This window comes from Salmo salar, chromosome ssa02 (assembly GCF_905237065.1).
Source record: "Salmo salar chromosome ssa02, Ssal_v3.1, whole genome shotgun sequence".
Classification (NCBI taxonomy): domain Eukaryota; kingdom Metazoa; phylum Chordata; class Actinopteri; order Salmoniformes; family Salmonidae; genus Salmo; species Salmo salar.
In genome coordinates this window covers 26,469,645-26,591,609 of record NC_059443.1, presented here as the reverse complement: position 1 = coordinate 26,591,609, position 121,965 = coordinate 26,469,645, and the positions used below count along the sequence as shown (strand labels likewise).

Here is a 121,965-nt window from a genome sequence, read left to right as displayed (position 1 = left end):
TTCTACCTGCATCAAATCCATTTCCCACAGTCATATGCACCGAGTGTACAAAACATTTAGGAACACCTGCTCTTTCCATGACATAGACTGACCAGGTGAATCCAGGTGAAAGCTATGATCCATTATTGATTTCACTTGTTAAATCCACTTCAATCAGTGTAGATGAAGGGAAAAAGACAGATTAACAAAATATTTTTAAGCCCTGAGACATGGATTGTGTATGTGTGCCATTCAGAGAGTGAATGGGCAAGACAAAACATTTAAGTGACTTTGAACGGCGTATGATAGTAGGTGCAAGGTGCACCGGTTTGAGTGTGTCAAGAACTGCAACGCTGCTGGGTTTTTCACACTCAACAGTTTCCCATGTGTATCAAGAATGATCCACCGCCAAAAGGACATTCAGCCAACTTGACACAACTGTGGGAAGCATTGGAGTCAACATGGGCCTGCTTCCCTGTGGAACGCTTGACACCTTGATTGAGGCTGTTCTGAGGGCAAAATGGGGTGCAACTCAATATTAGGACGGTGTTCCTAATGTTTTGTACACTCAGTATAGTATCCATTTGGTACAGTGTGGAGCAAGATTACCATAGCAGCACTATGTAGGATACTCAGGGTCTCAGGATTCATTTAATGTGAGAAACATACACCACTCATTAACTATAATGCCTGCTATTGATGTCCTAGCTACTCCTATATTCCAACCACACGGCTGGAGTTATTATATGGCTGTTAAAAGCACTACTCTACAGTCCATGGAGTCTTACATGAAGACCATTACAGCCATGCTCAACAGGCGGACTGCGGACACTTTTGTCTTTTTTTTGGAACTCAGTTGAGCTTCGACCCCTGGTATATGAACACACATAAGGAATGGCAAAATGTGTAGAATTGCAGGAAATTTGCTTCTAAACGGCAACAATTTCTCTCTGCCAACAAGTGGGTGTGAACAGTTTGAGGTTGCATGGGTTGTGAGGTGGGGGCTTGTTACTATGCTGATAAATGACTATCCATTCGGATCTTTGCCACTTAGGACATTTGTGTGACCAGACCTTCTCAAATAGTACTTGAGTACCCCTGCCACACACACACACACACACACACACACACACACACACACACACACATAGACCCTCTTACAGGCAGAATCCTGATTCAAAGGACATACAGGAGAGATAGTGAGTTAGTAATGTATAGTATCACGGTCTTCACCTCCACACCAGGGTTAAACTCCATGAGTCCTGATGGGGGCTGTTGGCTAGGGTGAGTGGCAGGCCGTCTAATTGAAACTGTCCATATCTTTTCCCCATTCCCTCTGAATACCCAGGGAAACATCCCGAATGTCTTTCCCTTCAATTAGTCTCCCTTTCCATCAGTCACTTACGGCCTCTAAAAGATAGATAAGATGAGTGGAGGAGAAGTTGAGTGGAGGAGAAGATGAGTGGAGGAGAAGATGAGTGGAGGAGGAGGGGAAAAGGAGTAATGATTCGGGACCAGTAGTAACGCGTGGTGGGAGGGGCGCTGGATGAGCGGATGAAGGGTGATGATAATACATTCATTAACGGGACTTAAAACCACGCGTTAAAGATGAGGGACATTCATTATTATTTCAGATCTACCAGAGTGAGTGTAGGCAGCTTGGGTAAAAGGCAGAAAGATTGTCACACATGAATGGCACCTCTCTCTCTCTGACAGATAATGAAATTAGCTGATTAATTAGACTCCTGTGGATCATGTTTATGAAGAGGTTGGCTGCAAACTCGACAGCGGTGTTTTTTTATGTTCCTCGCAGACGGCCGTGTAATTGCATGCAGCGGTAATAAGTGTGTTAGTATGATCCCTAACGTGAAAAGAAACAGGGAGAGTGATATATAACCCCACTAAACACACAACCCAACAGCACTCGACAGGGGTTTGAGGGTGATGTTGATGAGCCTAGCGCCTAGATACATTTACAACCGTCACAACCCACTGAGCACAGACATCAATTCAACATCTGTGCAATGCATTGCTTGCTGTTTGGGGTTTTAGGCTGGGTTTCTGTACAGCACTTTATGACATCAGCTGATGTAAGAAGGGCTTTATAAATACATTTGTTTGAAATCGAAACAACCAGTGTGTGCCGAGTGGGAATGCTCCATCTATACTTACCTGTCTTGAATGCATGTTAAACATTTTTTTTATTATTTTTTTTATTTTACCTTTATTTAACTAGGCAAGTCAGTTGAGAACAAATTCTTATTTTCAATGACGGCCTAGGAACAGTGGGTTAACTGCCTTGTTCAGGGGCAGAACGACAGATTTGTACCTTGTCAGCCCGGGGATTCGATCTTGCAAACTTTCGGTTCCAAGTCCAACGCTCTAACCACTAGGCTACCTGCCGACCCAACATGGATAAGATGGTAAGGGAATGTGGAAAAGGTAACCTCTTAGCTGCATTTCAAAGGAGTGGGACATTGTCTTTGGTCTTAATTGCTGAGAAACTTCATCTCATGTGCTGCACTGCAGACCATATCCACTCTAGTACTGCTAGGGCCCTTTTCTTCTTCCAGCAATCAGGCTCGGCTGCAGTTAGCTCCCCTGTATTTTACATAATCTAGCCCTAATGAGGCTCAGAGGGAGAGTTCTCGCGCTCTCCTCTCCTGTCCATGGTGTGGCCTGACAGACTCTGTGTACTGCAGCAGAGCAGAGATCATTGTATAGTATTGGTCCGACTGAAACAGAAAGGGTGGGTTATGAGGGGAAGCCCAGATAAACTGGCTGTCCAGGGCACTGACAAACTAGTCCAACTGAATCCTCCTAGGAGACCTGCAGAGAGAGTTGGCTCAGCTGAAAACAAGGCTCCACACAAATGGCCATTTACAGTTTACAGCACTGATGTGTCTCTTAGTTCTGATTGATTGGGAAATACAATACAACCTCGAGGTAACAGAAAAGCAGCGGCCAAAATGGAAATCAAACCATCACTCAGAAAGCTAAACCATCTGGATTATCAGCTTAACAAAAATGTTATTGTACACACCACCATATTATATAATGCAATATATCTCCCCTTTCCAGTGTGGCAGCTGCAAATATTTTTGCACCCATAATTACTGGAGTACTCAGATCATCTTAAATACACAACGCCTGACCGTTTTATGACATTTGACTTTCCTAGGAACACAGTGCAATACACCAGCTATCAATCACCTACGCAGACTTCATAATGATATCAACTCGAGCGCAATAACCTGGAGGTCGACAACCTTGGCCAACTGCTATCAATATTTGTATTGTAAATAAAAGGGAAGGAAAACTCATTTTGGATAAGGGCAGTAAATTTCAAATGTTCACCTTCACGCAGGGAGTCAGAATTAACAGCGTGATGACAATCTTCATTTGTTTTCCACTCCCACAGAAAGTCAATGATTCTCTCATAATGCGGAATGTGTTACAACAGGCTTTAGTAAAGAAATAGTAAATATACAGTATAAATCTCTCTTATTGAGACACAGTAAGGGAATATAGTCAGGCAAAGTGAAAGGATACATATTTGATTGACAGTCACAGAGGAGAGACAGTAGACCATTACATTTGCTCATTTAGCCGACGCCTCAGAAGATAGAGGGTTAGCGCTAAATTAATGTAAACAGGTGCTTCACTTCAATTTATTGAAAACGGCTGTAAAAAAACAAAAAAACAACAACAGTTAACCCCTCGAGGCGAAAGAAAACGCCTAACCACCAGATTGTGATAATGGAAAACAAAACTCTTCAAAGTGAGGCAAAACAACCAATTGACATAAAACTTGTGCAGAGTATCTGAAGCAGAAATCAACTAATAAAGTATAACCTTTCAAGTATCCTCATTTCAGTATAACCATTCAGATGAGGGAAGACAAACATTGAAGAGGCTGTTGATTTATGTAGACGGGGTCTGCTCCAATCACTTCACCTCTCAACGTTTCACAAGCGTAATTAAAGTTGCATTCAACGGCTGATTTTATATTCCAGAGGAGAGTCTGGAGTTGGCGGCCATGAGGCTCGCCGATATTGCCGTTTCTCTTTGCCAGACACGTTTAAGGAAAACTCCACCCAAAAACGATCTTTTGGTATTTGTTTCATTAGTCCCTTGTTGACATATACTCTTAGAAAGAAGGGTTCCAAAAGGGTTCTTCAGCTGTCCCCATATGAGAACCCTTTTTGGTTCCAGGTAGATCCCTTATAGATTCTCGGTAGAACTCTTCTGGGTTCCATGTAGAACCCTCTGAGAACCCTCTACCTGGAACCAAAAAAAGAGTTGTTCAAATGGTTCTCCTTTGGGGACAGCCGAAGAACCCTTTTAGGTTCTAGATAGCACTTTTTCTTCTAAGAGTGAAGTCCCAAAATGTTGCTTGTCATCAATCAAGTGTTCAAGATATGTAACTTTCAAAATACAGAAATTGTCCCCGTATTTTGATAGTTACATATCTTGAAAACTTGATTGATGACAAACAAAACATTTTGGGACTATGTCAACAATGAACTAATGAAACAAATACCAAAAGATAGTTTTGGGTGGAATTTTCCTTTAAGAGGGTGGTGGGGAGAGAATTAACCCTGTTTCTCAGTCTTCTCCCCTCTTGGCTTCCTGCTACTCCAACGTGTGAATTACAGAGCACTCAAAGGAGAGGACGAGGAAGAAGAGGGGTCAGAGGGAGAAAGAGTACAAACATATGACAAACACACTGGCTACAAAAATCAAGCCACCAACTTTAAACTTTCTAAACAAATTTAAAATGAAATCTTACTTTCTTGATAGCCTACATAATTTTAAATGCTGACACACTGCCCTAAGACTTATGGACAGGGAACAGAAAGCGAGGAAATTACCTTCAGCCTATTCTTGGAGAGCAATACAGTAGATAGATCGGAAAATCTCATTGTCTTCCTGACTTCCTCCTCAATAGATTTTTGAATCAAATACAAGCACAATCACTTCTCTCCTCCTCTTTGAGATGAGGGCCATCTGCTGTGGAAGAAGCCAGTGTCCAGAACCATTTAAAAGTTTTCAACAGCAGCAGCATCTGCCACTGCTGTCCATACAGTAGATGCCAGAAGCAGTAGGCTAGTTAAGCAGGTTTTGTCTGGAATCCAAGAGAGGACGGTCGGTCTGCCAAATGGTCCTGATGGAATTTGAAGACTGTCAAACATCAAACAACAATTCTAGGGCCCCTTTCATGCCATTCCACGTTCTACCCCGCCGCCATGTCACATTCCAACAGTGAATTGGCTGTGGCAATATGCTTGTCTCTTTTCATTCAGAAGCCAGCACCCCGGGGATGTTAAACAAGCAGGAATTATGGAACTGAAAAATTGTGTCACTGACCTGTAATACACTATATACAGTTGAAGTCGGAAGTTTACATACACTTAGGTTGGAGTCATTAAAACTCGTTTTTCAACCACTCCACAAATTTCTTGTTAACAAACTAAAGTTTTGGCAAGTCGGTTAGGACATCTACTTTGTGCATGACACAAGTAAGTTTTCCAACAGTTGTTTACAAACAGATTATTTCACTTATAATTCACTGTATCACAATTCCAGTGGGTCAGAAGTTTAAATACACGAAGTTGACTGTGCCTTTAAACAGCTTGGAAAATTCCAGAAAATGATGTCATGGCTTTAGAAGCTTCTGATAGGCTAATTAACATCATTTGAGTCAATTGGAGGTGTACCTCTGAATATATTTCAGGGCCTACCTTCAAACTCACTGACCACGCAGCCATCATACCGCTCAGGAAGGAGACGCGTTCTGTCTCCTAGAGATGAAGGTACTTTGGTGCGAAAAGTGCAAATCAATCCCAGAACAACAGCAAAGGACCTTGTGAAGATGCTGGAGGAAAAATGTACAAAAGTATCTATATCCACAGTAAAACGAGTCCTATATCGACATAACCTGAAAGGCCGCTCAGCAAGGAAGAAGCCACTGTTCCAAAACCGCCATAAAAAATCCAGACTACGGTCTGCAACTGCACATGGGGACAAAGACTGTACTTTTTGGAGAAATGTCTTCTGGTCTAATGAAACGAAATTAGAACTGTTTGGCCATAATGACCATCGTTATGTTTGGAGGAAAAAGGGGAAGGCTTGCAAGCCAAAGAACACCATCCCAACCGTGAAGCACGGGGGTTTCAGCATCATGTTGTGGGTGTGCTTTTCTGCCGGAGGGACTGGTGCACTTCACAAAATAGATTGCATCATGAGGGAGGAAAATTATGTGAATATATTGAAGCAACATCTCAAGACATCAGTCAGGAAGTTAAAGCTTGGTCGCAAATGGGTCATGACCCAAAGCATACAAAGTTGTGGTAAAATGGCTTAAGGACAACAAAGTCAAGGTACTGGAGTGGACATCACAAAGCCCTGACCTCAACCATATAGAACATTTGTGGGCAGAACTGAAAAAGTATGTGCGAGCAAGGAGGCCTACAAACCTGACTCAGTTACACCAACTCTGTCAGGAGGAATGGGCAAAAAGTCACAACTTATTGTGGGAAGCTTGTGGAAGGCTACCAGAAACATTTGACCCAAGTTAAACAATTTAAAGGCAATGCTACCAAATACTAATTGAGTGTATGTAAACTTCTGACCCACTGGGAATGTGATGAAATAAATAAAAGCTGAAATAAATCATTCTCTCTACTATTATGCTGACATTTCACATTCTTAAAATAAAGTGGTGATCCTAACTGACCTAAAACAGGGAATTTGTACTAGGATTAAATGTCAGGAATTGTGAAAAACTAAGTTTAAATGTATTTGGCTAAGGTGTATGTAAACTTCCGACTTCAACTGTGTGTATATATATATATATATATATATATATATACACACACACAAGTATGTGGACACCCCTTCAAATTAGTACATTCGGTTATGACCGGTGTATAAAATCGAGCACACAGCCATGCAATCTCCATAGACAAACACCGGCAGAAGAATGACCTTACTGAAGAGCTCAGTGACTTTCAACGTGGCACCGTCATACATCAGGATGCCACCTTTCCAACAAGTCAGTTCATCAAATTTCCACCCTACTAGAGCTGCCCCGGTCAACTGTAAATGCTGTTCTTGTGAAGTGGAAACGTCTAGGTGCAAAGTCGTCTCAGCTGCAAAGTGGTAGGCCACACAAGCTCAAAGAACGGGACCCCCGAGTGCTGAAGCTCGTAAAAATTGTCTGTCCTTGGTTGCAACACTCACTATCGAGTTTCAAACTGCCTCTGGAAGCTACCTGCCCCAATGCAGTGCCAACTGTAAAGTTTGGTGGAGGAGGAATAATGGTCTAGGGCTGTTTTTCATGGTTCGGGCTAGGCCCCTTAGTTCCAGTGAAGAGAAATCTTAACGCTACAGCATACAATGACATTCTAGACAATTCTGTGCTTCCAATTTTGTGGCATGACAATGCCCTCATGCCCAGAGCGAGGTCCAAATGGAAATGGTTTGTCGTGATCGGTGAGGAAGAACTTGACTAGCCTGCACAGAGCCCTGACCTCAACCCCATCGAACACCTTTGGGATGAATTGGAACGCCAACTGCGAGCCAAGCCTAATCGCCCAACAGCAGTACCCAACCTCACTAATGCTCTTTTGGATGAATGAAATCAAGTCCCCACAGCAATGTTTCAACATCTAGTGGAAAGCCTTCCCAGAAGAGTTGAGGCTGTTATAGCAGCAAAGGCCTTCCATCATCCAATTATCAATAATCGTCAAAAACAATAATTCAAATGTCATTATCAAAATGCATTATTACTGCTACAGGAAGAACACTCATTTCATTGTTGTTCAACAAAGTAGAATTGGAAGAATAATGACGAGTTCAATAAATACTGATTCATTGGGGCATCAGCATAGACATACCAAGTGTTCGCTGGCCGAGAGTACTTAGCACCTCAGAACGTAATTTGAGCACCGATTTTTATACATAGAATCTCGTGAAAAATGTCAGCATTCAGACGTCTACAGCACGCTGAACGATCGGATTGATCCACATTCAGTGCGATGTGATTGGCCTTGGCGAGAAGGATCAAAAGGTGAGAACTCAATAAAAAAAAAAACGAGGTCAAATCATGACGTCAGTGATTTTCACGTCGGAATGTCGGAGTTCTAGAAAGATGCCAGAGTTTCTGAAATGATTTTCCAAGTCGGAGCCCGTTTTGTTTTTGGAGGGGATCGGGGGGGGGGGGGGTTCACAATTGTCTTGAACGCACTGAAGTCGGAAGTCAGAGATTTTCAACTTCCCAATTGTTTATAATGCGGCATGCGTGCCGTCTGAAACCATTAAGTGCGCCTTGTCTGACTTTTAACGATAGTTCTTCAGCCTCTGCCGCTCTTTTGGCGGGGTGCTGGTGAAGCACGCCTCTTTTTCATGCAGTGCGCCAGAGCAGTTCTTCCACTGTAGGGAGAAATGGTATTGCATATTAATATATGTTAATTACATGCAAATAAACATTGCTTCGCTACCACACCCACAACGGGGGAAAAATAATGGTCTTGGATTCGCAGGTGGAGGACTTCTGTGAGGGGCCGCTGTTATGACTGAATTCGACCCAAAACCAACGAGGAAGTCTGCTCCAGTGTTGAGCGCGGTTGTATAAAACCAATTGGTATGTCAAGCAAAGCTCTAAACCGTGCCAGGCCGCTTTTAATTTCTATTCAGTTCGACTCGCCATAAGTTTAGCGTCTAAACTGTCCGTAAGAGAGCTTTAAGGAGAGGCAGCAGAGAGAAAAGCTCTCTCTCGCCTGCTTGCTCTCTCGTTTATGTGACTGACTTAAGGCCTCAAGTTGCTTTCTTATTTCATTCTGTGAAGTAGATCACAGAGGGAAGTGACTTGTGGCCTAAATCTGTCATCAGCTCACTGTTGTAAAGCTGTTTCTCTGCAGGATCTTTCCTCTGACCCTGGTTCTGGGCAGTAAAATATATTGATATTCACTGTCAGTTGAAAAGGACCTGAAGCAAGCCAAAAAATATCCCTTTTTTTTTTTTAACAGACACTTTGTCCTTCACTAAGACAGCCCATGACAGACAACAAGATGATAAAGCATCATATTTATTGCTCTGCAACATTCTTCAAATAATACAGTTTAATTTAATAAACTTGTATAAAAATACATTATCAAGCCATCCACTTGCCACTGTACGTACACGCTATAAATTAAAGTTTCCATTACTGTAATTAGATTCCAAATACATAATAGATCACCATATCGAGATCATCACATCAGTCTGTGCGGTTCTGTTACCACGGTGATGAAACATCAGCGCACATACTTTACCATAATATTAATAATAGATTTTTGTCTGCTATATTCACAGAGAGGATAGGGTAAAAAAATAGATGGCTGAGTAGGGAGAGTAGGGATATACACACCACTGATTATCACATCTTTAACATGTCTCCCACATCAAATATGCCTGTACATTCATGAAGGGGTGGTAATTTCTGTTAGCAAAAAGGCACCATAACTAAAAGATGAAATCTCATCCTGAATTTAAAATGTTACTCTACATTCTGAAAATTAAATCCTTGAAGTAAGCTTACGGGGACAGATCACCCAAAAACAGTTCAGATTGTGGTTCCCTTTTACATAGTGACTACATATAACTTCATCCAGCCCTTTAGTTCAAAAACAATATTTTATTAGAACGAGAACTGTTCTGTGGGTTACCTGTGATTTCCAGGCTAGTGGTGATGTCTCAGACAGAGTTTGTTTCTGATAGAATCATCTCTAGAGGTTTAAGCTGTACTTTGTCCAAATGAGATAGAAATGGAAAACTTCATAAATATGTTGCTTATAAATCAAGGATATTGCGTGACCTTTATTTAACTAGGCAAGTCAGTTAAGAACAAATTCTTATTTACAATGACGGCCAAACCCGGACGACGCTGGGCCAATTGTGCGCCGCCCTATGGGACTCCCAATCATGGCCGGTTGTGATACAGTTGTGTAAAAGCAAAAGTAAATGTAGAACGCAATGCGATGAGGAAAAAAAACAAGATCTCTTCACAATATAAGCTTATATCCATGGTTGGAACCTGAACGTCTGGTTAGACTTTTCCCACAAGGCCCTCTGCTGCCGTCCGTCCACTGAAGATGACATCATTGACCGAGACGCCGTCATAAGAGGACCCAGCCAGACTAAGGGGTAGATTGTGGTCTCTGATGTATTGTCTCATATTTTCTGTTAATAGAAAAACCAAGCCCAAATCAACAGATATGGTAGATAGGTATATTAAAAAACGACCCCCTCTTTTTCAATACAGGGCACAGAGACCAGAGATACCCAGCACAAAAGCAAAAGTCAAATCTATTAAATGAAGACTGTCCTCATCTTACCAAGTCGTTTCCAGTGTCCAAGGTAATATTGAGGAATGCAGTCCTAGAGGAGATAAATTACATATTAAGACAACAATTATATTAGCTATCCTGATCCCAGACCTGTATGAGCTAAAGCCGTCTCTTAACTATCATCGTAATGCCAAGGAGTTGGCTAAGCACATACAGACCTGGAACCAGCCTACAAATGGTTGAGGACATTAAAACTAAGAGTGACTGGACAGGAAAGCTGGCACTCAGATCACATTTATGGAAGATAGCACTGAATGATGAATCCATCCTGTCAACAAATTAAAAAAATAGGACATTTGTTCCCCTACAGTGTCAATTCGGAAGTGATTATCGCGTCTGCTAGCTATACAGACCATTCATTCCAATTTAACTCTTTGTCTTGCTCAAAACTTCCTGCTATCTCTGCTGCCTGGTTGTTGGTTGACATGGGAGCGCAGAGAGATAACACAAATGGAAAAGGATTTGTTGGTGCTGATGAAATAAATGACAAGAACATCTGAGCATACAACAGGGGGAATGACTTGGTGCAAGGGAAACATCAGGATTTGAGCTAGAATCAGATGCAGCACTATGAATACTGATGTAGCTGACTTGGGGTAGTGTGTGTCTGTGAAGATGTGTGTGTAGGAGTAGGGGAAGAGGATCTAACATCCCAGTGCCTCTCTCCATCCTGCCTATTTAGTTCCATAGAGGGAATGAGGGAGAAAGACCAATACAGAAACAGAGAGGAGCCATCTATCTGGTGAGATAGTGATCATCAACAGACGTGTTGATCTGTTTGCTCCAGGATTGCTCCCCTGGCACAGGGCTAAGTTATGACATAGTGGAGCTCAACTGAATACATTGTTGTTGGTTCAAATACTAACTGAATACAGGGCCCAATGAGGACCTCTGGTGACACATAGTGGTTAATGAATGAAATTGAACAAGAACGGCCTTTGATTAAAGTCTCTTGAAACACACACACACACACACACACACACACACACACACACACACACACACACACACACACACACACACACGTCTTACCTTGAGTAGTGCAACGATGCTCCAGATAGGTGGTGTGGTAACGCCCAGGTGTGATGTCACGGCCTGGGTGGCCCTATCCAGGAGGAGCTGCTCAGTCACTTCATCTGGATTTCCAAACACTTCCTGGAACCAGGCCCCGCCCATCATCACCTAGGGAACACAGACAGTACACACACAGCGGATTCAAATCATCAAAGCTTGATGATTAGTTGGTTATTTTAATCAGCTAGGGCAAAAACCAAAGCGTACACCCAGGGGAGGCTCTGGGACTGGGTTTGGGAAACCCTGATTTAGAGAACTGCGTCTGCCTGCCTGCCAGACAGCTTAATATTAAATGAATCATCAAACATCCTTTGTCCTAAAGGACCTATAAGACCATCACTGAAGAAATGGAACTACATTCCACAACATCCTTGTTCAGGGCTACTGAGTTGTAGTCCCACGGATGGCTGCACCATATTTGCCTTGGCCAGCAGCTTGTCTGTTTGCATAAACTAACGTGTCTAGAGAAACAGGCATCTGCCCAGTAAACAAATAATGTCTTAAGAATGCGAGGAGGAACATCAATAATGGAGTGACATTTGTTGTAGAAGTCAAGTCACATGGCACCAGAGGCTATATGCAGTTAGTTACAGTGAGGGAAAAAAGTATTTGATCCCCTGCTGATTTTGTACGTTTGCCCACAGACAAAGAAATGAACAGCCTATAATTTTAATGGTAGGTTTATTTGAACAGTGAGAGACAGAATAACAACAAAAAAATCCAGAAAAACGCATGTCAAAAATGTTATAAATTGATTTGCATTTTAATGAGGGAAATAAGTATTCAGCAGGGGATCAGCAGGGGATCAAATACTTTTTCCCCTCACTGTATACAGTATGTCTTCCACACCAGGGTATTCCAAACCTCCCTCCACAACCTCCCTGTGACATGACCCCATAAGCCTGGCTTGGGCTGGACTGTGTAATGGACTTTGGGATCTGTCATCCTCACGTCTAAAGCATGAATCATTTACGCTGAGCGTAATCCTGTATATCTTGATGGGTTCCACTGTGGTTTATACATGGTGGGTTGGTCCCTGCCATGCTGTGCATTATTAAAATAGGAAAGTATTCTTGCACGGCCTATAACACACACATTATGTAATTGTTTGTGTATGAGAGAGAGAATATAGTACATATACACATAATATATCTCTTACTGTTAGTCTGGTGGTGGGTCCTACAGTGCGGTTGTGCTGGGGGAAGGGCACAGAGTCATAGACCACCCCTAGGAGACCTCTGTCTTCTGAGGATGGCACCAGGTGGCCAAAGCCCTGAGGCCTCACAGACAACACTCACATTAGATACACACACATTCTGAAACACACCCATACAAAATAACAGAGAATCTTCCAAAACAAATTCCTTCATTCTCATTGAGTGTTCTCACCGTGACAGGCAGGACGGAACCCTCGTACTCCAGGTTTACCACGGCAACGGTCACTGTGGCGATCTCCAGTAGCTGCTGTGACAGGGGCTGTGCAGCAGAGGGCAGTGCTGAGGCCAGAGCTAAAACAACACACGCACAACTGAAGACCAACACCACACAGGCTTCCAGGTCCACAGGCAGAACGACAGGGACTGAATTTAGAATCACTGTTTGAACTTAAAAGATGTAGGTTCAGAGGTCAAGTTTAGTAAAAGTTAATTTACCTTTTGCGGGTAGAGCAGAAATGATATGATCAGCTTTGATGGTGCCGTCCTCCAGTTGAATCTATGTTCAAAAATCAATTCCACAGACATCAGTTGATTCATTTACTCAATTTAATAAACAACTTAAAAATGCATATACCACCACAACTCCAGTGCAATGGCAGTACACATACATGTGTCTCAACCCCCAGGTCTCCAGCAGTCTCACCTCCCAGCCGGTGCCATTAGTACTTAGCCCCGTCACAGGGGTGTCTCTGTGCACCTCTACACATCCCCCATTCCTCATCCTCTCCTCCAGGGCTTCTGGAAGGTTCTGTAAGCCCCTCTTCAGTGACCACTGGGCCCAGTTCTCCTGAGCGGCCCTCTTGGCCAGGGTAGAGGGGGGTACGTCTGGTCCAGGGCCTGGGGGGACAGTCACACTTGTTATTATTAATTGTTATTATTATTGCCTATTTATTGCATTTACCTCCCTTACCTCACCTTATTTGCTCACATTGTATATAGACTTATTTTTCTACTGTATTATTGACTGTATGTTTGTTTTACTCCATGTGTAACTCTGTGTTGTTATATGTGTCGAACTGCTTTGCTTTATCTTGGCCAGGTCGCAGTTGTAAATGAGAAGTTGTTCTCAACTTGCCTACCTGGTTAAATAAAGGTGAAATAAATTAATAAAAATAAATATCATCTACTCATTTAGACAGGTCAGCAATATGACCGTTATGGGGACATTCAAGACTCTCAGAATTCCTATGTAGCTTTGGTGTGGTGGCGGACTCTCTCTCACCTGAGCCCAGCAACAACCCCAGTACGATGGAACCTCTGGCCTTCTCTGCGTTGTAGAGTGGCGGGAGACAAGAGCGCACACTCAGCTTCCTGCAGTCCCCTGCAAACACTCCCCTGCACAGGCTGTCGATGGCAATGTCTGCAAGCTGCAGAGAGAAGAGGAGCATACTGTCACTCTGAACTGATGTGGAAGTTGTGTGGACATCATTTAGGGTCTGTTTTTAATGCCATCTCACCTCAGTGCCCAGCCTTCTCGACACGAAGGAATGAACAGACTCATCCTCCTCCTTTCCTCTGCTGATCAGTATCTCCTTCAGTACGCTCTGGATCAGAGGACGAGAGAACGGAGGGACTGTACGCACTACTCCACTGGATAGAGGGAGAGAGAGACAGAGGGTGACTTGGATAGACAGACTACCTACAGTTGATTGATTTCACCATGTTGTGAACGCATGAACATAGCTGTTTGGGTCTAACGTGGTACTATTTTATCACTCATCCTTCCCCCCCCTTACCCTAAGCCAGAAGGCATCTTGTGTAGCTGGCCTCCCACGTAGAGGTAACGGTTCTTAGAGGCCACGTGATCATAGGTGACTGGGAGGACCTCGCTCTCCAGCCCCAACTCTTCCACCTGTAGAAAACAGACTTCGATTTTTACCTACTCTCTCTCTCTCACACACTCACACACACACACTTTATAGTGCCTACCATGTTGAGTGTGTTTCGTCCCACGGCTCCTGCAGGTCGTATCCCTCTGGGTCCATGTTCAAACACAGCTCCATCCTCCCTACGAGTTGAGCTTAGCCAGCCTCCGAACCGTCCATCCCCCTCCAGCAGCACTATCTACACAGACAGACAGGGAGAGATATTAATCTACAGTTGTACCTGTGCAGGGCCTTGTGGGCATCTCATAATAGTGTAATAACAGCTTAATTACAGTATGTTTGGCCTTTCAGTAGAGCTGTAGCCTACCTGCAGCATATGTGGAGATAGTTGTGGTAATGATATTTACCTTGGAGACCTGGGGGCTCTTGCTGAGGTGGAAGCAGGCTGACAAGCCCCCGATCCCCCCTCCCAGGACAGCCACCGTCTTCTGCATTCAACCCTAGGATGCCCAGCTGTGTGCAATGGGACAGAACAGGGCTGTAGTGTCTATTCTGTACCACACAAATCCCTCAAGCATCAATGTGTAAATGGCATTAAGAGCAACTGAGCAAGCCAAGTAATGTTAGTAGAAACTTCAGTGAAGTGACCAAGCTTGGCTTTGGTTAACGTGGGGGGAAACAAGGACAGCTGCACACTGTCAGACCGGTAACTATCAAGAGGCCTGGCCAAGCCTATTTGACCCCATGATGAAGTGTTTTTGAAGATGAGCTTCCCCATAGGGTGATGCAGTGACAAGGGTTTGTGGAATTCAGCTATGACTACATCGATTCGCTCAAGGTCAATACTTCAAAAATTGTAATAGTTAAACACTTACCTTGTACCTATGTTTGTGCTCTGTAGTTCTGTGCCTGTTTGCTGAAAGCCATACTTTTTAATAAAACGTTCATCAAATACAACCACCAACCGTTTCCTAATTTCTGTTGCTCTAAAATGGTATGTCATGTGCCAATTGAATCTCAGATTAGGCAGGGTAATGTACGTTTTAGAGCAATCTTTGAACAATAGAAAATGTGGAAATGGTCAGTGGTTGTATTTGACAAACGTTTTGTTAAAAAGTATGGACAAAGGCACGCAACTACAGAGGACAAACATAGGTACAAGGTAAGTGTTTCATAATATACATTTTTGGGCGAATCGACGTAGTCAGAGACTGACTTCCACAAAGCCTGGTCCCTGCTCAACTCCGTTGGTGGAGTTAATCCGAAACTTCCTTCACCACGAGTTGAGTTTAGTTAGCTACAAGGGCCCGTTACTAAAACAATATGACGGTGTCTCTCACTCATCAAACAGATGACTGACAGAGAGTTGGAGCCTATGTCTCCCACTAATCTGAGTGGAGAAGGAGGGTTGGGTCTGGGTGGTGGCCCCTGATAAGATGACATAATGACAGCCACTTTTAATCTGCTGTCTGGAGACTCAGAGACACAAGAGAAATGTACTATTGAAATAAATACTTTCTTGTACAGTCAGTGACAGTTTTCACTCGGAAACAGTTGAGCATATGTCTAGCAGTAGCTGGATACAGCAATAGCCTAAACACAGCTAGCTTGAAGATTAGCTTTTTATTGTGAACACATCATTTTTTACTTTAGTTTATTTGGTAAATATTTTTTTTAACGCTTCTTGAACTGCACTTGGTTAAGGGCTTGTAAGTATGCATTTCACGGTAAGGTCTAGACTTGTATTCGGCGTATGTGACAAAGTTTGATTTGATTTGCTAGCTAGCTATCTAGTTTGATAAGTAAGGCCAGTGAACGTGCAAAGGCATGATGCCAAATTACGCTAGGGGCCAAAGGCAGTCATTCGGTTGTGTGCAGTTTTACTGTAAATGACAATACACCGGTATCATATCCAATTGAACAAAGTAACGTTAGTTGTTTTGAAGGAGTCTTCGCTCACAACACCTGTTGTCAGGTGTTATCCAATGCATTCAAAAGAACCGCAAACGCTGTTAGCCGGTTAGCAAGCAACACAACTGGGGAAAAGTGTAGCATACGTTGCAAAGGAAGGCACAACTTCACGAGAGGTAAACTGACATGTCGATGTGCTTATTGGAATAAATGTAGAAATGTCTAGAATTTACCTTTTACGGTCTAAAGTTGGAGTCACGACTCATACGAACCTCCGTGACATAACGTTGATGACAGAGGACTTCGTCGCTGCTTTGAACAACCAATTACAATCACCGATTTCCTCTTTTTTGCTGGAAATCCTTTGCTTGTTCTTTCTGTTTTCTGTATGGTTGCCATCTAGTGTACGGGAAAGCATTTACAACATGGCTGCTTTCTTTTATTGCTATGTGGAGTTCATAACCATTCAAAAATACAATGACTCATTTGCATACCGGTAATTGTATTTCATGTGTTTATTTTTATTTGCTTAAAATCACAATGACCCATAACTTCATAAACTGGATACAACTTTACCATACAATGATTATTTGTACATTTGTATTGTATTTGTGAGACATTCTACTGCACTGTTGGAGATAGCAAAACACTTATGTTACTGCACCTGCCATAACACCTGCAAATCTTGTAAGTAAACATTTCACTGTAAGGTCTTCACCTGTTGTATTCGGCACATGTGATAAATACAATTTGATTCGATTTGAAATCTGTGTACGCTACCAATAAACTTAGATTTTATGTAGATTTTAATATAGAACATGGACCCAGTCATTCAGATTATCCAGAGCCTCTGACGTCTCACATCATGGCTTTGATACAACAGGAGACAGACACAAATAATGTATCTAGCTATCTAGCTAGTTAATTAAAGGTTAAACAAAACAAAACAAATACAGTTTGTTGAAATGACATGTCACTGAAGCTTGCAAGGGTCTGCCTGGTCCTTTCCCCCCCACACCTCTGATTCCAAAAGTTCTACAACATAATGAACAAGGGCAGCCTTTCTGTGGGAAGCCAATGCACTACACAACAGCTCCTGCAGCCTGGGGAAGTCCAGCTCCCCTGGGTGGAGAGCTGACACCAGGAAAGTGGTATGTTTGAGGCCTAGTCGACCTAGGGCCTCCTCACTCCACCTTCTAACCTCTTCAACAGCCCCTTCCCCCATTAGGTCAGCCTTGGAGAGGACCAGGAAGCACATCCTCCCCTGAGCTGACAGACTCTGCAGCAGCTGGACACAGACCTGGCTAAGCCTGAGAGGTGAGACCAGGATATAGACATCACATAGTGGGTGCAGAGGAGTCAGCGACATCGGAGGGAATGGAGATGGAGGTTGCGGAGAAGATGAAAGAGCCTTCTGATCTGTCTTGGTCGACGAGGGAGCCAGATCCCCCACCCTGCCCATGCCTGGTAGATCCCATAGCCAGACATTAGGCAGCTCAGGGTGTGGGAACCCCAGAGCCTCCATGGTGGTTTCAGTGACTCCAGTGGGAGACGCCCTCTCGTCCTGGTTCTTCAAGCCCAGGAGGGAGTTGACTAGGCTGGAGCTGCCGCAACCCGTCTGCCCCAGGACCCCCAGGTCCAATCGGAGGTGCTCCAAGGCCGTGAGGGCGGAGAGAAGTCTGGATGGGGGGTTTGTCAGATCTCTGGACTGGAACAGGTGTCCATTCCGATCAATGTCCCCCGGACGCAGCTTATCCATTCTCAGACCAGCTGACAGCAGAGACCTGCAGGGAAGGATACGAGCAAAAGGATGCAATGATACAACGAAGTGTGATTTGGGTTAAAAAAAATCCATATCACATGATATTACAAATTAATGGTTTGTTTTACATTATCTCCTCAAGGCACAAACTTCATTATTTACTCTGAATCTGGAAAATTGCCTTGTAGTTTCATTAATATGAGTTATCTGTACACACACTGTTTGCACAATTAACCATAACATGAGACTAAACACACACTCACTGTTCGTCATTCCTCAGCAGTTTTGGAACTCTGTTTTCTCTGAAAACATCCACCATGAACTGACAGAAGGCTTTCTTTCTCAGCTCAGGCAGAGCTGTAGTCATGGTCGCTCCAATCTCCCTTAACTCTAGTAATGTTTGCTTCACATCCTCTGGGACCTCAGCTTCTCCAGCTGTGGCTGCCAGCCTCTTTCTCTCAATCTCCATCTGACGGGCTCTCATTCTCTCCCAGGCACAGGTCTTACAGGGTCCTGTGAGCTTCTCCTGGATCAGGTCCCACTCCTGTTCAGCTCTGACTAAGAACAGCGGTTGGTCCCTGTCACGGAGCTCCATGATAGGCCCTGGGAGGTTGTCCTGGTGCTGCACTGAGGTGAGGACCACCAACACATCGAAGTGTTCAATAGGGTGGTTTTGGCCATCGAGGCTTGGAATTGTCCAAATCCGAATGTTGGGGATTTTAGGGTGCAGGACCATTAGTGAGTTGGGGACGATCGGTTGGTTGTCAGTGGGAGGGTCATCTCTCTTATTGTCGTCCTGCTCACTTTCCTTAACCTGTCCTTTTTCTTCTCTCTCAAACACTTTAGTTAGAGTCCCCGAAATCTCAATTTCATCATCATCACTAGCTTCCTCATCCTCACTTTTCTCCTCCTCCTCCTCCTGCTCCTCCTCATTTCCTAACCCACACAGTGCTCTGGCCAGCTGACTGTTGGCCTCCTGGGTTCCCCCAGTAACAGCCACATCTAAAGGGAAGTGGTCATACAGTTCCAACGCTGCCACCAGCGTGCCTTCCAGTCCCGTCGCCCGTGGAGACGATCGCCATGGTGCCAGCAGCAGCTCCACCATTTCTTCCCTCAGTTTCCCAGTCATCATGAGCTCAGTTCATCTCCCTGAGAAAAAACAAATGAGTATAAAGGTATTTGTCACAATTATGTGCTCCTAAGACTTGATATTGTACAAGATGCTCTTGTTACAAAACCAATAACTAGCCTACGAATATTTTTGCACTCTCTTTGTCTAGGGGTCCTATGCTCTTGACCTCTTGGTCGGCCAGTCCAAGCTTATTATATATTTTTTCAGTTGGTGACTAAACATAAATATGTACAAAAAGGAAAAATACCAAAGGCATGCCCAAACTAAAGGTAAAAAATAAATGAAAGGCCTCATGGCCACCAAACAAAACCCGCAGCCTTTAAGGCTTGCTAGCTGGGAAACTGACTGACGATCACCTTCTTCATATTATTCTTCTTCTTCTTCAATGAGGTTTAACGGCGGTTTGCATCCATAATGTGTTGCATTACCACCACCATAAACTATCAAAATGAAGAAAGTCGCACACTCCATATATAAACTCCCAGCATCTTAATGGGTATTTACCAACGTTTCGGCATCACTGTGCCTTCCTTAGTCAACAGCTCCACACAAACTTTTTTTCTGGGTGTGCGCCAGCTCATGTTTTTTAATCTAGCATTACCACCACCAACAAACTTTTTTGGCGGTTGGCATCCAACTTTATGTTCCATTCCTGACACCTACTGAACTGACGATCACCTTTACTGACAGCACCTGCTTATCATCCAGGCTCAGCACCTGCTGCCTCCTGGGGGAATGGAGTTTGGAAGTGTATCCATCCTGTCAATGTGTTGCATAACTGTGTGCTTACACTACACTACCTACTACATAACACTATGGAGAAAGAAATAATCAGATTTGAGGGTAGCACTTTACATTACAGCACTTTATCCCGTCTACTGTAATGTAAAGAGATACTGATTTAGTTGGACGGAGGATGGAGAATACTTAAGCATAAATAATGACAGACTACTTACCTGGCAGAGATAAAAGAAAAATTATATGCAGACTTGATTTTAAGGCTAATATCACTAGAGTGGTTTTTCCTCTTGTATCGAGTAATCCTTCTCTTCTGGAGGTTTGCCGAGGTAGTAAGTTCTTTAGGAATAACATCTGAACCCCATTCACTTCACTGTTGACCAAGTCAGTCACATGCTGCATCGTAAATACACCACAGAACCTGCTTCCAGGATGTAGATTTTTTTCAGGTGGAACAAGGTGTGTGTGTAGTCTGGCTGGCCACGACCCACGGGACAACACAGCGAGCGAGAGGCTGGTGTTAGCAAGACTATGGTGTGTGAATACAGAGAGACAAACTGGTGACTTATTGGAAAACACAAGAACTGTCTAATTTTACGACATGAATATTACTTCATATGAAACATGGAAAAAAAATATGACAAGAATATTACTTGGTATGAAACAAGATTAAATTTGTTGTTTGATATTCAGATCATAATTATTACATTACAATTACAAATGCCACTTATTTTACTGTACATTTAAGACAATAACCTACGAGTTTCTTCATAGGCCAAATGTAATGTAGAGCCAAACAAAAGCATTATTATGACTGTGTGCAATGAAATTACTTTGTAGAGGTTTTTAATCATCCATTCACGAGAAACACCATTCTCAACAATGTAGCCTACTAACCTAATAAAATGGTCCTGTATCCTGTTTGAGTGTGAACAGCTAAGAAGAACAATGGCACTTCTCCCCAGCAGATGTCATCATTGCTTCTCATCTCAACCTACTAATAGTAACGCCACTCAGTCAACTGGAATAGTGTATTATTGGGCTATGTCAAATAGGCCTGTTGACAATAAATTCAATGTTGGAAACCCCCCAATTAGTCAATATACAGTACACACATACAAAACAATGAAGATGCATGTAAACATACTGTACAAAGATTTGTATAAATTCTATTTTTTAGGAACTTGGGATCAAGACATGTGCAGAAATGCCCCATGACGTCATGGAAGTAGACTACATTTAACAGCAAGCTGTGACAGGTGCTGAGCACAGCAGGTGCAACAGAAGGACAGGCGTTTGGTCAACAGAAGAAGATGCTCAGGGCCTGACATCACTGCAGGGGAGGTAATGTTTGTTGTGTGTAAAAATAGATGATGTGATGATTGCTCTAACTCTAACAGTCTTTAAACCTGCTAATTTAAGAGACTGCTGTAACATAAAAAGATCAAGAATGGTTAAATACCGGTTGCTATAGGTGTAACATTCTACAGCCTAGGGGTAGACTGAGGATTGATGGCTTCATGCAGAACTGCTCACTTTCTGTCTGGGCCAGATGTAGTCTAGGTTTATCATGAATCCATTTCTGTTGTCATATGTTGTAGTCAATATCTCAGTGTTTCCATTCAAAAGGACCACAATGCAATCTCTTGCTGAGCCAGACTGGTTGGACCACTTCTGTTGCTGCTAGTATGAATAAGATCAAGCCCCTTCCTGGACACGTTCCCATATCATCAATACATTACATCCAGCCAGACCCTACATTCTCTTGGATCTGTTAGGAACACTTGTACTTGGGTCTGTTATTTCTTCACTGTCTTCTTCTTCTCTGCTCAGGAGCAGTGGGTTTAGAAGAAGCTGACAGAAGGACTGCTACCATGGCTAATGGAAAGGGATTTCTCATCCTGGGGAATATATTTGGAGCTGTAAGAGTTGCACTTGATTTTATTCCTATAGTAGCTGTATTTTGAAAGCATTTGTTTAATCATATGTAATTATATGGTAGACAAATGGTGTGTAGATCTATGGTGTTGTCCTTAACATTAAAATCCAGAAGTGTACTACAGAACATTAGATTTCTGGTCCTTTTCAGCACTATACTGTACGGGTTATTGACACTTTCAATTGTAATGTAGGATCCTGTTATGTTTACAATTTGTTATAACAACTTTTAATATACATGTTATTACCTTATTATAGGCAGCAGGTCTTGCCCTTTGCGCTCTGGCCATCTGGGTTGCAGTAGAGCAATACAAACTCTACCCTATAGCTGGTGTGTCGGGGAAAGATGACATCTTTGCCGGGGCCTGGATCGCCATTTTCACAGGCTTTGCTTTCTTCTGCATATGTGTCTTTGGTATCTTGGCTGCTACGAAGAAGAGCCGTGCCTTAATGCTAACAGTAAGACTTTGATACTAAATTCATCCCAATCTATTTGGTCACCGAAGTTCTTCATTTGTTCATCTGAACACTGATTCAAAATATATAATTCAAGTGGAATATATGGTATGTCTATATCTCTTTCCCTGTTGTTCTTTTCAAGTAAAGGAAAATATTTATTTTGGGATTTTGACAGTATCTGATCCTGATGTTGATCATCTACATATTTGAGTGTGCCTCGTGTATCACTGCAGTCACCCACAGAGACTATGTGAGTACATGGGAAATGGGCAACTTGGGGTACCTTCAGATCTTCACATTGTTTGAACAGCACAATTCTAGAAACATCACTTTGAAACGTATTCTCCTGTTTTGTCTCATCCTCTCCTATGTGCTGTTTGTAGCTGGTTGGGAACAGTAATCTGGTGAAGAAGCAGATGCTGAAGTATTATGCAGCCGAAGGTGACTCTGGCAGTCGGATCACACTGACATGGAACAAAGTGATGAATGAGGTGACTGGTCACCAAATCAAAGGAATCTGTCATAGGATAATCTGACTAATCAGAGCCACACCACACATTCCAAACAGATGACTAGCACAAAGACCGACTCAACCTAGGTTATTGTGTGGAGTATCTGTTAGGGAAAGGTATCACATTCCACTAACACACACACACGCAGTCACACACTCACATGCACACACCCTTGGGAGTAGCAGATGAATTGTCAGCTCTGACATGACACAGCATGTCCCTCTCTCTCCATCATCAATGCCAGAGTCCCGATGTGTCTCTGCTGGTTGGACAGCCCCATAGTGTGGCAAAGACAAGGGATGGGATCAGTTTGCTTTACAGGGACAGAAACGACCTCTGCAGGCTATGTTGATGTAGCTAGGATAAAGAATGTAGAGCTGCACGTTCTACAAATACTTATACAGTAGCTCACTCCGTTTGAGTGAAGTGAGTTCAGTCAGTCAGTGGACAAACTGATGTTGTGACTAACTAAACTATTCCTGTTTGATTGAAGAATATTCCTCACCCATGTATTGTTTCTACAACATCCTCTCCTCCCCTATTTCAGGTGGAGTGTTGTGGAACGGATGGCCCAGTGGACTGGATACAGTACAACTCCACCTTCAGGGAGAAGTTTGGTACAGACTACCCCTGGCCCATCCACTGCTGCAAGAGGAAGAACAACTACCAGGTGGTGAATGTGAAGGCCTGCAAGAACGGCCAGAACACCACCATGTTCACTAAGGTGAGAAAATACATTCCCATTGCCTAACCCCAAAGACATTCTCTGGTTCTCTGATTCTCACTTGAAGGCTCAAGATTTAAGTAGCTCATAACCACAGATCTAGGATCTGATTATACAGTACCTGCCATGAATTATAACTGTACTGTAATAACAGTATGGAAAATATCTGACCCTGTACAGTATCAGTGGTTAGGGGTCATTTTTACCTCCCACTTGAAGTAAGCACATTGTTGCTTGTCCTTGAACCACCTTGGCACAGGCTATCCTGTTTATACCCTCTATCTTTCTATCCAGGGCTGCTTCAACCACATTGAGTCTGTGTTCAGTCTATATACATGGGCTATCAGCTGGTATGGTTTCGCTGTGCTAATGTTTATGGTGAGTTTTCAGTTGGTTTACTTAGGTTGGTAAATAGTTAAGTATTCAGTTGCAACAGTTTCATTACCCAAAAACGATTTATCGGACACTTTTGTATACTACACAACATACAGTAGAGACTTTATAAGATAAAGTCTAACAACACTTGCACTTTCTTGCTGTAAGTCTAACATTCCCTTGTCTTTATTTGATTCAGTTCTGTCTGTTGATCCTGGCCATGGGGCACTACCTGATGCTATGAGAAGTCTGGAGGTGATGTCTCGAACCATGTTTTATACTTTCTGCTGAAGCCACACCAACCCTCACTTCAGCAACTACCTCATTTCTTAAATAACAAATGACTGTGGGAATGATAACAAAAGTTTTCTGATATATAGAGAATGAACACTGTGTAGGGATGTTCCATCTTTTTAGGTAAATGGTCTCAAATTTGTATATTTTATGTTTATTTTTTTAATGGTTTATTGCACTGTAAATGCTAGATGAACAAATGGTGATTGGCCTGAGAATTGCAATGTCCTAACTGCTTTGGTAATGGGATAGATAGATAGATATAGTTCTTGTCATTAATTGTACAGTACCAGTCAAAAGTTGGGACACACCTACTCATTCCAGGGTGTTTATTTGTACTATTTTCTACATTGTAAAATAACAATGAAGACATCAAAACAATGAAATAACACATATGGAATCATGTATAAAAAAAACAACACTTTTTTGGTTACTACATGACTCCATATGTGTTATTTCATAGTTTTGATGTCTTCACTGTTATTCTACAATGTAGAAAATAGTACAAAATAAACAAAAACCCTTGAATGAGTACGTGTGTCCAAACTTTTGACTGGTACTGTAAGAGAAAATATATTAAAAACTTTCAAGAACATGATTTACATGGCTATTGTACATTTCAGATTTGTATACCCTGTTCTATTTCTTGATGAGTTGTGTTATATTATTAACAGAGATCAAAGCGATTCTTGAAAGTCAGGGCAATCCTTGTCTGGGAAGGGAAACGTAATTTCTATTGTTGTTTTTATTTGTTCATTATTTAACCTTTAAAGATTTAATTTAGGTGTAAATATGTTTTTTTTTTAATTTTCTAAATATTTTCAATATTATTCATTTCCATGTTGGAAATGGCCCTGTCCAGAGCAAACTCCCCCAAAAAGTGTCAAAGAAAAAACAAACAGGCAAAAATTTATTAATTAGGTTTTAGAGTCATAAAACAACTGAGGAAAAACTAAATTGCTGTTAAGTATACCACTTGAAGGTTGAAGAAAAATGTGCAAATTGTCAACTCCGTAAAACATCAACTCCATCAGATTTGACTAATGTCAACTATTCCAGAGTGCTGAAAGATCTGATAGAACAGTTATGTTTTTATTGGGGAATTTCTAATGAATTATTTTCCATTATTTAGAGAATGTTTGTATTGAACTTAAAAATATGTCTTTTTTAAGTATCTGTACTCCATTAGAGGCATTTCAACTCTGTCACTGATGGGTAACCCCCTTAAAAAATCAGTTTTTGTCAATATTTGGGAATAAATATTAATATGCTTAAACTGTTGAAGTATTTGCTGTGATATACCTAAGTGATAATTTTAATAACTGTTGTTTTATGTTCTGAATCTATATAGTGCAATAAATATAAAAAAGTTGGGAGATTTGTATTACATATTTGAATAATCTCATGTTAGAATGAAACAAGCAAGGCCTTTAAACAGTTGTTGGACAATACACGTAAAAATAACATGCCTTTTATGGTGTCTGACTGAGTTGACATGAATCCAGTTTATTGCATTTTCAAAAAAATTTACAAAAATGGTTGATCCTCTACAATATTTAAACAAATATATTATTTGTGAAAAAGAAGTTGAGATTGTTCCGTCTTTCAAGAATTTCTGAGCTACAGTGCCTTGCAGAAGTATTCAGACTCCTTGGATTTCTTCACTTTTTATTGTGCTATAAAATGTGATTAAAATGTATTTAATTGTCATTTTTTGTCAACAATCTACACAACATATTCTGTAATGTCAAAGTGGAAGAAAAAGTATACATATTTTTTAAGATGAACAAAATGTAAATAACAGCTCCCTGATTAAATACATGTTAGAAACACCTTTGGCATCAATTACAGCTGTAAGTCTTATTGGGTAAGTCTCTAAGAGCTTTGTACAAAACCTTGATTGTACAATACTTACACATTACTCTTTTAAAAATTATTCTAGCTCTGTCAAGTTGGTTGTTTATCATTGCTAAACAGCCCTTTTCAAGTCTTGCCCTAGACTTTCAAGCTGATTAAGTCAAAACTGTAACTAGGCCACTCAGAAACATTCAATGTCATCTTGGTAAGCAACTCCAGTGTATATATGGCTTTGTATTTTAGGTTATTGTCCTGCTGAAAGGTGAATTTGTCTCCCAGTGTCTGTTGGAAAGCAGACTGAATAAGGTTTTCCTCTATGATTTTGCCTGTGCTTAGCTATATTCTGTTTCTAAAAATAAAACAAATCCCTTGCCAATGACAAGCATACCCATAACATGATGAACCCACCACCATACTTGAACATATGAAGAAGAGTGGTACTTAGGATTTTCCCAAAACATAACTCTTTGTATTCAGGAGATCCTTATCGCAAACAGGATGCATTTTTTTGAATATTTGTATTCTGTATAGGCTTCCTTCTTTTCACTCTTTAATTTAGATTAGTATTGTGGAGTAACTACAATGTTGTTGATCCCTCCTCAGTTTTCTCCAGTCACAGCCATTAAAAACTCTAACTGTTTTAAAGTCACCATTGGCCTCATGGTGAAATCCCTGAGCAGTTTCCTTCCTCTTCGGCAACTGAGTTAGGAAGGACACCTCTATCTTTGTAGTGACTGAGTGTATTGATACATCATCCAAAGTGTAATTAAGAACTTTGTCTTTTTACCCATCTACCAAATCAGTGCCCTCCTTTGCGAGGCATTGGAAAACCTCCCTGGTCTTCGTGGTTGACTCTGTTTTAAATTCACTGCTTGACTGAGGGACCTTACAGATAATTGTATGTGTGGGGTACATGTTAAACACTATTATAGCACACAGAGTCCAAGCAATTTCTTTGACTTGTTTAGCAAATTTTTACACCTGAACTTATTTAGGCTTGCCATAACAAAGGGGGTGAATACTTATTGACTCAAGACATTTCAGCTTTTCATTTTTTATTCATTTGTAAACATTTCTAAAAACATAATTCATCTTTGACATTATGGGGTATTGTGTTTAGGCCAGTGACACAAAATCTCAATTTAATCCATTTTGATTTCACATCAAAATGTGGAAAAAGTCAAGGGGTGTGAATATTTTCTGAAGTCAGAGGAAGGGTAAATCATTCAAAAATCATGTCAAACCCTATTATTTCACACAGAATGAGTCCATATAACTTATGTGATTTGTTAAACCAAATTGTACTCCTGAAATCATTTAGGATTTCCTAAACAAAGATTCTGAATACTTACGCAACAACTACATTTTAGTTATGAATTTTGTATTCATCTTTAAAAGAATATAGAATTTTTCTTCCACTTTAACAGAGCATTTTGTGTAGATTTTTACAATAAAGACAACTAAATCCATTTTAAATCACACTTTATAACACAGAAATCCAAGGGGTCTGAATACTTTGCTAGGCACTGCATAACTGATGTACTCAAACGATCCTAAATGGTCTAACCCTTCCTTTTGAAATTGTACTTATATTTTTACAGTATATGACATAAAAGGATGACAAAATATAAACATTTTGCAATATCAGGTCTTCTTTTCTGGTTTTACCAGTATTTGCATGGACATGGCTTTACCTGCACACCTATAGAATACATCACACCCAAACCTAATTTGATAAACCCTTTATCAAAAGTAGGAGTGCCTTTTGGTCAGGATGTACAACGAACTTTAGGCGACATCACAGGTATATGCAAGAGACAAACAACTACACAAACACACCCTGTATATTGAAGATAGCCCCACTGTTCACATTTCATATGAAGAAATATCAGGACAAGGGACCAAAGACAACAAAATGCGTCTCCTGGTATAAAGAATAACTGTTTGAAGGACATCTATGCAGCTGAAGGATAATGTTACCTTGGTTTTCCGCTATTCTACTCTCTGGGTTACAGCTAGAATGCAGAACCAGTTTAGCTTCAGTCAAACGAAGGTAGAAGGTGAAATCTCAAGGCTGCATAATGGTAAAGTAAATATATGGATGAAGAATACATTTAATTTAAAATCGCTGATGAAACTGCAACTTTAAATGTTTTAATCTTCAGAAATGTCCATTGTATGTTTATACAATTCTTATTTTAGTATTCTATTCAATGACAAAATCTGCAGTTCAGGAAAAAAAACAAAGGACAAATTGTTCCATCTTTGAGTAACCATCAGGTTTTTAATTCACACCTTGGAAAATATTACAAAATAAGATGAACTGCCTTTTGCCAAGTGCTATAAGGCTGAAAGGGATAGTATTGGACTGAAAATTCAGGTTCCACCCAAACACACACATAGGTAGTATAGCCATTTTAAGTCTTTCCAACTTATATGGACTTTAATGTACTTGGTCACTGCATAGATATAAAGAGAAGAGGGAGGGAGGGATGCATGCTTGCTCACACAACAGGACCATACTCACACACGCCCACACACACAAACAATTATCCTTCAAAAAGCCCAAGTCCAGAGTCATTAGGGAGTTCAATGAAAAATGTGCAATTTTCTTTCATCTAATGTAAGGAGTTTAGGGACACTAAGAGTACCAGGTCCTGTATGCTGCCTTGTACCGTCATAGTAAAGAGCTATAGTGCACGTGGCAAGATACCATTCACAATGTTACCAGCCCGGACCTAGAGAGAAAGTTACCACCTTAACATGCTTTATGGAACCAAATGATTGTTCATCAAAAAGGCACGTTGAACAAAAACCAAAGTACATCTCAGAAGTGGCACCATATTTCACATTCTCACCTCCGTTACAAAACAACTCTTCCTTCCCTCTCACTTCACTACAGTGGTATCACAGCATTACAACACAGTTGAGGAAACACCCCTGAAAGACGTATAGTTCCCAATGTTCAATGGACAGCACTGCTAAGCTAGCCTAATACAACCTTGTCCTTTGTTTAGCTCTCCTACAATACAACTACACTGGGACATTTGTCTATCTGTGATGGAAAAGTATCCACAAAAGACATTAGCAGGACATATCAACGACTGGGAAAGGATTTAACCAGTTTTGTAACCGACACAGTCATAGGGACAGAAGTGAAGTGATATACATGTGCACGCGCACACACACCCACCCAGTTCAATATAGTGGAAGTCTGTGCAAAAACCATTACAGTACAGGTAATGATCTACCAAGATGAAGTGTCTCCCCCTGCTGTCCAATACCAGTATTGCAGTCCCAATGCCAGAATGGGGGAGAGACATGAAATAAGACATGGTGGTTTGTTAATGGAATGATATTAACACATACAGTATGTGGTTTCTGCCTCTACTGAATCATCACATCTTTAGTAATGTGTTGTATGTGTCAGGGATATGTTGCATAGGGGCAGGCAGTGAGTACAACTCCCAAAATGGAGGTAAGGATATCTGGGGTGCTTCTGTTGTATTCAACCAACACGGATACAGAAAAACAACCGAGGACCAGTGTGTGGTGTTGTATTATCAGCGCAGTACATTGCTTTGGATAAAAGCATCAGTTAGACTTTTTAACATGTACAAAAACATCCTTCAAGGATAATAAGTACATTAGATGAGACGCACAGTACAAACTTTCTGCAGTCAGACAGGCAGACAGAAAGCCACACAGCATTCAGAATGAAAGCGCAAACTAGTGTAGTACCACAAATCCTAAAACGACAAAGTACTGTCTGTAAAAACAGATTCCCTAAAACAGAAGGCAATGTTTTGTTTCAGTTTTTCATTTGCTGAATGATGTGCTTTTTAGCTCACCATGAGAGACAGTCGTCATTGGTTACATGGACACATTTAGACATGGCTACATACATTCACACACACTCACATTCTGTCCAGGGATAAAAATTAAAACAATCAAATTCTACTTGGGTCGTTCCACGAAATAAGCGCCTTTTGCGTCCTTTTGATATTTTAAGTACAAAATTGTGCACCAATACGGAATTTTAAAAGCGTTATATTTAATGAAGTGCCCTTTAATATAGATCACATGGAGAATTCGATAAATATATTTTTTTAATATGAATAAAGACTTGCTAAAGTGCCAAAATTCTGCATTTGATATGTCTCTGTGACTTCAAGAAGATTAACATTTCTCCATCATTGTAAAGCCCTAGTAATTTTGTTGTTTTGACAGTCATTTCTGATTATTATTCATTTAAAATGTGATTAGTCATTCATATAAGCGCAACCCGGTTATGTGAACTGAACTCGTTTTAATATGGTGAAACTTTTGAAATAATATTCCTTTTTAAATAATAATAAAAAACATTGGACATCTACTAGCCAAATAATTGAGTAAGAGCAGTTGAGCTGGTTCTTCTGAAAACATTTCTGGTGTTTTGTGGTGGAAAACTGAGCAGGCCGAGCATAACCCTGTTAACCACAGAAACTCAGGCTAGATAATTGGATTATTTTGTGAAGCGTGCATTCAATTGCCCCTCCCTGTTGCACACAACAAGCGTACATTTCCTCTGCCACTAGGGGATTTATGGCTGATTTAAGATGAACTTGTCAACCTTGTTACTTTATTTGGCACTTAGTCTTTTTTTTTTTTTTAACCTTGAGATGGGAAAGTTGAACATGTGCTCTTTATGACTGTCTAAAGTAGGTGAAATCAACAAACATACCCATCTCAAAAGGCACCGAATTGGTGGAACGACACTTATTATTTCAAACAAATTATATATTACATGCATTCCTCGAAACTAAAACTAAAATAAATACAACATGTCAAATCAAGCTTCTGAAAACCACTAAACCAACTCAGCAGCTTTTGAGGTTATTTCCCTGTGCAGTCCTATTTCAGTACTACAACACTGTAAAAAACAAAGGCAAACCTAACCCACAGCCAGTCTAACAGCCACTGTGCAGAAGACCTAATACTCTGTTAAAAAGTACAGCAGCCAGGGTTTTTTTCTGCATAGAAAAGTCTTGGGCGGGCTGCCTAAGTGCTTTTCCAGGCCACTTATGTAAAAACGAAAAAGGACTATATATTATGATATATACAGTACCAGTCAAAAGTTTGGACACACCTACTCATTCAAGGTTTTTATTTTTATTATTTTCTACATTGTAGAATAATAGTGAAGACATCAAAACTATGAAATAACACATATGGAATCAAGTAGTAACCAAAAATGTGTTAATCAAATCAAAATAATTTTAGATTCTTCAAAGTAGTCACCCTTTGCCTTGATGACAGCTTTGCACACTCTTGGCATTCTATCAACCAGCTTCATGAGGTAGTCACCTGGAATGTATTTCAATGAACAGGTGTGCCTTGTTAAAAAGTTAATTTGTGGAATTTCTTTCCTTCTTAATGCATTTGAGCCAATCAGTTGTGTTGTGACTAGGTAGGGGTGGTATACAGAAGATAGCCCTATTTGGTAAAAGACCAAGTCCATGTTATGGCAAGAACAGCTCAAATAAGCAAAGAGAAATGACAGTCCATCATTAGTTTAAGACATGAAGGTCAGTCAATCCGGAAAATGTCAAGAACTTTCAAAGTTTCTTCAAGTGCAGTCGCAAAAACCATCAAGCGCTATGATGAAACTGGCTCTCATGAGGACCACCACAGGAAAGGAAGACCCCGAGTTACCTCTGCTGTAGAGGATAAGTTCATTAGAGTTAACTGCACCTCAGACTGCAGCCCAAATAAATGCTTCAGAGTTCAAGTAACAGACAACATCAACTGTTCAGAGGAGACTGCGTGAATCCGGCCTTCATGGTCGAATTGCTGCAAATAAACCACTACTAAAGGACACCAATAAGAAGAAGAGACTTGTTTGGGCCAAGAAACAAGCAATGGACACACTGTATATAGTTTTTTCTATTGTGTTATTGACTGTACGTTTGTTTATTCCATGTGTAACTCTGTGTTGTCGTTTGCTTTGCTTTATCTTGGCCAGGTCGCCGTTGTAAATGAGAACTTGTTCTCAACTGGCCTACCTGGATAAATAAAGGTAGGAAAAAAATAAAAAATAAAATAGACATTAGACCAGTGGAAATCTGTCCTTCGGTCTGATGAGTCCAAATTTGAGATTGTCTTTGTGAGACACAGAACAGGTGAACGGATGATTTCCGCATGTGTGGCTCGCACAGTGATGGTGTGTTGCTGGTGACACTAAGTGCTTTATTTAGAATTCAAGGCACACTTAACCAGCATGGCTACCACAGCATTCTGCAGCGATACGCCATCTCATCAGGTTTGCGCTTAGTGGGACTATTCTTTGTTTTTCAACAGGACAATGACCCAACACACCTCCAGGCTGTTTAAGGGCAATTTGACCAAGAAGGAGAGTGATGCATCAGATGACCTGGCCTCCACAATCACCCGACCTCAACCCAACTGAGATTGTTTAGGATGAGTTGGACCGCAGAGTGAAGGAAAAGCAGCCAACAAGTGCTCAGCATATGTTGGAACTCCTTCAAGACTGTTGGAAAAGCATTCCATGTGAAGCAGGTTGAGAGAATACCAAAGCTGTCACCAAGGCAAGGGGTGGCTACTTTGAAATAACACATGGAATAATGTAGGAACCAATTTTTTTTTACAGATTTTAGGTTCTTCAAAGTTTCGATGTCTTCACTATTATTACACAATGTAGAACATAAGAAAAACCCTTGAATGAGTAGCTGTCAAAACTTTTGACTGGTACTGTATGTATATGTATATATTCTATATAATAAATAATTTTCGGGATGGAAAACATTTTCAATGTGTAAACTTAAATTACTAAAAAGAGATGTAAAGTATGTAGAAAAGATAATGAACCTATATATTTTTTAAATAAGATCATCTTTGAGAACTAACCATCACCTAAATAAAAGCTAAATAATCAGGGAGAATCTAAAATTCCAAAAATGATGCATTCAGGAGTTTTTGTCATAGCATGGGGCCACCAGATTTTTTGGAATTGCAGAAAATGTGCTTTAAAACTGTCAAATTGTATCTCCGTCACATGGCAAAATGTGTAGAATTGCAAAAATGTGCTTGAAAACCGCTACATTTTGTCACTGCGGCCAACAGAAGGGCCTCTAAAATTGTCGCTCGGCCACCGCACCATTGGCCACGCCCACCATGTAAGCCCCATTTTGATCCAGAAAAGACCCTGGCAGCTATTCGCCATTCTTTCTCAACGCTCACAACAACAGTCTGCTCTGGAATGTTTTCAAATCTAAGCCACTTTTCGGTTCATCTCTTTGATCTCTTCATCGCCTTCCATCATTGTTCCCTTCTTTCTCATTGGTCCAGTGGTTGCAGGTGTGAAGTGGTGATAGGCCCCAGGGAATGTTCAAACAGGAAACTGGACAGTATGTCTAGCTACCCCAGAATGCCTTGCCCTTGGTCCCATTTCTAGACATGACCTGTTGTCTCACGTTTCCAGGAAGGCTTTCTATCGTCCTGTTCCCTTTCTCTGTGGACCATGAGAGTTTTACATGGTCTCTTCCTAGCTCCTCTCTCTTTCACTTTCACTCTGATAGGGTACAGTGTGTAAAAGTCTACTTTTTGCTCCTCCTCAGCAGTAGCTGCGCGTCTGACCCTCAGTATGGATGGTCCAGTTGGGTGATGGTGCAGGTAAGCTGCCCTGCCGTGCCAGCCCTCTCTGGTTCCTCAGACCCTGCGGCCGCAGCACCGGCTCGTGGACCACATCTCTGCGGGGGGGGAGTGTTGGGGTATTGGCCCAGCATCGGGCCAGGCTGGAAGGGGTACTGGCTGTACTGGAGGCCTCCTGGCTGGCCGGGGTAGGGCCTGGGGGCTCCCAGCGTCAGGTTGGAGAAGGTTGCAGACGGGGTGTCTGAGGGCTCCAAGAGGGGCTGGCTGGGGTAGCCGGAGGAGCAGGGGTCCTGGGGGCTCTGGATGGGGTAGGGGGGCTCCTGGTAGTGCTGCCGAGGGGGGGTAGGGGTTAGCGCCAGAGCTCTGGTGCTCTCCCTGGGTAAAGTTTTGGGTCCGGTAGTATTTGAGCACCTGATCGCCTGAGGGCATGACGTCAAAGGCCTGCCTGTACTGGCCCCCGGGCGAGGACCTCCGGAGCGGGTCTTGGCGTTGGAAGCCCCCTGCCCCGGCCCTCTGAGGAGCCCTGATCCGTGAGGGGCCCGGGGTGTAGACATTATAGGCAGGCGGGGACTGGTTGTGCTGCTGGCTGGGGTAGGGGTTGGCAGGGTGCTCCATGGCAGGGGAGGAGCTGGTGGAGGCAGAGGAGGAGGTGACTGTGGAGGGACCCTCAGCCCTTTCCTCCTCAGCCAGCTTCTCTATCAGCAGGGAGGCGATCTCCTTCCCCGACAGGCCCTGGATGGGCTCCGTACTGCACCTGGAGCTCTGGGGGTCTGAGCGGCTGCGGTAGTGGATCCCTGTCGATGTAGACGCTGGGAGGAAGTCGCTCTCCTGGATGCTCCCTGGGCTCGTTGCGGCCGAGTCGTTGTGGGCGGATGGGCTGTCTGGAGTGGAGGGGGTGAGGCTGACGCTGGTGGAGCCTGCCTGGTCAGGGACCAGGCGGGGGGAGGACTGTCTCTGGTCCTCTGGGGGAGGGGGGTCGTTTGGAGTGGCAAGAGGTTCAGAATCCTGTGGAGAGTCTCCATCCAGGTCTGTGCTGGTCCAGCTCTTCGTGTTTTGGGCCCCAGTAGAGGGGCTGGGGAAAGGGAAGTTGACGTAGATGGGCTCAGACAGGTCCTTGGAGGTCGGTCTGTGGGCCTGGGGAGGGGAAGGCTGGGATGGCTGGAGAGACTTGCCCTGGGGAGGCTGGCTCAGACTCAGAGGAGCATCCTCTGGCTTACGATAGCACACCTTCCCGTTTTCAAAATAGGGGTGTAGCTGGGAGGCGGTGAGGTCTGTGGAGGCTGACCTATTGGAGCGGTGGAGGTTGCGTTGGTGCTGGTGGAGCGCCAGGGGAACCATGGAGGAGGAGGGGAGGGGGTGCATCTCACTACGGGCCAGCCGGACTGAGGAGGAGGTCTGGCGCTGGGGCCGGGGGTGGTGGTGAGAGGGGTGATGGTGGTGGGTGGAGCCGTCCTGGGAGTGGTGGTGAGAGTGGGAGTGTCCGTGGGAGAATGAATGGGACTGGGAGTGGGCGGCTGCCCAAGCCCGCGTGACCTCTTTGGACCAGAGCTGGGGCCCACTCTCCCTGGGTCCACCCTGGTTGTGGTGGAGAGGCTGGGGTTGGTGTTGGTGATGTCCCCGAGAGATGGGCCTTTTGTTGGCCTCTAGGTGGGGGGCCGGGCGGAAGTTACCCTCCAGGTCCAGCCTCATGTTCTGGTAGCTGTGGCGGGCGTAGCTGGGGGGGCCCTGCGAGTTCTCAGGCCCGGCGATCTCATAGTAGAAGTTTTCCATCCTTCCCTGGTCCTCTGAGGTGGAGGAGAGGGGCACGGGCCGGATCTGGGCCTGCTGAGGAGGCTGCTGACCCGGGGATGGTTGGCTGGCTGCGTGGTAGCGGGCGAGGTGGTCTGGAGCTCCACTCAGACGCTCTGAGAAGGCCCTGGCCAGAGGAGGGTTCCCCTGCTGACCAAAGATCCGCCTGATGCGCCCTGAGTCCAGGGAGCGACGCATCTCAGTCTGGGCCAGTGGTGCTCTGTGGGGACGCTCCAGATCCAGGGGCTTAGGAGGTACTTTGGGGCGGGTGGGCTGGAAGGCACGGACCTGAGTCAGAGGGGACTCTGACTTGGAGTGCAGGAGCTGGGCCGAGGACGGCTTGGACTGGGTGGAGGTGGATTTCTGTTGGAGGTGAGGGGCAGAGAACTGGCGTGAGTAGGCTGGGGGCTTCCTCTGAGGCTGGGACTCAGTGGGGCTAGGTCTCTCCCCAGACTGGCCTGGGTTGGGAGGCTGTGACTGGGGCAGCTGCTTCTGGTTCTTGTAGATGGGGCTGGGGGTCTGGTCGTCTCCAGAGGCGCTCCCACCAGACAGCTCCGAGTTGGACGCCACAGAGTCAGACGTCTCAGAGGACAGGGTCCCCATATCCTGCAATAAAAAAAAGTTGAACTTTTGTACCGCCATACAGTAAGTTACAGTACTGGTTAGTCATGCGGACATACTTTACTGTTCTCTAAGCCTGATTAACCAGCTGGGAAAACAGAACATGGGCGTTGTCATAGTCTCCTCATAATGAGAGTTAAAAAAAGGAATCTAATTTTGCCCAGGCAACTGTAAACATGGTGCTTGTTGTGGTTAGGAAATGAAGGCTCTGCTGAAAATGACCTGACAGCACTGTTGTTGCTCTTCATATGGAGCCTAAAACTAGAACATCTCCAGCACAGTCAAAACAACATATCCACCACTTAGAATTTACCACAGTACAAACGGACACAGTTTACACAAAGTTACACCCATACAGTGCCACTTACAGACACGTGCACACTCCCACATACACACCTGTCCTGGAGTCCTCTCTCCCTGGCCGTGTCCTGTATCTGCTGCAGTCTCTGTCGTGTTTCCCTCTCCCTCGGTCATCCACACAGACAGGGGGCGCACTGTGGAGTAGAGCTGATTGGGGTCAGAGGACAGCAGCTCTCCTGCATCGGCAGACAGAGACCTCTGGTAGCGGGTGTCGGCTGCGTCCTGGGACCGGGACTGAGGGGGGCGGTAGGGGGGCGAGGCGCCCTGTCTCAGGGCCTTGTTGGCACTCTCAGCCAGGGCCAGGGCCATGAGGCGTGCTGGGTTTTTAGGAGGGGGAGGGGGAGGCTGGGAGAGCAGGGGGGACCGGTGGGTTCTGTTATACCTGTAGAGGGGAGAGGAGGGTTAAATTACATGACTAGGGTCTGCAGTAAAACCACAAATCATCATTAAAAACAAACTCATTTCTGATGATGATTATAAATCAATCAACTAATACATTCAATCAAACTTCTTGGCCGAGTCCACTCCTGTCTACTCACCCTGTCCTCTGATCTTGGCCTCGGGGCCCAGTTTGCTGCGGATCTCCTGCTGGCAGCTCTCCGTCAGCTGGAAGTCACATGACCTCAGCAGCATGGAGATCATCTGAGGAGGCTGCGACTGGGAGGGGCCGCTGCTCGGGATGCCAGGCTGTAATTCGCCAGCTCGCCCGCCAATCATGTCCAACACCTACGAGGGAGAAAGTCAAGTTTGGTGAAGCAAATTTATCATACAGACTATATAGGCAAGTAAACTCCAATCCTGAGATACAGAAATACAGGGACAGCAGTGACAGAGGGAGGAATTACCTTGGCAGGGACGCTGATGGAGACAGGGTCAGAGATGTCCAGTGTAGGGGACTTGGGGGATTTTTGTGAGAAGGCATTCACCATCTTCCGGGTGAAAGATCTTCTCTCTGGTGGGGGCTGAGCAGAGGGGGCAGAGGTCACAGGTGTAGTGGGCTGGCCCTGGCACTGTGTGAGGTACTCAGGTTGGCACCCTCCCCTGATTGGCCGGCAGATGGGCTGGTATTGGCCGGTCTGTGTTGACAGAACACCTGAAGGGGCGGGGCTGTGGCGGCGATGATCAGACTTCTCCTGACGGCCGCATCCGATTGGTTGAGCACCGAGTCGGGGTCCTCTGTGATTGAGCGCTGGCTGCTGGAGTGAGAGTGTCCTTGGTGGCTGAGGCAGCGGTAGGGAGGGGGCGTGGCAGTGGGCGGGGACTCTCTGCCGCCCGCGGTGACTACGCTGCTGCCCAAGCCGATTGGTCCGTCCTCCAGGAAGGTCGGACTGAAGTCAATGACGTCCTCGGCCATCCAGGAAGCAGCCGGGTCCTGGTTGGAGAAGTCAGGCAGCATGTAGATGCCTTCCTCGTCTTCATCCTCCTCATTGTCTCCATCGTCCCTGGGCCGGCGGTCCTCAGGCAGCAGGCTGTCATACGAGCGGCTGGAAGGCAGGCGGGACGGGGGGCGCTGGGGCAGGTGCTGGGGGTCCATGGAGGCAGCCAAAGACAGACCATCACTGCTGGAGCGGGGCCGCCGCAGACGGTTCAACTGTCCTGAGAGAGCGAGAAGGAGAGGTAGGGAAAAAAAGAAGGAATAGTCAGGGTTTAAAATAAGCGTCTCTGTAGTGCTCAGTGACTAACACACAGCTCCACCAGCTCCCAAAGGACCCATTCTACTCCGAATGTCCCAAAATCACTCAAACTATCATCACTGCTTCCAGACATATTCCTTCTCTTGCACAGCCTCCCCTGAAAGAGTCATCTCATACTCTATACTTAAAGGATGAGAAGAGAGAGGCTCTGCTATCGATCAGTCTGCAAGGACTTAACCTGCTGAGATGAGTAGCAGTACTAGCGTCAGTGAGTTATGGCCTACCTGCTCCACTGTGCTGGGACGATAAGGATTCCTCACTCTTAGCTGAACGCATGGTCACACTGTCCACATGGCAGCCTGCAGGGGGAAAAGAAAGAAAGAAAGAGAGAGAAAGAGAGAGAGAGAGAGAGAGAGAGAGAGAGAGATCTGTCATACAAAGAGAGGATCAAAAGGGGCGATAAACTGTGGAGTTGGTATTTATTTTCCTTTCCACCTCCATCCATCCAGGTAAATTGACTGAACATACCCCTGGTGTATGCGTGGTCCAAATCAGACATGATATCTACCTGCGTGTGAGGTGGCGGGCTGGAACAGGGAGCTGATCCTCATTGGTTTACGTTGCCCCGCCCCCAGGGGCTTCCCGATCGCAAAGAACGTCTTCCAGCTCCCTCCAGCTGCCTTCCGTACCTTCAGCCCTCTCTTCCTCCTGTAGGAGGAGGAGAGAGAGCAAGACAGAGAAGGAGAGAGATTTAGGTGGGTGAGACTGCTAAATCAACTGCATGCGATAGTGAAACTACAGAAACTTGCATTAAATAAGCCTGGCCTCCCACTCACCTGTCGACAGGGTGGTCCAGCACGGTGTGGAACTGGCCCTGAAACTGGACTGGCGCCCCCTGGAGGAGCAGAGGAGCCTGTGTCCTGGCCTGGGCCTCTTCTAGGGAGAGGAGCCTGGTGGACACAAAGGACTTGGGCCTGGTCAGAGAGTGCCGCCCTGCAGGCAGAGAGAGGACCTACAGTTAGTAATAGATAGAAGGCGGGAGAGTGAGGAGGCGTCGGTGACGGTGGCCAAAAGCTTTGTTCCAAATGAGATCCTATTCCCTGTATAGTAGTGCATTACCTTTGGCCAAAGCCCCTAAGTGGCATAAAAATAAAAAGTGCACTATACGGGAAATAGTGTGTCATTTCAGATTTACCCAACGAGAGCGAATAAGACACAGACATGCTTGCAAATCAGAAATCACATGGAGTAAACAACACAAAGGGAGGGAAGGCTGAGGTATGCAGAGGAAGTTGGACCTTTTCATTTGAAACTCCCAGTTAAAGAGCAACCAAAGTAAAAACAGGACACCCGCCAGGGGAGAGCACAGCATGGGTCATCAGACAGGACTGACATCTAAACAAATATGTATTATAATGCAATTAACAGAGTACTGTAACAGTGTCTTATAGGGCAATTCCATGCCAGCAAAGCCCAAAAATATTTTTCTCACATTAAATTTACTGCAATACAATTTTTCACATTAAAATTATTCAACATTAAAGTATTAATATTAATATTTCAAAACTACCCTTTTTGATTTAGCATATTTTTTTGACATATTGTTTAGAACAACAAGTCAAACACTCCGTGCTCTGCTACTTTTGAAGACGTGACCATTTTATACATAAAAATTGACAGGTCATTAAGCAATCACATTCAGCAAATCACCAGCAGAGGGAGTTCAATTTGAATTCATTTTCCCATTCACTGGTGGGGCTCACATAATTTATCCTAACTTCAAAAGTAGCAGAACGTTGGAAAGTGTATGTACTTGTATAGTATATAGTTTAAAACAATGTCAAAAAAAATTTATGTACAAAATCTAAATGGTATGAGATATTCTCTAATATATTTTATGTTGAATAAATAATATGTTAATATAATATGTTGAATTAAAAAAAATCATAAACTAGACATAATCCATTTTGTAAGTCGCTCTGGATAAGAGCGTCTGCTAAATGACTTAAATGTAAATGTAAATGTTTTAGAGCACACCATCATGTACAGTTCACAGATCATAGGGTCTTTTTCTTTCTCACAAATGGTTTGTGATACAAATGTAAAAATCATATCAAACAGTCATCCTCCCAATTAAGTTTCTGTGAGAATAGCTAGAACAATCAGACACCCAAAATATTTGTTTGACTTTCCTGGCCTGGATCTGAGTCTGAGACACAAAGCAAGCATCTGACTGAGCCCTGGCTGGGACGCTGACAGAAACGCTTCAGCTGGAGAAGCACACAGATACTGCTGATCTGTAGACAATACTGAGGTTAAACGTTTTAGCTATAGGGCCTATTGATTATTTAGCTAGCTGACAAGACAAAACAGATCATGGAAGCTGGGAATAATCAATTCAACATTGTTGTTTTACCTGGTGGTTCTGGCTCAATGTAATCCTCTTAAAAGAAACATCCACAGCATTTGTGACACATTGATCCAAACAACGTCTATTCTTTAATATTTTGAGCATTACAGCGCAAAACAACCTAAAAGTTACTTTAATAACTATTTAAAATGACAAAAACAAATATTGGAGTAGACACAAAATGTAACGGACCACATTTACTTCAGGATGGAAGTTTATTGCCTATTCAACTGTTAATACAACCAAAACATCATGTGAGAGTTTACAGTTGACCAGGGACTCAAACCATGGAGACACTGGGCTTATACAAACATATGTCAGCATGTGCGCACAAAACTTGGCTATATTAAATGCTTGTTTTTTTTTTTTTTTTTTACCCCTTTTTCTCCCCAATTTCGTGGTATCCAATTGGTAGTTACAGTCTTGTCTCATCACTGCAACTCCCGTACGGACTCGGGAGAGGCGAAGGTTGAGAGCCGTGCGTCCTCCGAAACACAACCCAACCAAGTCATACTGCTTCTTGACACAATTCCCATTTAACCCGGAAGCCAGCCGCACCAATGTGTCAGAGGAAACACCGTACACTTGGCGACCGTGTCAGCATGCATTGCGCCCGGCCCACCACAGGAGTCGCTAGAGAACGATGGGACAAGGACATCCCTGCCGGCCAAACCCTTCCCTAACCCGGACGACACTTGTGTGCCGCCCCATGGGTCTCCCGGTCGCGGCCGGCTGCGACAGAACCTGGACTCGAACCCAGAATCTCTAGCGGCACAGCTAGCACTGTGATGCAGTGCCTTAGACCACTGCACCACTCGGGAGGCTATACTTACTATCTACTGGAAAACAACAGACAAAAGCCCAATAGGATGAGACACATTCATCATGAACTCGTTCTTGTGCACATTGTACAGAGATCTCAGGACAAATGGGTCACACAGAAGCCAAAAGTAGACCAAGCCTAAACTAAACCAATCAACGCTATAGAGCGCTTGTAAGCATCCTGCATTGAGAGAGAAGGCCCGGACGGTCAGAACATGGAGTAGTGTCGCCTCTCTATGGTGACTTCCAAAAGAGGGTGCCTGGGGGCCTTAGGGACCTCCTCACCCCTGACCTCCTGCAGACTCACCAGCCTGGTTCTCTGGTGCTGCCGAGAGACCTTACACTCCAGCTTGCCTGTTGCTACGGAGACACAGCTTTCGCTCACTATCTGCTGCTGCTTCCATCCCACTGGGGACACACTGGTTGAATCAACGTTGTTTCCACATCATTTCAATGAAATTACATTGAACCAATGTGGAATAGACGTTGAATTGAAGTCTGTGCCCAGTGGGATGGCTACAGCATCAGTGTGGCTGAGGGCTCACTTTAAGGCAAGTTTTCAGTTTTATTCCATATTTAATACGGATGTTTATCAAGAGTAAAGAACAAAATGTTGCCAAATATTGTACTACTTTTTGGAGCAAATGGATGCAGTGGAAAAATCTTTCCATGCTTAAATCACTTATATTACTGCCATTTTAGACTATTCATACACGTGTTCTACTGTGCTGCGAGGCAAGACAAAGAGTGCAATGAAATAATAGTGTCAGAGTCATTCAAGTAGAGTTGCTTTCATAGACTTACAGCATTTGCGGGGTAAAAAGCGGAGGACAGCAGGCGGTGGTGACAGTTGTAATGGCGGTAGAAGTGTCATTCGTTATAAACAGGGCTTTAACCAAAGCTCTCTGTTTAACCAGACAACTAAAAGCATTAAGTAGAGGATAGAGGAAGCCTGGCTGGCTGAGTCGTAAAGCTAGTTACTGCAGGTACTAAAGAGAGGCTTTGAGGCTCTGAGGTAAATGCTCTGTGTGTGGCATTGATAACACAAAACCACAGAGCTGATACAGAGGGAGAGAGGACAGAGGGAGCACTCTGAAGGAGAGAGGACATTTTCAGTCGAATCCTAACTTGAAATCAACACGTCACTGCCGATTGCCGATTGATTCAAATCATGCATCGATTTCAAATGGGAAATGTGTGTTTTTCCACACAGATGGAACTCAAGTTAGGAGGATTGTGTCCAGTGAGCGTTAGAGAAGCCAGCGTTGGGGTTATGGTGATGTGAGCGTTAGAGAAGCCAGCGTTGGGGTTATGGTGATGTGAGCGTTAGAGAAGCCAGCGTTGGGGTTATGGTGATGTGAGCGTTAGAGAAGCCAGCGTTGGGGTTATGGTGATGTGAGCGTTAGAGAAGCCAGCGTTGGGGTTATGGTGATGTGAGCGTTAGAGAAGCCAGCGTTGGGGTTATGGTGATGTGAGCGTTAGAGAAGCCAGCGTTGGGGTTATGGTAATGTGCGTACCTGTGCCTCTGAAGCGTCCTACAGAGGTGAAGGAGTCACTGAAGAGCACGTCCACGTGACCGAGGAGAAACTCCACCACCACAGACTGGATCCGCACCTCCTTAAACGGGTCAGCACCACTCAGACCCACTGCCTCGATCGCCATAGATCTGCCACAGAGACAACACACAGCCACACCAGGGTCAACTCCAGGAAGGTGTTGCAGACAGAAATGTCATGAATAGAGCTGACATGTTTCCTCACTGTACATGTCAGAGGCACACCTGTTCTAAACAACATATTTCTATGTGAACAATCCACACATGCAGGTACAGCAGGTAGACACAGACCTGAGCAGGTTGGGGGCCCAGACGATGGCCAGGTTCTTGATGTGCATGTTGGTCTCTCCGCTGCAGGTGGCCAGACCAGCCAGGTGTCTAATGAGGTACTCCAGGGTCCTGACAGTGAGAGAAAGACAACATCAGTCGACAATCTGGGATCTGTCTCCATGGCTATGTATACCTGTAGTCTTTCTCTCCATGGCTGTGTTGTGTGTATACCTGTAGTCTTTCTCTCCATGGCTGTGTTGTGTGTATACCTGTAGTCTCTGTCTCCATGGCTGTGTTGTGTGTATACCTGTAGTCTCTGTCTCCATGGCTGTGTTGTGTGTATACCTGTAGTCTCTGTCTCCATGGCTGTGTTGTGTGTAAACCTGTAGTCTCTGTCTCCATGGCTGTGTTGTGTATACCTGTAGTGCGGTGGTGGAAGCTGCTGGATGACATCATGTACTTTCACCATGCGCTCATCGTCCGTCATCTCTCCCATACAGTCCTACGGAGGAAGACCAGGGAAAAAACACATGGCAAGTTTAGCCTTTGACAATGGACAGCACTTTCAGTTGGAGGGAGTTGTGTTGGGTTATGGCCATGTACTCACAGCAAACTTGTCGTAGAGCTGGTAGGTGAGCAGGGGGTTGGGCAGCTCTCTGAAGTAGAGCTTACACAGGGACCCCACACAGTGGATGTCCTGCATGTACATATCCTTGGTCAGGTCTGGAACGTTCTCACTGTCAAACTCATGTCTGGTGGAGAGAGTGCCAAATAGGGTTGAATGCCAAGGAAGTATAGCATATTTGCCTATGTGCATTTCATGCATGCAGTCAATGATCTACGTAGTCCTTTTAGGTCTGTACAGGTTCAGGGCCTGACATGCAGGGTTAGCATGAGGAGTGGTACCGGAGTTTCTGAATGTTGGAGGAGACTCCAGAGTGCCTGTAGATGCCGTCCACCACACCATGCTTCTCTATGAACTCTGAGCAGCTCTTCAGAACCTGTGGAACTGGAGAAGCACACAAAAGATCCAGGTCACACGTTACAGTAGTACACCAAACCATACCAGGCTCTCAAGGACGCACAGAGATGACTCTGAGACTCTAGAATTAGAACTGTAGAACTCTAACTAGGGCAATGGGCCCCTTTCATCAACTCCGTAGCACTAATGTGATCCTAAAATGGCATGATTGATTTTAATATTGTTCCGAGTTCACTTGACACACCAAAACCGCTCACTCTCTGCAGCCAGCAACTCACTCTTACGTTACTATGAAAAAAATCACAAGCCCAAAGATACTGACAACTACTTTACATCCCCGAAAGGTTACGTGAGGATAAGTGTGTGTTTTATGTACCGTCCAGTCCTGAGTTGAGGAGGTGCTCTCCCAGGTCGCAGCCGAACACCCTCTCCTTAAGAATGCCTCTCTGTTTGAGCTTCTGCTTGGTGGGCCTGGACTTCATAAAGGTGCGCAGGAATCCCATCAGCTTGCCGTGCTTCTTAGAAACTGTCAGAGGGGGGCGACAGAGAGCTGCTGAGTATTGACACTACAGTGGGAAAGAGAGACTATTGTGGTGGGTGAGGGGCATGTCTTTGTGTGTGTATGTACATGTGCCTGCAAACATGTGTGAGTGTGTGTATCCACATGTGAATGTTTAACATAAATGTCATCATCATCAAATATAAAACAGGTGAAAAGACAGAAAATAGGAGAGTTTAGTGGGAGCTAGAGCATGGAAACTAGTAGGAGGCTGCGTCGTGTTCTGGACCAATGAGTCACAACCACCAACATCATTAGAACAATAAGCAGCAGATTACTTGGACGCATCGTGAAGATGAGGAGGATTAGGAGGATAACAAACCGGTATCGTCTTCCTCTAAAACAACAACTTGCTTCTCATTTATACAACAAGCTCCATTGTGTTCCTATGATTTATGGGTCTCTAAAATACATGTACACTAATTCTACTCTAAAAACATCCTGACCACTCCTGCATGTGAACAGCCCAGGGCTTGGCTTGTTGTAGAAATGGCTAGTGTACGTTTCCTGGCTGGCTTAAGGGGAAATGTGTTATACAGGCCCTGCATTAAGGGGAGAGATGAGGCGTTAGGAAAGATAAGGACGGTGGAGGGGGGACTCTGATTAGATGACAAATAGATTAATGAGAGTAATTCCATTTCAGTTGTTGTTACCAGCAAGTCTTAGGTACCAAGGCTGAGGAACTGAGAGAGAGAGAAAGAGAGAAAGGCAATAGATACAACAGGAAAGCGGTTGGAACACCAGCTAAATACATTTTTGGGGGAGTGCGAAGAACAGAACAGAGATATACTGTGGTCAGAGATACAAATATGAACATTGCAAAGATGTTGTGGTGACCACATTTAGCAAGCAAAACAACCTACTGGCTGAGTAATTGTTAAACTATGTAATGTCACGTGATCCGCTGTGTGTATCTGGTTAACACCACAAGGTCATGTATCCTTAAATAAAAAATTGTCTAGAGAAAGATATCATTTTAGAATGTTTACAAGACGAAGATACAAGGGAGAGGGAGGAAAAGTGGCTGTTATATACGGTTCACTTAAATATAATAAGCGATAAATGCTGCATGCCAGAAAGAAAACAAGTAACCGTGACAGTTAGTACTGCATGTTGTCCTCATTTCAAGCCAGCCCCTGCAAAACCTTCGACACGCTCTGTGGAGACTGAATACTCATACAGTAGTGATTGATTGATTGCGTCTGTTTACCGGATGTAGGAGAGGGAGGTCCTGGTGCGCTGGTGTTAGAGCTGGCTGGATCGCCATCTGGAAACACAAACGTCACTCAATACATCTGACATTGATCTGGTGACACAGTGCAGGTGTACAGGACATTCGGAAAGTATTCATACCCCTTGACTTTTTCCACATTGTTACGTTACGTTTAAAAAAAAAATATATATATATATATATATATATATCCCTCAAACTACACACAGTACCCCATAATAACAAAGCAAAAACAGCTTTTCATAAATGTTTACAAATGTATATATATATATAAAAAAAAAATGAAATATGACATTCACATAACTATTCAGACCCTTTACTCTGTACATTGTTGAAGCACCTTTGTCAGTGATTACAGCCGAGTCTTCTTGGGTATGACGCTACAAGCGTGGCACACCTGTATTTGGGGAGTTTCTCCCATTCTTCTCTGCAGATCTTCTCAAGCTCTGTCAGGTTGGATGGGGAGCGTCGCTGCACAGCTATTTTCAGGTCTCTCCAGAGATGTTTGATCGGGTTCAAGGTCGGGCTTTGGCTGGGCCACTCAAGGACATTCAGAGACTAGTCCCGAAGCCACTCCTGCGTTGTCTTGGCTGTGTGCTTAGGGTTGTTGTCCTGTTGGAAGGTGAACCGTCGCTCCAGTCTGAGGTCCTGAGCGCTCTGGAGCAGGTTTTCATCAAGGATCTCTCTGTACATTGCTCCATTCATCTTCCCCTCGATCCTGACTTGTCTCCCAGTCACCGCCACCGAAAAACATCCCCACAGCAAGATGCTGCCACCACCATGCTTCACCGTAGGGATGTTGCCAGGTTTCCTCCAGAAGTGATGCTTGGCATTCAGGCCAAAGAGTTCAGTCGTGGTTTTATCAGACCAGAAAATCTTGTTTCTCATGGTCAGAGTCTTCAGGTGCCTTTTGGCAAACTCCAAGCGGGCTGTCATGTGCCTTTTACTGAGGAGTGGCTTCCATCTGGCCACTTTACCATAAAGGCCTGATTGATGGAGTGCTGTAGAGATGGGAGAACCTTCCAGAAGGACAACCATCTCCACAGAGGAACTGTAGAGCCCTGTCAAAGTGACCATCGGGTTCTTGGTCACCTCCCTGACGAAGGCCCTTCTCCACCGATTGCTCAGTTTGGCCGGGTGGGCCAGCTCTAGGAAGAGTCTTGGTGGTGCCAAACCTCTTCCATTTAAGAATGATGAAGGCCACTGTGTTCTTTTGGTACCCTTTCACAGATCTGTGCCTCGACACAATCCTGTCTCAGAGCTCTATGGACAATTCCTTTGACCTCATGGCTTGGTTTTTGCTCTGACATGCACTGTGGGACCTTTATATAGACAGGTGTGTGCCTTTCCAAATCAAGTTGTAGAAACATCGCAAGGATGATTCATGGAAACAGGATGCACCTGAGCTCAATTTCAAGTCTCATAGCAAAGGGTCTGAATACTTATGTAAATAATGTCTTTCTGTATTTTTTTTTCTTTATTTTTTTACCTGTTTTTGCTTTGTCATTATGGGGTATTGTCTATAGATGGATGAGGAAAAACATGTATTTAATACATTTTTGAATAATGTAACAAAATGTGGGAAAAGACAAGGCGTCTGAGTACTTTCCGAAGGAACTGTATGTGATAATGTACAGTAAGTGGGATTCAGTATGGTGGTGTCATAACGAGTGTGTGTGTGTGTGTGTGTAAGCCACCTATTTTAGCGGCGGACTGAGGCTTCTCGTTGATGAGCTCCACACACTCACTGGGGAAGAAGCCCACCTAAAGTGGGGAAAGACCATCAAAGTAACTGAGGATGACAAGCATGGACACACACACACACACACACACACACACACACACACACACACACACACACACACACACACACACACACACACACACACACACACACACACACACACACACACAAATAGCTTACACATGATATAGGTTAGAAAACAAGAGCAAATGAGTTAAAAGAAAAGTAAAAGTTCAGTGAAAATAGAGAACAGTGAAAGAAAGAAATAGAGGGAACAAACGAGAAGGGAAAAGGAAGTACAGAAACATGGAGACATGAGATAGTGAATGTAGCCATCAACTGTTGTTCTGCAGCGGGACTCTTTAGAGTGGGTGGGGAGACAGGCGTGTGCATGGGGGAGACAGGCAGTGGTGGAAGTCTCCAGTAATTGTGTCGTGTACCTGGAAGCCATGCTTCCCCCTCCACCAGTTGGAGTCCTCTTTGGGTGGCATATCAATTACAGACAGGATGTCTCCCACCTGGAGAGACACACACATTAGACAAAGACATTAAACAACCTCCGACTTCAGACAAAGTCTACAGGCAAACGAGCCAGATGACTTCATTTAACATCACATACACCATCCCCCCCCCAAAAGTACATCAACACACATAATACAGCCTCGGCAGTCAAAACACCAGCCCCAAAACTAAACATTATCCAGACACAACAAGCTGGATCAGGGCATAATGTAGTCCTGCCTGATTTGGCTTTACTCCACTCACACTTATTTCAGATAACAGATAAGGAGAACAGATGAGAAACAGTTGCCATTGCTCACCGGAAGGAGGACAGGACAGAGAGGAGATAAGAGACAAAATGAGAGTGAGATGGAAAGAGAGAGAGAGAAAGAGAGAGATGGAAAGAGAGAGAGAGAGAGAGAGAGATGGAAAGAGAGAGATGGAAAGAGAGAGAGAGAGAGAGAGAGAGAGAGAGAGAGAGAGAGAGATGGAAAGAGAGAGAGAGAGAGAGAGATGGAAGAGAGAGAGAGAGAGAGAGATGGAAAGAGAGAGAGAGAGAGAGATGGAAAGAGAGAGAGAGAGAGAGATGGAAAGAGAGAGAGAGAGAGAGAGAGAGAGAGAGAGAGAGAGATGGAGAGAGAGAGAGAGAGAGAGAGAGAGAGAGAGAGAGAGAAAGAGAAAGAAAGAGAGAGAGAAAGAGAGAGAGAGAGAGAGAAGCGCTAAAATGTGCCTCAGTGTTTGGGTCACCCCATTCCAGGGTGCTCTGGCCCAGAAACAGAAAGAGGAGCAGTATGTAGAGCAGTAGGAGAAGAGGACAGGAATAGACAGAACAGGAAGATGGAGGAGGGAAAGAGAAGGAAAAGGAAGGTGACAGCCAAACAGAGAGACCAAGGCCCAGACAGAGGTGACATAGAAATCTGAAAACTATGATTGCCACTAATGTAAATCTCATTTGGTTCTGTGTATCCCTGCAGCAGCTCCATACCTCAATGGAGATCTCGTCGCTGGCCTGCGCCGTGTAGCGCTTGATGACATGAGCAGCGGCGATGGCGGGAACGTTGAGCGAAGCTTCCTCTTTCAGGAGGAACCGATTCCCACGGTTGTCAATCTGGGAGGAACAGCAAACACAAACCTCTGTTGTTTTACGGAATAGACAGGCAAATAATTACACCCCTTTCTCAATATCCCTTAATTATAGTAGTAGGGCTAAAGCACAGGTGGTAAGACAAAGCCTGTCTCTCTCTCTCTCCCACTCTTCTTTGGTCTTCCCCAACAATTGTCTTCTTTCTCTGGCCAATTTCTTATGTTTCCATGTTTTTACAGCTTATTCTCACCTTCACTCTTTCTTACAACATCTTTGGGGGAGGGGCAGCCCCACTCCTTTAAAGAAAACATTTAAAAAGCAGTCCCACTATGTTTTATTTTTAGCTTTATTGAAGAGATAGTACCACCTTGTGAAAGATGGGGGAGGGAGAATCAAAAGGCAGTGGGCCAGATTCGAACCCATGCTGACTCTGGCATATACGTGAGCCGGGGTCAGCGGCTGTAACCACTGGACCACACAGTCCACTCTCTTACGTTTTCTAAAGATACTTTAATAGTCTCACCTCCATCCAGGTGAGCACAGGCCCACAGTTGAGCTTGTTGTCCACGATCATGGAGAGGCGGCTCAGGTACTCCGACAGCAGCGGGGTGAAGATCTGATAAACAACAAAAGCAACTGACACAGGACTTTTAACACACAGCTACTGTAGGAGCCGACAGCCATTTACAGACATCTACTCCCAGATACCATAGATGAAGACAGGTGACCCAAATATCAACACCTGCTAGAATCAGAGAACAAATGTGTAGAGACAGACAGGTCACAGACAACGATGACTACATAACCTCGATGAAGGTAATTTCATGTCATTCTCAGAGGTCTTCATGCTAACCCACATCGGTACCATCGACCTCCATTCAGTACAGAAAAAAATTCTACAGCTAATTCAGCCAGAATGCTACATAGCCCCCCCCTCAACAAATAAGCTCTCCCAGTCCCCACTCACCTCTACCCTGTCCCCGATCTCGCTGAGGGGTGGCAGGGGCAGCAGCTGGGAGTAACGCCGGTCGTAGATACACTGGTGGAGGTGAGCGTCCAGAGTACGGAACTCCTCATAGGAGCGCCGAACCATCCACGTCTTAGCCTACATCACACAGACAGACGGAGAGAGACAGAGAGAGACAGAGCACGCGAGAGGGAAAGAAGAGGGGACAGAAATATTCATGTGAGGAGGAGAGCAAGGAAGGGGGGGGATAAGTCAGTCAGGAGGAGAGAGGAAGAGAGAGGGGGTAATATATTCCCACTCTGTCAAAGTGTACGTGTTGGTGTGAATATGTCTGGGTTAAATATAGCCCTGGCAAGGAGATGTGCGAGCGTGTGCGCGTGTGTTTGGCGAGGGTATGTGGCCGTGGCCACTCACCTGGCAGGACACCTGCACCAGGAAAACCAGGTCTTTGGCAGAGCCCGAGTTCCAGCTGGCATCGCTCTGCTCGTTCGCAAACTGCAACTGAGGAACAGAAACACACACATACTCAAGCATGGGTCATGTGTGTAGGTATAGGATACTGCAAAACACCCTCCTATACCTACACACACGATCAGGATACATTATATCCAGGGAAATCTCAATCCTTGCCTGGTACCTTTTACACAACCTCCCTCCTAGTCACCCAGATTCTGCATCTTCTAATAAAGTAGCCAACTAAATCAGAGATCTTTCAAAATGGCCGACAACATCTCAGCCAACAAACAGTATTAACGTTTAATGGACAACGCAGAGAAAGCTGTGAAAAGACATGCCTGCTAAACTAGTGACATCAGAGCCATGTGTAGCTAATAGAAAGCCTCGGGTGGAGCCGTAGGACCCCCATGGGGTTCTGGTGGCCCGGATTTACAAACAAGTGGGCTTCTACAAAGAAGCACAAAAGGAAAAACGGTCATGTGTTTTTTTTGTCTTCTCTCTTTTTTGGGGAAGAGGAGGAAGAAGTGAGGGTGGTGTTGAGGCTCCAGGCGGATTAAAAGAGAAAATACTTTCATCTGAAATGAGACCGGCAGTGTTGTGGACCTCGGACCTTCACATCACATTCACTATGACTAACGCCTCAGAGAGAGATACACAGAGAGAGAGATACACAGAGAGACAGAGAGAGAGAGGGATAAAGAGGAGAGACTCAGTGGAAAGAGGTAGAAAGAGGGGGAAAGGAATAAAGAGGAGAGACTCAGTGGAGAGAGGTAGAAAGATGGGGAGAGGGATAAAGAGGAGAGACTCAGCCCTGGAGATGTTGCTACTCTCATCTCTCCACTGTGCCCACCCCCTTCCACATCTAGCCCACAGTCCCGACGCATTCTAACAGGAACACCCACAGTCCCGACGCATTCTGAAAGGAACACCCACAGTCCCGACGCATTCTGAAAGGAACACCCACAGTCCCGACGCATTCTGAAAGGAACACCCACAGTCCCGACGCATTCTGACAGGAACACCCACAGTTCCGACTAGAGGTCAACCGATTAATCGGAATGGCCGATTAATTAGGGCCGATTTCAAGTTTTCATAACAAATCGGTAATCGGTATTTTTTGGCCACCGATTTGCCGATTTTTTTAATATTTTTTTTATTTACACCTTTATTTAACTAGGCAAGTCAGATTAAGAACACATTCTTATTTACAATGACGGCCTAGAAACGGGGGTTAACTGCCTTGTTCAGGGGGATTTGTTTTTGCAACCTTCGGTTACCAGTCCAACGCTCTAACCACCTGCCTTACATTACACTCCACAAGGATTAACAGGCTGACTACCTGTAACGCGAGGGCAGCAAGAAGCAAAGGTAAGTTGCTAGCTAGCATTAAACTTATAAAAAACTATCAATCTTAACATAATCACTAGTTAACTACACATGGTTGATGATATTACTAGTTTATCTAGCGTGTCCTGCGTTGCATATAATCGATGCGGTGCCTGTTAATTTTCATTGAATCACAGCCTACTTCGACAAACGGGTGTTGATTTAACAAGCGCATTTGCGAAAAAAGTACTGTCGTTGCACCAATGTACCTAACCATAAACATCAATGCCTAACAGGAATATTTAGACTTAGTCACCTGTTAGATAAAATACGGAACGGTTCCGTATGTCACTGAAAGAAAAAAACTTTTGTTTTTGAGATGATAGTTTCCAGATTCGACCATATTAATGACCCAAGGCTCGTATTTCTGTGTGTTTATTATATTATAATTAAGTCTATGATTTGATAGAGCAGTCTGACTGAGCGATGGTAGGCAGCAGCAGGCTCGTAAGCATTCATTCAAACAGCCCTTCGCTGTGCTTCAAGCATTGCGCTGTTTATGACTTCAACCTGGGTGGGTATAATTTGTGGAACGTTCCAACAGGAATCTATTCCAAAAACTTCGTAAATAACAAGGTTTCCAAAAAACAACGCATACAAAGTTGTATAGCGGCAGAATAAGATACCGGGTAGTGAGTGGTCTATTTCATTGCGTTTTTCACTCATCACGTTTATTCTGAAAAATGTCTGTTTGCCTATGGACAAACATTAAGAATAAGCTACGTGGTGAGTTGATGCCTATTCGGCAGCTAGTTGGCTAGGTTTGTATGCGTTGCTACTTTGTATGCATTGTTGGTTGGCAACTTTTTACTTTACGTTTTTTTGGAACAGATTCCTGTTGGAACGTTCCACAAATTATACCCACCCCTTCAAGCCTATCAACTCCCAAGATTAGGCTGGTGTAACCGATGTGAAATGGCTAGCTAGTTAGCGGGGTGCGCGCTAATAGCGTTTCAAACGTCACTCGCTCTGAGACTTGGAGGAGTAGTTTTTTCCCTTCCTCTGCATGGGTAATGCTGCTTCGAGGGTGGCTGTTGTCGATGTGTTCCTGGTTCAAGCCCAGGTAGGAGCGAGGAGAGGGACGGAAGCTATACTGTTACACTGGCAATACTAAAGTGCCTATAAGAACATCCAATAGTCAAAGGTATATGAAATACAAATCGTAGAGAGAGAAATAGTCCTATAATTCCTATAGTAATATAATAACTACAACCTAAAACTTACCTGGGAATATTGAAGACTCATGTTAAAAGAAACCGCTAGCTTTCATATGTTCCCATGTTCTGAGCAAGGCACTTAAACATTAGCTTTCTTACATGGCACATATTGCACTTCTACTTTCTTCTCCAACACTTTGTTTTGCATTATTTAAACCAAATTGAACATGTTTCATTATTTATTTGAGGCTAAATTGATTTTATTGATGTTTTATATTAAGTTAATATAAGTGTTCATTCAGTATTATTGTAATTGTCATTATATATAAAAAATAAAATCGGCCGATTAATCGGTATCGGCTCTTCCGGTCCTCCAATAATTGGTATCGGCGTTGAAAAATCATAATCGGTCGACCTCTAGTTCCGACGCATTCTGACAGGAACACCCACAGTATAGACATGCGGTAACACACACACACCCACAGTACAGACATGCGGTCATACACACACACACACACACACACACACACACACACACACACACACACATGCAGTACAGACATGCAGTAACACACACACCCACAGTACAGACATGCAGTAACACACACACACCCACAGTAACCCACAGTGAGACCTGTATTGTGAGGTCATTAGGAGAGTCTGTCAGTCCAGTTCACATGTGATCATCACTACAGTAACATTACAACATGAGGCTGGGGTTACCGTCACTACAGTAACATTACAGCATGAGGCTGGGGTTACCATCACTACAGTAACATTACAGCATGAGGCTGGGGTTACCATCACTACAGTAACATTACAGCATAAGGCTGGGGTTACCATCACTACAGTAACATTACAGCATGAGGCTGGGGTTACCATCACTACAGTAACATTACAGCATGAGGCTGGGGTTACCATCACTACAGTAACATTACAGCATGAGGCTGGGGTTACCATCACTACAGTAACATTACAACTTGAGGCTGGGGTTACCATCACTACAGTAACATTACAGCATAAGGCTGGGGTTACCATCACTACAGTAACATTACAGCATGAGGCTGGGGTTACCATCACTACAGTAACATTACAGCATAAGGCTGGGGTTCTAATACAGGCCTCTGGAACATCCATAAGGACCTACGACGTTAGTAATAGACATGGCTAAAACACACTTCATTTACAGTCAGCCAAGCAGGACATCTTTGTAGTTTACATTTCTAAAATGGGCATTTTAGCCCACACGCACAGTCTTGTGTCCAGTCTAGCTACCTGTCCCAGACCTGCTGTTTTCAACTCTCTAGAGACAGCAGGAGCGGTAGAGATACTCTGAATGATCGGCTATGAAAAGCCAACTGACATTTACTCCTGAGGTGCTGACCTGTTGCACCCTCAATAACCACTGTGATTATTATTATTATTATTTTTGACCCTGCTGGTCATCTATGAACATTTGAACATCTTGGCCATGTTCTGTTATAATCTCCACCCGGCACAGCCAGAAGAGGACTGGCCACCCCTCATAGCCTGGTTCCTCTCTAGGTTTCTTCCTAGGTTTTGGCCTTTCTAGGGAGTTTTTCCTATCCACCGTGCTTCTACACTTGTATTGCTGGCTGTTTAGGGTTTTAGGCTGGGTTTCTGTACAGCACTTTGAGATATCAGCTGACGTAAGAAGGGCTTTATAAATACATTTTATTGATTGATTGTCAAAACCTACCTCGATGGAGCCAAACTCCACATTGTCATAGTGGAAGTGGGCACAGTCAACGAGCTTAGGGAAGTGGCCTTTCACAACAGACAGCCTGAGATAGAAACACACACAGCAGTCAGATTAGATTAAATAACAGCATTATACAGTCACAGAGTGTCACAATACAGAGAATCTATTTGTCTTGAACAGCAGCAGACCAACACTGTTCTAACATTATTGCAGTAGTAGAAGCCCTGTATACAGTCTGTCTGTTTGGGTGAATTAGTAGGCCTACACTTAGGTTAGCAGTGAAGTTCCAGGACAAACAAAGCTGTAGCTATGGGAGCTTGACAGTGACCGTTGGTTCTCGTTTGAACAGAAACCACCCTGAGCAGACTGCTTTGCATGTCCCTACTCTCAAAACGCACACACTGGCTGTGGCAGTTCCATTGCATGGTGATTTTTGCAGCTCGATGTTTGTCATGAATCTTGCCCTGCAGGCAGAAGAGAGCGATTTCTGCTAGATGGGCCAGCTGCAATGTCAAATTTGGCTATATTGTAAAAATGTATGAAAAAAAAAAATGCGCTTTTGGTCTTAAATTTAAAGGTTAGGCATTAGGTTTAGCGGTGTGGTTAAGGTTAGGTTTTATGCCAACCTGCGGTGACCAGGGCCAGACTTTATCAGTGACATCACTCACTCCTCTAAGCTTCACATCACATAAACCTCACCACAGCCAGAGGGAAATGAAACTGGGGAACTTCCTGTTTCACAGCACTGCGTGGTCTGTAAGGGCAGTTCTGAGGTTCCCTGTATGTGTATAAACTTCTCTCCGACCCGGGTCTCCACAGAAATGGTTTAATACCTGACAGGTATGTCCATACAAGGGCATTCATCACAGAGCACAGCTACAAAGTATAGTGACCCTGAAATACTACAGTATATAAAATATACACCCTTCCTCTCAGTCTATGCTTGGCATCCCTTGTCTGGCACCAAAGTTCCATCGGTGCCTAATGGTTCACATTTCACACCACTTCTGCGTCCTGTAACTACACTGCAGTCACATTTCCCTCGTGCAGGTCAGCAGTGTACTTGTTCCACCCTCTTTAAAATGATCTTTATCTGTTCCAATCCACCCTCAGTGAAATGATTAAGACCCAGAGGGCAGTGTGCCAGTCTTAGTGGCAGTATCACCTCTTGCTCATCTTCCCCTTCAAGTTGGCAGTGGTGCCCACGGAGCGGGTAGCGGGCTCCCCGGAAGTGTCCAGATTATCGGTGCTCCAAGCCTTAGGGAGGGAGATGAGGAAAGAGGAAAAAAACACAGTTAGTAAAACACAACAGTCAGCAGGCCACGTTACATGGTGTCTGTCTGTCTGTCTGTCTGTCTGTCTGTCTGTCTGTCTGTCTGTCTGTCTGTCTGTCTGTCTGTCTGTCTACAGGGGTGGTGGTCAAGACTGTACCTCAAAGGGAGATGGGGAGGAGACGAGTCTTAAGACATCAACCAGGAGATATCGAGATATCTACTATAGTCAAAGTATGGTTTATAGGCTACACCATCTACAAAATCTCTTCCTTCTTGACGGTGATTTGACTCGGTCAAAGCAACTTCCTCAGCCCCATGACGTCCCTCCTGACTACAGTACGTAACATGCAGAAGATACTTACACAAACCCAGCACAACTAACACCACTGCAGAGGACAGAGCAAACTGTAGTAGTGGTAGCTGTGTGATTCTACTTCACATGCTGTAGCCTATATAAGCTGTTAGTTAGTAAATCCCTGTCCCCCTGCGCGTATCCAGTCCTTCCTGTCACTGACTCAACAGCAGGTGGAAAGACAGCTCTTACTGTCACACGGTTCACACCTTCACAGGCCTTACGGCAAGCCAGATACACACCCCTCCTCTCCCTCTGGCTTTAGGGCTACCTTCACTCATCTCTAAAACCAGCATACAGCCATGTAATCGTCATCACAAATGAACGAAAGACAAATATTTGTCCCTCTTTCCCTCCTTACCTCTTTCTCTCAATGTCATTATCCACCTCCTTTCCATATTATCCAGCTGATGAATGCAAACACACAACACACCCACTCCTACACAAACAGGTAGCAGCACTGATGAGCTGTCAACCACCAGAGGGAACGAACATCAATCACTCACTGTGTGTGTGTACGTAAACATGCCATTTTTCACACATGACCAGTGTATATTACACCCATAAGGCTTTGGTAGAGGCTAACTGAAGTCATTTGTCTGTGGTCAGGGAAATATGTCCCAAATAGACTCAAGAGGCAGCAGGTAGCCTAGTGGCTAGAGCGTTGTTACCGAAAGGTTGCTGGATCGAATCCCCGAGCTGACAAGGTAAAACCCTGAACAAGGCAGTTAACCCACTGTTCCCTGGTAGGCCGTCATTGTAAATAAGAATTTGTTCATAACTGACTTGCCTAGTTAAATAAAAATAAATAAAATAGGCAGGGTTGTCACCCCCATGAGATGAATTGGTGACAACCATCTCCATTCACAACATAGACAGTGAGAAATGGTTTTGCCCAGATGGGGGGAGGATGAGATGGGAATTAGGCTAAAAGTATGTGGATGAGTGACTCCTGATTCTCCTTCAAATACTCAAAATGGGATCAAAAATCAAAGCCCCATGTTCAGAAGCTAAAGGCCTCTACCTGAACAAGTGTAATAGAATCTACCGCTTTCTCAGAGAGTTGGCCTATCTTACAACGTCTCACTCTCACATGCCAACAGCAACTGTGACAATAACAGACTGGATACAGTTTGGAAGGGTGCAAGCCAGGTTCAAGATCAGATTCTCCACTACTCGGCCTGTCATGGGCTCCTGCAACACCTTTAAAGGATACAGCAATGAAAACACCTGGGCTTTTAAAACCTTCCCAGTTGTGAATCACTGTGATTGGGGACAGTGTGTCTGTTCACTGGTTATTCCTCAGCAGAAGCAGAGGATGCAGAGCTGGATAGAGTACTGCAGCTCCAGGGGAAAACATCACTCCTCAGAGTACTGGCCTAGGATCAGTACTACTCCTCCCGGGACTGACCTTACCCACACAAACTGGTCCTGGTCAATCGCTTAGGGACAACCGACACCCTCACCGTTCCTGGGAGAGTGAGTGGGAGAGTGGGCGAGCGAGCACCTGGCATAGGCTTGCTGTGGTAAATTGAGCCTGGACAGCCCTGCTTCCACCTGGTGTGTGTGTGTGTGTGTGTGTGTGTGTGTGTGTGTGTGTACGTGCTCAGCGGGGCCCTTAGAGGCTGAAAGCACTGGGGCTAAACTGGGCACAGCTAGGCTTCATCAGAATACATCAGAGCTGCATCACTCCAGCATTGAGTGTATCACACACCAAGATGTGTCTGTTCAGCCCTCAGTACAGCCCGGCCCCTCAGCCTCGACTCAATCCCTCTGACAACGTGGCAACAGCAGAGAAGCTCAACGAGCTGAGAGTCCATCATTACAAAGCAGGGGATAATGTATTTATAGACAAGAACCCTGGCCTGTATCCAGTCTGCACTGACTGTCTGCAACATGCATTCATTCCATCTCCAACATTCTAAAACCTTAGTTCACCACCCGACTGGTACATTAATGGATGCTAAAGGTCCTTAGCGGAGCACGTAGAGGACCCCGTCATGTCGTTGCTCTTCCAGTAACTCCATACCCCTCTTCACTCTACACCAGGCTAGAGTTTCACGGGCAGCCGGTACGGAACAATAGGCACCTGAAACTGGATCTGCCATGGAAGCCACCGCTCCCAAACAACAGTTAGCTAGTCGGTCAGAGACACAGGCAGGCGGTCAGAGCAGAGCAGGATCCACACACAGCCTTCAGGGACAATACCAGCCGTTAATCCTAAGAGACTAGGCTCTAGTAGGTATTGTTGTACAGCAACAACACAGAGAGGTCTTCTTCAGACCAAATCCACAGACATGAGAATCCTAATGGCATTCAGGCAGGGTAATAACACCTGCAGGCATTCACTCTCACACCCCCTCATTGCTTCCACAGCAGCCCTCTTTCTCTCCACCTCCTGTTCTCTACCTTCTGCATCCTCCTCTTCTTGAACATATTGAGGACCCTTCCTAACCCTTTCAAGGGGGGCGGGGGTTATTTTTAGATGTTGGTGTAGTCCATCTCCAGTGCTATGTATCTCCTCTGTCCATCACCGTCGGTCTCCCATGGTTACCTCCACCCAGCCATCACTGTCCCTTCTCAGTGCATTCTGCTCCGAGGGACAGGTAAGTGGACCTAGCAGACCTGGCGGTTACGTCTGTGTGCACAGACACATACTGGACTGTTGAATATTTCATGGTGTGAACACACACAGCGATCTGAACCCTGGGCCATTGCCAGAGCTCAGGCTTCTCAGCTGTTCTGTGACAGGGGCAGGAGCCGGACTGACGGGTGGTCGGGCGCTTTATAGAAACGCTTGGTTTCCTTCCTAATCTATCCGGCGACAACTGCCAGTTACACAGGGCAACAACCTCCACATCATAGCAAAACCACATAAGGGGGCTATAAGAAGGTGTCATGTTTAATGCTTCGACAAGGCCAAGAGGAGGGAGTCTTGGTGGTACGGAGAAGAACTGTATAGTAGGCTGACCTAGAAACCGTGTTGTGTTGAGTCTAGAGGATCCAGCATGCTATAGAAACCCCCTCTCAGTTTAGACATCTTTAAATGATAAGCCCTGGTTCTCTCAGTAAGGCCGCTGTCATCACATCTCACCTCATAGTTTGAATGTTTGTGCCCTGATCCAACAGCAACAGTCCATGTAATGCATGCCTGGTATTCCAGCCTCTCTTTAGGGACCGGGAAAACAGGAACTCTGATCTCGTTTGGGAAGAGCGGCTGCAGTTGTTCAGCACCGTGTCCACCCAGTGTCCACCCAGTGTCCACCCAGTGTCCACCCAGTGCCAAGCAGTGTTGGGGAGTAGTGAACTACATGTAGTTCAACAAGTAACTGAAACTACCACCAACTTCAAAATGTAGTTAACTAAATTCCAATCTTGGTAGTGTTTTAGTACATAGTTAATTACTTTTTTTGTTGCCATGTAGCGGTGTAGCTAACTACTGGAACTATACACTACTCTTCTTGCAAATAGAAAAGAAGATATGGCTGAAGTAGACAAGAATTTCCTTTCTTTTTTGGCATCAGCCCTTCCCCTAATTCTCATTTGAAAGACAGTTTTTGTGTTTAATATGCACATTCTGTTATCTTACTTCAGAGAGATCTGTTTTAACAAATTGTAGTCAATGACATTTCAGATTTTGATATGATAATTTATCACAAAGTAGTTTGGATCTAGTGAACTACTTTTTCAAAGTAACTCTAGTGTAGTTTTTCATCCTCCAGTGTGAAGTAATTGGTAGCTTCGTAATCAATATTTTCAGAGGATCTTCCCCAACACTGGTACAAAGTCATCCATTGCTGGGTAGTTTCTGGTCCATAACTATGTGCCATAATGAACATTTCCCATTGTTCTGTGGCAAACAGTGCCACAGAGACATGACCACCATGGAGACATTCAGGGGAACAAGACAAAACAAGCATGCATACTGTACAGGCCACAGAGATAACATAGATAGAATGTCTCCCCAGAATAGCAGATCACTCACACCACACTGGGTAAAGCCACACACACACAGACGTTATCGTGCTGACGACATACAGAGGTTGACAATACTTGTAATAATTGTTAACCGCATGCACAAATATGTATATTTACACACATGTGCAGACAGACCACCACACCACACATAGACAGGCACAATACGTACCCACAGACATGAAGAGGTGCATACAGACAGTTTGGGTAGACGGAGACTTACCAGACATGACTGTCCGGCTCATAGCGCGTATAAACATGGTGCATTTCCCAACCCACTGGGGTCACGACACTTCACACAGAAAAAGAAAACGAAGGAAGCACGTTTCATTTCCGTCCCTTCATACAAGAGTCTTATTGTGTGTAGACAAGAGACAATACACTCTAGACTGCTTCCTTGAGGGATTTGAGTAAGTTGAGTTCAAAGTTGATTCCGGAGAGAAAGTCAGACTTTTGTTTAGCCAAATTGTTTGAGGGTAAAAAATCAAATCAAAACATAAATAAATAAAAACAATTCTATTGAGCTTTGCTGTAACACCAAGTGGCCTGTGTTGAGAGCTGGAGCGAGAGGACTTGGCTGACTGTTCACGCTCCATCAGAAAGAGTCAAACCTTAACCAACCAGCCCTGATTTAACGTAACAAGGCCATGCATCAACACCACTGCTCTGAAAGCCTTCTCCACTCTGACACAATTAAAAGATCACTTGATTCCCACACAGAATCATCCCTCTAATAGTACCATCTAACCCATAACCCAGAGAGAAACGCATCTCAAATGCCTATGCTGGTTTTGAATACTCCTCTATGCTGACAACAACCCTTGGTATTTCGATAAGTCAGTCACATACCATTTCTAACAGGCTAACCTGTGAGGCTGTCAGCACGGACAGCATCATTGTGCTTGGGCTTTCCAGTATTACAACAGAGTGAAGTGTTGTCACACTGTCTGTGTCTCAGGGGAGTTGGCTCATCTAGTTAGTTGGAGGTGGGAGAGGCGCAGACAGACATGGGTCACACACAGGGGTCAACATGCTGAGGAAATGGGTTAAATGTGACAGTTTTGTTCCTTCTTTACTAGGCCTAAGTCATGTGTGTATATAAGATTTGGCGTGGCTATGCTGTGTGTTTGAGTGTGTAGGGGGGTGGGCTTGAGGTTCAAGGCACATTAGAAAAGTATCAAAGAGTATCAGTGAAGCTTTCTCTGGGAGGGGGAGTATTCTGCTGCTATGTAACAATGCCCCTAAAAAAACGTACAAAAAACAATGCCATTGATTTGAATGTGTGTGTAGGAGGGAATTCTCTGCAAGTGAATCTGCCCAATGATCATTCCATTATAGCCTCTGCCATTCAACTCCTACAACGGTCCCAAGTCACATGGTTAGGCTTAGTAAATGTAGGGAGTTGGGCTAGGCCTACTCTACCCTATGAATCACACGAGTGAGGTTGTTCCATGAACCTTACTAAGTCACAGGCATGGAGTGTGTTTAAAATGTTCACTAGAGTCAGTGGGCAGCCTGTTGGTCTGTGCAGAGCAGACGTTGGTGTTTGTGATGTGGGAAGTGAGGCTCCATGCTTTCTAGTCAGCCAGAGCCTTACCAACAGTTGCCGAGATCTTCCGTCATGTGGGCAGCATCGCTATGGTAACGCAGCGTGTTTTTGCATGTCAGGCCGTGAGAGGGAGATTGTGTGCTTTCTCGCGCTTATAAAAGGACTGCATGGATAAGATTTAGGTGGACAGGATGTCAGAGTAGGATAAGAGATTGTGTGTGGATGTGCATGCTAGAGTGTGTGTGGATGTGCATGCTAGAGTGTGTCACAGGGAAAGAAAAATAATGGTGTGAGAGCCTGATTCAACTACTTCTATCCTTGTGCGATTGAGAGGGTTTAAGCAGGATCAAATGTGCTTGACTGTGTGGGGTGAACTGGACGGTGTGTGTGCAGGGGTATGTGAGCAACATGAGTGTGCGTTTCTCTCATTCCTCTACTGACTCTGAACTTGACACAGAAGTTGGTATAGCGACAGTGGCCAGCAACTCTCTCATGCCTGTAGGTGTGTTGAGTGAAGTGGGTCTCACACACACACACACACATATGCACCATATACTTATTAGAGGTCGACCGATTAATCGGAATGGCCGATTTCAAGTTCTCATAACAATCGGTAATCGGTATTTTTGGCCACCAATTTGCCGTTTTTTTTGTTGTCACACCTTTATTTAACTAGGCAAGTCAGATTAAGAACACATTCTTATTTTCAATGATAGCCTAGGAACGAGGGTTAACTGCCTTGTTCAGGGGGTCGGGATTCGTTTTTGCAACCTTCCGGTTACTAGTCCAACGCTCTAACCACCTGCCTTACATTGCACTCCACGAGGAGCCTGCATGGCAGGCTGACTACCTGTTACGCGAGGGCAGCAAGAAGCCAAGGTAAGTTGCTAGCTAGCATTAAACTTATCTTATAAAAAACGATCAACCTTAACAATCACTAGTTAACTACACATGGTTGATGATATTACTAGTTTATCTAGCATGTCCTGCGTTGCATATAATCGATGCGGTGCCTGTTCATTTCTCATCGAATCACAGCCTACTTCGACAAACGGGTGATGATTTAACTAGCGCATTTGCACCAATGTACCTAAGCATAAACATCAATGCCTTTCTTTAAAATCAATACACAAGTATATATTTTTAAACCTGCATATTTAGTTAATATTACCTGCTAACATGAATTTGTGTCACTTCTCTAGCGTTCCATGCAAGCAGTCAGGGTATATACAGCAGTTTGGGCCGCCTGGCTCATTGCAGACTGTGTGAAGTCCATTTATTCCTAAAAGGCCGTAATTAATTTGCCAGAATTGTACATAATTATGACATAACATTGAAGGTTGTGCAATGTAACAGGAATATTTAGACTTAGGGATGCCACCCCTTAGATATAATACGGAACGGTTCCGTATTTCATTAAAATAATAAACGTTTCGTTTTTGAAAAGATAGTTTACGGATTCGACCATATTAATGACCAAAGGCTCGTATTTCTGTGTGTTATTATGTTATAATTAAGTCTATGATTTGATATTTGATAGAGCAGTCTGACTGAGCGATGGTATGCAGCAGCAGGCTCGTAAGCATTCATTCAAACAGCACCTTTGTGCGTTTTGCCAGCAGCTCTTCGCAATTCTTCAAGCATTGCGCTGTTTATGACGTCAAGCCTATCAACTCTCAAGATTAGGCTGGAGTAACCGATGTGAAATGGCTAGCTAGTTAGCGGGTGCGCGCTAGTAGCGTTTCAAATGTCACTCGCTCTGAGACTTGGAGTAGTTGTTCCCCTTGCTCTACATGGGTAACGCTGCTTCGAGGGTGGCTGTTGTCGATGTGTTCCTGGTTCGAGCCCAGGTAGAAGCGAGGAGAGGGACGGAAGCTATTCTGTTACACTGGCAATACTAAAGTGCCTATAAGAACATCCAATAGTCAAAGGTATATGAAATACAATTCGTATAGAGAGAAATAGCCCTATAATAACTACAACCTAAAACTTCTTACCTGGGAATACTGAAGACTCATGTTAAAAGGAACCACCAGCTTTCATATGTTCTCATGTTCTGAGCAAGGAACTTAAACGTTAGCTTTTTTACATGGCACTTATTGCACTTTCACTTCTCCAACACTTTGTTTTTGCATTATTTAAACCAAATTGAACATGTTTCATTATTTATTTGAGGCTAAATTGTTAGTATTTATGTATTATATTAAGTTAAAATAAGTGTTCATTCATTATCGTAATTGTCATTATTACAAATAAATAAATCAACGGTTTAAAAAAAAAAAAAAAAATAAAATATATAAAAAAAATAATAATAATAAATACTAAATAAATACAAAATAAATAAATAAATTAAAAATAAATAATTTAAAAATAATAATAATAATAATAAAAAAAAATAATAATAATAATAAAAAAATCTGCCCAATAATCGGTATCGGAAAAATCATAAAATCGGTCGACCTCTAATACTTATGACGACTGAAAAACAACAAGCTCAAAACCACTCTGCATAAATCAATCCTGACAAATCTCTCATAACTAAATCCCTGGCAAGCTATTATTACGATGATTGTTTTGTCTCTGCCTCTCTGCTCAGCAGGTGTCCTGGATCTTGACCCCAAAAGAAGACAATAGGATAGAGGGTCAGTCAAGCAGAAGAAGAGCCATTTGTTATTGTCCCCTTTCTCCCACGGTCAGTAAACCGCCCACTCCAAGCGTCGCTGTCTTCACAGTCAAGGAGTCTTGGGTCTGTCCTCTTCTCGTTTGGCTTGGGTTGGTTGTGTGGGGTGGGTTTGGCTTGGTTGGGCTTGGTTTGGTTGGGTGGGTTTGGCTTGGGTTGGTTGGGTGGGTCCGGCTTGGGTTGGGTTTGGCTTGGGTTGGTTGTGTGGGGTGGGTTTGGCTTGGGTTGGTTGTGTGGGGTGGGTTTGGCTTGGGTTGGGTTGAATGGGATGATGATAACGGGAAAACCCAGAGGAAAAAGCCTGGCCGCATGTTCCATCAAACATAGATAAGAGGAAGACTTCTTCTGTCTTCTGAGTGACAACCTTGCCAACAGAGAATACTACAGCCCAAAAGGTGAATGTCTGTTTGCGTAACCCAGCTGCTCCAACAGTTTGGCTTGTTGTCTAAAACTTCCCCTGCTACTCCTCCATGCTCCATCCCCTGCTTCTCTCACTCCTCCATTTCACTCACTTTCTGTATGAAAGAGGACAATGAGAATCCCCCACACTTTTCCACCCTTCTTTCCTTCCTTCCTTCCCTCCCTCTTTCTCCAGGGGGAAGAATAGGTTCAAAGAGTGTCCTTTCATGCTCACTCTCTCCCTCCTCCTCTCTTTCGTTGCGACCCAGTGTAATAGAAGTGTCAGCCCCTCTTTCTCTGAGGACTGAATAAGTGGGTAATGTTGGAAGACGGATCTTGGGAAGAATTCGGGGGAGGCGGGGTGAGGAGGAACGGCATCACAAATCTGCTCTTTTCGTTATTGTCATCATCTGCAAGTGGTCGCGGCTGGGCTAATGTGACGTGAATGGGCCAGTGTGGGCCAAGTACAGTCGTGGCTACAAGTGGTGATCTGTCACGCCAGACACACTGCACAGGTGGAGGGAGGGGGTGACAGAGACAGACAGGGACTGTGTTGTTCAAATCCAGGGGCTACTACGGTGACAGGAGCTTGGGGACTGGACATGGGGGAGAAGCATCAGCCTGGATCCAGACACGAGAGGTCAGGGGTCAAGTCATTCAGCAGTCACAACACAACGCTAGACTGCACATGATTACTTTTCATGTTTCACGCAACATTAGGCCCCTTGGTTATTGATGTGGTATGCCATCACTAACACTGTAGAGGTGTACCATAGGGGTGCTTCCTCTGTCTCTGAGCCTCAATACAACTTTACTGGGAGTGTGTTTATAAGGCATGAGCTCCGTTAGCGCCCCCCACTGCCCTTTAACCTTCCACAGAACAAAACAGGCCTTCCCATTCAGCCATGCCCCACCATCCCCTCACCTCCTATAGATCCCACCCAACCCCCAACGACACCCCAAAAAAGGAACCGGATTCACCCATCCATCCCTCCCTCCCTCTCTCTCTACGTACTCCTTCAGGCTAATGCAGCAAACACTGCCCCCCAAATCTTCTTCCATCTCCCCGAGTTGGCATGGGAAGCCATAGCGAAGGCTAGCTGAGATGGAAGGCTGGGGAGGGTCAGGGCTGTGTAAGAATGGAGCAAGGTGGGCTCTATCATGGACATTCCAGAAGAGGGTCCCTGGGAAACAGACAGTCCCCCTGTCACCCCCCACTGCCCGTTACCCAAAAAACGCCTCTCTGGGAGCCCCGTCCTCTTTCTCCCACGCGACAGGAAAGACACGGAGCCACCGGCAGCATACTAAACACCAAACACTGCCCTCATCCCAGCTGCAGCCACGTGAGATAGAGAGACACAAGAGAGGGAGAGAAAAGACTAAAAAATAAAAAAGTGGGGGAAGAAAGAAGTAGAGGAAAGAAAAAAATAAGAGGGTGAATTCGTCAGAAGCCTGACTATTGTAAACAAGTGTGTGGTGTGTGTGTAGCGAGACGTGAGGGACAGTGGACGAGGGGGCCGTTTGTGTTGGTACGGAACAATGTGGGCATGGCTTCAGAACAGATGTTTCTATAGGGGCAGACAGCTGGCACCCAGAGCATCTGACTGCAGCGGAGAGAGAGAGAGAAAAACCATAGAGGAATGAGGGAAAGAGATAATGGCTGAATGAAAACACTAACAGGAAAAAACCTATCCATGGAGCCGAGGTCTGGTGGGGGAAACAAGGTCACCAGCCACGGTAAAGGGGAGGGGTTCTGAAGACATGCTTCAGCAGTGTGGAGGATGTCAAGGCAACATGAAAGATTTTAAACTATAGAGCTAGTATGTATAGTATATGGACAGACAGAGGGCTACACTCCATGATAGTGACTTGGTGGCTGTACTGCATAGGCAGGTATGCAGTCTGTTTAGTCAGTGTCTCTTCAAGCTGCTGTATATGGGCTTGGACAACCAGGATATGAATCATAATGCAAAACCGGTTTGTAGGCACTAACTGTACTGTAAGTCATGGATAGAAGGGTGAACCCATGAGGCAAACAGATATTGGCAGAGCACACATTCCAGCCTCCAGGCCAAAACAGACAGAGAGGAGTAGTGAGAAGGGAAGAACGTCGTAGGTTTGTAAACATATTAATGTACTGTAAATAAACCATATATGATCGTACACAGTATTAGCACAGAGATCTAGAGTTAAGCACCCATTAAAGAGTCTTTTTCCATTTCCAGGGTGAGTAGTGTGTGTGTACGCATGTTGGGCGTGGCTGGTGCTGGCTGGCTTCTCCTCTATGAGGGCGTTAGAGGAGATGATGGGTGACAGGGCGTGAGGCAGTGCCCTCGCCCAGACCAGCCCTTCTCCGGCCTGAGGCGGGACTCTGTGACGCCCCTTGGCCCCAAGCTGTCAGCAGCAGCCCTGTGAGCCCAGTTCCAGCTCTCTAGCTCCAGCCGTTCAAGCTTTAGGCCCTGGGAAAGGGGTCAGGGACAGTGTCCCCAGTCAGGCCTCTTTAGCTCTGCTCACAGCTCACCTCTCTAGACCTACCAGGGATCGAAGATCCCTTTACTATTCACATGGCATGAGGAACAGCAGTAAGTGCCTGGTAATATCATAGTGATGGCTCACATGAGACGCAGCACCTCTCTAAAGGGCCGGCTTTGAGAGCAGCTTGAAAGATGCTCAACATGTTATCATGCTCAGCTAAACAGCCCCCAGGCTGTAGCCTAGCGGTAATTCAATTCACCATTATCACTGTAGGAAAAAATCATTTTCATCGAATAAATAAAACTAGCAGACAGCTAGTTGAGGTGATGATCTGCGTTGCGTGTCGGTTAGGGTTATGAGTCCATAACAAAGCCTACACTAGACTACATGCAGCCCGCACATTTTGGCGATCTGCTTGAATAATATCCCACAGAATAAAGCACACAGGACAAACAATAGGCGTAGTAGTGCTCCGAGGTGGTCAAACTAGATCTTTCTAAACATCTGTCCTCACGGTGAGTCCACATGCAAGGGGAAGTAGAGACGAGCAGAGAGCAGCACTGAGCACACAGGACTGTCTGACCGTCACCCCTGACAACGAGCTGTGCGCTGCCTAAACCAGTCCCCCCCCCGCCTCTCTCCACATCCTCATTTCAGCTCAAACATAAACCGCTTGCTTTGTGACTGAACGTTGTTGTTAATGCAGCCAGGCTTGTTTCGTTTCTCAGTATACGGTATGTGATAAAATAATGATCGGTCAGTGAAGAACCAAACCAGTGGCTAATGACAGAGGTGGTGTGGCCAGTGTTACAGAGTCCGTAAGCAGCCATTGATTTGTGTGTGTATTGTGTTTGTGCTCCATTACAGGCAGATCCACACAGGTGTCTATCTCTAGGGAAGAGAGAGAGCGAGCAAGAGATGAGGGTAGAGAGAGGAAGGGAGTAGGAGGCCCTCACAGTAAACAGGAAGCGATGGAGAGGATTATTGGTGGGCGTGGCCCTGCTGTGCCAACTCTCTTTTGCTTTTTACCTTTCTCTCCATCTTCCTGTCTAGGGTCTCTTTCTATCCCTACCCAATTTGTACATTGAGGACATCTTTATGTAATTTGTGCAGCCCAAGTGGCAGGGGGGAAGGGAATAGTGGAATACAATGTGAGGTTATGTAACAACAGCAGTGCAGATTCTGACAAACATCAAAATCAACCATTCCTCTCATGTTTTCTTGCGATAATAACGCTGGTGCACCGAGGACAGGGAGTGTGTGTGTGTGTGTGTACTGAGGCACTTCCCTTACCACTCCAACTCCTCAGATCATCAATGGTAGCAAGAAGGGACAACAGCTGGGAACAATCTTCAATAGGATTAAATTAGCCAGAGCACACCAGAGCAACACAACTAACATGGGACATGATGCATAAATAAAAAGGATGTATTCTTAGAGAGTTCCTTTCTGTACAGTATGAGCCCACTATCATTCAGCTGTTGGCAGCTACAGGCCAAGCACTTCGTTCTCCTGTTGGCAAGTGAGCATCCTTGGGGAGCATTTACATTAAATCAAGTGTGTTGAAAACAACTAGCATTTGAGTTCAGTTGGGGCTGGGATAGGCTAATTTGTGCTGCAACGGAAGTCTAATCTTTATAATAGTCTTACTACAAATCCAAATGCGTACAGAAAAACTACATATACACACACACACATTGCGCCAACAACCCAAAGGAAGCAGAATAACTCTTGTTCAGCAAATGTAATGTCCAACCGTAAAAGGCTCTTAACACAACATTACCATCAGTCTGCATTGATTTTCCTCTTACTGAACATTGCAAGTGACCGTACATGAGACGATTAAACGGAAATCAATTAGGTATGTAGCCAGTGAGTCCATCCAACAGCTGTAAATAAACAGTCTGTCCGAAACAAAGACACAAACACAGTATTTTTTCTGTCTCGGTCTCAGTCGCTCAGTATGGTATATATACACACACACACACACACACACACACACACACACACACGGTCTCAGGCCCTCAGTCTTAGTCTCATTCAATCTCTGAAACACACAGCTCCTGCCAGACAGAGTTATGAAGATGCTGGGTTTGTAATTAAACACCTTGATCGCCCACTGCTGCTCACACTGGAGGCAGAGCTAATCCTCAAACTGACTATTGGGGAGAGCAGGCCAAGATAAACTACACCAGCTGGACATGGAATCAGAATGACAACATTCTTGGATACTGGAAAGGGTTCAGACTAGGGAGGTCAACGTAACCAATGGGTCTTGAGATTGTGAGATGGAGGCTAAACTATAGCCTTGAGCGAAGATTTAGACTCAGGACTGACAACACAGTAATGCTTCTCTAGAACATGGAACCAACTATCTATCTATCTGAAGCCAGTGAGTCTATCCAACAGAGCCACAATGAAGACCATAAGATTTAGTTCCATAAAGGAAAAAGCAGTAATGACACACATGCCTTGTTTGGCCAGGCATTAGAGAATACAGAAACATAAAATAGGCCTGGCTATTCCTAGTTTTCCAGAGGAAAATGTAATGTACAGTCTGAGAATAAACATAGGTGACATAATCTGAAGCTAAGCACCAGTTCAGCCTGTTTCAGCTGTAACATACTGGGTCCACTGCGGTTGGGTAGATTAATGACGGACTGATCATTAATGACAGAAATACCCTGTGCTGTGGCAAAGAGCCAGTCTTGGGACCTAACCCAAATTACTAATTGTCAGTCTTGAGAGCAGGATACTCGTGGATGGAGGGGGATTTGTATCCTCTTATCATAAACCACCATATTCTCTGGTAGAACGACCTGTTCCACTGGTATGCAAAACCCATGTCTATTGCAAACACAGCTGTATGTAAGAATAATGACACGTTCACGTGCTAGTCGGATATAGGATGTCGGACATTTCCGAGTTTCCTAGTTCTGACTAGCACGTGAACGCGGCATAACTCCAGGGGAGTAGACAATATATCAAAATGGAGTTGGCAGGCCAATCACTCCATTCAATCAAAGACAATTTCAAGTTGCACAGCTATGACTAACCATCAAGACTAAAGCGCTTTTACCTTAGGAAAACATGAAGTCAGTGAAGTGATGTTATATTGCGAGACGACAACACAGCGTTGGAACGGTTTGAAGTGTTACTTCATCACGCTGACGCACAGTTACCTGGAACCGATTGTTTTCCCATTGGACTAACGGTATCTACACGCCGAGAGGGACATTAACAATGTTATATCTGAAAACGTTGCAACTAACATAATACAACGTTAATTGTATTATGTTGCGCATATAACATTCGTTTCTTTAGTACTAATTTAAAATCATATTAGCTACATGAGTATGCCGTGCCGTTATGAGAATAACGTTAGTTGGAAAAGAGCTGCACGCTGTTCATCACTGTGGCTTGCGCGCAATTAATGAAATGGAAGCCCCGGCCGGAGTAGACAAAAGATGGTCAGTTTTCAAAACTGTTTTGAGCTGGCAATCTAGCAACTAACAAGGCAATCATAATAATATTAGCTAGCCTTGCTAGATTGTGTTAAACGATGACACGTTGTAGACAGCACGTAAATATTCGAATTAAAGCAAGTGATGATGCCCAGTAAAACCGAATCACCCTTTCTGGCTGACAGACAACACCGCCATTCATGCTTGCGTTTCAAGGGAGGGGCGCGCGATGTGGCTAACTGGAGCTAGCAAGCAAACTAGATGAAATAAATAACGTAACTAACGTTAGTTAGCTAAATTGAGCTAATAAACGGCATAGCCACACGGGATCTGGCTTTATAGCATTAGCTATAAGATTTAGTTCGTTGGTCAGATAAAGACAACAATATCAAATGACTTGAGCGAAACAGTGACAGGCCAGGGTTCAGCAGTGTCCCTGTAACTAATGGCAACAACGGACTGGACAGCATCTTCCGTTCAGTTTGCCACACAGACTAGCCATATGTGACAGACATGGTATGACAAACTAGCTAGCACATGTTTTGTGGCCAAACAAAAAAAACACTTTTTTCCCACTTGCCTCATGTCTACTGACATATGCAGCCTGAACTAAAACAAAATGACTTACCACCATTCCGATATCCAGGTTCGGGGAAAGGATCGGATGGGCTCCGTCTTCAAACTCCAATCTCACTGGCTTAAATTAATGTTTGATTGATGCATTCGTTAGTGGCCCTCCGCTTCTTACATTTGATATGTAACGTTAGCAACAGTTTACCTCACATTTAGAAAATGTCGAAGCATCATTGCTAGTTGTGAATCTAACACGAAAAATGACCTCCTAACCAGCCCTCCAAGACAGGACTGTGAGGAGTGACTGGAACCACGAGGGGGTGGCGAAATCTAGTTCGTTGCCTTGGCAAAAAACAAATTTTCAGCGAGATCCTGATGAAAACGTAGACAACTGTCTCCATATTATAGACGACATAATTTGCTAGTTAGAAATCTGAAGAAGTTCTCGGTTCATGCAAAATCGTCCTTTCTACATTGTTAGTAGGCTGCATTCATTGCCTCAGTTCAGGCAATAAGATGTTTCTACACACGTGTGGTTGAAATGTGGATAAGCAGTGTCTATCCGCCGATACCAAAACTCAAAGGGATATGTGTATTTTATGGAAACGTACAGATTGAGTGTAAGGCTCTAGTTAATCGTAAATAAGATAACATTTTAACCCCAACAATGATACAAACAATAATTTTTATATCTTAATTGATCAGCCAAAAATACTCGTTTAGATAGAGCTCCCCTATTTTGTGTAAATGCTGACGTCCAGTTGATGCCCCTGATCGGACAAAGGCGTAAGAAGCAGACTGGCTATCCTTTATTTATGCTTTCAAGTTAAATCTAAATCTATTCAGCTAGCTGTCTCTTTCCTCGCATTATATTTAGATTGGTGAGACTTAATACAATCATTCTTTATCATCCAATTACTTCCCAAGACCGACATCCTAATCTGCTTTAACACATTGCTATTTCCTAGAAATTGTGCACTGTGAGAGCAAAAGGTTTTAGTTCCACAATACTTCAAGTCTCAAATCGAATCCAACAGTATTATCCTATATTCTCCCCAATGTATGGCACAATTGAGGATGCCTTATCCCTCAGGCTATTGTAACGTTGAATACTCCAAATGGTAGTTGGACAAAATATTCAATATCAGTTATAATAAAAGCTAACCTTCTCGTCCATTTTGTATACCGTTACAATTTAAAGCAAGGTATGTATATCAACCCTACCTTTCAACGGTCGGTTTATTAAAGAATCAAGATGGTATTGGAGCCCCATCTTGTGACCAATTTATGAACTATCCCACCTCACCTCAGTTAACGCTTTCATTGCCTGGGCTGGAGGAGACAGGAAAGTTGAGTGCCAGGCAAATATGTCAAGCCATTTGGTTTATTTAAAAAACTTTGCATTGTTTTGAATCCACTGTCAAAATAAACCACTTTAATGTACAAACATTTAGATTTTATATTTTAAAAAAATGGTTTGCTGTAAGAATACGAGGCTATCCGGAAATACATAATTGCCATTGGAAGTAGTTTCCACAATAGCATATACATAAATGAGATCACCAATCTCACATTTCAGACATCTGAGATGCATGGGAGCCATACCAACTACACAAATCTGAGTGACGGTCAGAATTTTTTTACAAATTAAAATGTTAAAATAAAAAACTGGAGATAAGTACAATCTAAACTTCATAAGGGCATGGTTCATTAGGAAAGGTTCAAGTCTAACCATTGCAACCAGGGCCAGTGCCATGTACAGTGTTTTGTAGCCTAGTTTAACCATGTTCCATGAGTAAAATGACATCCCTACTCTGTGTTAATTGAAAACATGTCAGATAGTTGGATGAGTGGCCTTCCAACTGGGCAATGGCAACTGTATTATGCCATCAGTGTGATTCTCACACACTCCAGTCAAAAAACACTTGCACATACATACACAAGGGAAACATTGTCTATCTCAGTCCCAGTTTCTTTTTCTCCTTCTGTTTCTTGCGTACAACTTCCATGTTCCTGTCCTTCCACATGCTCTTTCTCAGTTTGATGGGTCTGCTGCCCACATACTTCCCTGTGGAGAAAAAAAGTTTAAGATCAGTTGAGAATTGGACTGGCGCCACCACACAGGTACAGTGAGGGAAGAAAGTATTTGATCCCCTGCTGATTTTGTACGTTTGCCCACTGACAAAGAAATGATCAGTCTATAATTTTAATGGTAGGTTTATTTGAACAGTGAGAGACAGAATAACAACAACAAAAAATCCAGAAAAATACATGTCAAAAATGTTATAAATTGATTTGCGTTTTAATGAGAGAAATAAGTATTTGACTCCTCTGCAAAACACGACTTAGTACTTGGTGGCAAAACCCTTGTTGGCAATCAGAGGTCAGACGTTTCTTGTAGTTGGCCACCAGGTTTGCACACATCTCAGGAGGGATTTTGTCCCACTCCTCTTTGCAGATCTTCTCCAAGTCATTAAGGTTTCGAGGCTGACGTTTGGCAACCTGAACCTTCAGCTCCCTCCACAGATTTTCTATGGGATTAAGGTCTGGAGACTGGCTAGGCCACTCCAGGACCTTAACGTGCATCTTCTTGAGCCACTCCTTTGTTGCCTTGGCCGTGTGTTTTGGATCATTGTCATGCTGGAATACCCATCCACAACCCATTTTCAATGCCCTGGCTGAGGGAAGGAGGTTCTCACCCAAGATTTGACGCTACATGGCCCCGTCCATCATCCCTTTGATGCGGTGAAGTTGTCCTGTCCCCTTAGCAGAAGAACACCCCCAAAGCATAATGTTTCCACCTCCATGTTTGACGGTGAAGATGGTGTTCTTGGGGTCATAGGCAGCAAACACGGCGAGTTGAGTTGATGACAAATAGCTCCATTTTGGTCTCATCTGACCACAACACATTCACCCAGTTGTCCTCTGAATCATTCAGATGTTCATTGGCAAACTTCAGACAGGCATGTATATGATTTTTTTTTTGTTATTCTGTCTCTCACTGTTCAAATAAACCTACCATTAAAATTATAGACTGATCATTTCTTTGTCAGTGGGCAAACGTACAAAATCAGCATGGGATCAAATACTTTTTTCCCCTCACTGTAGGTGTTAGGAAAGGAGAAGTCATTCCCAACACACATAACTGCTCACCATTAATCTCTCTCATGGTGCGGATGTAATCGTTAGGGTCCTTGAAGCTGACAAAGCTGTAGCCCATGGCCGTGCATTTGTCACCTACCTTCCTTAGCTTTCTACCTATGCTTTCTTGCTAAATTATGCAGCTAATCCTGTGTTTGCATGAAAAAAAGAAAAGTCCATGTTCCTGCGAGATATTACTTACTACGGAGCCTCAGAATGAAAAGATCCAGATCAGGAGTTACTCCCCATTTTAAAATGACATCTTGGGGTTGGATACAAAACTTGTTGGGCCATTTCACACATACTATTGCTCACCGTTCATCTCCCTCATGGCGCGGACGTAGTCATTGGGGTCCTTGAAGCTGACAAAGCCGTAGCCCTTGGTCTTGCCTGTGCGTTTGTCCCGCACCACCTTGGCTTTCAGATAGGAGGGGTAGCGGCTGAATGCCCTTGCCAGGATGTCGTCGTTCACCTCATTGCCAAGGTCTCCACAGAAGATTCTGAAATCATCTGGATGGAGGAGGGAAAGTCAGATGAGGTGTGATGCTGAGCAAAGAGGGAGGGACAAAAAGGGAATGGACAGTCGCCTGTTTGTAGTGAAAACAAAAATTATACTATTCTCAATACAGATAAGTAGGTAGCTGCTTTTAGCAATGCTAGTATTTTACACACTAGTGTTGCTGGGAATTAGCTTGCGAAAAAAATACAATTCAACGTACTCTGTTTATTGTCCTTATGCAGGGGGGAATTTGAAGAAAAAAAATCAACAACTTGTGCGGGACTTTTATTTAACTGATCCACCTTTCGAAATTCTGTCGAACTATACATTCCTTTAGATATTAATGGAAGATATAATTAAACAGGATTTCCAAACGTGGGTCTGTTGTAGACCCTGCAGTTCCTCAGAGGCCTCATTGCCTGCATCCGTAATGGGTCTGTGGTCAAACGACCACCCCTCATCACTGTCAAACGCTCCCTAAAACACTTCAGCGAGCAGTCCTTTCTAATCGACCTGGCCCGGGTATCCTGGAAGGATATTGACCTCATCCCGTCAGTAGAGGATGCCTGGTTATTTTTAAAAGTGCCTTCCTCACCATCTTAAATAAGCATGCCCCATTCAAAAAATGTAGAACCAGGAACAGATATAGCCCTTGGTTCTCTCCAGACCTGACTGCCCTCGACCAGCACAAAAACATCCTGTGGTGTTCTGCATTAGCATCGAATAGCCCCCGTGATATGCAACTTTTCAGGTAAGTTAGGAAACAATATATACAGGCAGTTGAAAAAGCTAGCCTTAGATTTCCTAAGCAGAAATTTTCATCCTGTAGCACAAACTCCAAAAAGTTCTGGGACACTGTAAAGTCCATGGAGAATAAGAGCAGCTGCCCATTGCACTGAGGCTAGGAAACACTGTCACCACCGATAAATCTACTATAATTGAGAATTTCAATAAGCATTTCTCTACGGCTGACCATGCTTTCCACCTGGCTACCCCTACCCCGATCAACAGCCCTGCACCCCCCACAGCAACTCGCCCAAGCCTCCCCATTTCTCCTTCACCCAAATCCAGATAGCTGATGTTCTAAAAGAGCTGCAAAATCTGGACCCCTACAAATCAGCCGGGCTAGACAATCTGGACCCTCTCTTTCTAAAATTATCTGCCGAAATTGTTGCAACCCCCATTACTAGCCTGTTCAACCGCTCTTTCGTATCGTCTGAGATCCCCAAAGATTGGAAAGCTGCCACGGTCATCCCCCTCTTCAAAGGGGGAGACACTCTAGAACCAAACTGCTATTGACATATATCCTACCCTGCCTTTCTAAGGTCTTCGAAAGCCAAGTTAACAAACAGATGACCGACCATTTCGAATCCCACCGTACCTTCTCCGCTATGCAATCTGGTTTCAGAGCTGGTCATGGGTGCACCTCAGCCACGCACAAGGTCCTAAACGATATAACCGCCATCGATAAGAGACATTACTGTGCAGCCGTATTCATCGACCTGGTCAAGGCTTTCGACTCTGTCAATCACCACACTCTTATCGGCAGACTCAACAGCCTTGGTTTCTCAAATGATTGCCTCGCCTGGTTCACCAACTACTTCTCTGATAGAGTTCAGTGTGTCAAATCGGAGGGCCTGTTGTTCGGACCTCTGGCAGTCTCTATGGGGGTGCCACAGGGTTCAATTCTCGGGCCGACTCTCTTCTCTGTATACATCAATGATGTCGCTCTTGCTGCTGGTGATTCTCTGATCCATCTCTACGCAGACGACACCATTCTGTATACTTCTGGCCCTTCTTTGGACACTGTGTTAACAACCCTCCAGACGAGCTTCAATGCCATACAACTCTCCTTCCGTGGCCTCCAACTGTTCTTAAATCCAAGTAACACTAAATGCATGCTATTCAATCGATCGCTGCCCGCACCTGCCCGCCTGTCCAGCATCACTACTCTGGACGGTTCTGACTTAGAATATGTGGACAACTACAAATACCTAGGTGTCTGGTTAGACTGTAAACTCTCCTTCCAGACTCACATTAAGCATCTCCAATCGAAAATTAAATCTAGAATCGGCTTCCTATATTGCAACAAAGCATCCTTCACTCATGCTGCCAAACATACCCTCGTAAAACTGACCATCCTTCCGATCCTCGACTTTGGCGATGTCATTTACAAAATAGCCTCCCACACTCTACTCAACAAATTGGATGCAGTCTATCACAGTGCCATCCGTTTTGTCACCAAAGCCCCATATACTACCCACCACTGCAACCTGTACGCTCTCGTTGGCTGGCCCTCGCTTCATACTCGCCGTCAAACCCATTGGCTCCAGGTCATCTACAAGTCTCTGCTAGGTAAAGCCCCGCCTTATCTCAGCTCACTGGTCACCATAGCAGCACCCACCCGTAGCACGCGCTCCAGCAGGTATATCTCACTGGTCACTCCCAAAGCCAATTCTTCCTTTGCCGCCTTTCCTTCCAGTTCTCTGCTGCCAATGACTGGAACGAACTGCAAAAATCACTGAAGCTGGAGACTCATATCTCCCTCACTAGCTTTAAGCACCAGCTGTCAGAGCAGCTCACAGATCACTGCACCTGCACATCTGTTAATAGCCCATCCAACTACCTCATCCCCATACTGTATTTATTTATCTAGCTCCTTTGCACCCCAGTATCTCTACTTGCACATTCATCTCCTGCACATCTACCATTCCAGTGTTTAATTGCTATATTGTAATTACTTCGCCACCATGGCCTATTTATTGCCTTACCTCCCTTATCCTACCTCATTTGCACACACTGTATATAGACTTTTTCTACTGTATGTTTGTTTATTCCATGTGTAACTCTGTTGTTGTATGTGTCGAACTGCTTTGCTTTATCTTGGCCAGGTCGCCATTGTAAATGAGAACTTGTTCTCAACTAGCCTACCTGATTAAATAAAGGCGGGGGAAAAAAATTAAGAGGTCAGTTCCTCTGCTTACCTCATGTCAAAATAAGTCCCCCACAAGATCTTGCTTTTTTCTGTTGCAGGTATGGCGCACGTGCAGGACTTTTATTTTGACATGAAGTAAGCGGGTCTACAACAGACCAACGTTTGGAAAGTCTTTAATTTATGTTCTATTAGATGTTTTTTCTCAATTTCCCCCTTGCATAAGGACCAACCCTATGGACAATTGGCAGAGTAAGTTGAAGTTGATTGAACTTCTGGAATCCGGCGGGCTATTCAGTTTTTTTGCACACTAATTCCCAGCAACGCTAGTGTGTAAATACTAGAGTTGCAAAAATGTTTTTTTTTTAACTAGGAATTAATCGTCTCAGTGTAATCTGAAGTCATTAGCCATCTTACCGGAGTCCCACTCCAGTAGACTCTGGTCCTCCCAGCTGGTGCCTGCGGCTGTACGGATACACTTCTTCGCCTTCTCTTGCTTACCCTTCTTCTTCTCCTCTGCTGTGCTATCCACTGGCTGCAGAGAAACACAAGATTCTACAGTCAGACATATTCTAGAGATTGCTGCACTACTGGCCCTTTATAGGGTTTGGGTCAAGTCTCTACCAACTAAATTGTACAATACACCAACTGAATTGTACAAGCATTTTGAATGCATAAAAGTTTAAACCCTTTAACTAGGGCCAGGGCTGATAAACAAGGCAGAGTGTTTCTGTACCTCAGTGTGGACGGGCTCGGGCTCTGGCATACTGGGTCCGATAACATTGTCATCTGAGGCGGCCAGGCTGGCCTCCTTCTTAGCCTCCAGCAGTCCGGCGGCCATCACCGCTGCCTGCTGCTCTGCTACAGACGCTGCCAGCTCCTCCTGATGAAGTCAGAGGGAGAACAGAGAGAGAAAAAAATTTAATCAGAGATATGATGATAGATGAGATTCAGTGTGAATTTGCAGCAAACAGCAGCAGACTTGGAAAGTATGTAGAATGCACATTTTAAGTAGTCGCTGAATTTTTTTTGGAATGCAAAAGGCATTCAACTAAAAAGAGTAGAAGTGAGTGTGCTTACCATGCGAGCCTTTCTCTGGGCATGGATGTCTGGTATCTTGGGTCCGGAGGGAGCTGTGTAAACAGTGGGGGCTGCAGAGATGATCGAGGGGGTGAGTTTGGGAGGGGCCTGGGTCACAGACCTGGAGGGTGCAGACACCATGGAGTGTCCCATGGGTGTACCATGGGTCGATCCCACCTGTAGATGGTAAGATATGGTAACAGCATATAGAGAAATGGAGATAATGAAGCACAACAGAACGGGGTAAGATTGACCAAGCTTGTTCACATTCCTAATTGAAGACACAGTTAACGCTGAATTTCCTTAAAGGCCTTCCCACACTGTACGTCGGATTCAGTCGTCTCCGATTATTACATGTCACACTTTGCGATCTTACCAAATTGAAATCTTTATCAACCTGGCCAGATTGTACGATTTGCTTCAGTACTGTCGACACATTCTGTGATTGGCTTGCGAGGCTACGTCAGCCGATGTATGCTACGTCAACTGCAGCGGTGTATTAGATCTGCACCTGAGCCAGCACTAGCAGCACAAGCCTCCCTCTGCTTATGTGTGAGTGTAGTGAGTTCGGACAAAACTGAAGGTATGCATCTTAGAAATAGTTTTACTTACAAACTTGATATGTCTGAACTCAGAATCAAACACACTTCCCAAAAATAACATGGTCACTGTGGTAGAACGTTTATTTTGATTGCCGATTGTGCATTTATCAAAATCCCATCAGGTAGCCTGATTTCAGATGTCAACATTTTCAGATGTAGCCTAAACAAGATTAGGGAAATTGTTCTTGCAAAGCATTTACATTTTTAAATCAAACTATTACATGGACAGTGAAGCATGTTTTCTTCTTTTGGTTCTAAAATCCAAAAGTTTGGATTTGAAATCGAACAATGACTATGGAGGTTAAAGTGCAGACTGCCAGCTTTAATTTGAAGTTATTGGGTGAACCATTTAGAAATTACCACTTTTTGTACATAGTCCCCCCATTTTAGGGGAGCAATAGTATTGGGACAAATTCACTTGCGTGTTAAAGTAGCAAAAGTTACGTATTTGTTCCCATATTCATATCACGCAATGACTACATCAAGCGTCTGACAAAAATTTGTTGGATGCATTTGCTCTTTGTTTTGGTTGTTTCAGATTATGTTGTGCCCAATAAACAATAATGGTAAATATGTAGTGTCATTTTAGAGTCACGTTTATTATAAATAAGAATATAATGTTTCTACATACTTTAATGTGGATGCTACCATGATTACGAATCATCCTGAATGAATCGTGAATAATGAGTGAGAAAGTTAGACACACAAATACCATACCTCCAAGACTAACCTCTCACCTTTACAATAACGGGAGGTTAGCATTTCTCTCTAACTTCTTATTCACAATTCAGGATTATCTGTAATCATGGTAGCATCCACATTCATTGGCACTTACTGTATATTCATCTGACTATTCACAATAATCGTACTGTTGTGTGTATACTCAGTGCCGGCCGTGTTCCTATTGGTAAGTCACCGGGATCGGCTCGTGACACCAGCCACACTACACGATAAAGGCTCAACATTTCTGACACTGCCAGAACTTTGTCTGAGCCTACGACTGCATGTAGTGGTACTCAAATCGGCAGACCTAGACCATGTCACACTGAACGAGCAAAGCAAATCGTCTACGACCTAAGAATTTTCCAACAACGTGGAAATGTTGTCTGGGAGGGTCAAATTGTGGCATAAGATGGCTAAAATCGTACAGTCTGTGTGGGCCTTTAGGGAGAACATTCATATAAGTTGTCCTAGGAGCTTCGGAGGGAAAAAAAGGCACTGTAGCAACTAACCGGGGGTCCTCCTGAGCTCATATGCCCCATTGGGTCCATGGGATGCTGAGGGGGTCCTTGCATGGGGGGTGCCATCATCATGGGCGGGGGAGGAGGGGGGCGTGGCAGTGGGGGAGCCATCATACCCTGGGGAGGGGGACCACGCATCATAGGCATTCTTGGACCCCCTGACAGAGAGATTTCAAATTAGCTTCCAAATACAATGTTTTTAATTTGAAGACAATCGCTGTAGAGATTTGATCCTATTTCTTATTTCATTTAGCTAGTACTGAGGTGAAGTCAACAACAGTAGAGATAGATGACCTGGTCTCTGCAGGATGTGCGGCATAAACGCTGGTCTCATCATTGGCGGTAGTCTGACACCTGGGGTTATAGCTGAAGAGCAGGAAAAAAAAAGACCAGCATAAACTGAAGCGACCTGTAGACGTGGTGGTGTAAATTATCATTGTTTTTGGGTAAAATAGGGATTTTAAGTATGTCTAGTAATGTACTATGTGGTCCTCTGTAGCTCAGTTGGTAGAGCATGGTGCTGACAATGCCAGGATAGTGGGTTTGATTCCCGGGACCACCCATAATGAAAAATGTATTCACGCATGACTAAGTCACTTTGGATAAATGCGTCTGCTAAATGGCACATTCGGAAAGTATTCAGACCCCTTGACTTTTTCCACATTTTGTTACGTTACAGCCTTATTCTAAAATGGATTTAAAAAGAAATCCTCAATCTACACACAATACCCCATAATGACAAAGGAAAAATCAGTTACACATTTTTTGCAAATGTATATAAAAAAAACTTAACTGAAATATCACATTTACATAAGTATTCCGACCGTTCACTCAGTACTTTGTTGAAGCACCTTTGGCAGTGATTACAGCCTTGAGTCTTCTTGGGTATGACACTACAAGCCTGGCACACCTGTATTTGGGGAGTTTCTCCTGTTCTTCTCTGCAGATCCTCTCAAGCTCTGTCAGGTTGGATGGGGAGCGTCGCTGCACAGCTATTTTCAGGTCTCTCCAGAGATGTTCGATCGGGTTCAAGTTTGGGCTCTGGCTGGGCCACTCAAGGACATTCAGAGACTTGTCCCGAAGCTACTTCTGCATTGTTGTGTGCTTAGGATCGTTGTCCTGTTGGAAGGTGAACCTTCGCCCCAGTCTGAAGTCCTGAGCTCTCTGGAGCAGGTTTTCATCAAGGATCTCTACTTTGCGCCATTCATCTTTCCTCAATCCCGACTAGTCTCCCTGCTGCTGAAAAGCCTTCCCACAGCATGATGCTGCCACCACCATGCTTCACCGTAGGGATGTTGCCAGGTTTCCTCCAGAAGTGATGCTTGGCATTCAGGCCAAAGAGTTCAGTCTTGGTTTTATCAGACCAGATAATCTTGTTTCTCATGGTCTGAGAGTCTTTAGGTGCCTTTTGGCAAACTTCAAGTGGGCTGTCATGTGCCTTTTTACTGAGGAGTGGCTTCCATCTGGCCACTTTACCATAAAGGCCTGATGGGTGGAGTGCTGCAAAGATGGTTATCCTTCTGGAAGGTTCTCCCATCTCCATAGAGACACTGGAGCTCTGTCAGAGTGACCATCGGGTTCTTTGTGACCTCCCTGACCAAGGCCCTTCTCCCCCGATTTAAGAATGATGGAGGCCATTGTGTTCTTGGACCTTCAATGCTGCAGAAATGTTTTCGTACCCTTCCCCAGACATGTTCCTTGACACAATCCTGTCTCGGAGCTCTACGGACAATTCCGTCAACCTCATGGCTTGGTTTTTGCTCTGACATGCACTCAACTGTGGGACCTTATATAGACAAGTGTGTGCCTTTCCAAATCATGTCCAATCAATTGAATTTACCACAGGTGAACTCCAATAAAGTTGTAGAAACATCAAGGACGATCAATGGAAACAGGACGCACCTGAGCTAAATTTCGAGGCTCATAGCAAAGGGTCTGAATGCTTATATAAATAAGGTACCAGTTTTTTTTTCTACTTAAATTTGCAAAACTTACAAACCTGTTTTCATTTTGTCATTATGGGGTGTTGTGTGTATATTGATGAGGGGCAAAAAGTATGAAATACATTTTAGAATAAGGCTGTAACAAAATGTGGAAAAAGGGAAGGGGTCTGAATACATTCCGAATGCAAAGTATTATGTTAATAAACCTGAATCAAACCATGTCACCTGGGCCTACAAATGCAGGGGGTGGAGGTCCCACGAAAGTGGCAGCCCTTGCATCCAAGGTTTGCTGGACCTGAGAGAGAAAGGGGATTTGAAGGAGTTGGATGCATCCAGATAACACCACATTCTGTTTGCTTTTAGCAGAAGATAGGTTTGAGTTCGTTCATTCTACGATTGATCTTTCCTATATAATGTTCAATCTATCTTTCCTCAAGATCTCAGTACCTGTCGGTAGGTGTTGGTGCCGATGATGGGCCGGATCATAGGAACAGCCATAGGAACACCCATAGGGAGCACCTCCATCACTACAGGGTCTCCTGCAGTCATTGCCACTTGACCCCCCAGGACCTCCTGCTCAAACCTGGATCAGAACCAACACAAGAGTTACCCATAGATGACGATTGTCATGAGCTATTGTTTGCCTGTCCTGATAGAGAAGAAAGACCATTTCGTAGGGGTTGTTTTGGTATAGTCACCACACACGTCATTGCAATCTTATTGAAGGTAACCGAAGTGTCATGCCTGAACTCTTGTACTCACAGAGCCATTTCAGCCTCCATCTCCTTCAACCGCTCCTCTCCGGATTTCAACGCCATACTTACTGCAAAGACAAACGTTTTGTTAGTAGTCCATTCTTTGGTGTTCAACACATCTAGAGAGCTACTGAAAATGTGTACAGTCAACGTTTGGCTAACACCAAAGGCATTGATAGTTGGCTTGTTTACGTTATAACTACTGTATTGGCTAGTAACGTGAACTGTTTGCTAATAGTTATCGCTAAGTTAGTTGTCAAGCTAACGTTAACCAGGAAGTTAAAATAAAAAATTCAGCAAGTTAGTACAGAACGTATACGTACCAAACGTTATTACCCTAAATCGTGATGTTACAAAACTCTTGAATCTTAACTAGCTATTTAAATAAAGCATGAATTGTTGTATTTGTCCGCCCCTGCAAACCGAGGCCAACGTTGTCCAAAATAGCTAGTCGCATTATTATGACGTCGAATCTTGGTTTCGTTCCATTTCGACTGTGTGGTTGGGTCTGTTCCAGGGGGTCTGATCTTCTTCGTGTGGTTTTCCGGCAGACAAGACACTGTTGAATATTGTTGCCTTTCACAGTTCGGAAAGTGCATTGCACATTTGTTCACAAAAAAAGGGAAATTGCACCACCATCTAACCCTATTTATAAACTTGGTGGTTCGAGGCCTGAATGCTGATTGACTGACAGCCGTGGTATATCAGACCGTATACCACGGGTATGACAAAACATTTATTTTTACTGTTCTAATAACGTTGGTAACCAGTTTAAAATAGCACTAAGGCACCTCAGGGGTTTGTGGTATATGGCCATATCCAAGAACATCCCTTAGCTGTGGTATATTGGCCAAATACCACAGCCCCTCGTGCCTTATTGCTTAAATCCCACTTCTGACACCAATGTAATGAAACAGGCAGGGAGCAGGTCTCGAACCCTCGACCTTCAAGCCCGAAGTCCGGCACGCTATCGACTGTGCCGCAAAAGCATGCTCGAGCGGCAGAGTCGATTTCCGCGCTTATAAACCCAGGGTCGTTACACTACTCCCTCCTTTCAAAGAGCGCGTCCTCGCGCTAGCTTGCGACTCAACGTCTTACAGGAACGCGCTCACCGGCCAAGCACACGCACTGTCGCGGATGCAAGGTCCGATCCCACTTCTGACACCAATGTAATGAAACAGCAGGGAGCAGGTCTCGAACCCTCGACCTTCAAGCCCGAAGTCCGGCGCGCTATCGACTGTGCCGCAAAAGCATGCTCGTCCGGCAGAGTCGATTTCCGCGCTTATAAACCCAGGGTCGTTACACTATATATCCCTATCCTCAACGTACCCCACCACCCCTCCCCACTACTTTGGCCCTCACAGATCCTACACCATGTCGTTGGCCAGGGAGCCTGTGTCCCCTTCTCTCAAAACCCCCTGTAGTTCTTCTGCAGTAAAATCTCTGACACCCAAAAACTTTTCTGCTGGTGCAGAGAACTGTTCAAGTCACTCTGTACAGGCCTACTACTCACAGGGATCCTCTCCCTCACGCTTTGTCCACCATCCTCTACTTTACTCACTGCCTCAGCATGACGCTTTCTGCACTGCTCTTGTAACAGTATAGCTTCCGTCCCTCTCCTCGCCCCTACCTGGGCTCGAACCAGGGACCCTCTGCACACATAGACAACTGCCACCCTCAAAGCATCATTACCCATCGCTCCACAAAAGCCACGGCCCTTGCAGAGCAAGGGGAACAACTACTTCAAGGTCTCAGAGCGAGTGACGTCGCCGATTGAAACGCTATTAGCACGCACCCCGCTAACCATTTCACATCGGTTACACTCACCCCCCTTTCCGCAGCAACCAGTGATCCGAGTCACGGCACCAATGTAACAGTATAGCTTCCATCCCTCTCCTCGCCCCTACCTGAGCTCAAACCAGGGACCCTCTGCACACATAGACAACGGTCATCATCGAAGCATCATTACCCATCGCTCCACAAAAGCAACTACTTCAAGGTCTCAGAGCGAGTGACGTCACCAATTGAAACGATATTAGCGCTCCTTTCAGTGGCGCTTTGTTCCGGAGAGCAAAGCAGGACACAGCTCACATCCTGAGTCGCGAAGCGCACAGCGCCTTCTCCCTCTGGGGAGCAGACACAAAAAAATCAACACAAGTCCACTTCTGGATATTTTGACTTCTTCACCCAGCCAGATACCACAAACTGATCGGCAAAAAGGCATAGATCCACTTTCTAAATGAATCATACTACCACTGGGCCAGAGTCATCTTAGGCATTTTCCTGATCATTGGGGTGAGTCTCAAAAGCCTTCACCTAACGGTGCAGGTTCTTCCTCTTCTCTTCTGTCAGGTTCAATTCAACTGCTCAGGGTTTCAGGAGTGTAACATGTAATTATCTCTCCTGTACTTGAGTCAAAGGAGAAAGTACTTGGCTTGTATTTAGCAGATGCCGTCTTGGTTTTGAACCTCGCCCCCTTCTTTCTGCCTCACGTCATCTTACCCTTTGTTATGCCTCGTGTCATCTCGCCATCCTCCATCTTGCCGCAAGTTCACTAGCTAGCTTGCTCCAACTCCACCTCAAGCTGTCCACGTCTAGACAAATCTTTTTCCAGGGGGTCTGATAATCACACAGAAAGCTGTCAAGTTCATGATGTATTGATATCCACATGGCAATCAATGAAACATAAAACTGAAATACATGTTGCGGGTGTATACATATACTAACATTGCTCCCTATTGTATTGGGTTGCACAAAAACAGTCCTTGGGAAGCCAGAAGTTAAATACATTCCTATACAGGCTCCGGGGCCTGTGAGGATGGAGCATTCATCGCCACGATTCCTTCAGTAAAATCCCACAAAACGTTCAGCCACACTCACAACAATGTCTATTTCCTCAGATTTCCTCTCTGTTTGTGCAGCTGTGCAGTTGATGATAACCAATGCAATCAACATTACTAACTCCATCTTCTTAACATGCAACATGTCAGGATCTCTCTATTGACAAATAATATTCTCTGGTGTCAGTACTCCTACTACCATTATTTCTTCAACATCACTCCTTTCTTCTACTTTTCTCACCGCCTCCGGATAGGAGACATGCTGGACAGCCCTTATTCTTGCCACCTCCGTCTCCTTCACACTAACAGGGAACTTCAGGAATTCGGGCGCATGATCATCACCACAATTGCAGCATTTAGGCTCAGCTGGCATACGATATTCCTCCTGTCTACATACAATTGACACATGGACAAATATTTTGCATTTATCACACAGCATGGGTTTGGGTACAAAAGCTCTCACATGGTATCTCATAAAACCCAAATACACGTGAGAAGAGATAATGGATGGAGTGGGATTCCTCTCTCCTTCTACCATGCGGGTCAATCAGTGTGCACCAACCACCTGATCCAATTTTTCACATACACTACTGTTCAAAAGTTTGGGGTCACTTAGAAATGTCCTTGTTTTTGAAAGAAGAGCACATTTTTTGTCCATTAAAATAACATAAAATTGATCAGAAATAGAGTGTAGATATTGTTAATGTTGTTTGTAGCTGGAAACGGCTGATTTTTAAAGGAATATCTACATAGGCGTACAGAGGCCCATTATCAGCAACCATCACACTTGTGTTCCAATGGCACGTTGGATTAAAACGTATATCTTATGCTTCACGGATTCGTGGCTGAACGACGACACTATCAACATACAGCTGGCTGGTTATACGCTGTACAATGTGTCACGTCATTCGTGCTATTTGAAGGGAACTAGCCCCTGTCCCCCTATATACCTCAAGTTTGCTCTTTCAGGCCCACAAAGGCAACAAGAAAAATGTTGCTGTCACGTTCTGACCATTGTTACAGGCCGGCTCATAGCCTGTGGCAAAAATGAGGGGACATGAACAACAGGTATAGGCCAATCAAAAGGTTCTTTATTGTAAACCAAAAAACTATTAACTTTAAACAAAGAAAAAGGAATGAGGTGTGGAAATGTCATAATGTAGGGTGTATGTAAAGTGCATGGATGCATGAATCTGTGTGTGTAAACATGACTGAATGGAAACTAAGTAAACCTACAAAGGAACAAACAAAACCGGATCATACCTGGAGGAGCAGAGAGAGGAGTGGTTAGTGAAGTATTTTAATACCCTGAGCCCAGGTGGCTCCAATCACACCAGCTCCAATCACTAACAACCCTCCTCTGCCTGCAGGAGGAACCGCCCCTGCACTGCAGAGGAGGGGCCGTGACACCATAGAAAGCTTTTATTTTCTATGTTAGAGTAGGTCAGGGCGTGACAGGGGTTTTTGTCTAGTTTCTGTATTTCTATGTGGGGTTCTAGTTTCTGTATTTCTATGTTGTTTTTTGGGGATGATCTCCAATTAGAGGCAGCTGGTCATCATTGTCTCTAATTGGGGATCATATTTAAGTTGTTGGTTTTCGCACTAGGTTTTGTGGGAGACTATTTTGAGTAAGTGTATGTTGCACCTCTTCGTCACGGTTTGTTGTTTTATTAAAGAGAGTGCTCCTAACCGCAGCTTGTTACCTGTAAAAAAGACACCTGTCCACAGAAGCAAGCAATCAATCAATCAGATTCCAAACTCTCCACCATGGCCAAGACCAAAGAGCTCTCCAAGGATGTCAGGGACAAGATTGTAGACCTACACAAGGCTGGAATGTGCTACAAGACCATCGCCAAGCAGCTTGGTGAGAAGGTGACAACATTTGGTGCGATTATTCGCAAACGGAAGAAACACAAAAGAACTGTCAATATCCCTCGGCCTGGGGCTCCATGCAAGATCTCACCCCGTGGGGTTTCAATGATCATGAGAACGGTGAGGAATCAGCCCAGAACTACACGGGAGGATCTTGTCAATGATCTCAAGGCAGCTGGGACCATAGTCACCAAGAAAACAATTGGTAACACACTACGCCGTGAAGGACTGAAATCCTGCAGTGCACGCAAGGTCCCCCTGCTCAAGAAAGCACATATACATGCCCGTCTGAAGTTTGCCAATGAACATCTGAATGATTCAGAGGACAACTGGGTGAAAGTGTTGTGGTCAGATGAGACCAAAATGGAGCTCTTTGGCATCAACTCAACTTGCCGTGTTTGGAGGAGGAATGCTGCCTATGACCCCAAGAACACCATCTCCACCGTCAAACATGGAGGTGGAAACATTATGCTTTGGGGGTGTTTTTCTGCTAAGGGGACAGGACAACTTCACCGCATCAAAGGGACGATGGACGGGGCCATGTACCATCAAATCTTGGGTGAGAACATCCTTCCCTCAGCCAGGGCATTGAAAATGGGTTGTGGATGGGTATTCCAGCATGACAATGACCCAAAACACACGGCCAAGGCAACAAAGGAGTGGCTCAAGAAGAAGCACATTAAGGTCCTGGAGTGGCCTAGCCAGTCTCCAGACCTTAATCCCATAGAAAATCTGTGGAAGGAGCTGAAGGTTCGAGTTGCCAAACGTCAGCCTCGAAACCTTAATGACTTGGAGAAGATCTGCAAAAAGGAGTGGGACAAAATCCCTCCTGTGATTGCCAACAAGGGTTTTGCCACCAAGTACTAAGTCATGTTTTGCAGAGGGGTCAAATACTTATTTCCCTCATTAAAATGCTAATCATTTTATAACATTTTTGACATGTGTTTTTCTGGATTTTTTGTTATTCTGTCTCTCACTGTTCAAATAAACCTACCATTAAAATGATAGACTGATCATTTCTTTATAAGTGGGCAAACGTACAAAATCAGCAGGGGATCAAATACTTTTTTCCCCCACTGTACAAGCTGAAGCTAAACTTAAATTCTGAACTGGGCCTGTGACTGACTGCCTGATAGATGCTCTGACCTGTTGGTGGTAGACTGGGTCCTTGTGAAGTTTGACCACACTGACTCTGACTAGCCTCATGTAGGGAGCTGCTCTGGAGTCTGGTGGTGATGCAAGGCCTGGGGTCTGTTTGCACCTGATATGCCTGTTTATGCTTCTTTATAAAGAAGTCTGATATCTCTCCCTTTCTTTTCATGTTTAATTGACCCTATGCAAAAATAATACAGTCTATGCATCCAATTACCCTCATTTTAGTCCAATCTCAATCTTAATTACAAATCCCCATTATCATAACTGTACCTTAAAATCAACTACCAGCCTAAGTTACTAGTTAGATCATGGCTAGCCCTACTCTGCAGTAAGTAACTTAGCTAGCTATAATTTTTTACACCTTTACGATAGCAAACAGGCTATCTGCAAATTGTGGTAATCTTTTGAGTAACATTAACAGATTGATAACAATTGTTCGTTTTGAGTTCAAGTTGAGTTCAATTGTTCGTTTTGAGTTCAACTGAGTTAATGGATTTCAAATTGCTGAATGTTAACTGCTGAACACTGACAGCTGTAGCCTACTAGTTACCCCACATTAGCTAAACATTCATATACTGTAACTTACGACACTGCACTGTATATTCGTGTATTACTAGGATAGATGTAAACATAATGTGAGGCTAAATTGTGAACCGATCTCTCTTATCTGATTAACTGTCTGTTAATGGAGTCAAAGGTTTAACATTAAATTACACGGCAACTCAACTTTCGTAAAAGTTGTTCAGGAAACCTAAACCCGATACTAAACCTTAAAACTTACTTGAAATATGATGCTTTTGCCAATCGCGAAAAGAGCTTGTGGAGCTGTGGAAATATTCTCTCTTCTTCTTCTGTATGTTCTTATTATTCTTCTGTATCTCGCAACCAACGTTAATATTCTCTCTTCCTCGTCCTCAATTTGAAAAATGCGCCGCCGAACGTCAAAATAAATTCTTCTTTCAAAAAGAGGTGAAATAAGATGTCAATCAGCATCAAACCGCCAGTAGTGAATGAAATGGCAAATAAGATGTCAGGGGTGTTCAGTGCCACTCCGGACACCCCTCAGGCTCCGCCCCTGGTTCCAGCCAGAACCCGGACTTGAAGCCGATCAAACATCTCTGGAGAGACCTGAAAATAACTGTGCAGCCACACTCCCCATAGAACTTGACAGAGCTTGAGAGGATCGACAGAGAAGAATGGGAGAAACTCCCCAAATACAGGTGTGCCAAGGTTGTAGCGTCAGAGTTTTATGCAATAAAATTTGCAATAATTTCTAATCCTGTTTTTGCTTTGTCATTGTGGGCTATTGTTTGTAGATTGATGAGAGAGAAACAATGTAATCAATTGTACAAATAAGGCTGTAATGTAACAAAATGTGGAAAAAGTCAAAGGGTCTGAATACTTTCCAAATGCACTGTATATTGATAAGTCACTTTGTACGAAATATTTTTTAAATCATATAGTTACATTCTGGAATGGTAAGTTGAGACTAATACAGTCAGGATAGTATAAAGTATCCTATCATACCTAAGACTTAAGGCATTTAGCAAATTGTTCCAATACATTAGATTAATCAAGAGTCATTGACTTTATACCATTATGGTAATTGAAACTGCCATTACCCACCAGGAAAAGTTGCAGAGTAAGGCTTTTTAATGCCACCGATAAACACCAACTTCGTGTCCAAATTCCTTTTTCATCAATATAATGGTTAACATTCTCTGTAGAAGTTGCAGAAACTAAAATAGCTACTGTAGCTATGCAGGCTACCTATTGTCACTCAAAAGAAAAAAACAGAATACGTACACTTCCGTTCAAAAGTTTGAGGTCACTTAGAAATGCCCTTGTTTTCCATGAAAACATACATGAAATGAGTTGCAAAATAATAGGAAATATAGTCAAGACGTTGACAAGGTTCTAAATAATTATTTTTAATTGAAATAATAATTGTTTCCTTCAAACTATGCTTTCGTCAAATAATCCTCCATTTGCAGCAATTCTAACTTTGCAGACCTTTGGCATTCTAGTTGTCAATTTGTTGAGGTAATCTTAAGAGATTTCACCCAATGCTTCCTGAAGTACCCCCCACAAGTTGGATTGACTTGATGGGCACTTCTTACATACCGTACGGTCAAGCTGCTCCCACACAGCCCAATAGGTTTGAGATCCGGTGACTGTGCTGGCCACTCCATTATAGACAGAATACCAGCTGGCTGCTTCTTCCCTAATTAGTTCTTGCATAGTTTGGAGCTGTGCTTTGGGTCATTGTCCTGTTGTAGGAGGAAATTGACTCCAATTAAGCGCCGTCCACAGGGTATGGCATGGTGTTGCAAAACGGAGTGATAGCCTTCCTTCTTCAAGATCCCTTTTAGCCTGTACAAATGTCCCACTTTACCATCACATTGCCTCCATCATGTTTGACAGATGGCGTTCTTCTTTGTAATTGAATTGAATTGAATTTATTTTGGGCAACAGACAGATCCGAACACCTCAAACATAGATTTGTCTGTCCATAACACTTTTTCCCAATCTTCCTCTGTCTAATGTCTGTGTTCTTTTGCCCATCTTAATATTTTCTTTTTATTGGCCAGTCTGAGATATGGCTTTTTCTTTGCATCTCTGCCTAGAAGGCCAGCATCCCTGATTCACTGTTGACGTTGAGACTGGTGTTTTGCGGGTACTATTTAATGAAGCTGCCAGTTGAGGAATTGTGAGGTGTCTGTCTCTCAAACTAGACACTCTAATGTACTTGTCCTCTTGCTCAGTTGTGCACCGGGGCCTCCCACTCGTTTCTATTCTGGTTAGAGACAGTTTGCGCTGTTCTGTACACAGCATTGTACGAGATCTTCAGTTTCTTGGCAATTTCTCACATGGAATAGCCTTCATTTCTCAGAACAAGAATAGACTGACAAGTTTCAGAAGAAAGTGCTTTGTTTCTGGCCATTTTGAGCCTGTAATCAAAACCACAAATGCTAATGCTCAAGATACTCAACTAGTCTAAAGAAGGCCAGTTTTATTGCTTCTTTAATCAGGACAACAGTTTTCAGCTGTGCTAACATAATTGCAAAAAGGTTTTCTAATGATCAATTAGCCTTTTAAAATGATAAACTTGGATTAGCTAACACAATGTGCTATTGGAACACAGGAGTGATGGTTGCTGATAATGGGCCTCTGTACGCCTACGTAGATATTCCGTAAAAAATCTGCCGTTTCCAGCTACAATAGTCATTTACAACATTAACAATGTCTACACTGTATTTCTGATCAATTTGATGTTATTGTAATGGACAAAAAAAAGTTTTCTTTCAAAAACAAGGACATTTCTAAGTGACCCCAAACTTTTGAACGGTAGTGTAGTTTAAAATCCAAATTAAACTAGCATATTATGCATTTCTCTAAGAACCTGGAGGTCAATTTCAGTGAGACAACTTAAAACGAAACCACTGAAATCCACAATCGTTCGCTGAGGCCAGCTCAACCATAAACCATCTATACAGTGGAGTATTGCAATATTATGACATTATCGGCGTACTGTTACTTTAATTACATTTTACTGTAGTAAAAAAAGAAACTACAAGTAAAAGTGGAAACTATCTCATTTACAAAAGTAATGAGTAAAAATAGTTACTTTATAAAATCACACATGGACATTGATATTTTCCCACTTTTTCTGTTACCTGAACGTTGTCACACATGACCTTTTCCACACATAAAATTTAAGGGACAAGTAACAAATGTGCTGTAGGAAGTAATTAAATTTGTTGCAACAAAGACACATCTGTGTGTCCAAAAAACTCTGGATTTGTCAAATGCACTATTAACATTAAAAGCAATACCATTTCAATTGCATGAACAACAAAGTTGAACTTCACCAGATTCCCAAGTTATTTTTCCCTTCTAGCCGTGAAGATCAAAAAATACTTCAGGCTTCCATCATAAGTATTAATTAAAAAATATTAAAATACTAATTAAAGGGGGCAGTTTGGAAAAAAAACGAATCCAGTCCCAATCATCATCTGGAATAAGGGACATTTTGGGGTGATAATTACATAACTAACGTTCTCTAGTAATACTAGTCCTGTGCCAACAGGGCTAAGCCTAATTCTCTAAGAAAATTGAGGAGAGCGCAAACCAACTTAATTAGTTATATAATCAATAGCCTAACTGTTACATCTCCCTGGCTTAATAAATCATCTATATATCTACAGAAAGACAGTTCCGGCTTCTGTTGGCTGTTTGAGTGTTTAATAGCCTACTGATTCCGTGAGTGCCAAGCCTCATGCAACAGCCAAATTATTTAATCAAACAGTGTTCTTAAGCATCAGACAAGCTCAAAGCATATGTAGTGGGTTTCTTCAAACACATAGGGCGTGTTTAAATAGATTTAAACATTGCGACCAATCGATTGGTCGAAAGAACAGGACTCAGTCGACCAATAATTTTTTCTGTTGGTGACAGCCCTAAAACATCAAACGTATTTATAAAGCCCTTTTTACATCAGCCAATGTCACAAAGAGCTATACAGAAACCCAACCTAAAACCCAAAACAGCAAGCAATGCAGATGTAGAAGCACGGTGGCTAGGAAAAACTCCCTAGAAAGGCAGGAACCTAGGAAGAAACCTAGAGAGGAACCAGGCTCTGAGGGGTGGCCAGTCCTCTTCTGGCTGTGCCGGGTGGAGATTATAACAGTACATAGCCAAGATGTTCAAACGTTCATAGATGACCAGCAGGGTCAAATAATAATAATCACAGTGGTTGTAGAGAGTGTAACAGGTCAGCACCTCAGGGGTAAATGTCAGTTGGCTTTTATAGCCAAGCATTCAGAGTCAGCAGGTGCGGTAAAGAGAGAGAATCAAAAACAGCAGGTCCGGGACAAGGTAGAACGTCCGGTGAACAGGTCAGGGTTCCATAGCCACAGGCAGAACAGATGAAACTGGAGCAGCAGCACAACCAGGTGGACTGGGGACAGCATAGAGTCATCAGGCCAGGTAGTCCTGAGGCATGGTCCCAGGGCTCAGGTCCTCTGGGAGGGGAGGGAGGGAGAGAGAGAGAATTAGAGGGATCATACTTAAAGTCACACAGGACACCGGATAAGACAGGAGAAATACTCCAGATATAACAGACTGACCCTAGCCCCCTCGACACAAACTATTGCAGCATAAATACTGGAGGCTGACATACGAGGGTTCGGGAGACACTGTGGCCCAGTCCGACGATACCCCCGGACGATTTGACACAGTATCAACGCAATAGTAGTCTTGGTGTGCAGGTCTCCAGTGATGGCAGGGTGGGCACATCCATTGTAAGGCAGGATTATCTCTGGGTTGATGGTAAATGGTGATGGATACCCCAGCACAGGAGGTGTGATACCAACTGGAGCATGTGGAGCACTCCATCTGTGAAAGTAAATGTCAATTAGGCCATTGATTCCATTATGATGTCACAGTTAAAAGGATAGCTCAACAATCCACAATTGAGTTTTGTTTAACTAGCCATTGCCATTAAATTATAGCTGAAATCATTGACCAACAATCCACGCAAGAGATGATTTGGCCATGAATGTGGCAAAGAGGGGAGATTGACAGTTTGGTGAAGAAATTACAATTAGCATTTGTTGGCAGTGGCTAGTTAAAAAACCTGAAGATTGAAGTCACTACCTGTTTTAAATGTAAGAAAATGTTTAAACGAGTGAAATTAAGGTTTATAACCTTAATTACCCTTTAAGGTTATAAACATATAATTACTGCATAACTCAACACCCCTCAGACCACAGTAATAGACAGACCACAGCAATTGCCTACACTCCGGCCATTGTTCATAGAGCAACGGACACGTTTGGGCCCTGTTCAAACATTGAAAGGTCAAAGCCTTATGAATTGTCATGTCAACTGTGTGACAAGAAGTTGGCATGCCAACTGATGGGCACTCAGGCTTGCTTTTGCCTAGCTTACGTCAATGTGTAAAATCATACTCACCCAGTCTCCCCCCTCATCTGTTGCACAGAATCTGCAGTAGAGTTTCCTGTCAATTTCTGATAGAAAAAGGGAAACATGTCAGCTATATCACCTAATGCCTTAGGATGATATACTATATACAGTTCTGGACAAATATGGTCGCCCTTACAATTTTCTTTAATTATTCCCCATTTCTTCTAAAATAAAATGTTTAGGTGGGTGTAGGAAGTTCAGTCGGGCTTTGCGTCTCTTTCAGCAGTGGGGTCTTTCTATGTTTACCAACAACAAAATGAATAATTCTAACAAAATAACAACCTCCCTACAATCAAACATGGGGGATGTTATGTTGGTTATATGCCACTTAGGATTTTTAATGTAGTCTGTCAGCTACTTTCACCTCCATTTAGGCTAAAATTACAAAACGTTGCCAACCTCAAATATGGTAGGTAAAACAATAGTGCTATCGAACACTATTAATCGTCTATTAAAGTGGGGTCAGGACAATATAGCAACAGTAAATGAGATAAGGCAGCAGTGACAGTGTATGATGTAGACTAGGCTACAATCCTTCAACTTTACATTGTCAGATTTTTTAAGTGATAGACAATCTCACCTTTGTCCAGGATCTCTTTTGCCACCTCCATTCTGGCCACACCGATGTTAACATGCATTGGGACAGTTGGGTCATTTAGTGCCTTCTTCCTCTGCATTAACTCTCTGGCCATCTAGGTAGTACATAAACAGACAATGGGATAAATCATGTCTACCATCTATACAGCCACAATAGTAACCAGCTGACAATAGTAATCAGCTGATTCATTGTGATAGTCTAACACTTTAGAAAACCTTTTTTGCTTGACTGTAATCGTGAAAACAAGCCAGCACACTGGTGATATTGAAGCTCCACTGATTTGACGATATTACACCAACATTTCATATAGTTTGTCACATAGCAACCAGGTTCTCCATTGACCTGGGTCAAATGATTTAGTGCACACCATAGCACATCGGTTACCAACATAATACATTTTTTCTCCTTGAACACGTGCACATGGGTCCCTTCCCATTTCAGACCATTTTCTTAGGTGTGCACATGACAGGTGTGAAATTTTGACTAATTTGTTACGCTAATCTAATCCTTTCAATGGAATGATTTTGGCTAAACCCTCAGAAAGATCTATGCATATGAACATTGGGTGCATTTGCTTTCGACCCGCTTTGGGTGGCCTACCTTTAAAGGTTACCCACAGATTTCTAACATAACACATTTGCCTACTGAATTATCCTTGGAACTTATAAGCATATGAACTCACCAGCAGCACATAAACACCACAATTGTAGCTGTCTCTTTGCTTGGTGTGTGGTATTGTTGTTGCCTGCCAGGGAACATTGCTGAACACAGATTGTGTGCCGGTTCTGTGGGTTCATTCGTCAAACCAGTATCTGTTTGGGGAGAAAAATATTATTTGTTTATACATAGGCTACGACATTCTCTTCTCATTGTTATAGTTCCAACAACATTCATACACCTGCATAGAGTCGCTTAACACACGAATGGCTGCTCAGGATTGAGACGGCATGCTTGAACGGAAATCAATATTGCTTCATAATTATCTCTTCATAGCCTACAACATTCCTAACATGAATACACAGGTTAATTACACAGGCTAATTAATATGCATAAATGCATAAAATACTACTTGAGTAAAAGTCTAAAAGTGTTTGGTTTTAAATATACTTAAGTATCAAAAGCAAATGTAATTGGTAAAATATACTTAAGTAACAAATGTAAAAGTTAAAGGATAAATAATTTCAATTTTTTTAGATTAAGCAAACCAGAAGGAAAGATTCTTGGTTTTTTAACTTACAGATTGCCAGAAGCACATTCAACACTCAGACATAATTTACAAACAAAGAATTTGTGTGTATTGAGTCCCCCAGATCAGAGGCAGCAGCGATGACCAGGGATGTTCTCTTGATAAGTGAATGCTAACATTTTCCTGTCCTGCTAAGCATTCAAAATGTAACCACTACTTTTGGGTGTCAAGGAAAATGTATGGAGTAAAAATGGCATTATTATCTTTAGGAATGTAGTAAAAGTAAAAGTTGTCAAAAAATATAAATAGTAAAGTAAAGTACAAATACTCCATAAACTACTTTCAAGTATTTTTACACAACTGGATTTACCAAACCTGATGTGCTTGACCAGGTTCTCGCTCATATAGCGCTCTGCGTTAGGGGAACCAATAGGGTCCAGGACAATGGCAGAGTGGGTCCTGTGATTGACATACTAAACGCAAGCGGTAATACCAAGTCAGTATATCAAAATGGCCTCAATCCTAACATATTCAAGTATAGTACTGTCCAATCTCTCACAGTACAGTAGATGGTCCATATTGTGCAGCTTACCAAGAGTATCCAGTGGTAGTTTGCCACGTTGCAAGCTCCAATCAAGCAACTGTGCTGCTCCAGACTGGTCTACAGGAAGAGGAATGAAGATACATTTATATGGTGTGGCAGGCCATTTTTTGTCAGGAAGGTGGCACCTCTCCACACATTGACCCCTCTAGCCTCTTATTTAGAACCATGACACAAAAGCAAGTCTGCGGACATGCATTTACATTTGACAAGGTGTTCTTGCGCATCACCACCTTATCCTCATGCAGGATATTCCCTGCCAGAAGGTGATCCACAATAAAAACATCCCTCTCCACTTGAAAGTCATACCTCTTCAGTTGGAGGTAGAAGTCAATGACCTAAAGCAGAATGGCATATGGTTGGTCAAAGTTGACATGATTCCCAGGCAATACAGTCTAATTGTACTTTACACCTACTGCACCCATGGAAATGTCATACAATTCAACCATAACATGTGGGCAACCTGAACATACCTCCCCAATAAACCACTCATTGGGCTTCAACGTAAGGAAGTCATGAAGGTGCAGGATGGCAATGGATCCTTCCAACAAAATCCTTGCGGTTGCCCTGTCCACGCCATCTGACGACATTGCCCACAGTTTCTTCACCTATACAAACAGATTATGGTCATAAAAATGGTGTCCAAACTGCCTGACTGTACAGATGCAATCAACATGCAGTAGCAAAACATGCAGAATGTAACCAAAACAGTCACATTCCACTTACTCTATTCTCCAATTCGTCATCCCTGCTGGGGTGTTTCAGAGACTGTTGGAATTGGTCACCCTATTGAATAATGACAGTTCAGTTTGGGGCATGCCTGCATTTTGTGTTCATGGATATACATAAAACCCATGAGGACCACATGGCTTAGTAAAATGGTCAACATTTTGTGACGTACCCAAATAAGACAAAATTTAGGAACAAGTAAGACAGACCTGTTGATCAACGGTTGATTGTTCTTCCTGGCGTTTGGCGGCCATCTGGACATGCTCCTTGGTGGCACACTTATGGCTAGAGCGTTTTGCGCTCAGATGCCTTGTCCTTAGCTTTATTGGCATAGGTCTGTCCACACTTCCGCCAATGGCCAGTACAGCTGCCAGTCGGTGGACACACCTCTGGGCACTATCTGATGCAGAGCAGGAGCACGTCTCCATTGGTAACAGAGTAACGCTGTGCTGCTTGTCTGAGAAGCCCTGGTAGAGGAATGATTGGGTGCTTGGCACCAGGAGGAGTTGTCCCTTTGCCACAATCATCCTGGCCAAGGCCTCCGCTCCAGTTTCTGCCACGTCATACTCTTCCTGTGCCACACAGGACTGGATGCCTTCAGCAAAGGACACCATGTCGTCCTCCGACATGTGGTAGGGGGAACTGGTGGTGGGCATCCATCTGGAAAATTGTTCATGGCACTCAGAGGTCAGATGGAAATTCCCTAGGTTACAGTAGCCCCGCAGCACTTCCCTCAAGGCATTGGTTAGGAGTTGGTAGAGTAGATAAACCAATTTATCTACTCTGACCTTCTTCCATCCAACCTTTGCCTTGAGGACAGCATTGAAGCTCTCTGAGCAGTTGTTTGTAATTCCGTCTGACTGGATGCCCAAGCTGTTTAGCACATATTGTGCGCTCTTGTCCATGGCGTCGGACAGCGACTGATTGAAATAAGCCCTGAGATCAGGGCTCCAGTGGACACACACACTCTCCAGTGTGCATTCGTAGTCAGTCCTTGATTTCGAGGCCAAAAGCTTTTTGATGGCCTGCTGGTAATCGGCCACAGCTTCGGCACCCTCTGACCCCATCTTGTGCTTCACATTGTTTGAGATGTGGTTCCAGCAATTGACAATCCTGGCTTGCGGCAGCACAGACTGGATTACTCCCTCAATAGCCGCCTCACGGTCTGTGCAGAAGATTGCTGTTGATAGTTGGGGAAGGAGTGAAACGATGGTGCGAAAGAACTGTTTGTGGTTTTCCATGTGCCGGGTGGTGTGAATGAGGAAGGCCAGGGGAAGGACAGGTGCCTCTTGAAACGGTACATGATGAAAAACAAGAGGTGAAACATAAATTGGCCAGGTAAAACGTGGTGTCGTAGTGAAAAATGTGTGCTCCTTGGTGTTTGCTTTTAATGACTGCCTTGGCCTCTTCAACCATTTCTGGTGCTGCCACCACCAGAAGGGTTGCGGGTCGAGTCTCCATATGGGTGACAAATCCGAGGAGAATGTCACCCATCATATGTATTTCCACCGACTCATCCCGGTCCAAAACAGTGACGTCCCTTGCACGACGAATTGTGTTCTTCACTTGTGCCAAGTTGAGTGGTTGGTACTCTGGCATGAATGATACATTTGGGGGTGGTGGTGGTGGGTTATTGGTCATGACTGAGTGTACTTTGCCAGGTGTTTCTGTCTTTCGCCTGGACATTTCATAATTGAGGGAGCCGATCAGATGGAATCCCTTGCTTGCTGCTGTTGGCCGTTGCCGTGGGGGTGGGGGACAGCGGAGTGTGCCTCCTCACCAAAGTAGTGAATTAGCACAGTATGAGGCTGATGCAGTAACTCGTACTCCCTTTATGAAGCCCTGGTGCTTCCTTCCCTACATAGTACCGCACCCTTAGTTTTGGTGAACGGCGAGGAAGGCTGTGGGATCCCTTCTGAATCCATCGCTTTTGGTCCGCCTTCCGGTACTCACATGACGAGGAACTACCCGCAAACATAAAAATGTCTCCAGGCTTGGGGTGGAGTGGTGGAAGGTGGGATACGTTAGCGAGATCAACCCGTTTCAAACATTTCAGCTGCTTGTGCTGGTGTTAAAGGCAGCAGGTGTGTGGTGTATACTTGCTGGGGTATTGATTGGGGGACCTGGGGTAGAGATGGGGCAATCTGGGAGATGGAGGGGGGTTGTGCATTGGCTATCCTTCCCTTACTCCACACGTCGTAGAGTTGACGATGATAGCTGAGGGTGTTCGACCTTTCCAGTTCAATGACCAGCACAGAAAATAATAAATGTTCTTGATGGTAGCCTGCTGCTGTAACTTTGTCTGGTGAGAGGCCTAGCCTTTTAACAACTGAGGCAATGTCATCAACAGTTGGGGCCCTCTTTCGTTTTGGCATTCTGATAAGGGAAATTACATTGGGATAAGTATGGAGAGGACACATTTTCCAGACAGTTACAGGCTAACTATATGGAATGTTACAGTACATTGAAAAATGTCCCCTAGTGCTTCAAATAGTTTACCAAGCCAGATTGGGGTCCATTCAGAATTAAATTGAAACCTGTTACATTCTACATCAGTTACTTAATTTTGAATGGAAATAATCAGTGTGCAGAATTTGTAAAGAACATGGATTGAAAGTGAATTACATTAGTTCAAAAGAAAAACATATCCCCCCCCTGTAATCAATGATCATTTCTAAATACATGACTTGCCCAATCATGTCTAAGCAATGATTACTTCCAGGGAGGATGGAATTGCGCTATGACACATAACCACAGCGGGCTGCAGGCATAATCCACATAAACAGTAGCTAGGTGGCCACTGACCATTATTATCATTTTTAACAGTCAGTTACTGTTGTGTTACAATAGTAAAATACACAAGGTGAAATTTCGAGATTTGGTTGTGCATCAGCAGTTGGTTAGCAAATAAAAGTTTGTCACATACACATATGTTATCGCAGGTGCAGCAAAATGTTGGTTTCTAGCTCCAATGTTACAATGTTACACTACGATGTTTTGCCAGTGACGTGGGGAGCCCCCAAACCAAATATCGGTTAGGGCCCCCAAAAGGCATGTTAAGATCCAAATGAACAACATAACATGGACAGAGGGGGACCTGGGACATCATCCACAAATCATATCAGAGTCAGTGCTGATCTAGGATGTGTCTATAATGTTGTTCTTGTTGTAAACTGCAAAACGGATCCGAGAGGAACACTCCTACTCTGAGACACTTGATACGTAAGGCACCAGGTTAGATTGAATGTTGACACTTGGCCCCTGGGGTTGAGTGAGGTCATATGGGTATCAAACTTCATGCTAATGAATTTACCTGGAGTAGGAGTGATGAGTTATTGCTGACGTGGACGAGGCAGAGGCTCAAGTGTTTCCACTGTACGAGATATCTGTGGAATGTTTACAGACAGTATACAGGTCAGAAGTCAAAAGTATATTACATGCAAATAACAGGATTGGTTTGTGCATCTGACAATAGTGGCATGCTCAATCTTTTACATCTTTTCCCTCATTTCTTCCTCCCTAGAAGTAATCACTGATTAGAAATGACTAGACAGGTTAAAGCCATGTAGTGGAGGCCTTGGTTTTACTTCAAGGAGGGAGGAAGGAGTTGCGCAGTAATTTGTACCAAACATCTCAGTTCTTCCAAAGTGCCCCCTTTCAATTCTCTGCATGAACAGGAAATATGGTGGAAACTCCTTGCACATGCAAATCTAATGCTTTTACATTCGTGGTGAATAGTGAATCATATTATGTGCGCCCTTCAGGAGAGATGTCATTCAATTTAGTGTAAATAATGATAATCATAAGTGATTTCTTACAGACATCCCACCAAATGATGTTAAAATATTTGCAGGCCACTCAAAACGACAAATTAATAAAGACTACAAATGAAATGCTTCACCCACATATTAAACATATTCAAAGTATGTCTACATGAACAAATATAGCGATGTGCAGAATAAATTAGCAATTTCAATTGTCATTTCCCCTCATCCCAAATCACATGTCATGTCTAAGTCATGTAGCACCTTTCCATTTAACTGCATAGAAGGCTAGACAACATGGGACAAGTGCTGGGGGAAAAAAAGTCACACACACTAGATCAAACAATGAAATGTGATCGTGGACTACAGGAAAAGGAGGGCCAAACAGGCCACCATTAACATCAACGGGGCTGAAGTGGAGCAAGTCGAGAGTTTCAAGTTCCTTGGTGTCCACATCACCAACAAACTATCATGGTCAAAACACACCAACACAGTTGTGAAGAGGGCACGACAAAATCTTTTCCCCCCAGGAGACTGACAATATTTAGCATAGGTCCCCAGATCCTCAAAAGCTTCTACAGCTGCACCATCGAGAGCATCCTGAGAGGTTGTATCACTGCCTGGTATGGCAACTGCTTGTCTTCTGACCATAAGGCGCGACAGAGGGTAGTGTGTACGGCCCAGTACATCACTGGGGCCAAGCTTCCTGCCTTCCAGGACCTATATAATAGGCGGTGTCAGAGGAAAGACTCCAGTCGCGCCAAGTCTAGGAACAAAAGGCACCTTAACAGCTTCTACCGCCAAGCCATAAGACTGCTGAACAATTAATAAAATGGCAACCCACACTATTGACATTAATATCTATGCATATCTATCACTTTACAAATTACCTCAACTAACCTGTACCCCCGCACATTGACTCAGTACCGGTACCCCATGTATATAGCCTCGTTATTGTTGTCATTATGTGTTACTTATGGATAAAAAAAAAAAAAAAATTACTATTTTTTTTACATATTATGTCGTGGAGTAACAATATAACCCTTCTCTGCAAAAGCCTACTTTTACCTGGGGGCATGCTTTGTAGACCATTGAAAGGCGTTCCGATTCCTGGTCCCCGTGAAGAAACCCACATGTTATGATAGCAAACAGTAGTAGGCAAATGAAGGGGAAAAAGTACAATAATATGATGATGGTATAATATTTCTTGCGTCTATTTGCTGGTTATTGGAAACATGTAACTTTCGAATTGCGTCCCCCATTCCTAAACACATCCATCCTATAGTGTAGGTTTTGAAGGTTCATAATATACGCTTCTAGTCATCAGAGGAAGACTGAGGAATGGTTGATGGATTTCTATACCCAGAAATGCTAAACAGACCCTAGTTCAGCACTCCTACTTCAAGCCACCTAGTGAACATTGGGTCTGGGGTGCTAAATGTCTTGAACAGTGGTTGAAAAAGTACCCAATTGTCATACTTGAGTAAAAGTAAAGATACCTTAATAGAAAATGACTCAAGTAAAAGTCACCCAGTAAAATACTACATTAGAAAAAGTCTAAAAGTATTTGTTTTAAATATACTTAAGTATCAAAAGTAAACATCATTGCTAAAATATACTTAAGTATCAGTGGTAAAAGTATAAATTATTTGACATTCCTTATATTAAGCAAACCAGACAGTACGATTTTCTTGTTTTTTTATTTAAGAAATAGCATTTGGAACACTCCAACACTCAGACATAATTTACAAACGAAGCATGTGTTTAGTGAGTCCGCTAGATCAGAGGCAGTAGGGATGACCAGGGATGTTCTCTTGATAAGTGTGTGAATTGGAACATTTTCCTGTCCGGCTAAGCAATCGAAATGTAACGAAATGTAAGCACTTCGAAATGTAAGTGCTTTTGGGTGTCAGGGAAACTGTATGGAGTAAAAAATACATTATTTTCTTTAGAAATGTAGTGAAGTAAAATTAAAAGTTGTAAAAAAATAGAGAGTAAAGTACAGATACAACAAAAAACTAGTACTTTCAAGTATTATTACGTCATGGAAACTGTATGGCGTAAAAAGTAAATTTTCTTTAGTGGAGTCCCAAGGTCAGTAGTTGAGAAGCATTTCCCTCTAGAAATGTAAAAATGTTCATGTCCTTGAATGTACATGACCCATCTGAATATAATATATATGCATGCAGTTTTCATTTCACAAATATTTAATCTACATTTCTTGGTTTACATGGTTTTTATATATACACACACACTGTATGAAATTATTTGATATTGTAAACCATGAAATGTAGATGAAATATTTGTGAAATGAAAACTGCAGAAAAATACAGTATGTATGTATACATATTACATTCAGATAGGTCATGTACATTCAAGGACATGAACATTATATATACATACACACTATTTTTCTACATTATATATATTTGCCTCGCTATTGTTATTTTACTGCTGCTCTTTAATTACTTCTTCCTTTTATTTCTTATTTTTAATTAACACGCATTTTTCTTAAATCTCAATTGTTGGTTAAAATTAAGGGCTTGTAAGTAAGCGTTTCACTGTAAGGTCTACACCTGTAGAATTCGGCGCATGCGACAAATACAATTTGATTTGTTACACGTGGAAACATGGGAACCTGGTGTGGCATTATTGAAACTGTGCTGACACCTAGTGGACATCAAGAGAAACTACACCCCACACACTAACCTTAAAACAGAGGGGATGCTTTACATTGCTATTTTTTATTAGACACTGATATATATGTTCAATAATCAGATATTAAAAATTCGGAATGTAAAGCTCAAACGACCTCAACGTTCTTCAAAAGCAGCTGTAGTGAGTCAAGCATCTTGAGGGCAGAGACACAAGTTACCTGCTATATGGGCAACAGGATTAACACAGAGAGAATTTGGCAAAATACAATGTATGTTTCTGTATTACGAGTAGGCTGATATATACAGTATCATCGGTAACCTAACTAATAAAATATTGGCGCCAGCAGTCATTAGATAAGTTACATGTTAACCATAGCGATAGCCTAATTGAGGCGCAGTGGAGTTCACCTACACACCGGAAATAACTAAAACAACGAACGAGAAATGGTGGAGGCTACCAGAATGAAGACAGATATCTTTCGGAATAAACACGGTGAAACTGAATTACATCGCCCACTCCCTACCCGGAATCTCATTCTACTGCTATGCGACTTTGTATGCGTTGTTTGTTGGCAACCTTGTTATTTCCGAAGTTTTTGGAACGGATTCCTGTTGGAACGTTCCACAAATTATACCCACCCCCCTTTTAAATGCATTAATATCGGTTTAAATCTTGACTGTCCCTTTTAGCTTGCCTTCAACTCCAATGTCGCAGCTTTTTCGTCACTCATCTCGAGGCTTGCCTTCAACTCCTTTATATATTTACTGATTAATTCAAGTATGCCCAGTTTGTCATGTATTGATTTTAACAGATCGAGTTCGACCTTTACCATTCCCAGTGGTGAAAATAATACATCGTCTGTGTCTGTAGAAGAGTCACGTTTTAGTTTTGGGATTGGTTCCACTGTTTTACTCCGTCATGTTTGGGTGTTGCTTGTTTTTGTAATATTTGTCGATACATTTCTCTAGTCTTATTATTTGTGTTGTTATCCAGATTTAAGGTTATAACCCACCAGTTTGTGAAGTGCTACTATTTAGTCTAATTTACCGATATTCAATATTGCGTTTTTATCTTGAGGTGATCTACACAACTGTTCAGTCCGCCATCTATTGCATCCAGCAGCGAGTTTGCACATTGTGTAGTGAGTCCACCAGATCAGACAGAGGCAGTGATGACCAGGGATGTTTTCTTGATAACTGTGTGAATTAGACCATTTTCCTGACCTGCTAAGAATTCAAAATGTAACGAGTACTTTTTGGTGTCAGGGAAAATGTATGGAGTAAAAAGTACATTTTATTTAGGAATGTAGTAAAGTAAAAGTTGTCAAAAACTACTTATTTAGTACTTTAAAGTATTTTTACTTGAGTACTTTACACTACTGGCTGTTCACGGTATATAGGTTTATGGTTCAGTTCCTCTCGCTTGAGATTTCACATAAGGGCCAATGGAATGGTTTAAAATGTGAAAAACCCGTTCACCCGGAATAAAACGAACTCACCCACTGCAGTACTTCCTTTATGCTTCCTTCTCGGCACATGGGGTATGCGCTAAAATGTCATTCCTTCACCACAAAGTTGAAACAAAATAAAGGATAAAGTCAGTACATGGATTATTAGAAGCCAATTTTAAACAGTATATATTTGTTTTTCAGGCTGCATGTGGTCTCAGTACTGTTTATTACCAGTAAGTAAAAACGACGTATTGTTGTTATGTGTTGGTAGGACAGGACAACAGATATCATGGATTGTTTAATTTAATCCATTTTGTCCTTTCTTGGTTACACATCAAAGAAGTAGGGATACAATATTGGAACAATGATTGATTTTCTGAAATTATTACTGTAATAAGTTAGAATGGCTGTGCAAAAAGTAATATTGTGATAAATGTAACTATAATGTAACTATTATAACAATAAATGGCCTACAATGATGAAATAATTTTTTAATGGACAGTTACTTTACATTATTAGCGGCAAGGCTCTAGACATTTTTTTTCCAGTGCCAAGTACAGTAGGCTAAATCAACTGAGATGGTAGTCTGGTATTTATAAAGTAATCTGTTTCATCTAACATATCCAGGGAGTGCATGATATTTTGATGTTCAACCTGCCAAAATAGTATCCAGAATCATCAGATAAATGTTTTGCTCATCATAGAATTTGCTGACATTTTTGTGCATATGTACTATAGGCTATATATTATTCACCACCTGAGGAAGTGGGACCTCAAAAAACTTAGCTAGATTGCTAACTCACAATATATTGTTGCTATACATGTAGGATAATTGATCTATCAGTCCTACAACAACTTTCCAGTGCTAGGCCTAGGCTATTTGATGTACAAGAGCTCACGGTTTTACCAATTTGCATGTTAGGTAATGTGCAAAGTGTGAGGGAGTTTAGTGGCTCAGGACAGCAGCCGACAGCCTCCTGGGCAAATACTTTTAATAGCAGGAGTCACTGCCACTCACCAAGTAGGCCTATAGACCGGGGTTTCCCAAACTTGGTCTCTAGAGATTGAAATAAATTGTGTTTCTTAAAATAGAAAAGGACATTTAATGCCTTCTGAATTGACTCAGAAAAGTAACATAAGTAGGCCTACAGTTTATAGTCCCAGCTCTATTAAGAGCGAGAATTGTAGGTAAGAAACATTTAATTAGTAGGCTAATGCCTAGCATTTGTCTATGAATTCTTGTCTTTCACCGAAATTATTGAGATGGTGGTTGCTTCTAGAGAATAAGACCCATTTTGTAGAGCTCCTGGTCTTAATTGAGTCAATTAAACTCAACTCCATGATATACGATGGAGTTGAGTTGAGACTAATGTGGGAAGACTGGAGCTCCGATGTCACATAAAATTACGTTTTTATCAAAAGACTGATTTCAGGACCCCCAAAACATGCCACAATTACACACAACATTTGTCTGTGTAATTGTGGGCTATTCTTTGGGTACTGAAATCAGTCGTTTTTTTTAATTAAAAAAATCAATATTATGTGTCGGCGGCGCTCCAGTCTGCCCACACTAGTTGCCGCTCAACTCCATCGAGTTTAGTCGGCTAGATAGCTAGTCTTAACTTATTATAGTTGACCTTCCACTCTGAATCCTCCAAACAGCGCATTACATTACCAATATCACTCTCCCTCTCTCAAACCTCTCTTTCCACCTATTCCATATATCAGTGGTAACTACAACAAGTCTACAACCCCGAGGAGTGGCAGCTCCGGGCAGTGACTTCACCCTTAACTGCTCTTTCCGTTCGTCTAAAAACCTGAACCACCTGGTCATCAACTGGCAGCGTGGAGAATCAGTGGTGGTCCACAGCTATTACCATGGGAAAGATCAGCTGGAAAGACAGAGTGGTGTTTACAAGGGACGCACTCATCTGTTTGAAGACCAGCTCGCTGTGGGAAATGCCTCACTTAGACTGAGTGGTGTGCAGCCGAGTGACCATGGCCCATACACCTGTGATGTGACAGATGAACAGGGAAGCACCCAGGAAAAGCTACTACTTTTAGTGGCAGGTAAGTTCCATTGGTGCTGCATATATATTGTATAGTTTAAATTATGATAACTGCTGCTACAAAAGTATTTCTAATATTTCAAACCAGCCCCTTATCATGAGCCCAGGATATCCGCCCAAGCCACTTGTGATGGCTTCATTGTCACCCTCAATGCCTCCCATGGGTTTCCCCAGCCAGAGTTAGTGTGGAAAGGTGTGATGGACAGTAACACCACTATGGAATTGGACAGCAGGGGGCGCTATGAGCTGAAGAGTGAGGTGAACCTGTGGTTGAACAGCACTCTGACTGTTACAGCCGAGCTAAGACTGAGGGTTCTGGACCAGAGTTTCACCAAGTCTCTCACACTCCACCCACCACCAGGTAAAATATCAGGGTTCCAGAGTTTGTTCCTTGACTCAGTGTTGTTTTCAGATACTTTTAACATTTGTTTACAGTTCTTTTGGAATTGGGTATTTTGGATTATTGATCATACAGTACATGTGTTCTTATTATAATTTTTCTGGTGTAGTTTGTACCTAGTCCATTTGGATGTGATGAGTGATGATACCATACTTGCACAATGGCCTTTGACCATGTGGGCTTCTCTGAAGCAACCTGTGAGTGGTGTTCACAATACTTTGTTACAGTTCATGATAAAACCCTTGTCAGATATAGAGGGGAATGTTGCTTATTTGCGTGACTGAGGTTGAGTGTTCCTTTCTTCTCCTACCTTCCACAGTGTGCTGTGTGATGCCTGCTGAGCAGAGGAGCAGATTTTTTATGTATCCCCTGCTGCTAATGCTGCTGGGATTGGTGCTACTGTTGTCCTGGAAGAGGTCTGAGCAGGAGACCAAAAAGGATAAGAAGACACAAGAATAGAATGACCTTCAGTCCATGGTCACTCAACAGGCTTTATGCCAGAGCAACTATCATTGCTTGTTTACAGAGAAAACATAAAGGGAGGACAGCCTTTACACTAAAGTCAATTTTCATGGGAAGTCATTTTGTAAAATCTGAACTACACTATAATACTTTATACACAAAGTTCAACTAAAGATAGACAATGGGAGTTGCACACCACACCACTAGATGGTCATATGTACCTCTACTCCGAATCTACTTCCTCTTAAGGTTTCTTCCATTTAGCGAGTTTTTGCTTACTGCTACTTGCTCAGGGATTTAGCCCAGGTTACTGTGTAAATCACCTTTTACATCCGCAGTTGTCTTACTGGGCTTTATAAATTACATGTGTTTATTGATTGAAATGATGGCAGCTATAGCGTCTAATGAAAGTTGTTACATGTGTGTTCCAGTCAGTGTATCATACTTGCCAGAATTTGTTATTTTGTAATAAAAGGAGATGAAACCCCAATTGTGATGTCTTTTTGCTAAATCTATTTTACAGGAAAGAACTGGCATGTTGGCAGTATACCAGCAGTACAGGGAGAGTGTCATTTTCTCCTGTAACATTTCTTATTTTAGTAGAATCCTCTTGGTCAAATAATGACATGAAACTCTATAGTTTTATTTCATTACACCCAGAGCAAATTATTTGTTTTGGTGTTCCAGTGGGATGCATGGGGCAACATTGATCTAAGCCAGAGGATTTCTCATTCTCATGTGCTTAGACTGCACAGGGGATAATTCCAATTCATGTAGGGATGCCTGGATTTGTTTTCCACTGTAGCAGCATGATCTACAGTACCCATCATCTAAAAAGCAGAAAGATAGTCCAACATTGCCTCCAACAGCTACTCTTGTTGAACAGGCTACCAATTACTTCTCACTGGAAGAAGTTAAGCTACACCAGTATTTCCAATGTTTAGTTTTTTGCCCTAGCACTACAGAGCTGGTTCAGATAATCAAAGCTTGATTAGTTGATTATTATCCCCAGGACTGTCACGTGTGCTCCCTCTCCAGCCTCTAGGTCACCAGGCTGCTGATTATTATTGCGCACACCTGTCACCTTCGTAACGCGCATCAGCACCTAATGACACATACCTGGACTTCATCACCTCCTTGATTACCTGCCCTATTTATGTAAATCCCTTTGGTTCCTTCCACCGGTGTTATTGTTTCTGGTTTGTGCGTTGTTCATGGTTTGTATTATGTTTCGTTCATTTATTAAATTATTCACTCCCTGAACTTGCTTCCCAGCGCACACGTTAGAGAATAACGCCTCACCTAAGGGAAGCATCAGGGAGTGTTTTTTTGTGTTGGAAGGGATGTTGGATCTGGGTGTCAGTACCAGAGCTACCGGGGAGTCCTCAGCCGGCTCGTTGGACTCTCAAGCCTCAGTTGGTTCATCGGACTGTCACGCCGCAGTTGGTTCGTCGGATTCTCACGCCTCAGCCGGTTCGTCTGGTTTCCGGGCCTCAGCGGAGACAACCGGTCCACTCCTGATCCCCGGGATCGTCCTCTTGGTCGGCGTCCTGTGGCTGGAGCCGCATGCCAGGGAGAGGTACTGTCACGTATGCTCCCTCTCCGGCGCTCTAGGTCGCCATGCTCCTGCGCCTCAGCCGGTTCGACTGTTTCCCGAGCCTCAGCAGAAGTGACCGGTCCGCTCCTGATCCCCGGGATCGTCCCTTTGGTCGCCGCCCTGCGGCTGGAGCCATGCGTTGGGGAGGGGGTACTGTCACATGCTCCCTTTCCGGCGCTCTCGGTCACCAGGCTGCTGATTATTGCGCACACCTGTCACGCACATCAGCGCCTCATCTGGACTCCAACACCCATAGTACACAGCCCGAACATTGTGGACTACAAATGTTCGGATATGTGTATCACGTCATTGCTCTCTCTGCTGTGTCAACTGAGCCATTGGGCCAGCCCTATAACCTCATTGGATAACGCTGGGCAGCCCTCTTGCTAGTTGTCACTCAAATGCGAGGGGCTAGAACTCGAATTGCTGGGGGTGGCCCACATGCGGAGATATGTAGGGAAAATAGCGCAGCACAGCTTCAAGAAAACAGTCGCTTTCAAACTAGGGATTTCGGGCTAATTGAAGTTAGACAGTAAGTCTGCTCATAGATTATGCATGTATGAACTACACATTGACACATCCAGCCCAAAACGGCAGGTTTAAAAAATACTTTCTTAGTCGCCAAAGTACCAGAGCAAGTCTTTAAGAAAAAGAAAGTTTACTTAACTAGATACTTTGAAAAAGTAGTTCACAACATCAAAACTACCTCATGAAAAATGATATCTGAAATGTCATAAGCTAGGTTTCCATGAATTTATCCAGTGATGTTTATCGACATTTAGAAAGTTTGCATGGCTAGTAGATGCGAGAATTGCCTGTTCACGTGCATTTCCATTGAACTGTCTTCTCTATAAGAACAGTTGGATGTAAATTGCATTACACCCCCCAAAATAAATTGTGCATTGATAAATGTCAACAGCCTGTTTGACCTGCCCGCCAATAGGTAACTGCCAAAATAAAGGAAACACCAACATAAAGTGACATGATAGGGCGTTGCGTCACCACGAGCCAGGGCGTTGCACCTCCAGGACAGAGCAGGATGCAGGTTGGGCGTGATGTAGTGAGCAGAATGTGGGATATCACAAAAATGGTAGATATGTGAAAGGTTGTTACATTTGTAACAGCAGCTATCAATTGCACAGAAAAGGGCCATCTAAGACTGAGATACAGATCATTGTGGATGAGGCTGTGAACTATCTTGTGATCACAGGACTGACATGGGAAAATGTACAGGATGACCTCAATGAGATTGAGAATCAGTCCACCCAGGAATCATGTCTTGGTTAGTTTTATAATGGTGTTATCCTCCAATCGAATGTGAGAAGTTTGATAGCCAATGGGCAAGATTTCAAACAGTTTCTTGAGGATTTACCAGATAAACCATATGTGATATGTCTCCTGTAGACAGGGATTAAACCGACCCTAGATTTTGTAATTCAAGGTTAAATTGCAGTCCATAGAGATGGGGTGGCAGCGGGAGGGGCAGGGTGTGCTACCTTTTATAAAGTGGGCGATCCCATATAGGCTTGTGGGAGAAAGAGTTGAGCAGGAGTATGTAGTGGTAGAAGTGTGGTCGGGAGAGGGAAATCTGGTAATAGTGAACTTTTACAACCCATGTAAGAGTTGATGGCCCTTGGGAGTGTAAAAGGTCAAGATATGAGATGGGTGATGTGGTGTGGGGATTTCGGACTGATGTAAATGGACAAGTGTTTGAGGAACTCCTGGATGAGAAAGGGCTTATGTGCCTTAATGATGGCTGGGGAACCAGGATTGACCCAGTAACTGGAATTGAATCTGCTCTGGATCTTACTCTGATCTCGAGTTCAATGGCAGGCAGATGTAGCTGGGCGGTACGGGAGGAATCTACAGGGAGTATTGATCACTACCCTATCATTAATGAACTGTAGGAATGAGGGTGGGAGATACAACAGGAAATTGATTAAGGAGATGGATATTTGGCAAAAAGTGGAGTGTGGTCAGTTTCAGGAGTTGAGCGAACAGGGGCTGTCTCGGGTTGATCTCTGTGCAGTTATAGAAACAGTGAATGATGTAGTAAGACGAGCAATAGTAGAGGCCTCAAGGCAGGTGATACCCACAGGTACAGGGGGAGAAGGAGAAAGGCAGTTCCTGGTGGACTGAAGAGTGCAGAGAAGCTGCAAAGAGTAGGAATGGGTCTTTCAAGATATTGAAAAGGTCCAATAACTACTAGCACCTGATACAGCAAGCACAAGCAGTAGTAAGGGGGACCATTAGGACAGAAAAGAGGGAGTATTGGCACCGGTTCTGATTAAACATAGGCAGGACTACCCCAGTGGGAGAGGTATTGGGGATGATTAAGAGTGGGGAGAGGGGACAGACGATATTGGAATCTTCCTGTGCTGACAAGTGGGGAAAACTGTAGCATTGAGAAACATAGAGAAGGCAGAGATTTTAGCCCAGGCATTTGTGAAGGTGCACAGATCAAATAATTTGGCAGAGAAGGGACAGTTTGTGAGAGAGAGAGGGTCAGAAGAGAACATCTGGGGGTCCTGGATCAGAGAGGTGGTGGAGGAGGCATTGCCTGCTCCTTTTACATTAGCTGAGATGAAGAGAGCGATAGCTAAAGCTGGGCTATCATCTCCTGGGAAGGATGAGATCTGTTACATCATGATGGCTCATCTCAGTGACACTGTAATTGGGGAAAATATTGTGCCCTTAACAATAAGGTGTGTCAGGAACGGACCAGGCTGTGGTGGTGCCGATACGGACACCAGGGAAAGACTCTACTAATCCATCAAGCTATAGCCTGATAGTGTTAACATCTCTTGTCTGTAAATGTATGGAAAGGATGATAACAGAAAGGCTTACTTACTTCCGGGAGAGTAGAGGCCTATTGTCACCAGACCAAAGTTGGTTCAGAAAAGGCAGGGGAACGATGGATCCTGTACTGTCCCTAGAGTCGGACATATGGAAGGACTATGATATGATGTGGAAGGAAGGTCTGCTTATCAAATTGGAAATCATGGGGTCTTGGAGGGAGAGTTTTAACTGGATAAAGGCCTTTCTTTTTGGACAATCAATACAAGTGAGGGTGGGGAGCTCTACGTCAGAAAGGTATGAGGTGGATAATGGTATCCCCCAGGGAAGTGTCATTAGGCCTTTTTTGTTCTCCATTATGATAGACAATGTATTCTCCAAGGTTAGACCAAATAATGGGAGGTCTTTGTTTGCCGATGATGGGGCACTGTGGAAGAGAGGGATTCCTGATATAGCCGGGAGAGTTCAAGAAGTGATAAGACAAGTTGATCAGTGGTGCCTCAGGTGGGTCTTCAAGTTCTCCATTGAGAAAGCACAATGAAGACTTACTAGAAGGAAGTTTGGGGAGGAAATATGCCTGAAACTGTACGGGCATTTAGGTTCCTGGGGGGTCTGGTTTGACACTTGAATGACGTGGGTGGAGCATATTAACAGAGTAGTTGTCAAAGGAAATAAAACATTGAATGTGATGCATTGCCTGTCAGGAATGGAGTGGGGCATTGAAAATGCGATATATAGCGCTGAATACAATATTGATGGGAAAGGTAGGTGCTGTTATGGTGAGAGAGATGGGACTGTTTGAGGAGGAGTTCAGCCCCTCTGTGGTGCTTCCTGCTATCCCACCTTGGTTGATCCCTCAGCCAATGCTAGACCTAGGGTTGCTTGAGAGGGTAAAGGTTGGTGAGGAAGGAGTAGATCCAGTAAATATTGTAAGTGAACACTTTAGAACACAGTACTATGCTTTCTTGAATATACTGTGTTCGCTGATGGCTCTAAGGACCCTAAAACAGGGAGGATAGGTGCATCTTTTAGTGTTCCTGGGTTTAAGGTTGCAGTGACAAAAAGGATAATTTATCTCAAATCAATCAAAATCAAATCAAATTGTATTTGTCACAGGCGCCGAATACAACTGGTGTAGACCTTACAGTGAAATGCTTACTTACAAGCCCTTAACTAATAATGCAGTTTTAAGAAGAAAAAAATATATAGAAATATAACAAATAATTAAGGAGCAACAATGAATTATAGCGAGGCTATATACAGGCAGTTCCGGTACAGAGTCAATGTGCGGGGGCACCGGTTAGTCGAGGTAATTGAGGTAAAACGTACATGTCGGTAGAGGTAAAGTGACTATACATTGATAATAAACAGAGAGTAGCAGCAGTGTAAAAATGGGGGGTGGGTGGGGACAATACAAATTGTTCGGATAGCCATTTGATAACTTGTTCAAGAGTCTTATGGCTTGGGGGTAGAAGCTGTTAAGAAGCCTTTTTGACATAGACTTAGCGCTCCGGTACCACTTGCCGTGCGGTAGCAGAGAGAACAGTCTATGACTAGGGTGGCTGGAGTCCTTGACAATTTTTTGGGCATTCCACTGACACCGCCTGGTATAGAGGTCCTGGATGTCAGGAAGCTTGGACCCAGTGATGTACTGAGCCGTACGCACTACCCTCTGTAGTGCCTTGATGGTGCCGCTGTAGAAGTTTTGAGGATCTGGGGACCCATGCCAAATATTTTCAGACTCCTGTGGGGGAATAAACGGTGTCGTGCCCTCTTCACGACTGTCTTTGGACCATGATAGTTTGTTGGGGATGTGAACACCAACATGAAGCTCTCAATCTGCTACACTACAGCCCCGTCGATGAGAATGGGGGCGTGCTCGGTCCTCCTTTTTCTGTAGTCCACAATCATCTCCTTTGTTGAGGGAGAGGCTGTTATCCTGGCACCACACTGCCAGGTCTTTGACCTCCTCCATATTGGCTGTCTCATCGTTGTCAGTGATCAGGCCTACCACTGTTGTGTCGTTGGAAAACTTAATGATGGTGTTGGAGTCGTGCTTGGCCATGCAGTCATGGGTGAACAGAGAGTACAGGAGGGGACTGAGCTTGGGCCCCTGTGTTGAAGATCAGTGTGGCAGATATGATGTTACATACACTTACCACCTTGGGGCGGCATGTCAGGAAGTCCAGGATCCAGTTGCAGAGGGAGGAATTTAGTCCCAGGGTCCTTAGTTTAGTGATGAGCTTTGATGGCAATATGGTGTTGAACGCTGAGCTGTTGTCAATGAATAGCATTCTCACGTAGGTGTTCCTTTTGTCCAGGTAGGAAAGGGCAGTGTGGAGTGCAATAGAGATTGCATCATCTGTGGATCTGTTGGGGCGGTATGCAAATTGGTGTGGGTCTAGGGTTTCTGGGATAATGGTGTTGATGTGAGCCATGACCAGCCTTTCAAAGCACTTCATGGCTACAGACGTGAGTGCTACGGGCCGGTAGTAATTTAGGCAGGTTACCTTGGCGTTCTTGGGCACAGGGACTATGGTGGTCTGCTTGAAACATGTTGATATTACGGATTTGGTCAGGTTGAAAATGTCAGTGAAGACAATTGCCAGTTGGTCAGCGCATGCTCGGAGTACACGTCCTGGTAATCCGTCTGGCCCTGCAACCTGTTTAAAGGTCTTAATTACATTGGCTATGGAGAGCGTGATCACACAGCCGTCCGGAACAGCTGATGCTCTCATGAATGCTTAAGTGTTGCTTGTCTCGAAGTGAGCATAGAAGTTATTTAGCTCGTCTGGTAAGCTCGTGTCACTGGGCAGCTTGTGGCTGTGCTTCCCTTTGTAGTCCATAATAGTTTGCAAGCCCTGCCACATCCGATGAGCGTCGGAGCAGTACAATTCAATCTTAGTCCTGTATTGATGCTTTGCCTGTTTAGCTTTGTACTCGTCTCTGTGTGTGGAGTAAAGGTGGTCTAGATGTTTTTTCTTCTCTGGTTGCACATTGAACATGCTGGTAGAAATGATGTAAAGTGGATTTAAGTTTCCCTGCATTAAAGTCCCCGGCCACTAGGAGTGCTGCCTCTGGATGAGCATTTTCCTGTTTGCTTATGGCCCTATACAGCTCGTTGAGTGCCGTCTTAGTGCCAGCATCGGTTTGTGGTGGTAAATAGGCAGCCAAGAAAAATATAGATAAAAACTCTCTTGGTAAATAGTGTATACACAATGGAGTTGCTGGCCATACTCTTGGCTACAGAGTGGGTGGAGGATGTGAGGACACAGCAATATGCTACTGTTATTTTTCACTGTCTATTTACTGTTGTTTTTTATTTCTTTACTTATCTATTGTTCACCTAATACCTATTTTTTTTACTTAAATTGCACTGTTGGTGAGGGCCTGTAAGTAAGCATTTCACAGTAAGGTCTACACCTGTTGTATTCAGTGCACGTGACAAATACACTTTGATTTGATTTGACAGACAGGTGGGGGAAGAGGTGAGGCCAGACAGGGTAGTCATCTTTTCTGACTTCTGTGCAGCACTGATGAGCTTAAATTAATTTATGTCTCAGAGCAGACAAGATGTCTTGTATGAGATTTTGCAGTGCCTGTTTAGATTGAAACACATGGGGGGTATTTGTGAGGTTCCTCTGGGTGTCAGCTCATGTGGGAGTAGAGGGGAATGAAGAGGTGGATGTTCTTCCCAAGCAGGCTCTCAAACATCCTAATGTTGACAGGGAAATGTCAATTAGAAAAGCAGAAGCCAAGGGACTAATAATAACAGTAGTCAAAAACAAATGGAACAGGGAGGGAAAGGGAAGACACCTGTGTAAGATCCAGGAAAAGGTGGGGGAAGGGAGGTCCTCAGGTCAAGAGAGAACTTTTTAAAAGATTAGTTCCTTGTTTATTTCACTTTTGTATATTATCTACTTCACTTGCTTTGGCAATGTTGACGTATGTTTCCCATGCCAATAAAGCCCCTTGAATTGAATTAATGACAAATAAAACTCTAATATACCTTGATTAGATAAGTATTCACCCACCTCAATACATGTCAATACATGGTAGAAACACATTTGGCAGTGATTGCAGCTGTGAGTCTTCCTGGTTAAGTCTCATAAGAGCAGATTTAGTATGTCAAAAATGTAATTTGGCCACTCAGGAACATTCATTGTTTTTTTGGTAAGCAACTCCAGTTTAGATTTGGCTTTGTGTTGCAGGTTATAGACCTGCTGAAAGGTGAATTCCTCTCCCAGAGTCTGGTGTGAAGCATTACTTAAGCAGGTTTTCTTCTAGGATTTTGCCTGTGCTAGTGCCATCACGTTTATTTTCATCCTGAAAAACTCCCCAGTCTTTGCTGATGTAAAGCATACCCATACCATGCTTTTACATATCTACACTGCTTGCTGTTTGGGGTTTTAGGCTGGGTTTCTGTATAGCACTTTGTGACATATGCTGATGTAAAAAGGGCTTTATAAATAAATGTGATTGATGATGCAGCCACCACCATCCTTGAAAATAAGGAGGCAGTTACTCAGTGATGTGTTTTGTTTGCTTCAAACATAAAGCTTTGCATTTAGGCCAAAAAGTGTATTCCCTTGCCGTGCTTTTTTTCTCTCCCAGTATTACTTTAGTGCCTTGTTGCAAAGATATGCATGTTTTGGAAGACTTTTATTCTGTATATTTGTATTCTTCTTTTCACTGACATCTGTCGTGGAAATTCTAACCTAGTGGGAGAGACACAGTGATTTCTTCAAACAATTAATCATTATTTAATTATTGCAATAATGAAGCTGGTCAGCAGCACACTGAGGTGGGTGGGTGAGAGCTCGACAATACAGAGAACGCAAGGGGTTTATATAGAAACCCCAAAACTGCTTAGTCATGGTTGATTCCGGCCTTCCCTGGCGCTCCTGGGCTCCACAATCCCTTTGTGTCAATCTTGTGGTCTAATGCACCGGGTGTTGATCACCCCACCCTGGCTTAGTTTCACAGGAAGAGGATGCTTTAGAACAATAACGAATCTGTTTCTGCTCCTTGAGCTATCTATGGTTGCCAGATGTGTCCTTGTCTGTACCCTCAGAATGGCTGTGGTGAGTGAAAGTGGGACAAAGGAACCAACCCTGAGGCAGGGAAAGTGGTGATACTATCTTGTAGTTACACCCCTCCATATGTGCACAGCAATATGCCTTATTTATTCCTTTAAGCAGAGAGCTTTTTACGATTACTAAGCTCCAATACTAAGCTCCTATTATAAATGTCATGACGTTGCCCTCTTTGGACACAGCGAGCACCATCCCCCTACCTCTGCACCATCCCCCTCTCTCTCTCTCCTACACTCAGGCTGCTGTGGTCAGAGGTCGTAAATTCCTGGAGGAGATTCTTCCTCATGGCCAGACAGTATAGAGAGAAAGTGAGTTTTCATAGAGAGAACAAAGGAATTTATTCCACCTCACAGAACTTGACAACCAAACAATATTCATGTTCTGGAGAATGTATAAAAGATCGGTGAAGTAACGAGCTACGAACTGGTCCGTTTGGTACAATTTTGTGAAACTTATGAGAGACAATACAGCCACATTACCATAACCCTGTTTATACAAGAGTCTCAGTTGTGAGGCTTACATCTAATTGTTGTATAAAATGAATGAGTAAAGATGAAACTATTTGTGAAATTATGTAATGTGATTTTAGACTGTTTAATGAAGGGAACTCCAATTCCCTTTGGAGTTTCACTAAATCAGAGGCCCGCCCATGAGCGCAGACATTGAGCTGGCTTCATGGGACCGGCCCTTTCTGCTCCTCCGAATAAAACCCCCACCTTGGGAATTTATCTTCAGACCAGCTTACCTCGATAACCACGACAGGGCTAAGGTTTGAGTAGAAACCAGCTTACCTCGATAACCACAAGAGGGCTAAGGTTGCAGACCATGCATTTCTCTTGCTGAATTCTTAACCATACCACGTGGTTAAACTCTTAGACTATCGATACCGACAGAATAAGAACAAATCTTTGATACTAATTACAGGTCTGCAGCTAGGAATTATGTACCCGTGAATGCGAGGACCGACAACCGCCGAAACATCTATTCTATAATGACATTAATGAATGTTGCTCTGAACTATCCATTCTAACCACGGCAGAGAGAGAGAGAGAGAGAGGGCGGACAAACTCTCCAACAGAAACAAACTTTTCAACAGAGATCCCGACGACCCACTGAGCGTAAATATGTTGATTGATTGCATTTATTCCCAAATGAGTGAGCGTTCATGTGCAAAGGATTAGCATTTCAATTGTTATAATTATCAACTTTGTAGTGTTTTATCTCAGTCGACCCCCACTTCCCTTTTGTCCACCAAGCCGCGATACCGGTTTATCCCACTAGGGAAACTCCGCTATCATTTCCTTGTAACTATCTACTGTTTGTTTATGCATTTCTGTGAATGACTTAGTAAATAAATGATTTAAGACAATTGATGTATGGATGACTCATGGTGAAGACTGGGTTCGTCCAGATAACCAACAATTTACGATGTTTGGAATGAGACTAACGTGAGGTAAAGAATAATTAATTAATTCGAAGACTAATTGATCAGATATTAAAATATCTGAAAGTTATATTAGGAAAATTATAACTTTGTAATCTGAATATTTTCCTTGGTGCCCTGACTTCCTTGTTAATTACAGTTACATGATTAATTAGTTTTATCGTGTAATAATAATTACAGAGAGTTATTTGATAAAAATAAGTCTTCAGTTTTAATGATGCCAAAGACATTGTCACGTTCTGACCAGTAAAGGGGTTATTTGTTATTGTAGTTTGGTCAGGACGTGGCGGGGGGTATTTGTTTTATGTGGTTCGGGGTGTGTTAGAGTATGTGTTTATGTAGAGGGGTGTTTGATTAGATTAGTCTGGGGTTTTTGGTCTATGTTCTATGTTAGTGTATTTCTATGTCTAGTCTGTCTATTTCTATGTTTAGTTAATTGGGATTGGGCCTTCAATTGGAGGCAGCTGTTTCTCGTTGCCTCTGATTGAAGGTCCTATATATAGGGGTGTATTTGTTTTGGGTTTTGTGGGAGGTTCTTTGTGCATTACTGTGCGTTCGTGTGTTTTCTTGTTTTGTATTTTCAGTGTTCTTTATTAAAAGTTAAAATGAGCACTCAACCCGCTGCGCCTTGGTCCACTTCCTACGACGGCCGTTACAGACATGACATAAAGCTACAAATAATTATATAGGTACATCTACTAGATCCTGCAAACACTTAATTTTTCCCTCACACATCCCTAAGCAGTTTCCTTCCTGTCCTGCAGCTCAGTTCAGAAGGACGACTGTATCTTTTGATGTGTCTGGGTGGTTTAATGCATCCTCCACAGCATAATTATTAATTTGACCATGTTTAAAGAGATATTAAATGTCTGATTTGTTATTGTTACCCATCTACCAATCACTGCACTTCTTTATCAGGCTTTTGAAAATCTCCCTGGTCTTTCCAGTTGAATCTGTGCTTTAAATGTAATACCTGACTGAGGGACCTTACAGATTTTCTACGTGGGACAGAGGAAGGGGTAGTCATTCAAAAATCATGTCAACCCCTATTATTTGACAGGGAGTCCATATACAGTTGAAGTCGGAAGTTTACATACACCTTAGCCAAATACATTTAAACTCAGTTTTTCATAATTCCGGACATTTAATCCAAGTAAAAATTCCCGGTCTTTGGTCAGTTATGATCACTACTTTATTTTCAGAATGTGAAATGTCAGAATAATAGTAGAGAGAATGA

At 43.6% G+C, this 121,965-nt stretch overlaps 7 protein-coding genes across 11 annotated transcripts; 2 read left to right on the top strand and 5 right to left on the bottom strand.

Moving 5' to 3' along the window:
- Positions 1-9,054: 9,054 nt before the first annotated feature.
- On the bottom strand, positions 9,055-16,688 carry ppox (protoporphyrinogen oxidase). Its single transcript, NM_001173888.1, is given in 13 exon segments — positions 9,055-10,203; positions 10,359-10,401; positions 11,403-11,552; positions 12,604-12,717; positions 12,834-12,952; positions 13,097-13,157; positions 13,305-13,498; positions 13,884-14,028; positions 14,119-14,251; positions 14,398-14,513; positions 14,591-14,725; positions 14,895-15,000; positions 16,632-16,688. Coding segments are annotated over 12 exon segments (1,431 nt in total). The 5' UTR covers positions 14,982-15,000; positions 16,632-16,688; the 3' UTR covers positions 9,055-10,069.
- Positions 16,689-16,898: 210 nt separating this feature from the next.
- zmp:0000000951 (uncharacterized) lies at positions 16,899-20,419 on the bottom strand. Its single transcript, XM_014157378.2, has 3 exons — positions 20,249-20,419; positions 18,424-19,309; positions 16,899-18,182 (listed from the first exon to the last, which is right to left on the bottom strand). Exons 2-3 carry the CDS (start codon positions 19,290-19,292, stop codon positions 17,372-17,374), a joined length of 1,680 nt encoding a protein of 559 aa, XP_014012853.1. The 5' UTR covers positions 19,293-19,309; positions 20,249-20,419; the 3' UTR covers positions 16,899-17,371.
- An 815-nt stretch (positions 20,420-21,234) lies between these two features.
- LOC106578597 (uroplakin-1a-like) lies at positions 21,235-24,650 on the top strand. The gene is made up of 8 exons (XM_014157594.2): positions 21,235-21,374; positions 21,864-21,952; positions 22,227-22,427; positions 22,603-22,677; positions 22,811-22,918; positions 23,487-23,663; positions 23,958-24,041; positions 24,238-24,650. Exons 2-8 carry the CDS (start codon positions 21,905-21,907, stop codon positions 24,280-24,282), a joined length of 738 nt encoding a protein of 245 aa, XP_014013069.1. The 5' UTR covers positions 21,235-21,374; positions 21,864-21,904; the 3' UTR covers positions 24,283-24,650.
- An 8,124-nt stretch (positions 24,651-32,774) lies between these two features.
- Positions 32,775-36,932, bottom strand: LOC123728736 (trithorax group protein osa-like). Its single transcript, XM_045701393.1, has 2 exons — positions 36,645-36,932; positions 32,775-36,233 (listed from the first exon to the last, which is right to left on the bottom strand). Exons 1-2 carry the CDS (start codon positions 36,915-36,917, stop codon positions 33,897-33,899), a joined length of 2,610 nt encoding a protein of 869 aa, XP_045557349.1. The 5' UTR covers positions 36,918-36,932; the 3' UTR covers positions 32,775-33,896.
- A 215-nt stretch (positions 36,933-37,147) lies between these two features.
- arhgap33 (Rho GTPase activating protein 33) lies at positions 37,148-72,388 on the bottom strand. Of its 2 annotated transcripts, XM_045701394.1 has the most exons (21): positions 71,886-72,388; positions 56,255-56,346; positions 55,087-55,171; positions 50,782-50,868; positions 50,368-50,505; positions 49,924-50,016; positions 49,302-49,424; positions 48,256-48,333; positions 47,769-47,835; positions 46,051-46,107; positions 44,658-44,807; positions 44,206-44,308; positions 43,907-44,051; positions 43,719-43,801; positions 43,321-43,428; positions 42,992-43,140; positions 39,079-39,235; positions 38,811-38,950; positions 38,527-38,601; positions 37,454-38,204; positions 37,148-37,334 (listed from the first exon to the last, which is right to left on the bottom strand). In XM_045701394.1, exons 1-20 carry the CDS (start codon positions 71,889-71,891, stop codon positions 37,591-37,593), a joined length of 2,550 nt encoding a protein of 849 aa, XP_045557350.1. In that variant the 5' UTR covers positions 71,892-72,388; the 3' UTR covers positions 37,148-37,334; positions 37,454-37,590. The 2 variants fall into 2 exon arrangements, with proteins under 2 accessions (XP_045557350.1, XP_045557351.1); XM_045701395.1 differs by lacking the exons at positions 55,087-55,171; positions 71,886-72,388.
- An 810-nt stretch (positions 72,389-73,198) lies between these two features.
- Positions 73,199-84,557, bottom strand: rbm42 (RNA binding motif protein 42). The gene is made up of 11 exons (XM_014157419.2): positions 84,347-84,557; positions 84,031-84,091; positions 83,716-83,851; positions 83,494-83,563; positions 81,620-81,691; positions 81,317-81,483; positions 79,483-79,659; positions 79,139-79,285; positions 78,820-78,937; positions 75,287-75,481; positions 73,199-73,898 (listed from the first exon to the last, which is right to left on the bottom strand). Exons 2-11 carry the CDS (start codon positions 84,084-84,086, stop codon positions 73,786-73,788), a joined length of 1,251 nt encoding a protein of 416 aa, XP_014012894.1. The 5' UTR covers positions 84,087-84,091; positions 84,347-84,557; the 3' UTR covers positions 73,199-73,785.
- Positions 84,558-106,875: 22,318 nt separating this feature from the next.
- Positions 106,876-110,285, top strand: LOC106578554 (V-set domain containing T-cell activation inhibitor 1). 4 transcript variants are annotated; one of them, XM_014157534.2, is made up of 5 exons: positions 106,876-106,954; positions 107,066-107,097; positions 108,593-108,934; positions 109,112-109,294; positions 109,653-110,285. In XM_014157534.2, exons 1-5 carry the CDS (start codon positions 106,932-106,934, stop codon positions 109,790-109,792), a joined length of 720 nt encoding a protein of 239 aa, XP_014013009.1. In that variant the 5' UTR covers positions 106,876-106,931; the 3' UTR covers positions 109,793-110,285. The 4 variants fall into 4 exon arrangements, 3 of the variants coding, with proteins under 3 accessions (XP_014013009.1, XP_014012988.1, XP_014012999.1); XM_014157513.2 differs by having other exon boundaries at positions 106,878-106,954; positions 109,022-109,294; XR_001322475.2 differs by having other exon boundaries at positions 106,914-107,097; positions 109,108-109,294.
- The last annotated feature ends 11,680 nt before the right edge of the window (positions 110,286-121,965 follow it).

Excerpts from the sequence above, each read along its gene's own strand:
- zmp:0000000951 (XM_014157378.2), bottom strand. The coding sequence starts at position 19,292 with ATGATGACTGGGAAACTGAGGGAAGAAATGGTGGAGCTGCTGCTGGCA. Across the intron at positions 18,183-18,423 it reads CTGCTGAGGAATGACGAACA|GTCTCTGCTGTCAGCTGGTC; the intron begins GTGAGTGTGTGT and ends CCTTCCCTGCAG.
- LOC106578597 (XM_014157594.2), top strand. The coding sequence starts at position 21,905 with ATGGCTAATGGAAAGGGATTTCTCATCCTGGGGAATATATTTGGAGCT. Across the intron at positions 22,678-22,810 it reads CAGTCACCCACAGAGACTAT|CTGGTTGGGAACAGTAATCT; the intron begins GTGAGTACATGG and ends TGCTGTTTGTAG. Across the intron at positions 23,664-23,957 it reads ACACCACCATGTTCACTAAG|GGCTGCTTCAACCACATTGA; the intron begins GTGAGAAAATAC and ends CTTTCTATCCAG.
- arhgap33 (XM_045701394.1), bottom strand. Across the intron at positions 50,017-50,367 it reads AGATCGGGGACAGGGTAGAG|ATCTTCACCCCGCTGCTGTC; the intron begins GTGAGTGGGGAC and ends GTTGTTTATCAG. Across the intron at positions 48,334-49,301 it reads GCGACGAGATCTCCATTGAG|GTGGGAGACATCCTGTCTGT; the intron begins GTATGGAGCTGC and ends GTGTCTCTCCAG.
- rbm42 (XM_014157419.2), bottom strand. The coding sequence starts at position 84,086 with ATGGCGTTGAAATCCGGAGAGGAGCGGTTGAAGGAGATGGAGGCTGAA. Across the intron at positions 79,660-81,316 it reads TGAGCTCAGGAGGACCCCCG|GTGGGATCGACCCATGGTAC; the intron begins GTTAGTTGCTAC and ends TACCATCTACAG. Across the intron at positions 79,286-79,482 it reads CCCAGAGAAAGGCTCGCATG|GAGGAGCTGGCAGCGTCTGT; the intron begins GTAAGCACACTC and ends TGACTTCATCAG.
- LOC123728736 (XM_045701393.1), bottom strand. The coding sequence starts at position 36,917 with ATGGCCCTGGCCCTGGCTGAGAGTGCCAACAAGGCCCTGAGACAGGGC. Across the intron at positions 36,234-36,644 it reads GAGAGAGGACTCCAGGACAG|GATATGGGGACCCTGTCCTC; the intron begins GTGTGTATGTGG and ends TTTTTATTGCAG.
- LOC106578554 (XM_014157513.2), top strand. The coding sequence starts at position 106,932 with ATGCTTCCTTCTCGGCACATGGG. Across the intron at positions 107,098-108,592 it reads CTCAGTACTGTTTATTACCA|TGGTAACTACAACAAGTCTA; the intron begins GTAAGTAAAAAC and ends TCCATATATCAG. Across the intron at positions 109,295-109,652 it reads CACACTCCACCCACCACCAG|TGTGCTGTGTGATGCCTGCT; the intron begins GTAAAATATCAG and ends TACCTTCCACAG.